At 43.1% G+C, this 135850-nt stretch overlaps 19 protein-coding genes and 2 long non-coding RNA genes across 29 annotated transcripts in view; 11 read left to right on the top strand and 10 right to left on the bottom strand.

The window, feature by feature from the left end:
• Positions 1 to 14909, bottom strand: part of LOC131887768 (corticotropin-releasing factor receptor 1-like) — a 15895-nt gene extending 986 nt beyond the window's left edge. Inside the window, exons 1-9 of one of the 2 annotated variants that reach the window (XM_059236453.1) lie at positions 14304 to 14909; positions 9952 to 10065; positions 9355 to 9510; positions 8791 to 8867; positions 7606 to 7733; positions 5272 to 5413; positions 3886 to 4042; positions 3055 to 3236; positions 1 to 32 (exon numbers count right to left, since the gene is read on the bottom strand). The exon at positions 1 to 32 is cut by the window's left edge and continues 196 nt beyond it. In XM_059236453.1, the coding sequence (XP_059092436.1) occupies positions 1 to 32; positions 3055 to 3236; positions 3886 to 4042; positions 5272 to 5413; positions 7606 to 7733; positions 8791 to 8867; positions 9355 to 9510; positions 9952 to 10042 (965 nt within the window). In that variant the 5' untranslated portion in view covers positions 10043 to 10065; positions 14304 to 14909. Of the gene's footprint in view, positions 33 to 3054; positions 3237 to 3885; positions 4043 to 5271; positions 5414 to 7605; positions 7734 to 8790; positions 8868 to 9354; positions 9511 to 9951; positions 10243 to 14303 lie in introns of those variants that run through there. The other variant, XM_059236454.1, reaches the window with a different exon arrangement.
• Positions 14910 to 19577: 4668 nt separating this feature from the next.
• On the top strand, positions 19578 to 33520 carry LOC131888446 (uncharacterized). Its single transcript, XM_059237296.1, has 10 exons — positions 19578 to 20356; positions 21366 to 21783; positions 21978 to 27104; positions 27808 to 27920; positions 28024 to 28264; positions 30002 to 30178; positions 30487 to 30583; positions 30648 to 30821; positions 31165 to 31460; positions 32936 to 33520. The coding sequence occupies exons 1-10, from the start codon at positions 19725 to 19727 to the stop codon at positions 33518 to 33520; spliced, it is 7860 nt and encodes a 2619-aa protein (XP_059093279.1). The 5' UTR covers positions 19578 to 19724.
• A 210-nt stretch (positions 33521 to 33730) lies between these two features.
• Positions 33731 to 37449, bottom strand: LOC131888447 (lateral signaling target protein 2 homolog). Its single transcript, XM_059237297.1, has 4 exons — positions 36511 to 37449; positions 35093 to 35335; positions 34421 to 34615; positions 33731 to 33880 (listed from the first exon to the last, which is right to left on the bottom strand). Exons 1-4 carry the CDS (start codon positions 37072 to 37074, stop codon positions 33731 to 33733), a joined length of 1152 nt encoding a protein of 383 aa, XP_059093280.1. The 5' UTR covers positions 37075 to 37449.
• Positions 37450 to 39041: 1592 nt separating this feature from the next.
• LOC131888449 (cysteine-rich motor neuron 1 protein-like) lies at positions 39042 to 39785 on the top strand. The gene has a single exon (XM_059237300.1). It carries the CDS (start codon positions 39148 to 39150, stop codon positions 39721 to 39723), a length of 576 nt encoding a protein of 191 aa, XP_059093283.1. The 5' UTR covers positions 39042 to 39147; the 3' UTR covers positions 39724 to 39785.
• Positions 39786 to 39835: 50 nt separating this feature from the next.
• LOC131888448 (CD151 antigen-like) lies at positions 39836 to 40797 on the bottom strand. Its single transcript, XM_059237299.1, has one exon. The coding sequence runs from the start codon at positions 40680 to 40682 to the stop codon at positions 39885 to 39887; it is 798 nt and encodes a 265-aa protein (XP_059093282.1). The 5' UTR covers positions 40683 to 40797; the 3' UTR covers positions 39836 to 39884.
• A 1116-nt stretch (positions 40798 to 41913) lies between these two features.
• On the top strand, positions 41914 to 47456 carry LOC131888943 (arylsulfatase B-like). Of its 2 annotated transcripts, none has more exons than XM_059237903.1 (6): positions 41914 to 42231; positions 44442 to 44601; positions 45354 to 45580; positions 45786 to 46193; positions 46415 to 46706; positions 46805 to 47456. In XM_059237903.1, exons 1-6 carry the CDS (start codon positions 42136 to 42138, stop codon positions 47392 to 47394), a joined length of 1773 nt encoding a protein of 590 aa, XP_059093886.1. In that variant the 5' UTR covers positions 41914 to 42135; the 3' UTR covers positions 47395 to 47456. The 2 variants fall into 2 exon arrangements, with proteins under 2 accessions (XP_059093886.1, XP_059093885.1); XM_059237902.1 differs by lacking the exon at positions 45354 to 45580 and adding an exon at positions 44693 to 44934.
• Positions 47457 to 48659: 1203 nt separating this feature from the next.
• Positions 48660 to 55016, bottom strand: LOC131888297 (uncharacterized). The gene is made up of 8 exons (XM_059237119.1): positions 54366 to 55016; positions 53136 to 54281; positions 52812 to 53068; positions 52520 to 52731; positions 52180 to 52446; positions 51889 to 52107; positions 50703 to 51464; positions 48660 to 50637 (listed from the first exon to the last, which is right to left on the bottom strand). Exons 1-8 carry the CDS (start codon positions 54825 to 54827, stop codon positions 48764 to 48766), a joined length of 5199 nt encoding a protein of 1732 aa, XP_059093102.1. The 5' UTR covers positions 54828 to 55016; the 3' UTR covers positions 48660 to 48763.
• A 4603-nt stretch (positions 55017 to 59619) lies between these two features.
• On the top strand, positions 59620 to 62720 carry LOC131887959 (serine/threonine-protein kinase Kist-like). Of its 2 annotated transcripts, none has more exons than XM_059236711.1 (7): positions 59620 to 60274; positions 60362 to 60507; positions 60571 to 60718; positions 60793 to 60947; positions 61022 to 61930; positions 62263 to 62363; positions 62583 to 62720. In XM_059236711.1, exons 1-7 carry the CDS (start codon positions 60159 to 60161, stop codon positions 62601 to 62603), a joined length of 1596 nt encoding a protein of 531 aa, XP_059092694.1. In that variant the 5' UTR covers positions 59620 to 60158; the 3' UTR covers positions 62604 to 62720. The 2 variants fall into 2 exon arrangements, with proteins under 2 accessions (XP_059092694.1, XP_059092693.1); XM_059236710.1 differs by having other exon boundaries at positions 59621 to 60274; positions 62263 to 62523.
• An 857-nt stretch (positions 62721 to 63577) lies between these two features.
• On the top strand, positions 63578 to 66959 carry LOC131887958 (ATP-dependent DNA helicase DDX11-like). Its single transcript, XM_059236709.1, has 3 exons — positions 63578 to 64294; positions 64854 to 65020; positions 65096 to 66959. The coding sequence occupies exons 1-3, from the start codon at positions 63668 to 63670 to the stop codon at positions 66939 to 66941; spliced, it is 2640 nt and encodes an 879-aa protein (XP_059092692.1). The 5' UTR covers positions 63578 to 63667; the 3' UTR covers positions 66942 to 66959.
• Positions 66950 to 67682, bottom strand: LOC131887961 (uncharacterized). Its single transcript, XR_009374073.1, has 2 exons — positions 67481 to 67682; positions 66950 to 67415 (listed from the first exon to the last, which is right to left on the bottom strand). It is a non-coding gene; the product is annotated as an uncharacterized LOC131887961 (long non-coding RNA).
• A 614-nt stretch (positions 67683 to 68296) lies between these two features.
• Positions 68297 to 75760, top strand: LOC131889123 (transport and Golgi organization protein 1-like). 4 transcript variants are annotated; one of them, XR_009374173.1, is made up of 13 exons: positions 68297 to 68546; positions 68638 to 68771; positions 68859 to 69042; positions 69307 to 71145; positions 71440 to 71750; positions 71818 to 72150; positions 72214 to 72522; positions 72595 to 72979; positions 73055 to 73738; positions 73869 to 73928; positions 74617 to 74986; positions 75107 to 75207; positions 75593 to 75760. XR_009374173.1 is itself a non-coding variant. In XM_059238133.1 (13 exons), the coding sequence occupies exons 1-12, from the start codon at positions 68438 to 68440 to the stop codon at positions 75108 to 75110; spliced, it is 4722 nt and encodes a 1573-aa protein (XP_059094116.1). In that variant the 5' UTR covers positions 68297 to 68437; the 3' UTR covers positions 75111 to 75127; positions 75593 to 75760. The 4 variants fall into 4 exon arrangements, 3 of the variants coding, with proteins under 3 accessions (XP_059094116.1, XP_059094113.1, XP_059094117.1); XM_059238133.1 differs by having other exon boundaries at positions 75107 to 75127; XM_059238130.1 differs by lacking the exon at positions 75107 to 75207 and having other exon boundaries at positions 68299 to 68546.
• Positions 75761 to 76772: 1012 nt separating this feature from the next.
• LOC131889125 (uncharacterized) lies at positions 76773 to 79468 on the top strand. Its single transcript, XM_059238136.1, has 2 exons — positions 76773 to 77200; positions 78130 to 79468. The coding sequence occupies exons 1-2, from the start codon at positions 76904 to 76906 to the stop codon at positions 79426 to 79428; spliced, it is 1596 nt and encodes a 531-aa protein (XP_059094119.1). The 5' UTR covers positions 76773 to 76903; the 3' UTR covers positions 79429 to 79468.
• A 2047-nt stretch (positions 79469 to 81515) lies between these two features.
• On the top strand, positions 81516 to 86827 carry LOC131889122 (eIF-2-alpha kinase GCN2-like). Its single transcript, XM_059238129.1, has 3 exons — positions 81516 to 84101; positions 84191 to 84466; positions 84536 to 86827. The coding sequence occupies exons 1-3, from the start codon at positions 81516 to 81518 to the stop codon at positions 86726 to 86728; spliced, it is 5055 nt and encodes a 1684-aa protein (XP_059094112.1). The 3' UTR covers positions 86729 to 86827.
• A 1711-nt stretch (positions 86828 to 88538) lies between these two features.
• LOC131889124 (zinc finger CW-type PWWP domain protein 1-like) lies at positions 88539 to 90975 on the bottom strand. Its single transcript, XM_059238135.1, has 5 exons — positions 90652 to 90975; positions 89798 to 90538; positions 89662 to 89722; positions 89075 to 89378; positions 88539 to 89011 (listed from the first exon to the last, which is right to left on the bottom strand). Exons 1-5 carry the CDS (start codon positions 90895 to 90897, stop codon positions 88681 to 88683), a joined length of 1683 nt encoding a protein of 560 aa, XP_059094118.1. The 5' UTR covers positions 90898 to 90975; the 3' UTR covers positions 88539 to 88680.
• An 8816-nt stretch (positions 90976 to 99791) lies between these two features.
• LOC131888136 (aspartate--tRNA ligase, cytoplasmic-like) lies at positions 99792 to 107007 on the bottom strand. 2 transcript variants are annotated; one of them, XM_059236920.1, is made up of 9 exons: positions 106813 to 107007; positions 105105 to 105640; positions 104746 to 105032; positions 104577 to 104679; positions 104406 to 104505; positions 103787 to 104272; positions 103261 to 103699; positions 102160 to 102331; positions 99792 to 100169 (listed from the first exon to the last, which is right to left on the bottom strand). In XM_059236920.1, exons 2-8 carry the CDS (start codon positions 105632 to 105634, stop codon positions 102168 to 102170), a joined length of 2109 nt encoding a protein of 702 aa, XP_059092903.1. In that variant the 5' UTR covers positions 105635 to 105640; positions 106813 to 107007; the 3' UTR covers positions 99792 to 100169; positions 102160 to 102167. The 2 variants fall into 2 exon arrangements, with proteins under 2 accessions (XP_059092903.1, XP_059092902.1); XM_059236919.1 differs by lacking the exon at positions 99792 to 100169 and having other exon boundaries at positions 102046 to 102331.
• Positions 105729 to 106565, bottom strand: LOC131889409 (transport and Golgi organization protein 2 homolog). Its single transcript, XM_059238505.1, has one exon. The coding sequence runs from the start codon at positions 106563 to 106565 to the stop codon at positions 105729 to 105731; it is 837 nt and encodes a 278-aa protein (XP_059094488.1).
• Positions 107008 to 109126: 2119 nt separating the features above from the next.
• LOC131889241 (sorting nexin-14-like) lies at positions 109127 to 117671 on the top strand. 2 transcript variants are annotated; one of them, XM_059238309.1, is made up of 21 exons: positions 109127 to 109437; positions 110465 to 110533; positions 110607 to 110751; positions 110816 to 110947; positions 111012 to 111123; positions 111535 to 111667; positions 111737 to 111941; positions 112010 to 112124; positions 112192 to 112347; positions 112413 to 112534; positions 112604 to 112671; positions 113142 to 113864; positions 114009 to 114147; positions 114225 to 114411; positions 114475 to 114511; positions 114587 to 114716; positions 116371 to 116597; positions 116672 to 116856; positions 116945 to 117109; positions 117223 to 117407; positions 117474 to 117671. In XM_059238309.1, exons 1-21 carry the CDS (start codon positions 109337 to 109339, stop codon positions 117540 to 117542), a joined length of 3405 nt encoding a protein of 1134 aa, XP_059094292.1. In that variant the 5' UTR covers positions 109127 to 109336; the 3' UTR covers positions 117543 to 117671. The 2 variants fall into 2 exon arrangements, with proteins under 2 accessions (XP_059094292.1, XP_059094293.1); XM_059238310.1 differs by lacking the exon at positions 113142 to 113864.
• On the top strand, positions 109337 to 110461 carry LOC131889243 (tRNA wybutosine-synthesizing protein 5-like). Its single transcript, XM_059238313.1, has one exon. The coding sequence runs from the start codon at positions 109475 to 109477 to the stop codon at positions 110438 to 110440; it is 966 nt and encodes a 321-aa protein (XP_059094296.1). The 5' UTR covers positions 109337 to 109474; the 3' UTR covers positions 110441 to 110461.
• Positions 114446 to 116100, bottom strand: LOC131889242 (glycerol-3-phosphate dehydrogenase [NAD(+)], cytoplasmic-like). The gene has a single exon (XM_059238311.1). The coding sequence runs from the start codon at positions 115841 to 115843 to the stop codon at positions 114740 to 114742; it is 1104 nt and encodes a 367-aa protein (XP_059094294.1). The 5' UTR covers positions 115844 to 116100; the 3' UTR covers positions 114446 to 114739.
• A 1632-nt stretch (positions 117672 to 119303) lies between the features above and the next one.
• The window catches only part of LOC131889237 (putative uncharacterized protein DDB_G0275317), a 21041-nt gene continuing 4494 nt past the window's right edge, over positions 119304 to 135850 (top strand). Inside the window, exon 1 of the mRNA XM_059238303.1 lies at positions 119304 to 119886. Within this exon, the coding sequence (XP_059094286.1) occupies positions 119773 to 119886 (114 nt within the window). The 5' untranslated portion in view covers positions 119304 to 119772. The remainder of the gene's footprint in view (positions 119887 to 135850) is intronic.
• LOC131889240 (uncharacterized) lies at positions 125783 to 128487 on the bottom strand. Its single transcript, XR_009374186.1, has 3 exons — positions 127554 to 128487; positions 127438 to 127487; positions 125783 to 127110 (listed from the first exon to the last, which is right to left on the bottom strand). It is a non-coding gene; the product is annotated as an uncharacterized LOC131889240 (long non-coding RNA).

The following is a 135850-nucleotide window of genomic DNA, read 5'->3' as shown; positions in this document are numbered from 1 at the left end:
CGGACAATATTGATGAGAAATAACAGGTTGATCTGGAAGTGACAAGTCGGACACACTGAAAAAATCCCCCTATAAATAATGGAAGCTTTAGTAATTCCACCTAGAGCGCTCTAGTTTTCCTGGAGGGCCCCTTTTTCAATGGGGTCTGTAGGCGTGACCATGACTATAATTTAATCCATAGCTGCATGAAAGTGCTCGCAGTTGTTCAGTGATTCAATTATCAGACATTGCAGTGCGAGTTAAGCGAAACCCATCCGTCAATGAAAGACATCTTATTCCATATATAAAACGAGAGAAGACAAGGGAAGTGAGATAAAAGCGAGATTTAGGCCACCACAAGGCCTCTCTATTCGACCAATCTATTGCTTCTTGATCAAGACCGTCGCCCCTAGTGAGATCTGCCACACTCGGCGAGCAGAAGGACGAGAAGTCGCTTTATCACTGTGTCCATGGCACAAATCCAATAATGTGCTCTCACGACTACTCGTATTACTACTCCTACCCCATTGCAAACTGCGGATCTAACAAACATGGGCACCAACTGACATATAACTTCTGGCCTGACAAGTATCGTCATTTTTTTATTTGCAGACCAAATTAGCTCTGTTGGCTGGCTGCTTCTGTAAGGTGCTAACCTTCTGATTGTGTGCGCAAAAAAGGTTAAGAACTTTCCATCAAATGCGCCTTCCTCCGGTTTTTTTTCAGGTGGTGGGTGTTTGTTTTGCCTTCTTCTTAATCCTCTTTCTACCTTTAACTGGTTATGGCAAATTGAGTCGATCCAAGCCATTAAATCGTCGTGTCTTATTCATGAATCTCTTGCCGTTAAAAGCAGGTTAACTTCCATCTAACTTGTCAGGGATAAGAGGTAAACTTTCCCCAACAAAGCAACGAATCTATCCTTGATGCACAGTGGGCACTGCATTTTCCGTTCCCTGATATGGTAAGCGAGCGTTGAGCCTTAACAAGGCTATTCTTATTCAATCTGATAAGCCTTGTTGGGAGTCTGGCCAAGAATAGCCTGGCTGACGACTGTTATCTGGATGTAATGGCCAATGTTCACGTACACAGTCCATGAACACATATCAACATACTTTATTATCAAATGCGATCCAACCACAGTCATACGTACATAATCTCATCCACTAAGTAAGTCTTCGCCGTGAAAATATTATGAGAGCGGATCATTGTTTGTTACAGTACTATACATGATATGCTTGGGAGTTGAGGCAGCCTCAAAACGGGGTTGGGCCCCACTTTTTTGGGTGGACCTTCTCGATCCATCAGCATTTATGATTGGTATGTATATCGCTTATTCCTGTATCATTCATTAGGATGAACCAGAAATCAGCCAAGCGTTAAAGATCGGTGGCCTTCCACCGGCTAGAGCTCAGCCTTTGATGCGGCAACGAACGCTCCTTTTGGAATCGCTCGCCTTCTTATTAATGAAAGAAGCCCAATATCCTTTTGCTGAATATCCAGTTAAAGTACTGGAAATGAACGCGTTGAAACAAAAGCCCCTAAATTATTGGGAACAAGCTCTGCTCATCAAGAGATCGTTACAGTTTTTCGCAAGTGGAGCCATGACGGTCTAGGTATTGCGAGCCAATTTCTTGTAATTGGCCAGGAGTCTCTCTACTTGAATGTACGAGTAACTGGTGATAAAAGGGCGAAATGTTCTTCTTTCAATCTTGTATTTGGCTCCCCAGCCACTGCACGGGACAATTCTAAATCTGTGCCGAGACCCTCATTTAATGGCGAATCCAGTGGCGGCTCAAGGCGAATGGAACGCACAGGATTTTTTTTATTTAATAGCACGCCCAATGTATTGGGCAATCTCAAGTACGTAAGCTTCTAACAAAAGCTGTGAGAGCAGTAGAGTGGCGGTGCAAAAGAAATGCCGGCAATTCATCCAGGCATAAAGGCCCCTTTGCTGCAGAAGTAATTCTTATCTTTAGACTTTTATTGAGCACCTAATGCATGTCCCTTTTTTCTTGGACAATAAATAGAACATGCGTCTCCTTGACAGTTTAGTTATTCAAAAGGGGCAAACCTTACCGACGGTCCTTAAAAAGTTATTTCACGCAGAAATGTGCCCAAATTGGATGAGCACAATATCGAGAGCGATGAAGGCAGTCGCAATTATGAAGGAAATTGGTTAAACATATTTTTCTCCGTCAATATTATCTGTTAGAGTGCAAGTAAAGGAGAACAAGTCCGTGAAGTTAGGTCCTGAGCGTCACACTGTACTTAATACCAAAAGTTTTCCGTCACGCACATTGACTGGCTATTTTAAGAACGAACCAGTGCCATACAGACATTCACCGACGACACGGAATCCAGTAAGCAGCATTCCTGGGGAGCCATAACTGAATAGATTATCATCAAATGCTTTAACAAGGATTCTGTGTAACGATGCAAATATCGCAGATTCTTGGAATCAAATACAAACCTATCTCCTTGACAACATCAATATTTTCGGCAATAATAGCCATTCGATGAGTAATTGATTTTGCAAAATTTTTAGGTGGGAGTTCGATTCATCAACATATTTCATAATGACGCCCAGCTTCTTGTTGGAAATGATGGGGTTTGCAATTCTTCTTGAGCAAACAACTCCTACTTCGGTGCGTTTTGATCGGTTCAGGCAACAAAATTCTAACCCCCACTTCATTTGATCAACGTATGTCTATGCCATGATTCCCTACAATCCACACATTTAGAGGGTTTAAGATCGGGACAATGAGCAATGTTTCCCGATAGCAAACTAGAATTCTTTTCAGTTATAGGCAAAGGCCACATCAAATAAGTGATCCGCGTAGCTCAAACCTTACCCACATTTCAGATGAGACATTTCAATCCAAGGTTTACCAAAAACAGTACTCATTGTGTTAAGGCCAGTACGCTCCGCCTTCTACGTTGATATACATGCTTGTTTTTCAAGTCCCACATTGGATTCCATTCCCATAAAAACCCAACGATAGGTATGAGCTCATACGTAGTGGGTCAGAGAGTAGTTGATGGAGCTATGGGCGGATACCTTCGTCAACTACTTACTGCGAGGGCCACCATCATCGGTACGGAGAGAATGGCTATGTAGGGTTGCTCCGTGTAGCCTTCCCAGCAGGTGTGATTGCTTTTGCATGCGGTCTCCTCGTCCACTGGATCGCAATGGCTCTCCGGCTTTTGGGTCACGATCATGGTCACCGTCCACGACAGAGTACACGCCAAAGGAAGAACTAAACCGAAAGAGGAAAATGAAAGGAGACTTCAAGAGGGGAAATAATTCGCAAAAGATGCAATTTCAAGGAACTTTTCAAGTCGACTTGTCGCAGCCTTGACAAGAGCTTCTCACACACTTTTTCTCCCAAGAAGTATTTCGACACCGACATTTCTGAGCACAAAAAAGGACTGCAGGAGGAAGCTATGTGAGTTTAAGTACCTACTTAGAAACTTTTCATAATGTTCTTAGGAATCATGAAAAAGACTGTCCAAAGTAGTAAGGTGTGCTAAGTGAGCGTGCAGTTGGCGACCGACGACCAACCCCTTTCAAAGCGTGTGGCAATAAATAATACAAGCCAGGACTTTGATATCGAAGGTCCTATCGCTTGACTCTTGAACGTGAGTGAATCAATTAATGATCCTTCTTGAAGACTTGTCTGTTCTAATTGGAGCCTGTTGCTCGGAAGATTCTCATCGTGTGGCAAGCTTCCGAGAGGGAAATAACGTAATGAGCAAACGTCGGACTTTTCTCTGAAGACAGATGTTCTGTGGCGAATGCCGTCAAGACGCGATGAACAAGACATGAGATAAAGGTGTCATCCATTTCCATAAGAGTCAGTTGTAGTAGGATATTTGGCTAACAAACAAAAATTGTGGTACACTCACACCAACCGATGAAGTAGTAGAACTTGAACGGAGCGGGGGAGTCAAAAATGTTCGTAACAACTCGCGAATGAAGGTAGGCGCCTTCAATGAACATCCAGAAAATGGGCGAAATCTGTCCATACATCAAGACAACCAACACTAATTTGCAAAGGTAACCCTGGAAAGGAAAAGAGAAAATGAAAAATACAACATCAATGGACAGAACAAGCCAATATATTGATTGATGATGCAGATGCAGATCTGAAATACATTGTCTACTTACTCAGAAAGATTGGTAATGGAAATAATTGTACATTTTAAGTTAGAGTTTGGACCATTGAAATATGGAGGGAAACACTAAGGTTGTGGAATCATTTCTGATTCCAGTGAAATTATTGGATAACTGTCCTACGTGGCTCTCACTAAGATTTTTGATTTACAGCTCAATCACAGGACCGGAGCAAAAGTTATATCCTCTCAAATAGTAGAGCATAGCACGGCAGATAATGAATAAGTTTGCCAATTCATTTCTCAATACCCTGTTATGTACAAGGCCATAACGTTTGAAGAGTCGTTTGGTTGAGCTGAAACTTGAAATCGCTTACTTGGGAGCACAAGGAATTGTTCACGAACAACAAGACAACCTTGCTCGATTGAGGTAAAAAGAAAACAATTTTCGTCCCTACCCTGCTCGCCTATATTCCCGAGGTCCTTGGTTAAGGCTAAAAGACGGTCTTAGTATCCGTGTTCGATATAGCGGTATTAGCAGAAAGTGCTGAATGTAAGATTGTCATCTGTGATTTTAAAAGGCTAAAATGCATCCACTTTTGACTAGATTAACCTTTTGTTATTGATAAGTCTGCGAAAGTACGAATAAACGGTTATTCCCTCCCCCCATCCCCAATAAATTATGCGCGCACAGTGAAGGTAGTGAGTGGGTCTTCAAGGGAGAAACACATTTTACTCAAAATGGGTCTGAATGGCGCCCTTCTGAAGATGAAGTGTTTCACCGTTTTACCCACAAGAGTCTCGGAGAGAGCTCGAACTAGTTTACTTCGAGGAGCGTTTGGGCATGAAATATGAGTCGGTTTTTCATACATTAATGAGATCTTGACGACACGAGGGCCCTTCTCTCCCAAGCGTATAACGCCCCTATTCTTTTTTCCCTTTTGGGGGCTTCCCATTATCGGGCCTTCCAATCTGTTCTCCCGAATTTTGATCTAGAATAAAATTTTAAGGGCATTTGCAACTTTTCTGTTGTAGTCACATCTTTTAATAGCCAATTCCAGTTCAAAGATACGCCCCTTGTGGAGCCACGAACTCAGGCGTTAGAGTTTGCTTGCTTCTACAAGAAGACGCTGTCACTGTTTTGTGCGTCAATGGAAATGTGCGGGCAGCACTACTTACCCGTCCAATCACGTGATACCAAATGTATGGATCCTCATTGCCGTAGATGTATGGCTCATAATAGACCAAACTGACCACGTATCGGATCACCAGAGAAAGCATGAAGTTCTTGTGGACCTGCAATCTATCACACTTCAAGGATCTGAAAATAGCCGAGAGCACGGTGTCCGCATATCACATCGAACAAGAAAGACGCAGTTGCAACAATTATCGGTAAAGTGGCGTGCACTTGGACCATTTGAGCCTCGAAATATCTTTCGACCATGAATCTCTCAAGAGGAGTAATCAGATCCGAAAGCTTTGGGATCGGCAAAAAGGTGTTCCGAGACACGCCCTGATCAATGCTGCATGTTCCGACGTGGTCACCTCCCACTATCGTGAGACACATTCAATCTCGTTGGGGAGGACAGGGGAGGGGGGGGCTTTCTCGTCAAAAATTAACATGACAGAGGTCTAGTCTAGTTTTACTTGAAACCAACAAGAATCTTGCTCCAGATTAGGCTTTGTCCCTGCATCATGATTGAAAATGTTTGCAGAAGCAAAACGAACTATTTTCTGTTTATTTCGCATATGCTTTGGCAATGGGATTTTCTTTGCAAAACAAGAGACGGTGATCAATCACCAAACAATTTGGCCTTCCTAAGACTTGGATGGATGTTCACCCAAGGTCCATGGATCTCTTTTTTCCTTCGCCCTCTTCATCTTCATGTTCTTGTAGTTAACCAGCAGCATTTTCAGCTCTCATCTCCTCAATGGCTTGCTTCAACTTGAAGTTCTCGCCCAACATTCTGTCGATTTGACTCTGATGTTCGTCCCTACGTTTCTCCAAAAACTCTCTGTCCTCTTCCATCTGGTTGGGTGTTCCCAAGGCCAGTTCATCTTTCAGGGATCTTAATTCCTCTTCCACGGCCTCCAGCTCCGTGCCCAATTGTTCCAATCGGGTATTCTTCAGCGGGCACTCCAGGTCCGTCGTCTCTTGCGACAGATCGCGTCCTTCGAGATCCAGATACGAGAAATGGATTTGATCGGCCAAAATCTGCTTCGATTCCTTCTCAGCCTGCTTCTTGGCCAGCCAAAGGTCTCGTTCCGTTTGCTTGAGCGTGAGCTGCATGTGGTCTTGCATGGCCTCGATCTCGTGGTTCTCGGAGGCCACTCGCAAACTGTGCTGCTCCTTCATTTGTCTGGCATCTTGCGCTGACTTGGATAAACGCATTTTCTCCTCCAGCTCTTGATCCAGTCGAAGCAAATCTTGATCTCCCAATTGACATTGCCTTTCCAAGTCTTGAGCGAGATCGGATAGAGCGCGAACGTGTATGCGGTTCGCTTCTAGACCCTTTTTCACGGCCAAATACACACTGGGGCCGTTGGAATCCATATCCGGAGTTGAGGCCACTCGCAAACTGTGCTGCTCCTTCATTTGTCTGGCATCTTGCGCTGACTTGGATAAACGCATTTTCTCCTCCAGCTCTTGATCCAGTCGAAGCAAATCTTGATCTCCCAATTGACATTGCCTTTCCAAGTCTTGAGCGAGATCGGATAGAGCGCGAACGTGGATGCGGTTCGCTTCTAGACCCTTTTTCACGGCCAAATACACACTGGGGCCGTTGGAATCCATATCCGGAGTTGAGGTGAAAGGACGCACTTTGATAAGAATTATTAATCAGCCTTCTAATTTTGGCGACGGAAGGTTGATACATCCAATTCAGTTATTACGAGTTAGTACTTGGAAGATCGCAACAAGTTTTAGCAAACTGGTGTTTTGATTCAGATTGCATTTCAGTGTTTCCAAGAAAATCAATTTAAGAAGAATACGATGAGAGGCTCATATCGATTCAATGATGTCCTTATTTGTAATTTGCAACTAATGCAAGACTTTTGTCGGTTTATTTCTTAAAGTTTAAGGTAAGACAAGTAAATAAAGGTGGTGAACTGATAGGTGTGATATTTTTGGGACCAATTACACAGCAAAAGTAAAGAAGCTCAGAGGGGTTTTAACTCCCAGCAAATACATTCTTTATTATTCCCGGTTCAAATTTATTACATATACGTATACACCTTTTTCAAATACATTTGCAACATGCTCAAAATGAACTAATGAATCCGTAGCTTGAGCTCCGAATAGAAGAGATTTCCTCCATACACTTTCACATCTCCATAGGCAAACTACAATAATTCATTGACTAAACAATCTTCCAAAGCATAACATAATATGTTTGCCTAAATCTCCCTCCACAAGATGCCCAAAATCAGGGCGCCGCACTACAATCTACCCAGGTTTTCCTTAAATTCACACAGGGAAGTAGTGCTCGTGTCGTGTTCAATTATTTCACTTACTTGAAGAACGAGAATATTCCTAAAGCCACCAATAACACTATCGTGGAGATTAGGCACAGTGCAAAGGTAATGGCGGAGATGGCATGACGAACCCGACGTCGAGTTTCCTCCTCGGATAAGATCTCATTCTGGAATGAGGAGTTGCACTTACAAGGTTGTGGAACGTACCTAGTTGTACCTTTTCCAACAAAGAAAGACCATCTTTCTACCGTTTATCTTGGCCTTTTAGAACATTCCAGTCTTGGTGTGGCTTGGTAATGTAATATTGACTTCAAAGGTATTCGAGTCTCGAGATGCAAAAGTTTTCTTACTTAATAAATATTAAACACGCTAAATCTTAGAATGTGTGTACGCAGTATATTAATTACAAACGAAAAGACGAACTCTTTCCTAGCACCTTTCAACAGATCATCGTCGCCTTTCTTTCACAGATTCTCGTTTAATGAAGCGAAACCTATGACCATTAGCTCTGCCACCTAATATGTCGTTGTGTTCTAGTGCAAGGATAGCAAGGGTGCAGGTGACCTTAGTCATTTTGGGTAAATGCCAGCAACTTTTGGCCGTCTTCTGGGAAAAGATGATCCGGGTTGGTAATACCGCTTCATAGGCAAATGTTAAGTTCTATCTTGCTCAAATTGCTTTGATCCACGATGGTTCATCAAAACACCTTCAGAGTTATGTCAATTTCTAACAATGTATACTACGTCTAACGGCACTGGGAAAGAAAAGGCCATGGCTATTTTTTCAAATTGTCTCCTTGAACAATCATCAGGAAAATGAGGGTATCTATGTCAATATAGTCACGCTCATCGGACTTGTGACAAGCTTAACACCTCAAGACAGGACTTGGCTGGCTCTGCAGACTTATTGTGTGGACGAGTCCTTAAGCTCAAGCTTAGCCAATCAACGTGTCAATGAGGTTGAATTTCCCATGCGTATCGGGTTCTTTGTTCGGGTTTAGAAGCATCCTTCTCGGGTTGGTGCTCTGTTTTCTTCACGATTGTGCTGAGACCGCTCTGAATAAATGAATGAATGAAGAAAAACATGCCACCTTCTTCTGTCACTGCTACTGCTGAACCATAACTTTGTTCTCAAAAATCGACTCCTTGGCTAGAGATCTTAATCATTTAGTACAGGAGTACGTACATGAGTACAGAGTTTAGCCAGGAACGACGATCAACTCACCAGGAATGTCATGCATTCTTCATAATTAGTTTTTTCAGCCCAAATCCCGGACGAATTGCAATAGAGGTAAGCAAAGCCTGAAAGATGAATGAATGGGTTTGACGTTCCTTCACATTCTTCCCTTTGAGAAATGACTAATGAGGATCCGAAGACGATGTTGTCTTACAAAAGGACCCTAACGATGTTTTCTCCTACCCATGAGATCCTCTCAAGCAAAAGAGCTGACGTGGACCAAATTGGATCGAATTTTTAATTATCTGGTAGTGAAAAAATGACTTTCCTCTTATACATTTGGCTATATCGAAGGAAATACTGTAGTTCAATATCAAGAATTCCCTGACAAAGAAGGCAGGAGGAATAATATTTGCACAATATGGAAATCAGATTGAAAGTGATTCTGTCTTCATCCCTACTTCGACATCAAAGGGTTTTGTCCATCCAATTTATTCTTTGTGCGTGCGAGATGCCAGTTGTGGTCTGTCCACGCCTTCAAATAATGGGCCTACCTAGCGTTGAGCGATCGAATGTCAAAAAGGTTGGATATTAGCAATGGTGGTTCCATACCTGGAATATCTTCCGTGTGAATGGTGGGTCGGGATGAGAGTACGATCTCGACAAAAGATCGGGAAGCGTTGCAAGGAATTCCAAGAGTGGCATTTGACTTGCCCAAAGGCCAACACAAGAGATGGTCCCAATGGCGAGGGCAATAACTTTGATGACCTGAATGAAAACAAAAAAAAAGATGCCTCACTTGATAAAGAATTGACGACCGAGAGCTCGACAGAGCGTGCGATCCTATGAGACCGACATATTGCCCTTTTGTAGTAATATCTGGCTCCATCCATTGTCTAGCCCACGACGTGAGATGCTCCAAATTGACGGAACAAGCCCAATGGCGTGTCCCATGTCCCATATGAAGAAGATTCATTTGCATTTTATTCGTCTCCTTTGATGTGATGCAAACAGGATAGAGGCAATTTTCTTTTCTCGCTTCTGTTCCCTTCCTCATTTATGTACCTAGTCCAACGTCAAGCCAGGTCGTGGCTGTGTTAGCACTTCCTTTATGCTCTTGATGCTCTTAGCATCCAAATGTCCAAACCGCAATAGTGTTCCATAGATTGATTAGACCTCTTATATGTCTAGCTATGTATGCTCTCTTACCGATTAGTATGTTTTCCTCCTCAAGATTCAGAGTGTGCGATTCCAGACAATCGCGTTCGTTGGGACTTGGTGATTGAGTGAAGAACGTCATGGCAGCACGATCAAGGATTCGATCTGAAGAAAAAAAAAAATGTTTCCTATGATTCACATCATTCTATCACGGTATGTAGTATTTGTTTCAAATTTTGAGGCTCATGACAAATTTACTTCAGTCGTTTTGTTTTCTTTTTTGTCACATTTATCATACAAGCACCAGAAATTGAATCAAGGGTTGAAAAAAGATACGTGGATGGCGAGAAGGACGCAAGGCAGGCTAGTTTCGCAACTAAATGTACCAAACCCCAAAAATATATAGTTGTAAGAATCAAGAATCGAACAAAATGTAAAAAGTATAGGCTTTGATAATCATCACAAAAGCATCAAAATTTTGTCGGGTTTTGCAATTCTTACGGGCTTATCGCTATTTTGAATGGAATCCCCACCAGTTCAAGATGAAAAACTAGTGATTCTTGTCTCATTTTATATTCTATACTCATATAATATCTGATGTTCAAATTAGGTTGTGGATCTTGCTAGCTTTGAAGTATCTGAAGGGTTGATCTGGTATTTTAGTCCAAAAACTTGTCCAAGTGTGACTCAAAAGATGTACTAGAACATATTTATGACTAGAACAATGCCTACGCGCAACCAATTGAACAATGATGGAAGCCAAAGTGAAGATGGAAGGACTTCCTTTTCAAGGGCTTGAAGGTGCTCGAAAAAGGCATGCTAAGCTTCTATGGTAGCAATTCGAAAAGTTCGAAAAGTCAAATTGACCCTGAAACCCGGGATGGGACAAAAGTTTGTGGATACCAGTGAAGACTTACAGTATCAGACATCCCCTAAGTACGTTCTTTGATTACTTCACAATCTCAACCTATATAGTCCCTCCCAATATGAAAGCTCTCTCATTCTTTTCCTCCAATGGTTTTAGTGAAACACCTTTGGACCTATTCAAGCTTTTACAAATCTGCTGAACTAATTGAAGCCTAACTGGGCGATGCATATCCAAGGACTGGCTGGACAATCGATTTGCACAGAGTTAGCATCGTGATACTATTATGTTGCAGGGCCATCCTTATATCCTTCATGGACGAAACTTGCTGACTACCTTTATCTCCATTATCTACGAGTGAAGTGTTTAATCGCGTCGACCCAAAGGGCACGGAATGAAATTTCATGCCGTTCAATACCACAGTACTTTAAACAATTCAAGAGGAGAACTTATGTGGGACCTCTACCGCACTAATGGTATCATGACTTTTTTACCATAAACTTATTTTGCATCACTAGCATAGGAAGAGATACAGACATTATTGATGAGCTTCCAAATTGGAGCAATACAGATAATGAAACGGAAATGCCTGTGGAACACTCGATTTAACAGTTACAAGGGGCTTCCTCGACGTTAAGAAATTTCATATGTGGATCGAGAACCTTGCCTTGAATGCTTACCTCGTACAACTTGTTAACTAAAAGGCCATGATCTACCTTGTCCAGGGTCTGGGTAAAGTCAAGATAGAGACTACACCAACTAACTTGTCACTCTATAGCCCCTCAATGACCCTCTAATTGCGCTAAAATTCGCTCGAAAGCCGTGCCGACGAGGAGGAATGACAGAAATGACATGAGGCAACTTCAGGCAGGATGAAAACTTGCCCTGATCCAAGATGCAACGCATCAAGTACAGTACAACAGTACAAGTACAAAAACAGGAGCATAAACTTATGAACATCTCATTAGACAGTGATTTGTCACACCATCAGACCCCAGAGAACTCGAAAACCTTAAGTTCCTGATGGCCTCAAAAGCTTGATCTCCAAGCTTATTCGCCATGACCACGGTTCAGCATTGGCCTCAAAGGACCCTACAGAGTGCTCCATGTTCCTCTTAGAGTTTGCATATAAGAAGAAGACCTTGAAATTCAACCAATCCCTTGAATATTCGACCAGTTTTCAAGTCTAATACATTCGTAATGAGTAATATTTTGACCATGGTAAACTTCAAAAAGAAGTATTCAATAAGCTAATACTTTTCTGCAAAAATGATCTAGCCTAACAATATGAACAATTTTAAGCTCTCACATGGAACGTGTTACAATTTAGTAAGATGACTTTAGATATATTTTGATCCAATATTCACCATAAGTAAATTTCAATGGAAGCAATTCCCCACCCCCAATCCTTGTAATTCCTGCAATAACATAACCGATTGGTAACCTTAAAGGGAATTGAGAAATGGCTAACATGGTTTGACCATACTCTAAATCGAAATGCAATTATTTGATCTCTAGATTCAGTCTCTGTCAATTGTGAATTGCACATTAGAGAAAGTGCAAAAATCAAGGGAAATGGATGGTCACAGATTGAGGTGCTGACAAGGGAAAATTACGTGTCGTACCTCATGCCAAATTGGCCACTCTCTTGAATTCTTCTCACAACGTTGCTATCTTTGACCATTGAACAAACAATTTCCTATTCAACCAATACCATACATACATCATAGTTCATCATATTTAGGTAATGTTCAGCATTTAGTAACATGAAATAGTTCACATCAAGAGCAATCCCCTTTGGAGTTAGTGCTTGCTTTGAAGTGAGAAGTAAGAAATTCAAAAATGCCATGCCTGATTTCTACTACTTCAAAATATACATTGGGAAGCAAACGCGAGGCTTAAGGCTTATTACAAATAATATAAGCTAGATAGATATAATTTGATTCAAGAATTCTAACAGTTGTCAACAAAATTTATCAATCTTCAAATCTTATGAGATTGCTTCAACGCAAAGAGATTCATCCCTCAAGACCAGGTTTCCACATCGGTATATTGGAATTTAGTTTCACTTTCTTCCATAGTGCGAAGTATTTTGCCCCGCAATATCAGGAATTCAGTATCTCGAGGTATTGTGTCACCCTAAATATATAAATAAGCATGCATGATATTCATCTATATCCCAAATACATATGATGACATGTATATGGCGTCGACCAAACGAACCAGCATTTCGAGACGTTTTCCTCCGAGCACTGGTGACAAGATTCATCAATTCAATCTTTATAAGTTCAGGAAAAAAACAAGACAGGTAAAAGTGAGTTTTTTTTAGAGTTTAGAGTGGCTAGTCTTGAAGCCTTTTGAAAAGTCTCAAAAATATGGGGAGCCAAAAGTTCCATACAATATAGCCAATCGAATCACGAAGCTGTTCCCATAATGAAATAGGCAGGCAGTAAAGGTACGCGCCTCGTACACACTCGAGGCTCCATTCGAAAACACTTTGGTACTTCCACAATATTTGAATCGATATTCCAAATTTGTCGGCAAACACTCCAGCCGCAAGGGAGGCAGGCAGGCACGTGGAGGCGTGCCCTCAGTGGCACTAAAATTCCTTCATTCTTTCATTTCAAAAAGAATGTTACGAGCGAAAGGCTAAGTTGTACTCGCTTTTGACTTTTCAACCGCAAACAATTTGTTGTGCTTCTGGAGGAATTTGAGCAACCATGAAAGCTACGAATTCACCTTAAGTTATTCATCAATCTTGAGCTTTGCCTTTGAAACATCATGCCACGTATTTTTGATGGAAGATGTGGTGAATATGAATGAGGCCATCAATGATCAAGACGATACATTGTGTTATTTCGAACGTTTCAAGCACGCCTTTTTCTATTTGAATCAAAACGAATATAAAAGAAACCAATGTCTAGAGTTGTGCTCCGGTTTCGGTGGGTCTTTGTTTTGAGTAATTCTTGCAAGAAAGCAATAAAAGCTCAAGTGTAACGTCAGCTTGGAATCATTATCAAGCCCGACCAGAAAGCCGTTGCTGTCTGTAAATGGGTTTAATACGCAGTGAAGGTCAATCATAATGTGAGGATTTAGTCGCTACAGGAATCGAATACAACGAAAAAAAGAATAAATGGTAAAGCTTGCCTGGCCTTTATCACGCCTCTTTCAGTGCTTCGAAGACTGGGAAATCGTCAGTTCTTCAGCACAGGAAAAAAGCTAACAAAGTAAAAGCTCATTTCCAATAATTGTATCCATATCAAGAAACTTCTGGAGGATTTGGTTGGGTTGATGCGAAGCTTGAAAGTGTCCCTCCAAGAGTTAGTTTTGTTTAGGACCTCCTGCTCGTGGTCTTAAGTTGAGGCTCCCTTCTGAGCTTTCGATAAGTTCCCAAACTAGAACCTCCAGACCATTATGGGAGGAAAAGGTCTTTAAGAAATAATGCCTCAAAGGCTTAGTGCCAAACAAAAGACGCGTTTATGGTGGCTGCATGCAAGTTAGACAGAGTTCTTTATTAGATATGGTAAACCACACTTACCATAAACAGCGGATCAGTCTGGCCTCATCCAAGGCCTGAACCACGACATGACATGGCGTATGTACGTATACTGGTCAATACAAGAACACTTTTCAACTGAAGCACTAATCTCTTTTGAGGGTCTACTTATCACGATTGGTATTCGCTTTTTCTAAGTACTCGTACTTCATTACTTGCGTCTGTGCCTGATCAACAAAACTGGCCTTCTGTTTTTCTTCGACCTTCTCCTCTCTCCTCCCTCCCCCCAATCCAATAAAGCAGAAAAACCAAGGGCGAACGCGCGTTTCAACATCGAATCAAGTTGGGAACGGACTTCGACGGACCTGACAAGGCGACGCCAAGGCCTGACGATCAGGCCCATGAAATGCATACTGCCAGGAAGCGCTGCATTCCCCGCTCTTTTGGTATATTTCGAAGGGAAAGAAAAGCGCCTGGGAACAATATTCAACTAGTAAAGGGTACATGTGTACAGCCCATGTTTAACGGACATTTGAGTTATCTTTTTGGGGAGGCCTCCGAAATGACGACAAACTGGGAATCATCGGGAACCCAAATGAAGCACGAGGAGAGGGAGGGTGAGGGTAATTGTCACAATTTCCGTTCATTCTCACCCAAACTGACTTGACTTATGCGACAATGTTCACACATGAAAGCTTACTAAAACTAAACTGCGAGATAATAAGATACATTCAAAACGACAAGACGGAGCTTTCAAGTTTGACGTCTTGTGAAAATGAGTTATGATACCAATTTGAAAATCACAGGGTTACAAATTGCTTTTGACTAAAAGTCTGATAGAGGGACATGTACTTACGGAGGGGGGGGGGGTTATGGTGACATTAGTCGTACTTCAATATTTGATTCATTGCCTTCGCATTTTGGCGAGAGGCAAAAGTGATCTGTAGAGTTATAATGACTGCATTGGCTTGGAACACGTAAGGTATGAAGCATCCCCAAGTTCAAAAACCTGAACAATGTGGGAACAGCAGAAATTTAAAAACAAAAAAGGAAACCTGGACATCAAATGACCCCTAACGGGAGAGAAAAGTAAGCCTTCAGTCAGTTGAAGCTCCAAATTGATTACCAGATATTGTAAACTATTAAAGCATTTGTTAGTGAAATGAATACTCAACCTACGTAAATCAGTTCATGATTGCCGTATTTTAATGTTGAGGACATGTTCTGGAATTAACTTAGATTAATCTTCACTGATGAAATTTGAACCATAACCATCTGGGGATTCTTAACTTGTTCAAAGTGCCTCTTCGACCGTTCTCCTAGCCTAGCTCCTTCAAGTATTTCGTAAACTTTCCGTTCAATTTCTATGCTAACAACAGCTTTTCAATCTGTTTCCAGTTTTCTTTGAACCAATATCGTGAAATGGAGTAGTCGTCTTGGCTTGAGCATTGTCAAAACAGGATAGAATTAACGCAATATTTCTTTAAGTCGTTACCTTTTATAGAATGTTCTCTAAAATTTTAATTTGCAAGAAACTACAGTGTTGAAAAATGTTTGGATCAAATTCAAGATTTTGGGCCAGTAAAACAAAGGCGAACTCAACTACTTAAAAATACATAGAGTACATGTTTCCAAAGATGAGAGTATAGTCTTAGTAAGTAAATGGCTCGGTTCCAGGGTCCTTGAAAACTGGTTTAAAAATATCTTTTTATTATGCTCAACTACCTAGAATAATAGGATAGTACACCTTTCGATCTAGAATATTAATTGTTATTTGGTTTCAGAGTCATTTTCCTAAACCTTCTTCGATAGTTCGTTATTTATCGCCCCCTCATTTTGTCCAATAATAAATTCACTCTTTGTGTCAGGCTCGATTCTGCTAAGAAATTCAAGTACCAAAAATCTGGTAATTTTGATCCTGAATCGAAATTCATTTTCAGACTCTTCAAAAAAAAGAAGAATTCATGCTCACCCTTCACATAACTTTAAATTGAAACTTGGATTTTAATCGAATCGTTAAAAATCTTTCTTGAGGGATTTCTGTTTCAAAGATTTCTAGAGAAAGAGTTACCTCATTCCATTTTGCGTTGACCTTTGCACCTTGTTTTGACACTAAAAGACTGTAGCTATTTTTGTAAACATAGTATAATCAATGAATAACAAAGCATGAACTTTGCAAAATCATCATTTGCATCTTTCAAGGCCATTTGATTTTCCATTATGAAGTAGGTTTGGTTTTTACCACAAGTGTTTTCGTTGCAAATGTGACCCTCACTTGTCTCATTGCTTTTAGTACATCTAAAATTTCGTCAGGAAAGACTAAACTGTTACTTACCTTGTAGAATGTTGGAGAACAATGAAGATCTGATCACAGAACATGTACCACAGCACCTCAACTAAATTGTGAAACGAGATACAGTACTATAGGCTTCAATTCTGAATGGTTTTCTATTGTCTTGAAAGATACAAGGCAAAAAATGAAATTGAATTCGATACCAATATCGCATTACAGGCAAGAATCACGAATTGGTAGATAAACCTATCTAGTCCAGTCATGAAAACTGATTATCATCACGTTTTAGTGAAGCGATATTTTTTATTGGTAAAGAACAGAAACACGACAGTCAAGTAGCGACAAGGAGTCACTACTTTTTGTGGATTTAACACTCTCGATGGTACAAACTAAAAAGAATAAAATTCTTATTTCTTTCGAAATTTCATCATAAGCAATCCGATCCACCGACTAATTAGAGTTAGGCCAGCCCTTGAAATAGGATTGATCTTGAGCCATTCATAAGAAATTGTCCAGTTTTGACTTAAAGGCTGTCAAAAGATCAACCTACGGGGTAGTTTTGAGACATTTAGAGGGCAGCGAATCACATTATGAAGTGGTCAAAGAACGGTTGGATGGAGGAGGATTCTATAGTTTAACTAACCGGGATCCTCGAAGGATAATCTGCAAAATCAAAGCCTGCATGTAAAATGAGTTTTAAAGTTCGTTCAAAACTTGATTGCGACAAAGTTCATGAATAAGTCATAGTGCGTTAAAGAAATGAAACCTGCAATCAATGAAAAACAGTATTGGTTTTGTTCTTGACTAGTTTTTGTTATATTTTGCTTTTAACAAATCAGACATGACAATTTTTCCATTGAATGTTATACCTTGTATCGGTTATAAAATCCGTAAATCTTACCTACAAAAAAAATTCTTTATATTTTTGGTGAAAGGTCAGCATTTAAAAAAAAAGCATGATTTTTTATTAGAAATTGAAAATCATTTCTAATAGCACTTGAATGCTGTAAGTTTCTGTTGGCTTGATTGGAATCAAAATGAAAACAAAGGAAAAGTTGTCGATTGAAATAAACTAAAATGTGTTTCGAAGCATTGGAACAAATCAGAAGAATGTAAAGTCACCATAAAGTACATTCAGAGACGGCATTTGTTTATAGTTGTTTATTGATATTTCAAACATAAAGAAAAACAAATTTCTTCAATATTCAAAGAAATAGTTTGGGAATTGTTTGATAAAATTTTGAAGTTGTGATACATAATTTATAGTTGGTTTGCTGAAATAGAAAGGGTTTTGTAATGATACGCGAAAAAATACTTTGCTTTAAAGTTAAAAGATCAGGGCTGATATATTCATTCACCTTTGTCGTTTATGCACAATCATTTTACTACTGTCAAAAAGAATTTTCAACATTCTTAGGGGAACTCTATTACTTACTTATGAAATGTAGGCGTTCAAGGTTTCATTCATACTTCTTCTTGGCAAAATATGCCAAGATATGTTTTCTCGCTCACAATTATGCACATTCCGAAAATCAAAGGTACGTCTTAGCTGAGAGAGTGGAACCCAAAAAGGGGGAATCCTGACCAATAGAAACGTTTTTGTTTCATTGCAGATAAAATTAAATCTTCAACCGTAACAATATCCATCCTGCAATTCCATTGGGACGGTTCCTGTTTGGCTTGATCTGATTACGACGACAATACCTATTTCTAACTTTAGTTAATCCATAGAGAAGTGCTCACGAGAGCTAGCAGTGACTCAAAAACTCATTTGAAAGGAGGAATCATTGAAGCTCGATGAGAAGTACCTTGGCAAGTACTTTTAGCAGCCTTTAAAGTTGCCCCCTCTCCCCGAGTGTCAGCAGATCCTCGAAATGTCATAAAACCTGAGGTGGATCCAGATTAGTTTCAACTTTGTCACATTCTCCTGTAAGACAGAATTCAAGGGCACATAACCAATTCACCTCTATTCTACTAGTCAAAGTACGTGCAGGCGGCGTTGGTCCAAAACTTCTCGGATTCCTTGTGTGTAACATCAAAGTGGCCTTCCAGGAGTTCAGAGAAGAAAACCAATTCTTTTTGAGATCAAAGGCCGGCCTTGTGTCATAACGCACTCTTTGAAAAAGGAAGCTATACATTCAGGAGTTGCCTCAATATCTTTGACGCCATTCTTCTATGATTTCAATTAGAGCCCGGAAGAAGCGACTTGGAATCTTTTGTTACTGGAAGGTTTTGATTGGTACCAAGGATCGTTTTTAAAAGCTTTCTCTGGCTGCAACTTCACTGTTGGACACTTCAAGTTTTCTTCCTCAACCATCGATGAGAAACCCAGTCTCCATGCCGGAAAGACTTCTCGAACAATGTGTTAGCAGAAAGATAAGTTTACTTGAGGCTCTTTAACTTCAAGATCCTTATAACCTGAATCGGAAAAAATACCACAAGCGAACATTCATAGTACAACGTAGAAATCCTCTCGAGCTATAAATAAAATCTTAACAAAGATTGGTTTGACGCCTTGATTTACTATGCAAATTCAATGTTGAAGGATGCTTTAGAAGGGACCTTAACGTACATGAACAAACACACGCGAAACGTAATGTACTTGGAAAAAGCATAAATATCGAAAGCCAAGATTCTGAGTTGCACAAGCTGAATCATAATGGGTTCTCAAAAAACAAAATCACTTGCCGGAAAAGAGTGAAGTGAAAAAGCAACGAACTCTTTCTTTGACTGAGTTTCGACTTGAAAGGATGATCAGTGATTAAGCCAAGAAGGTGTTTAATCCGTTTTTTAGCGAAGAGGAGGAGAAGAAGAGATCAGGCCTCTTTTCGTTCCTTTCACTGGGAAATATGACTCCGGATCCTCCCTATATCCAAGGATGAGTGATGAGTCAATAACTTTCTTGAAATCCATTCCAAACAAAAGGAGCAAAAGTTGGATGGACGGTAGGCAACATTGACTGTCGATAGTAGAATTGGTGGAGCTTGATGCGAAAAAGTTCACTTGGGATTTCCATTCTCTCCATCTGAGTCTGAAAATAAAATTGGGGATCCAAGTGCATTAGTTTCCGAAAGTGATCCAGTTTATCATCGAGAAGCAAATGTGACCGAACGGTTCTGATATTTTCCGTGCTTTTTGCCCTAGTTAAACCTATCTATCAAGCAATTTTCATGCTTCCTCTCAGTTGGATCGTTATCATCTTGCTGGTTCTTGTGCTTTTCCCATCCTCGATCTGTTCTACTAATTGGACTGCACAAGCCGGTTCCAGAACCAAGATTACCGAAGATGAGGCCTCCTCAGGCTCCGCCAAAAAGTCCTCCCTATTCTCATCCCACTTGACACCGTGGTATCTTTCTCAAAATTTTGACATAAGTTTGAAGCCCTTTGTCCAAACCCTCCGTTCCACCGAGAATGATCGATACGAAGCAGTACTCCGACCAAGCGACGATCCCAAGGACCAAAAGGAAAGTGTTTCCGTTCCCAGTGTGATTACTCAAAGACATACGAGAGCCTTGAACGAAGAGGGCTTCCTTTCCTCTTTGACAGGAAAGCGTCAGCCAAATCCAGCACGACTCAACAAGAACCCCAATGATGAGGACATTCGACAGCTTAAGGAGGAACCAAGCTCATATTTGTTTGGTTCAAGTGACACTTTGGATGCCCTGCTCCACTTTCTGAGAGTGTCTGGTAGTCCGGTAGATGGATTGTTGGAATTGCGAAGTCTGCTTCTCATGCAGAAACAGGAAAAGATCACCCTGACAAGCTTGGTGGATGAGATGCGAGTCAATTTGCAAGGTATCAGGTACTGATTGTATGTTAAATGTGCATTACATGTACATAAAGCAAATAGCCCAGTACTATTAGTAAAGGGTGACAAGGCATTTAAATGCAAAAAGATAAAATGTAGTGTTTAGGCTTGAGAGGACAATAACTGACAATCTCAGGAACAAAAGCAAGTAATTCTCGTACATATGTTTCTCATTTGACGCTACCACCGAGTATAACTAAACTGTTACAATGTACTATACGGACGATTTCGTGTGTGTACTTATTATGGGACTGTCTTGCCACAACATGAATGATATCTATTTTCATTACCTTCACATTGGTATGATATTTGGTACACCAACGAAGTAGCCTCTAGCATTTCATGTTCCTTCCTAGAAGCATTACTAAATACAAGACAATTCAATATCTAGTCCTTATTTATGTATATTCTCACAGACAAAAGCAATATTTGGCTTTAATACTTATTGGAATCTTTTCAAGCTTCATTGAGTATAAGGCATGTTTCGTGAGTAATGGAATATTGTTAGCAACCCAGTTGGGAAGCTCAATTTGCTCGAGCGAATTTTAGAACAAGTTTTATTCGAAGAATAGGGCAAACAAGGGCGCTTCCTTTTCCTTCTTAAAATTGTTTATCATCGATTTTAGAGGCAAAGATCCAGCTTCGCCAAAGCATGAACTTTTTCATAGTCGTCCTTTGAAAATAACATCCTCCGCCTTCAAATTATTTGTTAGAGTCGACTTCTCATTCCTTGACATTTCAAGGTCTGCCAATTAAGAACGTATATTTGACATTTCAATACGGTATCAATAATCATTGTCATTCAGGGTTGCATTTCATGATACGCAATTCAGTTCTGAAAATTTGAAAATGAAATCTTTATAGGTAGAACAAGATTTAAAAAAAAAAGGCGGCGACGCTCCTTTTCGTTGGACTTTAGTGTTAGCCCTCTAAAATAGACTTCAAATCCGAGCGTAATAGCCATTACTCAACGTCAATAAAACTAAGCTCATTGGTTTTTCAGATACCAATTACGCCTCCAGTCTGAGGAGATTCAAGTTCACGCTGAAGAAATCACCCATTTGAAAATGGCACTCGATTTGGAAACGAGTCGTCGGTCCAAACTAGAGGTTTTATTCCAACTTCAATCGTTCCAACGGAAACGAGACCACAGTTTAGTTGCACCACAAGTCGAGGATCGTTCCGACCAACGAGGAAATGATGAAATCAGAGCCCATCAATATACGAGGAACAACTCGAGGAAATGGAATTCTTCGAGCTCGGGCGATTCTCAATTTCAGCAAGCCACCCTAGATTACGACCCGAATAAACCATCAATCCTAGACAATCTGCAAAACGAAGGAGACCGCAAGTCCAGGGACAAGTCCAGGGCTACAAGGGCTGCTGCAGCCAAACGGACTCAATCAGATGTTTTTCGTGGTGTGAGTAGATAGATCGCTTGCCAGTTTCAGAGGGATTAGAAATCTTCTACGCAAATCTTCTTTCTCTTCGACTCGTTACTTTTTAAATTGTCTTTGGCCTATCCGGTCCTTGTACTATTGACATGAAAAAAGAGGCCCCTCAAAAGTCCTCGAAAGCTAGGTTAGGATTTATTTCTTGCTCTCCTTTTTTGCAGTTGAAACTTTTACCAACTTTATTGAGGGCGCCAACGAGTTTCGAGACTCCCCCTGCACGACGAGAACACCAGAGAAGTCTTGTCCAGTCAACAGTAACGAACCACAGTATCGGCAACAAAACATCCCGCACAGACCGTGCAAACCCGACCAAGAGGAAAACCCAAACCATGGTCTCTCAACTCAAATCACTTGTTCACACACTCGATCACGAACTGCGCTCAGCTGTGCATGTGATTTGGGGACCAAGGAACTCGACAGGCAGACCCGAAACTGACCTTCTGGACGGTTTGTTTGAAGACATGAAAACGACCGTTGTCCATGTGATTCGAGCTTTACAAAACCCAAGGTTCAGGCTACTAAACAGGCCCAGGGAGTTGGCTTTGCTTGAAAAGATTTTCCTGGAATTCCAAATGCGTGCTAGTACCTTATTGACACGAAAGGGAAAGCCCGTTTCCAACCATGGATCTCGGAATGAACTTGACGGAGCTTTCCAGAGACTAATGGAAGTCACTGTCGAACTAATTGTGGATTTACGGGGGGACGTTAATAGGCTCCATGAGGGTCAACTGAAACAGGCAAGAGATTTAGCAAGTCTGAAGAGAGCCCAATCGGCTTGGCGTGACACTTCGTCCACAAGTTTGGCCATAAAAGTTGACCACCTTCAGAGAATGGTTAATGAGAGGCTGCCAGAAGTGCTTGGACTCATGGCACAAATGCTATCCAAGGACTTGGAGGCGAAGGAATCCATCCTTTCATTGACAAACGAAGCAGGCGAAAGGCGTAGGAACGCCTCTCTTGGTCATCAACGCCTACATTCAATGAGAGAAAACGCGAGGCAAGGCTTTATCCCTTCCTATTTGGTTGATGAATCTGACCTGGTAAAGATAAACATCGCGCGGAGACAAGTTGATAAGAAAATAAACCAAGTCCAAGAGATCGCTCGACAAACATCAGGGAAAGAGGTCAAGCAGCGCAAAGAGCTCAACCAAATTATCAATGGACTTCGACGACTCTCTGGCGCCATTGAGAGCAAAACGCAAGCCCTCGGGGAAGCCTGGCCAAGAAGACAAACCCAAAAGAAATCCTCGCTGTTCTCTTCAAGTCATCCCATTCAGAAACGGATTGGGCTTGGATCTCAAGATGACAAAAAGGCTCATTTTGATCCTGCTCGAGCTCAGTTGTTGTCGTCAAGTGTGAGGAACGAGTCGCCTCGCTCTTCATTAGCCCCGGAAGCTCATGAGCTAAATGATAGAATACCACAGACCTTACTCCAACTTGTGGTAGCCTTATCCAAGCTTCGAGACGTCGAGTCAAAGTCAAGAAGGAACACCACAGTAACAAATGACAAACCCACAAGACGAGAACTAATGAATAGACTGGAACATTTCGAATACGACTTGAGAGCCTTGGAATCCAGGTTTGACATTGTGGAAAGGCAGACACGGAAGGGAAGCGCATCAAGCTCCACTGTTTCGCCAACATCTTTTACATCCGACATTTCCGGGGGTTCGAGCTTTATAAGACACTTTACACCCTCTAGAAATCGTTTCAAGTATTGGGAGAAGCGATTGCGAAAACTCGAAGACAACTGTGCCCAATGTGCAGACATTCGGGTTAGCATACCGAATGCAAGTCATGGAGAATTGGAAAATGGCCTTCATAACATCAGCTCACTAGATTTGTTCCAAGAGCAATTAGCCAGATCTTCATCCAAGAGACCGGAGACAAAATTAATGGAGACGCTGAATGAGCGAGTCAAGTGGCTGGCCAAAGGGCAAAATCTACTCAAAGAAAAGATGAATGCCTTGCCTCAACAACCCTATTCTCAGGTAGTTTCCGGTAGGATGTTTGATTCAACCCCAAACTCCTTGGCATCAAAAGAAAGGCCAGAGATGATGAAGCAAGTAATTGAAGTGCTAGGTTCTATGGACTCGGCATTGGATGTCTATCAAAAGAAATTGAAAACCTTGATTGATTCCACTCCGTCCGAATTGTTGTTGGCAACTTTTGAGCAAAAATTGGATCACGGAAACAAAGAGGAGCAAAGATTTCGTCGCGATGTTCTCTTTGTTCTCTCCGAGTTCGAAAGAGAAATTACGCTCATAAAGACATACTTGATCAATTCAACAAAAACATTTCCGATCAACGTGACACATGGGTCCACAGCACATTTGCAAAGTCACCCAGGCAACGAGCGAAAGGCATCAGAGGATGAAAGCGAAATGACCAAACTGAGGAGGGATGTTAACAAGTTGAAAGATTTGTTATTGCCCAAGAGCAACCATAGACCCATCAATCCTTCTTGGAGCCCAGTGTTCCCGTCCAATGACACAGCCTTGTCACAAGGAAAGACAACGAGAATTTATCTTTTACTTGCCAAACTTCATCTCGACCTTGATGCAATTCGTCTTGACTTGAAAAGGCAAACATCAGTCTCTGAAACGAAGAGCATCCTACATTTGAACCAACGCGTGGATCGAGTAGAAGAGACCATTCGAAGTGTTATCCCATTGTTCCAAACCATGAAAAACTTAAGTTGGCACAACTATCTGACAAGGAAAATGGCGTCCCAAAACGATAGAAAGCAAAAGATATTTCTACATAATTGGTGGGGAAGTCTTCGAGACATCAGCGGGATCTTGGAAGTTGCTCTAGGAGATCACTTACAACTTCGAAATCATGTGGGTAGGATCCAATCCTTCTCCTCCAGCTTCCAAGATATTAAAACTTCTTTGAACGTCATCTCTCAGAAGGTCCAAACTTTATTGGTCGGCCTCGACGCTGTTTTGCCTGGGTCTACAAATCATGCTAGATCGCCAGAATCTCGCACTTTTGGACAGCCTCGGGTCGCACCTTCCTCTACGGTAAAGAAAAAACTCTTGGGTCTCAGCGAATCCATTGGAGCTCTTCACTCAAGGGTCGATCGTCTTCCACCGGTTAGAACAGCTAACCAGATCGGTTTGGCCGGAATGAGACGGGAAATTGCCAAGCTGAAGAATCAAGTGAACCAGTTTTTGCCTCTTTCGAAGTACATTGACGATATTGGACCCCTACGTGGATTAGGTAAACCCAAACTCGATAAACTCAAAGGAATCATGCTCAGTGTTAAAGACGTCAGTAAGGCACTGGTTAGGGCCTTCGAAGACGTGGAGCGCTTGGAAATGGTAGATCGTAAAATTCTCCGATTATCCGCAAATGATATTTTGAGACTGACTCGAGAGCTCCACAGCAATTTGGTTCAAATCCGACGAAACAGTCAAAGGAATACGATGCTCTACATGGGAGCTAGGACGTATTATGACGACAGAATGGACAGGTTTGAGAGGAAACTGAGATCCCTGACGAATGGCTTAGGACCGTTAAAACGAGCTCTAGACGAAAAAATATCGTTCCAGTTTCTCTCGGCTCTGATGATAGAACGCTTGCGCCAAGAACTGATCGAGACGGCGAGAGCAATGAATGAGTCCCAAACGACAGACAACCCGGCCCAAGGCGTGCTTGGTCCGAAATTGCACGCTCTTGGAAGGTTGATTAACCAAGTGCGTAGGACTCTTCATGAGAGGCAAATGGGCCAGGGGTCCTCTTGGTACCATGCCCGCTTCCAACATATCGAGGAAGACTTGTCCAATTTAGAGAGGAAACAAAAGATGCTGGAAGCATCATTTGCCAAGCTCAGCAATGTCTTAGCAACACTTGTTGACCATTTCCCTTCCGGGAAAAGCCAACTGGACGATCCTGTGCCATCCAATTTGGAGAGGCGTCTTCGCTCATTAGAGCAGCAGACGAGACGACTTGCCAGCAAATTGTCATTAACTACCAATCCATCATCATTGCCCAACTCTCGCTCCAAGAATGGTCGAGAAAGCCAAAGCCAGTGGTTGGCCCACAAATTCCAAAGCCTTCGAGACGTCCTGGCTGAGCGCTTCGGGCGAAATTTGGTGGCCAAGTTATTCAATGGATTGGAAACGAAGCCGTCCTTTGGGTTTGAAAGCAAACATAAATTGCAATTGCCGCGAGAAATGCCGCACATTACTACATTGCACGAGCTCGGAAGCTGGCGGAAAGTCTTGAAACATTTGGCTCGCCAACGGAACGATATCCTCGTCCGAGAGTTGTCCACCATTCATGAAGGATTGAATGTCCTTTCTGACCAAGTTAAACGGATGCGAACCACTTCCCCAGGCAATGCCAACCAAGTGAGAGGAGAACCCGAGCTCGAGCAGATATTGCGACATGGTTTAACGGAATTTCATCATATACTGGAACATTTGAGGGACTCGCAAAGGAAGGAGTGGGGAAGACATGTGCGCTTGATTCCCGCTGACTTGGCAGAAGCCAAATTTGAAGATGAACAAATCAAGCACGTGTCACCAGGCGTATCGAAGTCAATGGCTGAGCGGTTCGATGCTCTGATTGACAATTTCCTTCGCAGTATGAACGAGAGTCGGCACAAAATGGCTGAAATCATTCAACGCACCAACTATGACAGAGCTGATCATCTCGCCCACCTTCATAAGTACGTGGATGACGTAGTTGAATCTGCATTAGCATTAAAGAGAAGCAAGGCTCTCCAAGAGTACCAAGAAGTGTCCTCGCAACTCATGATGAGGCTTGAGGCAGAGATCAACGGAGTCCGCCGCAATCGGGACCAAGATCCAAGCAGTGCGCTGAAATTGCTTTTGGGGCATGACTTTGCCCTTCGCCAATTGATGGATTACATCCTGATGGTGGCTCGAAAGGTGGCAGCCAAAGGTTCAGACGTTGGTCATGGTCACTTTTTGTCGGATAATTTGATGGCTCGTCGTCCCGTTCCAGCTCAAACTAAGGAAGATATCCGCCAAATACGGAGGCTCCTGGAACGCATGAAAATTAGAGGGGTGTTGCAGACCCATCAATCTCTAATGGACTCGACGTCCTCCCAAAATTTGAGTCACACCCTCACACGCCTGGAAGATCGACTTCAAGCGGCCTTAGATTTGGGACGAATCGAAAAGGATTCGCGCAGCATGACCCTAATGGAACTACGTACGGTGCTTAACAAAGGCGAGACTCTAAAGGCCGACTTAGAAAGCTTGCTGAAGAAGGCCAGAGTGGCCCAAAAGGTTCAACCGCGACTTTTTGTTGAGGTGAGAACAGTAACATGCCAACAACACATTTCTCTCAGGTACCCAACCTCGCTAGTTTTGACAAGAGAGAGAACGTAGCTGAGCTTCACGTACGTACAGCAGAAAAGAAAGAACCTGGTGAGAGATGGAAATGCAAAAAAATATATATCCGTGGTGGGTCGGCCTTTAGGTCGGTCTGCATGCCCCTTGAGAGTTAGGACTTCATGGGGAGTGAAATTTCTCGTCATAAAGGAAGACGAGCGTAAAAGCCACACCGATAGAGAAAAAATGATGTACTTTGGGTGCACATCATCTCTTTTTCTGCAGATTCTAAAGCTTAAAACGAATAAATCTCTTCTTCTTGCTCCTCCTGTTCCTCTTTCCTGATAAATGACGAGCCAGACAAGGAAAGATTTTGCCATGTTTGATTCCGTTGCATTTGCCTCTCAACAGAAGGAGGTCATGTGTGGGAGACTTTTCCTCCCACTCCTTCGCGGGAAACACGTTTCCCCTGGCTCTGTCACAACTAGTAAATTGCGTTTGTCCCTACAGTCTCAGAGTCGGGTTCATGGGAATATGAAGGAAAAACTAGCCAAATGATTTCGTTTTTCATACATGAACACAGGATCAGGATTCAGGGTTTAAGTGTAGTTGGTTGTAGCATGACAAGCGAACGGGATAAATCATTGACGACTGCGTTCAATTTGTTACCGCATATTTTCAGACCCACAAGGCCAAGTCGAATCGAGCCGAGACGAACACTTTCCCTTCGAATTTGTCAGATGAGCCCATTTGGACATTTAATGGTTTCCAAAGACATCCTAGTCAGTCCCAAAGGTATTTTGCGGCTTTATCTACTCCAATGTTAGCTCATATGATGTTCCTTTACTGTTCTGACTTCCCTCTCTCCTTGCTAACCTAATCTCTTCTTCTCCCTGAGGTGGGATTTGTTGGATCCAGCACTCGACCCTCCACTCCAGGCACAGCCACAGCCACAGATCCAGTCAAGACCTTGGTCTAATGCCTCCTTTCAAGAGGCCGGGCCACAATTTTGTTGCCCTTCTCTTTGGGCCCAAATTCAGGAACAACAATCGAAATTGGTGTTGGTCGAGCTTAATCTCAACCAATCGCTCATGGCTCAAGCGGAGCTTCATCATCTATTCCGAGATCTGACGACCGAGGTTTGCAAGACGCTTGACATTAGAATTGGGGCGTTTCTTGTCGGGCCTTGTTGCTCGACCCAATTGCTCACTCAAGTTGGATTGAGCGTATCTCCAACGGAATGCGAAAATTCGATTAGCCAATTGAATATGATTGGCAGATTGGACAGAGTACCGTTGCTTTGCCTATGCAGGCCCATTTTTCATGATAGTTTCATTATGGCGAACGAAAGTACGCTCTGTTTTACGTCGAGAATTTTGACCCATATTTTTTGACCAAAATCAGATGCTCAAAATACCGATGACTAGAATTGGGGGGCCACACTTTGAATATGCACGTAGAAAGCATACAGTCGTAGGGTAGTGTCTTGTTTTCTTTTGACATTCTGGCCCAAGATTATGTCAAGGAACGAACTAAGAGGTTCGGCTAAATCCTTGAGCTCTTCAAGTATAAGATGGGCAAAGTCTGACACAGTTTTTTCTCGCCCTTTTTTCCGGTCTGTTCATGCAATAATTTGTCAGTGCCAAATTCTTTGGCATTTCATCAACAACTTCATGTCAAATTTAGGAACCGTGCAAAGATATCTTGGAGTTATCCCACGCTTGCATGGCATTTACTTTGGCTTTTGACATAGGCTTGGAGTCGTTTCTCTTCCTCTACTCCTCTGGAAAAGCTCAAATTTTGTCAACTTGTCTTCACTTTGTTGACCATACATTTTGGGCCTTTTTTTCAAAAAAGGATGCAAGGGCCTTTTTCCCGAATGTTAACCTCATTTTCCTAATTGGAACACACATGAAGAACTTGAGAGAATGAAATCCAGTTGTCCGTGAAACTTACCACCCATGTTTTCAATGCAGAAGAAGCGGAATAGCAATAGTTTGATATAATTGGTTGCAAAAGGGGAGCAATCATTGTCATGAGCAAGTTGTGACGTTGAACATACGTCGTGCATCTTGCTTTGTAAAAAGTAAAGGTACTGAAAAAGTAAAGTCTATAGCCTCAGCACATAATTCAGGTCCAATGTCTACTGTACTCAACTTGAGTTCATTATGATCAGTAACAACTGAACTTTTGTCGTTATTCTATGTTCAAGGCATGTTTTTTAGCAGTATTTCTCCGTCAAAAATTATATTGACTTATTTTCATCAATTCATCACGTATTGGATGCCCAGTAAATGAAGTCAATTATTGGCCTCCGATTTGATCTCTGTCAGTTCTAGTTGTGGTGTTGGCATATATCACCCATGTTTGTAGAAAGGCCATAAACCATTCAGGGTCCCAATTAGCCAGAAAAGCCTGCAGGTCCCTATTGTATACCTTGGGTAATTACAGTTGAGAAAATATTGGCTACTAGACGCTCACATTAAAGAAAAACATGGTGAATTGGGAAAAAACTTCGTGGGATGTTTTGGCTTCTGGCTGTTTGAAGTCATTCATCATACCCTTTTATTGTTAGGATATAGTTTTTTTTATTATTTGACAGTGATAATAACAAGCCATTGCAATATGATTCAGGTAGCTTTCTCGAAAGAAAAGATTGGTGTATGAACTCGAATCACTCATTTGACAAATTTTCTGAAGCAAAACCATTACGTAGTATGGAACACCTGAATCCCTGGAAGTATCCACTGTAAACCCTTTATCAAAGTACATAAATCGCTCACCTATTTCAAAAATCTGGTTTTGGATCGATAGGTTCACTCCAACTCTGTTAATTTCATTTTATGAAGGTAACAAAATATCTCGTCTCTAAGCAGATTCGTAAGGATTTTGTCAAGAAAATCGATGCCACTGGCTGGATAAGCGTCATTCAAGGCAATTGGCTCAACATTCGTCAACTTAACCAAAGCTTGAGCCAACATATTTTGCAAATGGCTCCCTTCAATCAGATGTGGTCCTCAGGGGTCGATTCGGGCAATCGCCCTCAATTACAGGTAAAATATGGCTCACGATTGATTAGGCATATGAAGTCGTCAATTCAGTCATACATGAGGGCTTTTTTTCACTCGCCTGAATTTCATATTCAGACTAAGGATCGGCCTTCCTTTCAAATATGACCTTTGAAGCTGATTGCCTTGTAGCTATGCAGTTACCCCTGAAAGTGCAACAACTGTTCAAATACACCAGTCCAGTCTCTACTCTAAAAGAGAGAAAATGAGAACAGATAAATTCCTTTTCAACGCAAATTGATCCTAGTATGTCTCACACCACCTCATACATTCAAGGTTTTTTTTAATTCTAGCATTATCTTCCCAACTTGATGTTCCCTGCCCGATCTCAAGGATTATCAAAAGAAGGGATGAGGATGCTATTAAACCCACTTATGAATCTTAAACCAGGTGAGCAGAAAGTTTGTGTCTGGCAGGGGTCCAGGTTAAATGAACAAACATAATCTTGTGATAGATTGCTCGTCTAAAGGAGAGGGTTTCCAAAATATAATCTTGAGCACTGGAAGACCTCTGCGAGTCCTTTGCAAACATCACGGAGTTGTCATCCAAAATCGCCCCGGGCCTCAAAATGCGATCAAGTTCCAGAAAAGCTGGAATCAATTTGTGACAGGCTTTGGCAAGGTTGAAGGTGAGAGGTTCTCTAAATCTAGACGAATGGTATCACCTGCTTGCATCAAGTCATCCGATTCAAAAACGATGTTCTGTTACTAAAAAACGCACTTTTAACACTTTTTTCATTTCTTCTCTCAGCCTTCATTGTCATCTCATCGTATCTCTTTGAGTGTTTCCTTATCTTGGCCAGATGTACTCAAATTTGCCATGCAATCATTCTTTTGGCTGCAGAGAAAATATGCAGCTTGTGCAAAAAGATAAATGAAGCACTTTAAAACACCTACTTATACACCAGCAGTCCCACCCAATTTCGAGAACATTGGAACAAAACACTGAAGATTGGTCATCTTTCGTTGCAGATGACAGTGGTTTCTGGTTAGGATTGGAAACCTTACACTATTTATCTAACCCGCCGGGCACCCTCTCTATAGATCTGTGGCTCAAATCAGGCCGAGAGTTTCACATCACGTGCAAAAATTTCTCCATAGGAGATCAAGACGATGATTTTATCATCAAGAGCGTGCAATGCTTGGGAAACTTGGACTCCTCCGAAACTTCTTTCCCTTCGTTATTCCTATCTTCGGGTCGACGCTTTGCCACATTTGACCATTTTTCCAACATTTCTTATACGAGAGAATGTTCCAAGCAGATCAAGGTAAAGTGAATCCTTTATGGAAGTTGTCATCCTCTTCACACAAGCGGATTACCGGGAGGGAAATGAACACCCCGGGATATGATAAATTGAGAACTCATACCCAAGCCAAGGATTACTTCCCTACCCGATAAGCGGGAAATATTAGCGCCACACTTTGATACATCAAGTGTCTTCACCTCATGTTTAGACTGTTCGGTGGGAAATTCCAATTTGCCTTCAGGTTGACATCCCAGCTTATTTTGCGAGAGAGCATTAGTGGAAGGAAGCTAGGAACTTGAAAAGGCCAAAAGGCGAAGGGATCTGCTGCTAAAGTACGCTAGATCCCCATTTGGCAAGGGTTTTGGGATCCTAGTGTCTCACTTGGGGATGTCGAGTGGTCAAAGATCTTGGAAGTTACTTCTTTACTTGACTTTGATGACACGGCCTTTGATGTCGAAATGGAATTGTTCTCTTAAGGCCCAAATAGATACTCCTTCATCACGTGTTATGTACACTCAATATTGTTATAACTCAAGAGCAAACTGTTTTTGGAGAGTGCGTTCTAGCATTGTTGAGAATTGAGACCTACGAATACATGCGTTCGAGCATTGAGTATGTGTAATTCATATATGCGTGATATCTTTGGTTCAATACCTTTTATTGTAACCGAAAAGATTCAAGTGGAAATCGAAAGCATTTTGGCACAAAAGGAAATCCAGTACAAATAATATTCTGGAGACTGATTTCTTTTGTGATTTGGAAGTGAACAAACACTACATAGTACGCATTTTGTTTGATGAATGTAAAGCTGAAAATTATGTTCATTTGAGTTTGGAGTTTGGTACAAAAACGAATACCCACGTAATTTCAAGCGAAATGGTTTCGATTGATCAATAGCGAGCAAAGTAACGACAAAGAATAATGTTGTGAATTTGTTATGATTGTGAGAGATATTGCTTGAGAAAGACAACTGAGAAAAAACTTACAACCATTTATGCAAATATCGATCTTGAGTTTAAAATTTGAAATTTGAAAACACATCATAAAGCTAAATATATCCTTTTCTCTAATTTCTTTCGATAAACCCATTCAGTTCTGAGATAACTTGTAAGGAAGCATTTTTAATCCGTTGATAATGTTACTTTGTTGTTTTGTGTAAGCCTTTGATTATGAAATCGGAGTTCTACCGAATATAATTGCACTAGATTTTCCGAACAAATCCCACCCGTGACTTTGTAGCTATTAGTTCCAGCGCCTCTCTACAATTTTGGTGCCATTGGGCTTGATTTAACAAGAGTGAAAAAGAGCTATGTACGCAGTAGCCAAAGAGCCTCGGAATAAAGGTACGCCATTTCAGTAATTCAGACCTGAATTATCGTGGTCGTGACTGGAGGCCACTATTTGGGACTTTACGAGACTCATCGAGGTGGCAACCTCGAACTACAGTAGTACAGAGTATGTGTGGGTAGTGTGTTCCACAAACATTGTTCTTTTAGGGAGGCTGGTGGTTTCCCGCGGACCAATGTCAAGTCGTCAATCCCAACATGGATGATCTGGCCACGGGCCAAGCGGGTCCGCTTGATGGCCATCAAAACGTCATTCGCCGTTCCAGAATGGTATTTCAACCTGAAATGGGCTCTCATCCATTTCCTAATGAGATTTTGTTGATGAACAATCACCCTCAATCCAGCGAATTTCTGAGATACCCTAGCCTCCCCAATATGAAGGCGATGGGCACATCGAACGCCATCACTCAACCAGCAGCGTCCTCCTCTGCTTCGTTTCCTGCGTCCGTCATGTTCCCTGGCTTTTCTTCCTCCTCCTCGTCCTCCTCGTCCTCTTCGTCGTCATCGGTGCTCTTTCCCGGCTATTTGGGAACGGGAATGCCCACCATTCAGCTCAATAACATCAATGTGTTTCCGAAATCCTTGGATGGGAGCTCTAACAAACAACCAATGGAGCATGGTGATCAAAGACAGACTAGCCAAGAAAAGGATGATGAACATCTCTCTTATCAAGGGAGCCACCAATCATTCTATTCAATGGTAACCCCACCCAACCAACACGACGAGGACCAATAGAAGTGGTATCAACACCACATTCTCAAAACGGGTTTATTTCAAACACTTCATTTCAGTGAACACATGCATTACTTGCAAAAGCTCTACATGCCTACAGCGTGGTGTTGCGAGGGTTTAAAAGAAAAGGGCATTCAAATTTTACTGATTGTAATCACAGCCATCCGATCGGATTTACCATCTGTTGAATTGGCATTGACTGGGTGGATTTGGCTATTTGGCTAATGGCCTTTTTTCCTTGCTTTGGGGATTGGCTCCCGAATTTGCCAAGGTGTTCCACAATCTCAATTGTTCCGTTCTTAAATCTTCCAAATCGTGCGTAAGTAAGCGGCTGGTCTGGGCTATTGAGAATTCCAAGTTTTTCTGAAATAAACATTGGAAATATGTTTAGAGAACAGTAATAGCTGATCGTAATTGAGATTGCAGCAATCATTTCTGACCTTAATGTGTAGGCCCACAACAACATGAATGGTTATTGGCGTTATAGTTGTAAATGAGTAAGCTATTCATTATCAATAAACAAAGACAGTTCGACAGCCTTTGATCGATGGATGAGGCTTGCTATCAGCTTTTACTTGCTCGAATACCTCCACCCCGTAGGCGAAGGTGTCGATTCGTTGGCAGGTTTTAATTCTAGGTTGAACAAGATTTTAAACAAAATCCAAACGTCAACCTTATATTCAAGGAATAGACAAATCTGTCAACTCTAATTCATTGATGGATGAGATCTTATCTACGTAAATATAGAGGTACATCGTCCTGTTTGAAGTGATCATGGGGATAACATTCCCAGTAGCGGTTAAAAAGCTCACCAAAATGTCCATACGACACGACTGACCGAGGTACCTACTACAGTCTACTGTAGATGTACTGTATTCATCAGAATCACAAAATCAGACCCACCTGTTCCTTGGATATCGATTCCATTTGGTGTCTCAAAGTCTGGTGGCTTTCGTGGCTTTTCGGCGCTTGTTTCTCCATCTTTGTTCCATTCTGAATTTGCTCATCCAAATTGGATATTTTAGTGTAGACGTCTTGGAACAGATATTTCTCAGCTCTTGCCTTGGATTCCTTCTCGCTCCGATGCGTTTCATTTAACTAGTAAAAAGAGGGCAGCGAAGTTAGAGAATGGGATCCTTGTTTTGTGTTCTAGGTAGTGGGTATTGCAATGGCTGAACATTTTGGGTAGGTAGATCAGTCCCACTCGAACGAAAGGAGCGAAATGTTAAATACACAGACTCAGTAATGAAAGGGAAAATTCACGGGGTCTCTGTTGTAAGTTCAAACTATTTCGATACCTATCTCCTCATCGGCGAGTGAATTGATTCTATTCAATGCTTGTATTGGCTTGGCCATTAGGATATTGAAAATTTGTACTCGATCCTAATGCGTTTTCCAGGAAATTGGTTTTCAAATTGGGTTGATTTGGACCATGCCACAGTCCGGGGTTAGCCAGCCATTTAGGATCCGAAAATCTCCCTTATTCAGCATTTACATTTTCTTTCTTTGTGGGTTGAGGACCCATTCAACCGAAGTCTAAACTGACGTGGTGTCTCAGCAATTAGATCTACTCACATAGTCTAATCTATTGGAAAGGATCTTTAGGACCCTTTGTTGTTCCATTTGAGCCTCTGACAAGCTGCTGACGGTTTCGGAAAATTCGTTGAAATAGCGACTGATTTGCTTCTTTGAACGGATCTTGTAGACGCGATGGATACCGCATAAATGAGAATGGTTTCGATGATGATCCCGATGAGGTTTCAGATGATGATGATGATGATGATGGTGATTATGTTTACCACAGGGTTTGTGATCGTGCTAAAAAGAGGAAACGACCCCAAAAGTTTGATAAACGTTAGTTCGATCTCTCCGCTTTGATAAGGTATCCTTTACCAACCATTGTCCCTTCAGAGACCTTAGGAATTGTTTTGGCATGTTCGAAAAGTATTTTAACGATCTTGGTCTTTTGTCGTCGAGCCACTCGATTCATTCGTTGAGAGAGTGGCACGGGTAGTTCATGCCTCTCTTCTTTTCAATGTGGTTCTTGAGTGTGCAAAAGCAAGCAAGCAAGCAAGCTTTCAAAAAGGGGAAATACTTCAGTGGCTAGAAATGTCCGATGGCCTTGCCAAATTCGGACCCAACTCATCCAATCTGGGAGAAGGATTTGTTTCCCATATGGACGCTCTTGCTGGCACGGAGTAAGTAGCCGTTTCAAAGGCCTCAAAGTCACTTGACATCTTTGTAATGCAAATTAGCGCCTTGTAGCTTCAAGCACGTCGTTTGTCGTTCGACAGGCCAGTCGTCTAGCTAACCAGTCCGCCAGCCAGCCAGCCAGCCAGTCAGCTAGCCAGCTAGCCAGCTCTCCGGTCCATTTTGGGTTCGTAAAACCAAATGGCAAGGGATCTCAACGACTCACTCCATCCCTCGAGCACTACAATTTTACCAAAGATGGGTGTCAAGTGCTACATCTTTAATTCACCTAGCATTCCATTGCTATGGGAAATTATCTGTAAACCTTGCATCTTTATGGACATCATTTTTTGTCTCATGGTCACTTACATTCAAGTGTCCTTTGTACAGGCTTTGCTTCAGTCTGTTTTCAATGTCGATTTACTAATTGCTTGAACCTTGGTCTAGATTTTGCTAATTTTGGCTCATATTACTTGATTAGCAAACCACTTTTGTTTACTCCAAATTATTGGCTTAAGGATTAAAAAAAGGGAGGCAGCATTTATCCTCCAAAAACCAACCCTGGTCTAGTTTTACTGAAGCATGTCTCTTTCCATGTCAATAACGTTTTAGACCTTGAGAATTGATGCCTCAAACTCGTTCATTTCACGACATCTTTAGAAACGCGCTTTCTTCCAACTGGCAATGTGAAAACTTCCACCCAAATACAGCATTGCTAAGGATTTCCCAGATACAAAGACAAAAGAATGAAGACAACTATTCTAACAAACGACAAGCTTCAACTTTGTAATCTTTAATCTTACCTGCGCTTCTGTCGGGTTGGCAACGTAATTCGAGTTTTCTGTCTTGGCAATTGCCCGTTCATTCGCCACTTTTAATGTGATAACCTCGTGATTGAGGACGTCGATTTCCCTGGCCAAGTTCGATTGGTTTCCTGTCCATGCTTGAATTGAAGATCGCCAGAGCTCTCGATCTTGAGTGGCAACTTGGGCCAACTCGGTCACTTCGGTTTGCAACTCTTTCACCGAGGATTGCATCCATTTTAAAGTGACGTGATCGTTTTCCGCCGCTCTTTGTACGTTTTGAGATTCTCGGCACGATTTGAGATTTTCCCTTAAGCCGTTCAATTCGTTGCGGAGCAAGTTCACTTCACTTTCTAAGAACTCAATTTCTTTCCACACTCTTGAGTCATTCGTTCGCGCTTCTATCAATTTATGAACCATTCCCTCCAAGGCAAGGAGCATCTCCGGATGGTTGGTATTCATGGCATTCTCAAAATTAGGTCCCTTTTGATCTCCACTAAATCCAGAGGTGAGGCCCACGCACATAAAGACAAGAAGCGTGGAAAGAAGTCCCCTCTTCTCCATTCCACTTTTATTTCGTTCTTAATGCGAAAAAAACTCCTTCTTCGTTAGTAATGCCCTATATGTGTCCGATCAAACACACGACGGATAGCACGTCATAACTGTCGGATGTCGCCATGAACTGAGCTTCAAATTGGTACAATGCATTCAATTCAATATCCTCGACGTAACGAACGCTTTTCTTTTGTTAAGTCACTCTTCCAAATGCCCAAAGATCGCCCTCAGATTGGTCGACATTGGGGTCGGACGTCTCTTCCATTGGTGAGCCAGGTCACGTGATAGCGCAGGTGGTGAACGATGAAACTTTAAAGCACCTGCTGTTTACCAATCCACCACTGGTTCGGCTACTATTCTTTCTGACTCAAGCTCCCAAGCTCCCAAGCTCTCAAGCAGTTGGTGAGGAGAACCACCAAACCCGGGGTCGAAATCCAGGGTTGGTGGGGAATGAGGATTAGGGGAAGGAAGAGGGCAACGAATCGTCCGATCACCGTTGGGAGTGGAAATGCCACCAAGCAGGGTGAAAGGTGTTCACCAAAAGCCATCTGGAATATTTTCAAACGTTCATCGGAGGCTTCATCTCAAAACACTATTCGTGTTTGATTGAGTGAGGACTTGCGCGCGTTTTTTTTCCATAGTGAACAACCACTCGTACTGCATACAGGTATTGTTTTCCTTTCAATAATTTGATGGCTTAACGAAACTGTCCGTCCGATCTGTTCAAGATTGGCAAGAGTCTCCAACGAAGACTTCTCTCATGTTGCGATGCCATTGGTATTCTGGTCGCCGGTTGAATTTTGTAGAAAAAAAGGTAATTTGAATTAATGCCTTTTCCACGTTTGGCACGGTTTCTTTGACTCGCGAGGTAGTTCATTTTCCAATTCCGCAATTTGTGCATGACTTTCACAATGGCAGATCGTCCGCACTCTGGAATCCACTTTGGAAAAGAGATCGCGACCGTTCCACTTGACACAACTCGTACTTTGAGCCAACATGAGATCTTTTCCTTGGGCCTCAAGTTGCCAGCACTACCATAACCTCAACCCCCCCTCTCCTTCTCTACAAGACATGGGATTGGGGAACACAAAGTTTGCACATTTTGGCGACCGAGGCGTCCATTATTTGATACGGCTATTTTCGTTTTCGACCCTCCCTAAATCCTGTGGTCGAAACTTTTGGACGATTTTACGAGACTAGGGAACCTTGGAGAGGGCATTTGTATCAAATGATGCGTTTTAATCCCCTTAGGAGAAACTGTCTTCGTAAAGCTATTGCATGCTTACTCAACCATTGGGTTATTACGTTCATTGTTCGAGCTCTGCGCCGAATTTTGGGCGTGTTGAAGTTCTCTTCTCGACTTTGATTTGATTTGGTATGAAAGACCATCGGTACTTACCAATGACAGGGCCTTTGGTATTAAATGAAAAGACAATATGACAATGCCGTTGGAGACGGACTCGGAATAAACCGGATGCTTTCTTGGAATTACCATCCAAATCTAAACAAATGCATATGCTAAGACGTCTCAAATGTGCTCACACATACCGTACTACACGTAGAGTTACGACATACGATGATTACACGTCCACGACGTACATGTACCTACGTACGTACATACAGTATTGTATATGAAAGCCATCTCAGTGATAGCGTCAAGCGGAAAGAATGACTCATTCGCTCACTCGATTTGGAAACCCCCCACTAAAGACTAAAAAGACGTGTAACCAAAACTGGTTTCTGATAACTTTAGAACTTCTGTACATTGACTTGGATCTTCCTAGAGGGCCGTATCAAGAGTGAAACGTCTTCACCACAGGCTACAAATGATGGTATATAAGTTAGAAATTGCTAGCAAATAGCCCATTGCAAACAGATAACTTGCTAGGACTGACGAACCAAATTAAGTATTCGAAGAAAAAAAGACTTTTGCCACTTCACTTCATCAAGGTTTCTATCCAGCTCGTACACAGTGGATATTCTAAGCAGAGGTGATCAACTCCCAGTACAGAAAAAGAGACGAGGAGAAAAGTCGCAAATCCCGTTTACCAAGGCAGGCATTTGATCAATAGAACCAACATAATGCAGACAAGACATTTATTGTCTTGGGTGAGTGTTTGGAGTGTTTTCTTGTTCAATCTGGACTTGTGTAAAGCTAGCATATCATGTGGTCGCACAGGTCCTGATCCTGAATGTCTGGACGTGTACACTCACACCCCTCGAAATCTACCCAAATGTTATTGCACGGACCTCTGCGCTGATAAGTTATCCGACCTCGTCACGTCTTGTGCTTCAGGCCAACTTTTGGCCGATGGTTGTGGAGCTTGCTTGATCTGTGCCCGAGCCTTGGGTCAATCTTGTGGAGGCTCATTCAACGTGTTGGGCGTGTGTGCCGGGGGTTTGTCGTGCATGGTCAAATTCAACCCCATTGGAGCCGACCCTACGGCTGAGGAACATGCTAAGGTCGGGGTGTGCGTCCGGGACAACTTTCACGAGTGTCCCAAGTCCACTGATAAGCCTCAAAAAGAGGGCGTGAGTTGCCGCCCTGGCCGGACCGGCATCTTATCCGATGCTTTATATTGTCCCACACTCAGACAACCCACTCGCCAAGGTCGATTGCCCACCCTTTTGGAGATTCTTTTGGGGGCACGCAATTGAAATCAATTTGATGCAAATCGATGTTCGATCCTTGTGCTCATAAAGAACGTTTTACGCCGAAATGTCTCGCAATTTTCATTGTACAATATGAATGAACGAACCATCCAACGAATGAATGAGAAAAATGAATTTGATGAAAAGAATGACGATCCATGTACAATTCAATCAATCAAAATGTACAAGCTTATGGAAAGAGCTGCTGCCACCATCAAGGTCAATGCAAAAAATATGCATACAATTGTCAACGTGCTCATGTTGGTCTCCAAAAATTGGGCCGCCCCGGTGAAGCAGTCTTGTTGGTAGACCAAGGATTCGACCACTTTGTTCCCGTCGTTGCAATTGGCTCGTTGCCCATTGGCATTGCTGGTGGCCAAACAACATGATTCTGGCACTCTGCTATCGGCCTGACCCGAGTTCAACCGTTGGTTGGTCAGCCAGGCTTTCCATGGTCGCTCCTCGCCCTTGGCCACTCCACAGCATTCCAAATTTCCTTGGGTCTTGTCCCAGGCTAGCGTGATTGAGTCCTGAGGTTTCTCGGGATCGTACGAGGGCATTGTGTCCAGCAGTTCTTGTCTCAATGTCGTTTCTAGTTGTCCACGATAAACGTACCCCAGAACCATGCCAATGACGATAAGTAGGAATGCAACCAGAACGGAGACGTAGTAAATCATGAGCAAGGTATGCGACTCCACAAAGGCTGCGACGCATCCAATCACAGCCAAGATCATCATGAGAGCCCCAACAACAATGAGAAGAACCATGACGCCGGTGAAAAGTCCGCCATTTTCGGCTTGAAGAGCATCGGCGATGTAGCCGTGCTCGGTAAGACCCACCACTCCTAAGATGATGAGAGCTATGCCCATGAGCATGAGAGGGAGATTAAACAAAAGCAAGGCCCATTGAGTGCAACACTCGAACCCATCCACCTCGTCGTCCTCCACTTCTTTTACCCTCTTCATTCTCCCGACGAGTTTACTTTTAGTCCAGAACGAAGCAGCAGCCGTAAAAAAAGCACTTCAGAAAAGATTATACGCTTGAAAGAGTTGCAGAAGAATGGTTGATGTTCAGCTTCGGTTCAAAACAGGTATTAAATGTAAGAACTCATTTGGGCATGTAAGAGGGGCCAAAAACACGCAAGGCCGGACCAACCAAGGCTTTTAGTTTGAAACCTCGTCGTATCGATTTTAGACCCGGTACCCAAAAAGAAAGCGAGCTCAAATAGCCTTGTTCTTGTCCATTAGCCCATTACTTAATGTGATCTACAACCTCTGAACAGCACATGTCATGTTTAACAAATACTACCGTTATTTCTGGCACAATAAAACGTATTCTAGCTAATCACGTCACGGGTTATCTAGAAAAAGCATCATTTCACAGTGGGCATGGAGGTGAGGTGCTTGAACGCATTCTATAAAATTTCTGCTCCAGATAACTCTTAAAATTGGCCAAAAAACAAGCTGCCCAAGGGCGCCAAAATATTCCTAAAAGTGTATTAATACAAAAAAAGTGTAGTCTGCTTCTAAGGAACCCATTTTTTAATCTTTCACAATGTGTCCATAACCTTTATCCAATGTCACATGCTACTTAATGCCACATGGGGATAATCCAATTGGGCTGCAACGCACAACATGTTCAAACATATCCTACATTTCAGCTATCACACTTGATCTTTATACGCGTAATGTTGGACAAGAGCGATAAAATCACGAAATACTTACTCTACCACGATTGTCAACAATAAGTAGGTTATTCTTTTTGAAGTTTCCTTACCACCTTGTCAGTGCTGGTACTAGATAGAAAATATGTAAGTCTTTTTAACTATATAGTCACATAACATCTGATCCACCAACGAATTCGAGTGTCAGATCTACCCAGCCTTTGAACATAGGGTAGATCTGGAATTTTGACCAAAAATTGTTCAAGTCTGACTTAAGGCCTCCTAGAGGATCAACGCAAAAATTTTCGTTACGAATACTAAAGGGAAACAAATTGAACCAAGGAAGAACCTGAGAGAGACGAGAACAGTTTGGATTCAGTACTATCATTATGGGATCCAAAATAACCCCCAGTTAGTTATCTTTCTCGTCTCGGGTGAACTCGTAGCGAGAGACGCAATGAACTGGTTCAAATATCTTGTGGGGTCAACAAAACAGGTCTTTCGACTGTTTACTCTCTTGCCTTTGATTGTCTCCAATAGCATTTATTGTCTTTGCAGCAAGACCAAACGAAGGAAGAGAGACTCACTCAATCCAACTACATACACATTCGGGTGTCTCCACACGTTCTGACATCCTCATCCAGGATTTGAGGTTAGACCAAGGTTGGGACACCCCTCATATCATCAGGTTCCACACACCGTGATTGTGAAAGAAAGGAACGAGCTTTTTGTGAGTGGCGTGTAATCTGAGAAAAATGATGTGGGCCCAGATTTGCATGCTTTTGGTCGCATTCAGTTGGGGAGAGGCCACCAAACGGCCTCATATTATTATGATTGTGGCAGACGACTTGGTGAGTAGAACGCAGTGCAAGAATGTGTGTGTGTGTGTGTGTGTGTGAAAAATGTAAATGAAGGAGACTTGTGAATGGAATGGAAAACATGAGATGTCGAGTTCACGCTTGAGAGAGCTCCAAATGCACTTCCTGCATAACTCACGTGTTCCATTAGCGATTGTTCCCGGCGCAGAACAATTTGTAGTTATAGTGACTACAACCAAGACACCTGATTACGAACTGAACCAAACCAATTCGGCCTTTTGACATGAATTTGAACCATCCATATTGTTATTTGTCATTTACATATACGTATATCAATCATCATTGCCCAGGTCAAACTCTCTGATGACTTACCAATTGATCCGTTTTGAATGGGTTCCAATATTCAAATGGAGTAGGTACTTGGAATTAAGAACTCATCAATCTGATCTTAAATATTTTCATCGTGTTCCAAACTTCATTTAACCATCACCGGGTCTTTAGACCTGCCTCTTATGGGTTGTCCATTCTTTGTTTAAAATTTATTTTCAACGGTTTTAAGAAAAAAAGAGCTTATTATGGCAGTTTTGTTCTATTTGTGATAGTTGAAATTGCCCAGGTTATAATTTCATCACAACGCCACATTTTTTTTTCACTCTAAAAATAAGTCACAAGTTAGGGCGATGGCATCAACTGCATTCCGCCTGAAAAAGAGTATGTTAGCTAAAAGTAGAATTTCATGCATCAAGTATCTCATTATCAACAGTAACCTAAGGTATGCTTTTGCAACTCAGCGGAACCCCCGGTCAATGGTGCAAGATATTTCGTTTTCACTCAAAATAATCGATCAAGTTACAAGTATTTCTGGTTTTCGTATCGATCTGTATAGATTCTAATAGTATTGTCCTATCAACAGGAATGTTTTGGAATTTGACTATTATCTCCCTAACGCGCAACAACTTATGAAATGTTGTCGAAGGGCGTATAAGTAAAAATAAGTCGACAAGATGCAAAAGTGATACCCTTACTACCCATAATCGTATAATTTCACTTCATCTAAATACACAAAGTACCCAGGTTTTGAATTGTTTTGGACATTGCGAACTCAGGACTACACTATGACCGTAAAGCTCTTGTCTCCTCGAGGAGAGCATCCATTTGTCTTTCAGATGATATTACTTGCTTTCAAATGTGAAGACAGTATTAGCATCTCCAAAGATGTGGGTCAGTCTCCATAACAACCACACGTGAATATTAGGCCGTCACGAAGCAAAGAGGGCATTATAGGCGTAGTTCACCCATTTCTAGTTGATGCAAAAATGGAGGAAGGACCATTCATCTCCACCAGACATACTCTTCTTAGAAATTGTGCCACCTACATGACACCGTCCAAAGTACCGAGTGATAGAGGAAAGTCAAATTTGAGTGATATTAAGAAATCGAAAACTGACCTGGCAGTCACTAGATCTTAATTTCAGTAATTTTTCAAACAATTTTAAGAATTAAAGCAAGCAGTTCGATGGATTTGGTCACCTCTTTTAAATACCGTACAAAAAATCTTGAAGAAAATCATGGTCTCGTTATCAAGCACGCTATTAACTCTTTGATTGAGAAGCAAAAAAAGGCCTCAGGCATAACCAAATAAATATTTACATAAACATAGCATAGCTTCTAACTTTCAATGGTCGATTTTCTCTTAATCTACATAAATTGAGGAATAGGTGGACGATTACGATCATACTATATTATCACGGCTGGTTTTTTAAAGTCTTGGGGCTTTGAATGCTATTCACTTTGCAATGGCTTTTAGTTCACATCACCATTACTTAATACGATTAGACTAAAAGACTGGATTTGGAGTTAGTTGTCAAAAGCAGGTTAAGTGTGTTTAGGTGTGATGCATCAATTTCTCAACTCTCCTTACTTCCATGGCTTAGGGTAGAGGTTATTATTAACGAAGGTTTACAAGTTCGAGAATTTTTAATGCCGTTTTGCCCTTCCGACTTTTCTTAAAGATAATCTTCATGGTGATATTGCAATTATTGGACGTGTTACAGTAGGTTTGCAAATTATTTGATAGGGTCATGATTGCATACTACAGTTGTCCAACATCGTGATTTGCAATAACAACGAACTAGTTTTCGCTTTGATGGGAGAAACAAAGTTTGCTTAAATACGTCACCTTTAAAAATCGGCAAGAATACGTTTTCTCATCCTCAAGATGATTCCATTGTCTTACCATCTAGGGTTGGAATGACGTTGGTTTTCATGGCTCCAATCAGATTCCCACGCCCAACATAGATGCTTTGGCTTACAGTGGCACAATCCTTCACAATTACTACGTCAACCCAATCTGCACACCATCCCGAAGTGCTCTCATGACCGGCCTCCATCCCATTCACACAGGTGAGTTTGGAAACGAGTTTCGTGGCCAGAGCTCAACACAGAACCCATGTGAGAGATCGATTTCTTGCCTCTCTGCCATATCGTTCCCTAGGGTTGCAAAGTGGCGTGTTGGTTGGTGCCGCTCCCTACGCCTTGCCTTTGTCACACAAGTTGATGCCCGAATTTTTGGCCTCCCATCTGGGTTACGCCACTCATGGGGTAGGGAAATGGCACTTAGGCAGCCATCGAGCGGCTTACACGCCTACCAAACGGGGCTTTCTCTCTCATGTCGGATATTGGACGGGTCATGAAGATTACTACGATCACACAGCCCAAGAGTTATATCAGCCTGTGGTATGACCTCCAGGAAGTTTTTTTTTAACTTTGTCCTCGAATATGTTCCTCTCAACTAATTAACTCGTCCCAATTGGGTTGTACCTGTGAAGCTACAATTCAGCGATAAAATAAGTCGGCGCAACTTGGATCGAAGTCGTGTTGTATTTTGGTCTGCTCCTTTCCGGAAAAGTTCATTAAAAAATTGAGGCGAAACTCAAATGGAACTGGATATAGGCCAAGCCAAAAGCAGGCCCGAGTCATTGGTGACAAGTAACCAGACAATGTGGTCCTGGGGAAGAGATGGCAGACTGGGGGAATGAATTTCCTTAGCATTTCTGTGCAGAATGATCCGCCATTCGATGACTTCGTTCTCCTTTTTTTGCGCTAACATTAACTTGATTGGGTGCTTAAGAACAAAATTGGAAACCCGTTTGCAGGTTTGCAACACGGTGTGATCAAAACCGGTGAACCCAAAGGCATCCCATTGAGACATAAGATTTTACCGCAATTCCTCCAAGCTCTCTCGTATCGGACCCATATGGTGGGGAAATGGCACTTGGGCCACCACCGATCCACCTATTTGCCTCTTCAAAGGGGTTTCGAATCCCATCTCGGCTATTGGACGGGCAAGGAGGCTTACTTCGATCATACTAACATGAACAAGGTACCCGGCTTAGCTCCTCTCCTCAGGAGAACAAAAGGGGGAGGGGGGAGTGCTTTAATTCTTTGATCTTCCCACATTTCAAAAAGAGGAATGAGGGAAGAGGTCCCGGAAGAGGAGAGGGCGAGCTATTTCATGCATGTGGAACCATCGTAAGAAAATTTCTATGCATGCGTGCGGTAATTTATCTTTGCCTTTCTTTTTATAGAACGGCTGGGGCTACGACTTCCGACGGAATATGAGTGTGGCGTGGGAAGACTTTGGCAATTATGCCACGGACATTTTCACGAACGAAGCACTCGATGTAATCCACCATCACAATGTGAGCCAACCTTTGTTCTTGTACTTGGCACACCTGGCCGTCCATTCAGCCAACACTTACCAACCTCTCCAAGCTCCGAGTGAAGTCGTGGAAAAGTTCTCGTACATTAGTGATAAGAATCGGAGGACATTTGCTGGAATGCTTTACAAGTTGGACGAGTCCGTGGGGAGAGTGGTGAAATTGCTTCAAGACAGACAAATGCTTCAAGATTCTATCATTGTCTTTACCACCGACAACGGGGGACCAGCGGGAGGATTTGATGTGAATTGGGCCTCCAACTGGCCCTTACGAGGAGTGAGTACCACAGATGTCCTCACCTTACTCGTATGTACTCACCAAGGAAATGGTCCACAATGGACTGAAAAGGGATCGCGACAAGGGGACACTTTGAAATCAAGGTTGAGTGACCGACTCTTTTTCTTGATTCTACAAATATAAACCAGGATCCCTTGACAATTAGTTATTAACATGCTACAACGGACATCTTGTATGTTGTGACTTCTTTTTATTTTAAGGTGAAGGACACCCTTTGGGAAGGAGGAGTACGAGGAGCGGGCTTCATTTGGAGTCCTTTGCTCAAGATGAAATCTCGCGTCTCCAATCAAATGATGAACATTCAAGATTGGCTGCCCACCCTCTACAAAGGGGCAGGTGGCAATCCAAATGATTTGCCTATGTTGGATGGTATGAATTTGTGGGATTCGCTCTCTGAGGACTCGGCGTCCCCTCGGAATTTGATGCTTCACAATATCGATGATAAGAGGTCAATCGCCTCTCTCAGAGTCGCAGAATGGAAATTCACTCGAGGTAAAAGAACATATGACGTGTGCAGAAACTACTGTACTGACATTTCACTCTCTGCTAGACTCTAATTTTGTTATTCAAATCGAACCTCACTTTGTCAGGCTCAAGTTACGGCGGCAAATGGGACAAATGGTTCGGACCCACTGGACGAACCGGGGACTACAACGTATCCTTGGTTCAAACCAGTGAAGTCGCCCAAGCTCTGAAGTCAATGGGAAGTCCTATTCCTGATGAGTCCACAATCAAAGCCCTCCGATCTCAAGTTACTTTTGAATGTCCAAAGTCCGACGACGATGCCACTTGCAATCTAGCTCAACAAGTCTGTCTGTTTAACATCACAGCCGATCCGTGTGAGAGAAATAACCTGGCTTTCAAATATCCGAGTGTGATCAAAATGATGGAGGAGACCCTGAACACGTTCAACGCCACAGCCATTCCTCCTGGAAACAAGCCCATTGATCCGCGAGCCGACCCAAAGTTTTTTGACTACACATGGACCAACTGGTTGGATTTCTATGATCCCAAAACGAGAGAAGAAGTGCTTTTGGAGGAGAAAGAAGCTCAAAAAATGGACGAAAGCTTGGACTGGAAAGATATTGACGTTCAGCAGTTTATTTATACCCTTGGCTTTAATCCAGAGAGAAAATCACGGGTTTTCAAAGATGAGCAAGTGCAGATCACCCAAATTTGAAAGGAGAGTGAATCAGTTCAAGAATTCCAATAATTTGCAATAAAGCGTCGATCCAATCCTGACCCTGAGCTCCGTGACTTGCCTCGTTCCACTTTGGGTCAGTTTGAGGCCTCTTTTGTGTTGGAGCAATAAGTAGGGCGGGCCTTCTCTGGAGATCTTCCGGGTAAAGCCTTGCTGTTTCGAGTTGCTCAGGTTGGACAAATCGAATTCTTGAGCGATCCGTAGAGCTTCCAGATGAATCTTAGACGAATTCTCGGGATAAGGATGGGATCTTCTCGACAAAATTTTTCCAGGTGGACAAATAGGTTGATAAAGAGCCAAGGGATATTGGTAGGTTTTTTGATGAATTTTGAGCAACTCCATGCTCCAAGTCAATTTTGGAGCCAGATTCGAGGTCACCTTCCATTCTTTGTGAGGGTTACTGCACCGGAAATATCGTGTTTCTAGCATGTCAATTGCCACAATAAGCCTCATGTTTTATGACGGGGGAGGACACAAGTGATTTGCCGAAGTTGATACTTGTTTCAAGACTGATGTCAGAGATGTCGTGAGATCTCGCATTTAGTTCTTCTGCCTAATGCACGATCATGTACCGCTGTAGGTACAAGGCTCACTGCCCCCACTATAAACAAAGGCACTAATTTGTTGCTCAACCACAAAAAGTTAACTTCAAGAGACCTAGTGAAAGCATAGTGTGAAAGAGGCCGAGAATTCCGAAATGAACGAGTCTTTTGAAAAGGGAAAAAAGGCTTTTGTTCGGAGATTAGAAAGACGTATCTATGAACGGTAAAACACTGTATCTGTCGCTTTTTTTTTTTATCTACATCTTCAGTATGCCTTAATCAAGACAGCACCACGATTACTGACAGGGTAGAATCAATGTTAAGTATCCATGCGTTCATGAAAAAGTCACCTTCAGGATCAACGTCGTAAAAGAGGGCTGAAGAGTTTCGATATATGAACGAGCATTTTGGCAACGGTGAAAAGCTAGTTTTTATGTTACTTTGTAAGGGAGTCGCTGACGATGGGTTTCCCAAAGAAAAGATAATCCCGCTCCGTTATCAAAACCACCACCATTAGTTAGCTCTAACCTCACCCTCAGGAATGACCGCAGGTTCACCCCTTAAAGTTTGGAGTTGGTTAGCCAAGGATAGAACCAAGCTAGGGTAACAAAATGGAAGGCCATCATCAATAAATCAAAACAATACGGCTGCAAGCCTTGGTGGTGAAAGGCTCTTCTTGCGAGTTCCATCAAAAGGCTGGTATCAACGGTAAAAATATATATGTTTTTTATTTATCTACCTATACTAACGTCTTGATGAAGAGAGCACCACGAATATTGGCAAGATAAAATCAGTATCAAATATTCTTACATCAGCTCGTTATAAAGTTTCTTATTGACTCTTCTTGAAGACGATCTGCTCCGCGGAAGTTGTCTTTTCTCCAATACATCATTCACTTCACTTCCATGAGAGGCTTGATCCATGACCAAAGGAGATTTCGTAAGGTCGAACAAGCCCATGGACGAGAGGGGCGAAAACCCGGCTGATGATTTCGTGCTCCGTTGATTCAAACTTCTGGGAGTGACAAAAGTGTGAGGAGAATATTCGTCCTTGCCCAGAAGCTTGACGGGTGTTACTATTGGCTCGGCAGTTGATGTTTTTGGTTTGGGCGATGGGGAGTTCTGATAAATCATCTTGCTCAACTTACCTGGGGACAAGCCAAGCTCCATGGTGGCGCTTCTGGAAAGACGTTGAACAAAGTTGGTTTGTAACTTCTTTGTTCTCTGGATTTTCATTTTGATCTCTCCGCGGGGAGACTGAGTGATGTTGGCCACCGACCAGAACTTTCCCGGGCTCTTGGGAGGACCAGGACTCTCTGCGGTAGCGCACAATTCTCCACGGGTTGGAGAAAATGAATTGGCTGTAGTTATTTGTCCGCCTGGTCTGACAATGTCTTGAATGCGCTCGGTTTCTCCATCGAAGATCCAACGAACTAGGACGCGATGGGCACACCTTAGCTTTGGCATCGAGCTCATACTCCTAAGGCGTTTCTTCGCACGTTTTGGAGAAGGTGTGACCATTACGTCCTGATCAGACGGATCGATTTTGCCGACTGGCGTGATTGGCTCGGACTGTTTCGGAGCATTTTTAGACGGAGTCGCATTTGAAAAAGGTTTCTTCCTACTTGGAGATGAAAATACCTCCTCCAAGGTGATATCGTCGATTCCAAAGCGATTCACCGATATTCGACGTCGAGATGGTCTTCTGGAAGAGTCTGAGTCCCCCTTTTGATCTAAAAGGGGAAGCTGTTTACCAACACCCGCACGATCAATTCCCTCAACCAGGTTGCCACTAAAAGGCTTAGGGAGACCGATAATTTTGGGAAGGTCTGGAGGATTTATGTTGGGAGCACTAACTCTTTTTGTTACGGAATCATTCAACAAACTTGGTGACACCACAAGTTTGGGAATTTCGTCTGGGATATCTTCATCACCGATCGAGCTACAAGTCGAGGGGTATCGGTCAGAAAAGGTTAATGAGGACTGCTCATTTGAGGATACCGATGTAGGAATGATCTTGTCGTTGTTTTCAGTGGTACTCGCCGTAGTTGAATCCAAATCAAAGTTCAAAGCTTTATGTCTCCGCCTTGTTGGTCTTCGATCGCACGCCGTGGATGATTTTCTTGTGATATCTTTGACCAAGTCGACTTTGACAGGACTCGTTACGGTCACACTACCCGTCTTTCGAAGCGGCTCGTTGTCCCCTTCTTCAATTGTCTGGTGATACTTTTCCAACAGTTCTTCTTTAGACAAACGGACCAGAGGAATGGTGACTTGCAATTGCTGGTTTTCTTTGGAGACTATTTCAATAGAACGCTCTCTGCTGGTATCCTTGACCCTATCTCCAGTGTTATCGATATTATATCTTTTACAATTGGATAATATGCCAGATTCATCAATGGAACAAATCTCCAGTTCACTGTTCGGTTTGGACTCACTTTCCGAGGATCCGGTCAAGGAACTCTTAGATGATTGACGGACAACGCGATTCCTTGGAGCTCTTCTTAGTTTCTCGTTCCCCATGCTGGATAAATTGAACGTTGGTTGCGTCGTAGTAATCTCTGCATCTTCCGGAAATTCCATTTGCTGCCGAGTGCTTAGCTGAGGTATTGACGGTGTTGGCCCTGACTCATACTCCTTGAAGCTGGCCTTTGTTGGCTTCGTGGGTGAATAAAAGAGGACTAAAAAGATAATGGTAGATTTAAAATACACATCACATCATAATATTTAAATATAAACAAAGTACCTTGAGATTTGACTCCATCCAAATTGGGAGGAACAATTGACTGTGGCTCTGGGTCGTCCTGAAAACTCAAAGGCGGAATGGAATTGTGACTACCTTTTTCATTTTCAATGTTTTCTGAGCTTGTTATGGTATGTGAGATCGTTCGATCTGGCCTTTTCTCAGGGGTATGGAATGAAGAGGCGCTTTGAGAATGTAGGCCTTCACGGTGCATCCGAAGGAGTTGGCGTGGACTTTTCCGTACTTCAATTTCATTCCGAGTCTTCAACGGGGTCTTGTTTGGGTCAGTTGGCATTTTATAAGGCGTTCCCATATCGAAGAAGAGCATCTTGCTGGGACCAACACGCGCTTCGTCTTTATGAGGGGTCTTCAGAATGCCCTTCGGATTGCTCTTCCCCACACTTTTGGGGGTGGGGGCCTGGGGTGTCGTGTTGAAAGAGACTTTCCGAGACGAATCCGATTTGCGAGGTGTTTGATCGTGATTTTTCTTCGGAGTGTTGAATGCCGCCGACTGAGCCGGAGTTAATCGTTTTACAGGACTATCATGACTGGTTTGCGATTCTGGACGGGAGAATTTGACAAGATGCGGGAAAAACGTTTCCCATGATGAGCGACGATCCTTCGGATTTTGGTCAGCGCTGGGAGGTGTCCTTGGGTCACCTCGCACGGCACTCTTCCCGTGGGATCGGTAAACAATACCACTAGCCTCGAACTTCGTTTGAGCCACCTTCTCAGACGCCTTCATCAAATTCCGAGACACTTTGCCTAACGGAGAAAAACGATCTTTTAGAAAATAAAGGTTCTTCTCGTCCTCTCGGCCTAGCAATTTGCGATCTCTTTGAATACGAGCTAAAGCATCGTCATGAGCGAGCCGAACCAAATTATGATGCTATAAGAGGTACTTTTATGTCTCGACAAGTGATTAAAGACATGGAAGGGACAACACTAGGAGCATTTATATTGATGTCCTTAAATGTCGGTTGTTACTGATTAAATACCAGTCCATGACTTACTCTCCTCAACAAAAATCTTGTTATCAGTTGAGATGACTAAAATTTCGTTCCTCATTCTCGTTCAATTTGATCTGACCACCAGATATTAATTAAATGAATCAACATTTTTCACAAATCTGCCCATGCGATCGATGCTTCAGTTTAATCTTCCCTCCTCGGATGAGACCCTCACTTACCCGCATAGAAGGAAGCCTTGCTACGCAAATCTAGACTAGCCTGAGTTCGTCTCGGTGTCATAGCCGATCTCTGTTTGTAGGCATCCACGTTGGGAGATTCTTTGATGGAGAGTACTCCGTCCGTTTTTCGTCTCATCTTGACTTTTCTGCTGGGCGTTTCGGGGGCTAGAATTTGATGTCGCTTCCTCGGTGTCATGAGTTTAGATAGAGTCGCTGATCCTGGATTTCAAACAAGGAGTAATAACTAATGCGACCACAGTTTTAAGATTGCAGAAACAAAAGAAAACTCACGAGACCGCTTCTTGTGATGGTTGATCGAAAGGGTAGCTTTCTTTCTTGGAGTGGAAATGATCTTCTTCCTCGGAGATTTCTTCCCTACCAAGCTAAGAGAGGCTGTAACTGATTTTGAAGTCGATGGCACAGGAGGCGAGTCGCTCTCGAAACACAGATTCCGTTTTGCCCGGAGCTTTTGGGAAGTCACTTCCTTCTCTGACGAGGGAAAGGATACGGCACGAGTAGGTTGGATTCGGGACAGTTTCCCAATTTCTCTAGATGCACCTGAGGGGGAGGATATACTCCTTGAAATCGACTTGTGGGCACGCACAAATGAATAGGAAGCGTTCGACATTACCTTTTGCAATGTTTGTCCGAGGTAAAGATGACCGTTTGCTTTCGAGATTGATCTGTCTTCGAGTATTTTCAAAGCGCTTGTTGAGTTTCTCTAATTGCTTCCTTGATGTTATCTTCATGAGTTTTTCATCCAGTCCATTAATCGAGACATCAGAGTTCACGCCCATGGATGGAAACACTGACGATGGGCCAGGTTCTTGGACTGGAGCAATGCTAAAGAAATCATCCAATAAGAGACCATCGTAATAAGTGAAGAAACCAACATTTCCGGCCAATGGTAATTGCAAACTAACCTCAAGCAATGTCTTTTCGACGGAGAGAAAAGCTGAGGTAGAGATTCATGTCGCTCTATGTTGAGCTCGTCATAAATTTGACATAAGAGGTCGGGCTGATCTCTTAAGTATGTAGGTGTAAGACAGTCCGTGAGAAATCGAAACATGACCTTGGGCGATTCCCATATCGAGATCTGACGAAGATGAATCAAGATTTCCTCCTCCAAAATATCTCTATTGCTCACCGACCAACGGTGGAGCTCAATTCGGTACAGAGCCTACAGGAGGCGCAAACGACAAGTGTCTCATACGACGAGTTTTTCGTATAATTGGCTTCATATTTACCTGTAACTTATGGTCACGAATACGCCCATCTGAGGTTTGACTGGTTTTTCTCTGCCCGACTTGTATCGGCCCCACTAAAAAATTAAGCCTGGTCACGTCTTCAACGGATTGAGGCGGCTCATCCGCCTCACTAACTCGAGAGTTGTTATTTTTTATGCAACTTATAAGCGAGGACACGGTCAGTTCAGCCAGAGCCACCAACATCCCGTCCGAATCGCCCCGTTTCAAGGCTTGAACTTGACACTCCCACAAAATCTTCAGACAACTCTCTAAACTTTGGGCTTGGTAAGGTTTAAATAGGCCCTCTAGTTTGACTCGCTCACGATCGGCTTCTTTTTCCACTGGGGTGAGAATGGATGATCTTTTAGAGGCAGGTGGTTGCTCACTTGGATCGTCCCCATCGGCATCGTTATTGCTCCTCTGTCGTTTCTCGAAGGTTTGAGACCCCAGACGCATCAAGCTCGCTCCTCGGCTACTAACAGAGCGAGTTTCTGACGTGGACGACTTGGTTTTCTCCAACCGATGGCTCACTTTGTTCTTTTTCACGGGAGATTTGCCCCATTTTCTTTTACCGGATCGCACGTTGGCACTAGACGATTCGGGGAGGGGAAGGGTCACACTACGAAAGTTTTGATCCAACGCTTCTACGAGCAAACTGGTCTGGGTGTCAAACTCATTCTCTTGAGCAGTGATGGCGTCGATACTTTTTCTGAAAGGTTCAGTTTGGGGCAAGAACCACGCGTTAAGGGCACATGGGATGGATTCGGACTTCAAACTCCGTCGGAAATCAATCACTTGTCCTTTGAACGTCTTGAGCGCCTTTTGAAAGACTTCCAAGCAAAGCGGGGGATTCCCCCCTGACTCGAACAAGCATCCCGTGTCCACAATATTGACTCTCACATCCGCATCGCCCTTGAACACATTGGTCAGGGTCTTGGCACTCTTGCGAGCGAATAACTGTTGAAACACATCTCGTGAGCTCCACTGGTCGCGCTGTGAGCCAAAAAATTGTCCCATTTCACTAGCATCATGCGGCAATTTGGACAGCACGTAGACGAGATTAGCCGCTGGTTTGGGTCCCGTCTGTGATTCATTGAATTTTTTCACCGGGGATTCCAAATCCGGACGGTCCCACTCGTATAACAGCTGCAAAACGAAATCACCTCGATAGTCGCATATTTTCTCCGAACCCTAACCCTTTTATTTCGTCCATCTCATGTCCTAACTCACCGCAATCTCCTCCAAAGCTTGAAACCATTGATGGGCGTTGCATTTGCGTTTCTCATTGATTAAATGCCTGCGATACTGAGCCGGTTGAGGTGAATGGGGCCAAAACCAAGTCTCGGTGATCTGTTCAAAGTGGCTACTAAGCTCGTTCATCAAGGTTTCGAGGTGTTCCTCGCGGAAATCGCGGAATCCCCATCGCCCACTCCGTAACGGCGGGAAGAAGCCCGTACTGCTGAAGGTCTTGACGTCAAATTGCGGACTCTCCACCCGATCCAGATGAGCATCCTGGAACGAGACAAACGAGCACAGGATCCTCAAGATCAGGCGGTGCACCCGCTCAAACAAGGACGTCAAATCCAGCGAGCAGCTCGACGACGACTCCAACGACAAATCTGATGAGACGGAGGAACTCAACAATGGGACCAGATGGTCCAAATCCACCAGGAAGATGACTTGAGTGGGCATTTCGAGCCCGTGGATTCTAGGCTCGCCTCCTGGCTCTACGTACACGGCATATTAGCTAGGGACCCGTGGGTTGGCCTCGATTGTCGGTCTTCTCTGGGATTGGATTGTTGACACGGACAAATTGAGTGAATAGTGACTAGTCGACAGACTGGTTTATGCAAGGTCTATCTCGGTCGGTCCATCCATCCATCCATCCATCCATCCATTGAGTAATGAAGCTGGATCCAGTACCGCCAAGCTACCGAAAAATCAAAAACCTTGAATGCAGGGTGCCCAAAACGTTGACTAGATCTCAGAGTGAGCCGAAGTTGACCAATCTCTGGATGAAAGTATATAAAGGAGAGCTGGATATTCAAGCAACTTTCAAACTTATTCCTCACGCACAATTATGACTTGGTAAGGAGATGAGAATCAATGAATCATCCCAGGTGACCAACTAGTCTGGCGAATACTTAAATGACCAATTGAGAATTCAAGCTCATATCGCTCATAGGTCCGTAATATCATTCCAAATTATCCGCAACGGTGGCGCACTTGGAATGCTCCAGCTGCCAGGTGGGTGACGTCACCAAATACAGCACTGCAGGGGTCGGACTATTAGCATAGGCTGTGAAATGAGGGGATTAAGGCTATATATTTAGCAATATATCTCGGAATTTCAGATAAATTGCTAAAGTTCTTTTCTTGTGGGGGTAAGATGAATGGGTCTTACAATTTGGCACTTAGTATATCATAAAATCAACCTCAGAGCTAAACGGTTTTTGTGGATTCAAATCCGTAACATTTTCGATTTCAACCCAAAAAATCTTCAAAAGTTACAATACGCTTCGTCACGGACGAAAGGCAACCAACGCAACCTCCATTGTACGCAAGCTTCCGAGCTTTCATCTCAGAGTTCATTTTTTAAGACCATAAGTTGACTACACCGGACTACTTGTCTGCAACAGGGATGAGAAATTATTAAAAGCCATTTTCTACCACCTGGCAGAAAATGGCAGAAAGTGGCAAAAAATAGAAATAATAATAGCATTTTAAATCATCTTTTTCTAGTATTCATGAACACTTCCGTTACTTTTTAAGCCTACCTGTATGTAGGCTTGACACGCTGGGATGGGTATTTTGCATCAAATGTGACATACAACCACTAAACGTCATTGGTGTGTGATCAAGTTTGAAGTTTTCCACCTCAATCGATTTGAGTCAGAGATGCCATTTGACCTCGACTTTCTAAAGTCAAAATCACGACAAATGCATTTAAAAAAGTTATATCGGATTCAATAACCATTTTGATGACAATGAAAAGAACTATACTTATTGTGGCTAGGCCTTGGATACTGCCAGTGGTCTATGGATCCTTTTATCAATGCAATCAAACCATCAAACTGTTTAAATATTAGTATTCAAGGAACATTTTGCATTTCAGCCAATGCTATACCAATTTGCTTTTTAGCAAAGAAGACATGAAAAACTCATTCAAACCCTATGATCTTTATTGTCTTTGACACCTTTTAAAATCAAGATTGGGAATTCTAACCACTGGCGGTCATTTTTGACCACCTTCCAGGATTTTTTCCCCATTTTTTGCCACTTTCTGCCATTTTCGGGCACTTGTGGCAGGAGGTGGCAGAAATTCAATCAATCTCGATTTTTCCCATCTTTGCCTTGAATAATGCAAGTGGTCTATGGATACTGTTATCAATTCAATCAACCATCAAACAGTATAAATATCAATATTTGAGGAACATTTTGCATTTCAACCAATGCTTTATCAATATGCTTTTTAGCAAAGGACGCTTGAAAAACTTATCTAAACCATATGATCCTTATTGTCTTTGACATCTTTTAGAATCAATATCGGCCATCCTAAACACCGGCGGCTATTTTTGACCACCTTCCAACAATTCCTGCCATTTTTTGCCACTTTCTGCCATTTTCAGCTACTTGTGGCAGAAAGTGGCAGAAATTCGATCAATCTCGATTTTTCTCATTGCTGCCCTGATTCCATTGATCAAAATCAAGTCTTTCACGTTCTTTCAAAGTAACCTCGAGTATCATCCAATCCATATGGTCATGATTCATGAAGTTGTTCAGTTAGATGGAAGGTCGAATGTTTTGACGTTAATATGTTTCTGGGAGCACAGGAGGAGACAGCAGTTCAAGTCAAAGTCAACAACAAGGCAGCCCCTCCTTGTCTTCCCTGTTCTCATCTTGGAATGACTCTCTGCCAACAAACATTTTGCCTGATTCTCACCTGGGCTTTCTTATTTTCGCCATGTAGAATTTAAGTTGAGTTATGGAGCACGTGTGACAGCGCCCTCTGCATTGTCTAGGTGTGGACAAGTAATAGTGAATAGTTTACATGTATCTCATTTGTTTTGGTTATGAATATTATTCCAATGGAATGTCATAAATTGTCTCAAAATATCCCAAGGTTGATGTGATCTGGCGCAGATATAAAAAAACTGACATTCCAGTTTTTTCTGTGTTTTGAATAGAATAAATCTATTATACCTTCAAGAAGGATAATTGAGGACCATCCATGTTGGCCATTAATGAACGTATCCACGCTGTATGAAATGGCATATTTTCAACTATAAACCAATTGATTACCCTTTCATAGATGTTCTATAAACGACTTTTTTTTGTTTTTGCTTACCTGGAAAGTTACTCACATTTGCTTATTTTTGGTCAAATTTAGCATTAACCATCATTTTGTTGCTTAAACAGTTGTTAATTCTTGTGTTGAAGCAAACAAGTTGGTTCTTAGATTAGCCATGTCACCAATGCTTGAAGATTGATTTGAAATGATTGGGAAAAGTTGCTACTGCACTTCAATTTTATCTCAAGCATTCAATTATGATTCCTTCTTGGAGGGGTTTCATCAGCATCCAAAGCCTTTGCTATTTAACGCTTGTAAAATTTGAATCTACTGGACTTGAGTGTGCACTCAAGGGCAAACTCCTACAAGTCCAACTTTTCCTGGACTTGCCCCAGCACTATCTGGAACCCTCTTGTTCCCACAGATTTATACAGATCTGATTTATTGATCACTTTGCTGGACAAAACGTGCAGCACATGGGAGTAAAAAGGTTGTGGCAAACAATGGTTGAAGCATTGCACCATGTTGACTTGAGTTCAATGTAGGTTGGAATAGCTTGCTGAAATTTCGAGAAAACCCATCATGTCAAATGACGAAACGCATTCAGTGCTTATTTTCCAGATGATAACAAAACTTGTCTTGTTTGATGGTTGAAGAAAACTTGTTCAAATACAAAAAGCATCACTGAACATGTGACTGAAGAAGAAGAAGCAACAAGGGGCCTGTCATAGAAAACTATAACCATATATGAAGTTATCTATGGGGCCTGTTTTCATAAGTATGCTCCTCAAGTTTCGGAAAGATTGTGTGCAACCTCTCATTTATGTTTATAACGTGTTCATCATGAGTACTTATGCCAGGTCCTTTTTTACTGCATAACCTGGTGTAGTATCTAGTCTACAATAGACCTTAGTGATTAAAATGTTGAAGGGCCAAACATGAGACCATGAAGGAGTGATAACTAGGGACAGGCAAAATGAGCAAAATAGCAGTCTTTTAGAGACAAAGAGATGCCAAAATAGGCCCAAAATGTGCAGAAAAAGTTGTATAAGGCCTCAAATTGTAACAAAAGGTGCAAATAGAATAAAAAAGAAGGGAAATTCTCCTATTTTTCACAGTAGTTCAAACTTGAAAAGATGCATTTTACACGAAAACAAATTAAGCCTCAACTTGGACCAAATTGACATAACTTTTTTGAATTAGATCAAGTAATGCTTCGTTTTTACATTGATCTAACTAGGGAAAAGTTGGAATTTTTCTAGCCTGGAGGAAGTAAGTAAGGCAGCTATTGTATTGATTTACCCCCACTTGCTCAGATTTGCTAAGATGACCAGAACTAGACTGTTATATATCTGGATATGATAAGTAGCTCACTAAAGACAAATCTATGAGGGTGAAGTTGGCTCTACTACTCATTGATTGTGCAATAGAGTGAGCTCTATTTACAGGCAAGACTGTGTTCTTGAGCTTGATCCGGAAAGTTGGCGCCAAAACCCACATTGGCTAGGCAGACTGAAGAGGCCAGTACCGGCTGGCTTAGGCACCAATTGATACTCACTATGTAGATCTTTGGATAGCTCCCATCATAAACATCACAATTATGACACCTATGTTGCGTTTTTGGGTGCTGCTGAACTATCCGAGCTCTCTACTTAACTTCTCTCTTGACTTGAAATTGGCTTATTTCATTTTTGTTTTCCCTTGTTTCTCAACTAAAAGTGAAGTACTTTGGGCCTGCAAAATTTGATATTTGACATTGATTGTTCAAAATCAAATGTCTCTATTTTGAAGGCAGCCTTTGATTTCAAATGTAGAAACCAATTCTAAAGCAAAAAGTTCTGATTTAAACCAAAATAAACAGTTTTAGGTCAAATGTAGAAAAAAGTGCAAAATGAGAGTAAAAAGGTACATATAAAGGTGAAAAGTGCAAATGTGTAAAAAAATGGTCTTTAGTGACAAAAATAGTTTTACACAATTTGCTCGTCCCTAGTGGTAACTAATTGCTATGCAAGGGAATTTGAGTTGTTTGGGCACAACCTCCTTCTCTTCGACCAGAGTAAGGAGTACGAAACGAACACGTTGGACCCGGTCCATTATCTGGAAAAAAATTGGATGAGGATGCCCAAGACAGACGACTCTAGTAACTCTGTGCTTGCTCCCCATGTTTGTCTGTCCACAAACAAGGCAGAGCAGAGGGCGCTACGGGCACTACCTCCGCTCATGGAAAACAACAATTTCTGACCACTCTCTTTCTCCATTTCTATCCTCCAGCGGGGCCTTGAACGGCCACAGCGATCGCACTTTCACTACTGTCAAGGCCCAGTTCAGCCTTCCCCAAATGCTAGTCGAGACGAACAATAGTGTCCTAAGTCTGCCCATCCAAGAAAGGCATGCCTCACCGCTCACTACTGACACGACGTACTCGCACTCTCACGCCCAGTCCGCTAACCTTGATAGTTCCATTTGTTCGTTCCATTCCCATGACAACCCAAACAACCCAAACAGACCGACCCGGACGACCTCCGATGATCTGAAGAGCTTGGTCAGGTTCAAGATCCAATCAGAGGAATTGAGGATCACATGGAAGGGCTTGGGCTATGACGGGACGTGGTTGGATTCACCTTGGAACGGTTGCGTGCGTGTCCGTGGACCACACTGTGGTCCTGTGCCACTCTTGAGCAGATCGATCAAGTCAGCCGCTTGGGCATTGAATCCGGTGATCCCTCATCATCATGGAAGACGATGAACTCGAGGACGAACGTCCCGTGTTTGAAAGTGGCGAGATGATTGATTTCTCGGACAATGGCGATAACTCGTATCGAATTGACGATCTCATAGGCGAAGGCAGGTGGGTCAGAGAAGAGATAGATTATGCTAGAGGGATATGCGATTCTCGCGGGGTTGACTTTGTTGCTCATGGTCTTGGTGATTACAGATGTTGCGTGGTTTACTCGGCTCACAGTGTTCGCGACAACAGCCGGGTGGCCATCAAGTTCTTTAAACGAGGCAGTTCCTACGAAGGGGCTCTCCAAAGAGAGCAATACATTCTGGAGATGTTCAAAGACCCGGCGCATAAACTGGGTAAGCCTCTCCTCTGGATATATCTTGCCATTGGGCCTCTTGAAATGCCTCTATCTTGACTAGTCACTTCGTTTGGCTTCCACGACTTCAAGGGCCTTCACTGTCAGGTGATGGAGTTGCTCCATTGCAACATACGGCAAGTGATCTTCAAAAACGACCGACGAGGCCTGTCGCCTTGGACGTTACAAAAATTTGCTCGAGACATCTTGACGTAAGGGCCAATTGTCATATGTCTTTGTCGTTGAAGACTTACTTAACCTTTGGTGATTTATGACTGTTTTTAAGGTCGCTCTGCTCGCTACATTCCTCTCAATTTGTTCACGCGGATCTGAAGCCGGCGAATATCATGTGGAGCGCAAATGAAGGCTGCTTCAAATTACTCGACTTTGGACTTACGTTCCACACCTCCGAGCTTGATTTGCACCAAATACAAACGAAAAGTAACCCGTGAAAAAGCACCAAAAAAAGGCTTTGATCTAGGTACCTAATTCTGTCTCCCGGATTTTCATTGCAGGTTATCAAGCCCCGGAAGCTGCGAAGTGGAACGCCTACAAGGATAATTTGAAAAGGCAGAGAAAGCGCAAACTCCAAGGCACATTCGGGGAGCTCAATCGTTTATCTGAAAACGGCAGAGTGCCATCAAATGAGGTGGCCAAAGCCAAAGAGCTATGGCCGTCCGAATCTAGTGGGATCTTCACCACCTCGGAGATCTCACCTCCATGTACCTCACCCACAGATGGGCCTCCCAATTCTCATGTGCTTCCCTCCATGATCCCAGACATTCCACCCGACACTTTGGATCGAGCCCTCTGTTCTTCCATCAAAACAAGCACGTCCGATCTCTCCACGAGTGAGACCAATGGAAGTAGCACACCGTTACTTCAATCTCGTCGTCATTCGACCATTTACATGGGTCTTCCCGGCGGCAGTCCGAGTTGTGAATCGAACAGTTGGCGGCAGCCTCGTCGCCAATCAGCCGCCATGGGCTTTGGCCGGATGATGCTTCCGCCTCCTCCATCGCGTCCTCCACCCCCAATTGTTCCCACAGAGGCCGTGGACATGTGGTCATTTGGATGCTTACTCTTCGAAATGGTCACCGGATCCAAATTGATCCGGGCTGGTGATAAGTTAGTGAATGTATTGCGACCCGCTCAAGTGATGGAGATGCGGATTGGTGAGGCGGAGATGCGCTTATCTGACCACCATCAAGAAGCTTTGTACGAGGCGGTCAAGGATTTGATTACCCGATGCTTGGACGACGATCCTGACACGAGGATCTCGTCCCATCAAGCCCTGCAGCATGACTTTTTAATGTTTAGAACGATGCCCAAGATCAAGGAGATGGTACTTTTACCATCAAATATCCTAATGTTAACCGACATCCTCAAGGATAAGCAAGGTGTATCCGAGAGCGAAATAACAGGTAAGAATGCGAAATGGAGAAAGAATCTAGGCCTTAAAGTCAAGGATTTGCGTGGCCCTGGTCATGACTAAGTGCTGTGATGTGTGTTGACCTTCGTAGACGAAAGGCCGGGAAATGCAGTAGTTGTCGACGAAGTAATCAAACTCATTTCTGCTCTTGAACCTTCTCAATGACCGATAGTTTGTTAGTTTCTTTGCCCAGGCTAACGTTACTGACCATCAACCCGAGAGTGAGAATGCTCTCGTCGCCGATGCGAAAACATTTTGATTCGAAAGGAATGTGGGCCAGAAGTCCAAAAGACATGTTCTCTGACGTGCTTCTGCCCTTTTCAGACATCTTGAGCGATATTCGATCGCGAGCTGAGGATTTCGGTCCCGTGACCGAATGTCAGGCTCAAGGGAACCACGTCTACTTGGAATTCGAGGAAACTAACGTGAGCGAGAGTGTCTATCGTGGTTTAATTGGTCGCACCTTTGACCACCGTACAGTGGTTCCCTTGTTTTATCCCTTTGAACTGTGGACACGACGTGTGTTTTTACTTTGAGACTTGCTAACAACAGTACGCTTGTATTTGTTTGTGAATGTCCAGCCAGGTAACTAACACTCTGCCAAAATTTGGAGCCAAGCTAATGACCTTTTTTTTTCATTTCAGGAGGTGTGGCTGGTCCTCTAGGACCTCAATTTGAACAAACCCCCAAACATACATCAACGTGTTATCCAAAATATGTGGAATCACAATACATACTTGTCATTGTCAGATAAACATGAATACAACTACCTATTAATATTACAGTATCATTGTTATTCAGATGGAACATGTGTCTTTAGTCTCGTTTTGAGATCCCGAAGTGTGCGTTCAAGCTCGGTTAACTTGACGGCTTTCTCCGTCTTCCCATGGGCCTCATGCCAACGTTTGAGCTCTTGGAAGTTGTAAGCCTTGTTCTCCCGAGCCTGCTCGATGTACGACATCTTTTGCTCGGCACTCAAGGTTTGCCAATCGGCATAAAAATCCCGGTACATCTCTCGCATATCCGGCTTATTTGTGGCTGATCCTAATCCCGGTGGAAACGAGCCGATCGATTGTCGACGAGAAGCAATATACAAAGAAACGGGGGATTCCACCCGCTTCTTTGGATATAACGTGGTATTTTTGAGGTGGGTTATGCGCCGTTGCACATTCTTTCTTTCACGCCTCAAATCCAGTAATTGGGAACTAACGGGAGGCTCAAGACCTTGATCGCCAAATCTTCTAATCAAGGCACCGCTTGTGAGGTTACGACCCATCCACACACTCCTGAATAACGATTGCATGACTAGGTGGCTCGATTTTCTTTGTATTAAACAAATTTTCACATACTAAGCCTTGGGTGTTCTTTGAATTGTTTGCTAAATCACATGGCCACATACGCTACATACACATGACAGTTCAAGTTGTTGATCGAGGTCAATGTGACGAAACGTGGTTATGATTGATCAGCGTAATCATGTTGAATTGAAAGGCATACCTCGGGAGTCTTAAAGTGGATTTGAAATTACCACTGAATGATTCTTTTACCTTTTAGCGTCCACATTTGACGCCAACAAATCATCCAGACAAGGGTATCTCTAGATGAACAGTTTTTCATACCATGCTTGGCTCGTCAGTCACCCTTTTGGACTTCCAATCTGGCGGCAACAATTCAACAATCACATGGGCAACAACAAAATCAAAGACTTGCACGAAATCGTAAATGCATCATGGACGTGACTTTTCCCTTCCCGTTCCCACCCTATGATATCCAGAAGGCGTTTATGCGTCAACTGTATCAAGTGTTGGATCAAGGGGGATTCGGTATTTTTGAAAGCCCCACGGGCACGGGTAAATCTATGAGTCTCATTTGCGGTGCACTCACATGGTTCAATCAAACCGAAAGTCACAGGAAAGATTTGCTCGTCCAGCGGATAAAGCAAATCCATCAGGATCTCGATCTGGTTCAAGGAGAAGACGAGCACGAGGAGGATTGGATCACGGTGGAAACGCGGAAACGGGAACGGCAAAATGACCTCCGTTGGCTCAAAATGGAGTTGGAAGCCATTGAGGCTAAGGAAGAGAAAATTCGCGAACTCAAACGTCGACGCAAGGTTATTGTTCCCAAAGAATCGGTTCAGACAGCAAACTCGGAGTTTGACGAATTGTTCCGGGATCTTCAAGAGATTCGAGAGGCCGTCAAGCGAGAGTTGGCCTCGTGTAGTGGAAACGGCGACCAGGTTTTTGATGAGGAAGAAGAGGCTGTCATTGTGGACGAATATCTGAGCGAGGACGAAGGGGAAGAAGGGGACTCCAATCAGGTGGACATTGAGGAAAAGCCGGATTTTTCCAAGAGGGTGAGATATTGAACAAAGAAATTGAGCGTTAGACTATGATCTTAGATTCATGCACCTTGATCACAATTCGAGTATTAGCGAACTTTCCAACCGATTTAGTTTGTTTGATAGCATATGTTGTCGTTCACCTGTTCCACAATTTCTTAAAATAATGTGAGAAATCAAAGCTCATGAAACTGCATAAAAAAATTATCGAAATTTAGGGACTGCCAGATCAGTCTTCTTGCTTCTGATATTATCAAAATTTTGCCTCTCGCTCGGTGCTTTTGTTGGCATCAAATAGCGCAATTTCTTACAAGAACATTTCCGGCAAAGATAAAATAGTCCTCCATTGTCGTGTCAACTAGAAGTGCGCAAAACTGCTCCAATATGCTTGACAACGGCCTGAAGTCAACGTATGATTATTGCCGAGACTCATCCACATCTTAGAGACGGCATTCTGAACTTTCCATTTAAAAGCAAGCATTATTATCTGAAAGACAAAATGACTTGCTGAAGGGGGCAGGTGTGGTATGAGATGATGTGCATGGTGAATGTCAATGGCTTATTTTTTTAATAGATTTTCTATTGCTCGAGGACGCATTCTCAGCTCACTCAGTTTGTAAAGGAAGTGCAGAAGAGTCCGTTCAAAGAGGATATTCGTTTGGTGTCGTTGGCTTCTCGACAAGTCACGTGTGTTAATCCTGAGGTGAAAAATCTTCCCACCAATGCTCTAGTCAATGAGAGGTAAGAATTTGACGTGTGTGCCTTTGGAAACCTTGAAGATTTATGCTCAAATTTCTGACTTTTTGTAATTATTAGATGCCTAGATTTACAGAAGAAGAAAACCACGCAACACGCTCGGAAAGAAACCAACCCCAAAAAGTCCAAGGGACCTGGCGGCTGTCCCTTCTTTAAACAAAAGAACATCGCCCTACTCCGAGACCAAAGCCTTCTCCAAGTGATGGATATTGAAGACACCCTGGCTCAAGGCAAACTCATCAAGGCATGTCCGTACTACTCCAGTCGAATGGCCATTGAAGATGCCCAAATTGTGGTATTGCCTTATAACTCGTTGCTTCACAAACCCACTCGAGATGCCTTAGGCATTTCCATCAAAAATTCCATCGTGATAGTGGACGAGGCTCACAATCTCTTGGACACGATCGCTCACATTCACAGTATCGAGATTTCCGGTACCCAATTCAAGGAGGCTCACAAGCAATTGCAAAATTATATGGAGCGATACCGGTCAAGGTTGAAGGCTAAGAATCTGCTTTACATCAAGCAATTGATCTTCGTCTTGGCTAATTTGATAAAGGTATTGGGTGGGAAAGTAAGTGGGGATGTGAATCAGGAAATCAAGGCCAATCCCAGACTGATAGAGACGTATGAACTTCTAAATGAAGCCGAGATCTACAATATGAACATTTTTAAATTAGTCAAGTACGTAGGGAAAAGCAAGATTGGACAAAAGCTTCACGGCTTTGCCGAGAAATTCCAAAATGCCCCGAAAAAGTCCAACCAACCCGAAGTCAAGAAGGGTCTGCAAGCTTTTTTGAGCTCGGTCAAGAAATGTCCAAAAGGAGTGGAAAATACGGGCCAGACTGAAAACCTCGACATGGCAGCCGACAAAGCGACCCCACCCAAATCTACACGCTCCCCTTTGAACTTCATTGCAGAATTCCTAAGATCCCTCGTACACATGTCAAATGAGGCTCGGATTTTAGTAAACTCGCAGAATACACTGGCTAAAAGCTCGATCAAGTACTGTCTGTTAAATCCTGCCAGTCAGTTCAAAGATTTAGTGGATCAATGCCATTCCGTCATTGTGGCAGGTGGAACGATGCAACCAATCTCCGAGTTCCGAGATCAACTGTTTGTCAACGCGGGAGCTTCTCTGGCGCGAATCCAGCATTTCTCCTGTGGACACGTGATCTCAAGAGACAAGATCTTGCCCCTGACGTTGGTCCATGGTCCGTCGGGTTTGCCTTTGGACTTCCGATATGGACATCGAGACCGGAGTGAAGTCTTGGACGAACTTTACCGAATTCTTCGCAACGCCATCAACATCATCCCCGGAGGCGTGGTGTGTTTCTTCCCTTCGTATGACTACGAGAGCAAAGTGTTCGGCTATTTTACTAAAATGGGCTACATCGAGAAACTGGCCGTGAAGAAGAAAGTATTCCGCGAACCGAAACGGAGCGACTTGATGGACAAGGTCCTGCGGGATTATTCCCTCCATTGTGTCAAAGGGGCACTCTTGTTCAGCGTGGTGGGTGGCAAGATGAGCGAAGGTATAAACTTCAACGACCACCTAGGTCGATGCGTGATCATGGTGGGTTTACCATTTCCTAATGCCCATTCCCTGGAGTTGAAAGAAAAGATGAAATACTTGGATCAGACCGTAGCCCCTACGGACCAAGGCCGCACGGGCGGTCAAGTTCATTACGAGAATTTGTGCATGAAAGCCGTGAACCAATCGATTGGACGGGCTATTCGGCATAAAGACGATTATGCCAGCATTCTACTCCTGGACCAACGCTATCAAACGCCCCACATTCAAGGACAATTACCGGCCTGGATCCAGGAGCACGTTCAACACGTGAATCGTTTCCCTCAATGTCTGCCCCTTTTGAGCCAGTTCTTCAAAAGTAAAATCAATTGAGACAAGTCTTCGACACAATGATACTTTTTATTATTTAGCCCCGACTATAATTGACCTTCCATGGCCTTCTAAGCGACAGTGAACTTCCATTTGTAATCTTTGTCGCCCCAAGAGGGGTTATTTTCCGGATCCGGATTGATGCCTCCGTAGAGAGCGCTCGAATCTCGGAATCGGGTGTGGCGGTTGAAGTTCTGCTGGTTCAAGTAAATGCCAGCACCCATGAGGCCAAACGTGGCCAAAACTTGAATAGCCAACTTCGGTACCGAGGGATTGACCTCGGCCTGCACGGATCGAGGATGGAATTTCCCCATGGATCGCAACAAACTGAGGCGTACCATGATGACTCGTTACTGATTGGCGATTTTTTGGGACTCGTCAAATTCGATTTGATTCCTCTTCCACCGCTGGGTGCGGTTAAAATCCCAAGCAATGGATCCAAAAACGACGGTGGGTACGATCACGGAAACGGCGTACCTGCCAGAGCAAATCCATAACAGATCAGAAAGAGGAACAAGGACGCTTAAGTTATGGGCGATTACTTGCGAAAGATGGCTAAACCCTGTTTGAACATTGGCCAGAGAAGTGGACGGGTCCGAAATGGGGAATTCGGATGAATTCCTTCTTTCAGCGGGCTCCTCTCTCCTTCACGTTAGGAGCGAAACAACAGCGCTAATGGCGACTAATAACAAAACACTGACATACACACATACACACGGATCGAGAGAGAACAGTAACAGCTGCCTCAATATTCAACAGGGTGACCGAGTCGCTCGTATTGCTAAATAGTGAATAGGGAACTGGTTGACAATTGTGGTATTAGATAGAAAAGCTATTCTTGCATGAATTGGCTGTCAACTTGGTAAAGTGATAAAAAGATTCCGCTCAAAATCTTTGGCCGAACCCCTTATTCGCGACATACACATGAAATGATTGACTATTATCAAGTTGACGATGGCACTTTCTGACCCTTTTGGAACTTGAAACTACCGATAGTGAATTTTCATTTTGACTGATTAAGTCTCACCTGTCTGAATGATTTCTCATCTACTATTTCTCTCACCCTGCCTTGGATCACCTTCAGTGACGTGGTGGCAAAGTCCCAGCTGGTCACTCGTCGTCCCCAAGAAAATCTAGCCTCTCTGCCTGGCGAAGGTCGGCCGGTCATTTTGTCGTGACCAAGAAACCCTAACATTAGAGAGGGAATTTCTGTATTGTGTCAACCTTGACGGGAATGGGATGAGCCACACATCAGAGTCTGCTTCGACAACGAATCAAAATATTCCCGAGAATCATTCTGCAAATCTGATCTTGTTTTTGGGCGTTTACTCCGATCCCACCGAGTCACGTTTGACGTTGACTAGATCGTCCCTTCGTCTTTTTTGTTGGTCTCACCCTGACAAGTAGTAAGACGGCCCATCGTCCTGGAGTGTTTCTTCCGTGTGTGGCGGATCATGTTCTAGTGCCCGTGGGCCACGCCTCCCGCCCTGACCCTCACCATGGCGACTCTTCGGTGTCTTTTGTGGACTGTTTTGACCTTGGTCTTGTGTCTGGAATCGAACCAGGCTCTCTCGAATCTGCGAAGATGTGGGGATGAACAATGCCAGCGTGAGTTGAAGGGCCGACCTTGAACCATCATTTCATAGGCACTGAGCTACGATTGGGCCGACAAGTATTGACCTTTGTTTTTACCTTGCAGAGGTCGTGTCCGAAGGCCGGACCATCCTGCGTTACCATGCTAAATCGCCCGAAATGCTCTCGTTCAATAGCGATTTGCCCGTTAAGATATTGTCCAAAGAAGCGGGTCAAGATTTAGATCTTTGGGGAGTTGAGGTAAGATGAAGACCAGCCAGCCCTGGTTCTGGCCAGATGTGTATCTCCTGACATGTACGTTTACGGCATGTGCGTGTTGATTTCTAGATCCAAGGCCGTCGTGGATATGTGAATAAACGGCACATCCAAGAGACCAAGGTTCTGATTCGAGACTTGCCCTTTGAAGTGAATACGGACGACCCCCAAGTTCCCCATCCCGAATCGAGTGAACCCTCGCCCTCCGTAGTTAACCAGTCCGATCCTGTTTCCTCTGTCCCCACCCCTGTTTCAGGTGAGTCCTCTTCCTCTCCTTCGGCCGAAATCGTGTCCTCCATTTCGTCCTCGGACATGGTGCCCTCCATGGGGGCCCATGCCTCACAAGTGTCTTTGTCGGCCGAAGACATGGAATTTGAACGCATCAAGTCCACGTACGCCAATGCCAATGGAGACTTCGTGCTAGAAGCCGGATCCATGACCAAGAATGGTCGAGATGGGTCGTCCACGTCCACCGAATTCCCCTCGTTGGCCTCCATGTCCCTTTTCTCTTCCGTTTCAGCCGAAACTGTTCCCACCGATCCAGTTCAGTCCAATTACGATGTAGTCGATGGCACCACCATTTACTTCGATGAACCGGTCCAATCGATCAATCAAGAGCCGATCAAGTCGGCTCAAACCTCTGTTCCCGATATCAAGCCTACACAGACCAAATCGAGAGCGTCAGAAACATTGGAAACTCTTCAAGCGACACCCGATGTGACCGGTTCGCTCAGTTCTCAAACTGTCGAGGCTCAGTCCACCGAGGCTATTAGGTCCATTGATTTGAAGAGTGATGGCCAGCCAACCACGCCTCCGAAGGTGGATCTATCTCAGACACCCGAAAGCCCGCCTTTGCAGGATGACTCGCCAACCCCTCTCGCCACACCGGCTCTCGATATTTTGCAAGAACCAATCAAACCCTCGGCCACACCCAATCAAATGCCGACTAACGAATACAATCAAGATGACCACAACCCTACATCCGCCGAAGAAACAAATGAGGTTTCGAGTTTGTCAGAGCCGCAAGTTGAAAACGCCAACCAGGACTCGTTAGATGATGGTTTTGTCACCGATGAGGAGAAGCATGAAGAGGAGGAGGAGGAGGATATCGATCCAGAAGAAGAAAATGAGATCGATCTTGAGAAACGTAAACAGTTCATTCAAAGTCAACTTCGGGATGAAGAGAACCATCCTGTTGACGATAATCATGCTGTTGACAAGGCACGTCTCGAAAAGGAAGAAGCCAAGAGACTCGAGCTTGAGAAAAACCAAATTGAGAAAATAAAGAAACAAGTTAATGATGCCTCGCAAGCTAATCTGGAATCAACCACACCTCAAAGTTTAGACAATGACAAAGAACCTGAAGTACTTGACGGTTTGAAGCCAGATACCAACCTCGATCAAGAAACTCTAAAAGTTCCACCAAATTCCGACGACGGAAATATGGAAGACCTTGAGGAATTTGATTCTACTGCTTCTCGAGAACAAAAGGAGGCAACCCCTGAAGCCCCTGATGAGCAACTTCCCTCAACGGTAGCTCAAGATCAAGTCTCTGAGACAGACGAGCAACCTGAGACACTCCAGCCCCTTGATAATGATCAACATGATACTCCTGAAAAGAAATCGCCGGGTATTTCTAAAACATTACACAGTTTGAATAACAATCCAGACACCCAAGAAGCACCCAGTAATATCCCCGCTTCAAACGAAGAAAACCCTAGTATTTCTGTTACAAATGAAGAAAATGATGTCATTTCTGACGCACAGGAAGAAGACTCTGATATTCCTGTTGCACAGGAAGACAATCAAGAACCACAAGACGATAAACCTGGAGCATCCACAGGAGACTTAGATCATCTGAAGCCAAACGACCATCCCGACAACATTGGATTACCAGAAAATACAGCAACCGAGGCAGAAAAGCCAGAAGACCCTGAGGAGTCGTTGGATGCTGCCGATATTCAACAAGAGCGAAGTGACAAAGATGAACATGACGAATCTCTCGAATATGGCCAGGGTACTACGGAAGAACCTGTCCCACTAGATCGTCAAGAAAACGTCCAAGAGGACGCTGAACCGTCCCATGAGAGTGGAGGAGGATTTTTTGGGTCCATTTTTGGCTCAAGTGAGCCCTCTACGCCGTCACCCGATGTCCTTGAAGATGACAAAAATACCAACAACAAGGATGAACCCGATCCAATAAATGACTATTCGGATGAGCAAAAGCTAGAGGTGCAAAACAATCCCGACAGAGCAGAAGTGCCGTCAGTCCCCGAGAATTACGAAGTTCCAAACTCATTGAACTACGAAGAGATCCGATTTCATGATCCGAACGAATATTCAACAGAGAGTCCTCCAGGTATAAATGCTTACCTAGATATTCCAATTTTGGAATGATTTGGACTGGTGATTGCTTTGCTTTGGTTTATTGTGTGAGACTTTGGTCTTCTGGTTGAAGTGACTCGATTTGCTATTCTTTTCTCCTAAATCCCTGATTTCCCTTCTGATGTATTGTATTGTTCACTAAAAAACTCTATTTCCACATTCCTCGTAACCTTGCACCTAACTCAAATTCGTGATTTCCTTTACGACTAACTTATCCCGAATGCCTCGTACTAGCAGAATTAAGAATAAGCTTTAATTTCTTTTACAGAGGTGCTCAATGAGGAAAAGAGCCACGAATCCGCTCAGCCGGGCGAGGTTGAAGAAACAACGGGTACTCCGGAACCTGATCCCAACCCGAACTTCTGGGGTTTTGAATCTCATGATGAAAAAACCACCACCACCACTCCAGCTCCACTTGACGTGAAAGAAGATGTTCCTGCATTTGTTCAAGCGATCGATGACTCCTCTAAAGTTCGAGAAGAAGTTGATCCTTCCCCACAAGAACCTGTTGAGATGGAGGAAACCAAAGGCGACTTTGCTGAAACTGTGGAACATTACATTGAAGAATCCAACTCGTTCGTAAGTGCAAACAATTGCCCACAAATTTTAGAGTCTCCTGAAAGTAACCTTTTTTTCTTGTGCCCAGCTCCCAGAGTTTTTAACATCCGTTTTGAGTCGCCCGGGATCATCTTCCCGCCTCTCTACTAATGCTTTGGTCATCGCATCGGTCCTGGTGGTTCTTTTTGTTATATTATTTGTCACGGCTTTGGCAATGGAGAAGTCTTCGAAAGAAGGTTCCCTCAAGACCAAACTTGCGAGTCTTGAGAAAGAGTTGAATCAAGTGCGAAATGAGAGTCTAATCATTAAACGCGAGGCTGAAACGTTCCTAAAGAACGGCGGCATTTCTGAACTCGAGCCCGTTAAAATCGTAACCAATGAACCCCCAGCGGAGCTTCTGAATGAATTGGTTACAATTAGGGTGAGAAAATATTTCATCCCTACAAAAATGAGTTCCTTTTCACTTTCAAGTTATCGTCTTTAGGAAGAAATGGCTCGCTCAAAGGAAAGAGTCTTGGAACTCCAATCGGAAAAGGATAATGCGGTGCAAGAAAAAGTTAAAACCGAAGAGGACCTGGCCAACCTCCGATTGATGTACGATCGCGCTCAGCAAGAACTGACGGAATCAGAGTCGATCGTTCAAGAATGTTTGGACGAGAAGAAAAGGAATCAAGCCAAAGGAGGTCTTGATATCGACATTACCACGGCTATTGACACTCTGCGGCGGCAATTGTCATCTCAACAAGAAGCTGTCGGGAAATACGAGGCCAAGATCAAGAAACGTGAATCCGAGGTAGAAATATGATTATTTGCAGGATGCGGTTGAAATCTTGGTTTTGAAGCAGTTTTGGTTTTGCAATTTCAGTTGAAGGAAAAGACCCAAGATTTGAGAAAGCAACGGGCTGACACGGCTAATGCCAAGTTACAGCTGACCAAGATGACCCAAGAACGTGATGAGCTGGCCAAGCGAGTGTCGAACTCGGAAGAGTCCAGCGAGGAGAACGCCAAGCTGAAGTCGGAATTAGAGGACTTGAAGCAAACCTTGTACCGAATCAAGGAAGAATGCGAAAATAAAGATTCCGATTTGGAGACAAAGTCCACGGAGATCGAGGTGCTTCAACTTACCGTGGAACAACTCAAGACTCTCACAGCCTCTACTTCAAACAATAATCAAAAGAGCTCCAAGTTGCAAGGCAATGGGGATGTAGACAATGACAACGAAGGCGATGGATGGGACTGCGAAGATCCTTGTAAGAATAATTGCTCCCTCAGTTAAACTGGTCGATTGTTATGGCTGTATATGAATTGATCACTTTTGCTTGTAGTGGTGGACTCTGATATGAATATCTTGCCCGATTTCAATGCCATCCAAGATATGGCCCAGCTTCAAGTGGATTTGCGAAAGGCTCAGGCAGCTTGCGAGAAATTGTCGGAGCAACTAGTCCAGGCTGAAACGGCCAAAGAAGATTTCGAGACACAGCTTTTTGAGCAGAAACAGGAACTGGAAAACGCTCGAAAATCAAAAGAGAACTCGTTGAAGGAGAAGACCGAACTGGGCAAGAAGCTCGAGGTGCTCACCAACTATTTCAATCAGCGAGAGGGTGAACTTCAGAAGCAATTGGGCATGACCGCCAACCGCTTAAACGACACCGAGTTCTCCAGTCAATCGGCGTCCAAGCAGATCATGCTCCTTCAAAACGAGGTGGATTCCTACCAAAGCCAGTTGAAGACCTTGCGGGCCGAGATGGAGGAACAGGAACGGAGTTTGAAGGCTCAGAACGCCAACCTGGAGAAGAAGCAACACGAGAGCTGGGTGACAGTTCGCCAGGAATCGCGTCGCTCGGCCGAGGCTCAATCCGAACTCCAAACCCTGCGAACGCGTTTGACCACGGTCGAAAGCAAAATGGTGGAGAAAGAGTTCGAGATCACGCAACTCCAAGAGGAAAATATGAGCTTGAAGGAAACTATCGAAAAGATTTCTCGATCCTCACAACCCAAACATGAACCTGGTAAGACGGATGGCAATCTTCACGTTGTTTGTCACATTTATTCTGAACCTTTAGTAGTCATATCTGAGCCAGTCAAAGGGTGATTTTCATCCCATCTTATGGCCTTGAATCAATCAACCGTTTTTCGCAGGTGCTATCAAGGGAAATAAGGTAGTCTCTTTCGCCTTGGAGAATGGAAACGACAATAACGGCAAGTGCTTTGAGAGCATTGAAAGTGATTATCTGCTTGCAAAAACCACCTCTTTGGCTCCTGACAAAAACCATACCCTCGAAAAAATACCTATTAAAAAAACAAAGTTGGTGGATGACTCAATAGATTTGCCAGGGAGCTCCAAGGCAAATCCGTTAGACTCGAGCAAATCCGAAAAAGTCACGCTTGCTGATTTTTATGACAAAATGTTGTCGTCAACCATTCCTAACATTGGCAAGCAATATCGAAGTAAAAGTGTGGACCAGATCAAGCGTCAAATGACATATCCATGCCACATGAATCAGAGTCAATTATCTCCTGCAAGGGGTTAGCTTTGGAAAAATAACTCTTTTTGCGACACCTCACCTCGTATAACTAACTCCCTACGTATACTAAAGTAGAGTCATATTATAATGAGTTTCACCGCAGTTGAGCAAAAACCTCTTTTTTTGATTTTTATTCTTAACATTGCGTCCAAATGTTTCCATACACCCTCTATTCTCACAGATGGTGACGGGTCCACAGCTACAGTGTTTCATGAATGGATGGACGGCCTTTGAGCCGACCATGGTTTGGGTTGCTTTTTATGACGAGTGCACTTCTTTTTCAACTTGGATTCACCGTGATGCTTCCCGTTTTTGAAACATGATCAATCCATGATTAACCTCCATTTCTTCCCTCTCTCCAGTTTACACCAACGGCAACGGCTCCAGTGCCAGCTCCACCCACAATGACCCTCATGGCGGTGCATCCGGTGGGCCTGCATCACTTCCCGATTTACCTCCCCTCCCCATGCTACCAACTATGATGACAATGGCCGCGGCGCCACAACCTCCCCCGTATATGCCTTACATTCCCCCTGATGTACGACCAGCCCCATTGGGCCGACGATCCCCTGGACCTCGCGGATATTCGCCCTCCCCTCCTCACAGTGACGACTATTATCCGTCACCCACTGGAAGCGCTAGTAGATACCGCCGTGATAGCTCGAGGTCACCCGAGCGTAGTCCCCGGAACCGATACGAGCGCTATTCTCGGGATAGAATATCTCCCGACAGGTAAGAAATAGCTCTTCCCAAGTGGGTTGTTGTCTCAAGGGCACTCACGGTAGGAAAGGAGGGCCTCAACAAGAATGGAGATGAAAAGATTAACCCAAGTTCTGTTCCATTTCTCATCAGCTAATTGAAGCTTGTGCGCTAGTGAGTACCTTCATCCGATGTAATTGCTTGGTGTGGTGGATTCGTTTTTTTTCCGAAAACAATTCATTTGTCTGAATGAAGTGAGCTGGTTTTGCATGATCTGTCTCGAGCTCCTTTTCTTGTCCTGGTTATGTTGCCCTTTTTTAGGGATGGTGATGGTATTCGAATTTTTGGGTTAGCGATAACGCTGTTTCAGTTAGTGAGAAATATCTTTTTTGTGCAACCTTCGTTGTCTGTGGTAGTGTCCGCTCTTTCTCAGTTTAGTTCTTTACATTCATTGAATTTTTCAATATGTTATTACTTTTGTCTTAACATACAACCTTCATTTATACCCTAAATGCCAACCTCGGAGAGAAGTGATAGAACCATGAATCCCTTCATTTGATAAAGAAATAGGACTTCTCATTATCACATTTGTGCATAATCTAGAGTGTTGAATAACACTGTGCCTACTTTGTCTTCCAGAATGTCAAACCGCAGTGGAAGGAGCGATCGTTCCTTGCGTTACGACTAAGAAGAGGAATCCAGGCGGGGGAGATGCGAATGTGATATACATAGAAACCATTAATTTTGTTCATTCTTTTTTATAAATCTTTTACAATAAACCTATGCTCCCCCAGCAGTTTTACAGAACGCTTTGGTCTACTGCTTGAGGTTTTACATAAATATCACTTTGAACTTTTAAAAAAGATATGTTTTATCGTTCAAGCAATTAATAAACAAAGAGGATAACTTACGAATTTAATCAATATTAAGATGGGAATATTCTTGTACTTATGTTCCTATTTGGTTTAGGTAATCACTGGACCAGAAAAAAAGTTAAAAGCTGAAAAAAAACTTTTTCCTTTTAGCCATTTTTCCTTCTCTCGTCATTTTTTACTTTTTTACCTGTTTTTTTTTTCATTTTTCACATTTTAGGACTTTTGTGCCCTTCTATTGTCATTTGGGTCCTTAATTGCTTCCTTTTTATTTACTTCTGTGCAGAATGATCAGATGTAGGTTTAATTCCTCAACCAGAACCTTAGCATTTTTTTCGTTTGGTTTTCACGGGCTTTACTAGCCGTTGTAAAGAATGTTAGCCCCGGTATGATTTAAATGAAAGATTATGATTTGTCTAGGTGTTGCCACTTAAACTTCATACAATTTTCGGTCTACTATTGAATTTGAATATCAAATTCAACTCCTTTTTTCGGTTCGGGAAGGTGCAAAAAGATGAGCTTTCATTTGAGATACTCGTACATCTGCCGTCATGGGTTGGATTGAACAACTGGAATATGGACGGGGACGCTTGGTTTGGGAATTAGCTTTTCGCGATTGAGTTAACGCATTATGTTCTGCTTCAAATGAGAATGATCCCAGGCTACAACAATTACTCATTTCAATTTTCAACTTGATCGAGCGACTGGATCAAAAGTTATGCCGTCTTAAAAGGCACTACAAAGCCCTTCAATGAATGAACGAACTAGCCCTCTTGTGGTAATTGATTACCAGAAGAGGGCTAAGTCATTCATTCTGTGCTCTGTTACGTACTGCACTTTGAGAAGAAAAAAAATATATTTGGCGGTTAATGTCTTGAATTGGCGTTTTGGGGGGGTCATCTGGCGTTTTTAGCCTGTCGCGACCTGGCAGCACTGTCTGATGGTGATTGTCGACAATGTTTTGGATATTTGTTTTAATTCTTTGATATCCTCGGTGGTTTTAGCGATAGGTTCGTTCCCTCGAATCTCCCTGTATTAAACGTCCAATCCATAGTATCTGTTTCTTGATCCCCTGAGGATGGCCAACTTTAGAGCGTCGCGTCGGGCGTTCACCTTCCATCGTTATCTAGGTGTGTGCGGCTCCATTGGAGCCTTGGGCTGCTGGGGACATCAGTCAATCAAAAGCGAGGCGGGCCCGGAGCCAGGGACACCCACTCATCAGCCGGATGAAGCGCCCAACTCGTGCCCATCGCCTAACCAGGGTCAAAGAAGGCCTTCCGATTTTAAGCCTGGCCCTTTACTCTCGGCTATCCAATTGGAAAATCCTCAGATTTTTGAACACGCCCAATTGCCTAAGAAGGAGAAAGATAGCGAGGTACGCTAATGAAATCCAAACATGTGGTCGCTCAATGGATCGATCATAACAGGGCGTGGCTTTTGATTCGACCCTCTTGATTCAGTAGTCCTTCTCATTCTCCTTTTCCTCCTATCGCTGCGGACAAACAAACGGAGAAATTTAAGGATGCGCTCTAAGATGCCTGACTTTAACTATGCTTTTTTCACTTTAACAACTTATTGCTGATTTATACTAGTACCATGTATACATCACCCACCCTTCTGAGAGACCTTTCAAATCCTACAAGGGTTTAATTACAAACACTTCTGACATCCAAAGAGGGATAAACAGAGAGCTATGTATTCTATACTTGCACCATACTAACAACTTTTCATCAGCGGGTTTTTTTCATTAAATTGTGCTGAAGAACCTAATGGCAGGTTAAAAAATGTGATGCTTTCAAAACTAGTCACCAAAGATAGTGAAACTGTGGTTTTTCCAAGTATTATTTTGTTGGAAATGACGATTCCGAAAGTGTTGGCGCGTTATCAGTCATGTAGTATATAACCTGCTATAAAATAATTATTTACATGTCATAATTGTTCGGAATTTAACCCGTAGCTAATTTAAAACGTCTCCCAAAAAAGATGATGGCTTATTCATTCTGTCAAAGTACTTGGGCAATAAATTGTTCATTAAAAAAATCTCTTGATAAAGTCTGGCTTCTTAGAGCGTATTCTCTCGTTTCTACGTTTGTTTGCCCGCACCTAGACGAAGCAGAGGGCATTTTCTCTGCTCAATGAAAATGACCATTCCCGACTGGATGCAAATGCCAAGGTATATCAATGGACGGACTTCTAGACATATTTCTAGCCGTCGCCGTGGTTGATGTGTATTAAGTAAGAGGTGAGTTCAGTAGATTAACGAATGTGTCGAATCAAAAGGCACAACGGGATGGAATTCTATAGACGATACAAGATGAATGTATCATAGTGGTGGGGACGACGGGCACAGGCAAGAGCAGCACCATCGCCAAGTTCACGGGGCAAGATGTTCAAGTGTCAAGACGGGCCGAATCGGTCACTCGCGCATGTCAGGTATTTGCGGATTTGAAGGACCCGACAGGCCCGAAATGGGTGGATACCGTGGGTTATGATGATTCTACCCACCTCACGGATGAAGAGAGCTTCCAGGACGTGCTCAAGTTCATTGACCAACATGACATGAAGAAAGTCCGCGCCATCGTATGGACCGTTATGTCGCAAGAGCGGAATGATGCCCGACTGCAACGGCAAGCCGACTTTATTAACCAGTTCAAGCCCGGCGAAATCTGGAGGAATGTCATTATATTGGTTAAACATCCAGGGAGTTTTAACCCACAGCTGGCCTGTCAAGGCGCCTTGGTGGCGGCCAAGGCTCACGCCAATGATGAGACGCAAATTAAGGCCGTGGGCTACACCTATTTGGACGATGCCTTGCCTACAAAACTTCGCCAGTCCGTGAGCCACCTGTCCAAGAAGGCTCGGTCCGAAATGCTCTTGGTGTCGGATGACGAAGTACGACAGATTTTGGAGGAACAAATATCCACCATAGAGAATCCCATTCCCATCATATTTCGGGATCATCAGTGTCTTAGTTGCGGCGAAGTAAATGATCGCCGACTGTTGCCACCTTACTGTCATCTTGAGCCGCTTATGAAGCATCCACTTCCTGCTCGAATGTTTCATCCAGAAGCATGCGAGATCTACCATTCCCTGGGCAAAGAGACCTTTCACTCGGGCTTGTTACGCATTGTTGGCGGGCCCCAAGAAGAGTGTGAAATGATCAAACGGGGCTTGAGTGTGGCAGCCATCCCTCTTATGTGCATGGATCCGTTTATAACGGGCCCAACAACCGTGGCAGCCGCAGCTTCTGCCTGGTATGCGTGTTCCAAACTGAGCCAGCCCGTGGAAGAGCGCTTTTCGTGTTGCAATGCGGCTCAGACCACGTCTGGGTGCAAAATCCGATGGCGATGTTGTCGTAATAACGAAGAGAATGAGGGTTGTATGTTCAGGTTCAAGTGTTGCCGGAGCCCCCATGATTCCGGAGGCTGCATGATCAAGTATATGTGTTGCGGTCAACAACAAGGAACAGCGGGCTGTGTGCAAGTATGTCGAAAATGTGATGCTCCCTGGGGCAGTCCCGCGAATAAATGCGTGCTCAAAGAGCATACCTTAGTGCGGTTCGAACCCAAGGGAGGAGCAGGTCTAGGAGAAAGCGGGCAATAAATTTAGAGTGTGATATCTTTCAAATATATTATCAACTTGACCAACATCGAGCATTTATTTCTATGCTTAGTAGAACCGAATTGCAGGCTTGGACGCGTGATTTAGCGAGTTGAACAGATTCTCGTTGGCAATTTCGGTTTTTAATTCAGCTATTTCTTTCTGCAGTGTTCTCAATTTGGCCGTTTTCATCAATATGCCATCAAAGTTTGGGTTGAACTGATAGCCAAATCGGAAAACGGAATCGGCATTCCGTTTCTCCGAACTATATACGAGTACTTCGTGAAGAAAACGGGACTCGCTCTGGTCGGATTCGGGCAGGTCCTCCTCATTCGTGACGTGAGTGACTTTGAGAAAGGGACTTCCCTGATGAAATAGCTTGATTTCTTTATCGACACTGGCCTCAACGGCGTTTTCGCCGCGGAAACCCATGGGCGGAGTAACTTTAGTGATGAACGCTCGACTTTCCGAGGATTCGAGTGTCATCGGGTCATCGTCGCTAATGGTGGATCTAGGTTGAATGGCAGGACGCGCGGAAGTAGCGAATGTATTCGGCCATTGGATGACGGGCTTCAAGGTCGTTTTCCGCAAGAACGGATTGAGAGTAACGTGTTCAGAATCGACCTGGTGAAAGCGTGTGGGTGGCAATGTCGACACAAATAGTGGACTCAACGTCGTTTCTTCAATACGCTCGCGACTGAAAGCCAATGATTGTGGGAATGATAATGGCGTTGTCGTACTTTCCAGACTGTTTGGATACACCCTCCACGTTTGCGTGGTTCCTTCCTCAGATGTTTGCTTGATTGAGCTATAGTTGGAAACAATAATTGGTTGCGTTGGGTGCTGATGGTTCAAAGGCTTCCAATGTGGTTTCTTGCTACGCTCTGTTGGATAATAAATGGGTGTAGAAAAATACGATGTCAATTGGCGATCCTCGCGATTCACCCCCGTTGAACCATCTGTCGTAACCAGAGGAGCTCGAGGAGCGCCATAATCTTCGTGTGCTTCATTTTGATCCTGATGGACAATCACTGGAGCTAATGGAGCTCCATATCCATCGTTGTTAGTTGACGAAGGAAATCGAGGTCTTGGGGTGAGTTGGGGAATAGAAGTGTGTAGATCGGGAGCTGGAATCACGTACAGGCCCAAATCGCTCAAAGTGGTTAGAGCGCTTCTCGTGGTTGTGGCAGTGATTGAAGGGAATGTCGAAGGCCAATAAACGAGATGAGGCAGAGGCGAGGTTGTTTTCCACGTCGAATCTCGACTGTAGGGCTCGGTTGGAAGACCTTGATGAAAATAGTTGGGATCGTAATAGACCGGAGTCCAACTGACATGGTCAGCCTTCGTTTGATAAGGATGATACAACGATGAGTCTTCTTTCATGGGATCTTGATGTGAGACGAGCAGCTCCTTTCGGCGATGATTTCGATGGAGACTTGCGTAAGGATCCACCACCACCGTCTTAATTCCTCGGTAAAGCCTCGAGTAGAAATCCATGACACCCAACTTTTGTGCCAGGTTCGCCATGAAGGCTTTGGTTTGAAACCCGTGAATGTGAGTGGACTGACATTGTAGCGAGGCGAGCAAAACTATCACCCAATGGATCTCTCTCATGTTTCCGAGCTAGAATCGACTGACAGTCTTCCAGACTGCCAGGATATCCCGCCATAGCATCTCCTCTCCAAGATTGAAAGTTGGCCAACTTCCATAGCCATGCATGTATGATTAACATCATCACGATTACGATTGGATTGTAAAACGCGGTGAAAACTACCAAAGGATCATGGAGATCCCCAATCATTTCATTCAAGTGCCTCTTCAAATAATGCAAAATTTCAAATCATCATCATCATGATCACCATTATCGTCCATTAGATTTTTGCCACGGTTTTTAAACTACAATGTAAGAAGAAAGTTGGCGAGGTTGCGTGATATGCTTTAAGTTTACCATCGTCTCCAAATGACATTTTGTCAACAAAGCAAACAACGTCCGACAATCTTTCCTTTGGATCATCAAGGATGTGCCTGAAAACGGATCCAAATCCAGACCTGGGCACAGCAGTGTAGATTGAATCCTGAGGGTGAAGCTAATGGAGGCTTCCGAGGACACGAATGATCGCCGAGAGCGTCAAGAACTGGAGGTGGAGGCTCTTCGGGCCGTTTACGACCGAGATTTCCAAGATGTTCGCTCTCAAGATGTGTGGAAAGTGGACCGTCCGCCCGAATTTACGCTTCGTCTTGGGCCAAATCACGATTCGCAAGGCCATCTTGAGGAGCACTGCTCGCTCTTGCTCCATGTCAAGATGGGTGTGGATTATCCACATTCTGCACCCGCCTACTTGGATTTGCTGCAAGTCCGAGGTCTCTCGGATCAGATGATCGAACAGCTCCGATCTCAACTGATTGCGGAAGCAGAACGGCTCAGAGGCCACGAGATGATCCTCGATTTGGCGCAGAAAGTTGCCGATTGGATAACACAGCACAACAAACCGGCCTTCGAGTCCATTTACGCCGAGATGGAAGCCCGGAAATCCATGGAGCGATGTCAAGCCAAGGAAGCGCAGGATCAGGCGCTGGCCGAGCGATTCACGGTCGAGTCCCAGGAGCTCGAGCTGATCCGCGAGGAGGTGGCTCGAAAGGCCGAGGCCGTCAAGGAAGAACGTCTTCAGCGGAAAGAGGAAGAAAAACGAAAGCAACAGGTTCTGAGTCATGACGAGAGCCCCGCGGAAACCAGGAGCAACAGCCATCATGGCATGATGGCTGGCCATCGACGACCAAGCGTAGTGAGAAGGACCCGGACTTCGTCGTCGCGGACTTCCGAAGGCAGTGATATTAGTGTTGAGCGCTCGAGCATCGAAGTGAAACAGATTGCAGCCTTGTTGACGGGTGAAAAGGTCACCGTGACCCGAGGTCAACTTCTGGGACTGAACCCTCAAAGTGGAGGCTCTGTTTTCCTCGGCATGTGCAACACGGGGAGACCGGTGGCCGTGTATGAATGGCACTTCAGAACTCAACGATCCAAGCCAGCCTCCTCGGTATCGCTTTCGACCCCCAATCCCGTTCACGATCTTCCAACTTTAACCCGACAAGTGGCTGTGATTGAACAGGAGTTGTCTTCAATGCAGAAAGTCCCACCCCATCCGAATGTAGTGAAGGTTTTGGGCTTGACGCAAGAAAAGTTGGCCTCCACGTTCAAGTTGTACTTGTTCGAAGAATTTGTGTCCGGCACGAGTTTGTCGTTCTATTTGAATGAGAATATCCCTCTTGAAGCGGACTTCCTACGTTTCGTAGTTTCTGGCATTGTCTTAGCCCTTGAGCACATGCACAGTCAAAACGTGGTTCATCGGGATTTGCGGGATACCTCCGTCTTTCTCGAGAACGGGATTGTCAGAGTGAATGGCTTCAGTGTCGAGCGAAAGGCCAGAGAACTCACCGGTCATTACTTGCTCGACAAGTTCCCCATCGCCATTGGTCGTGGTGGTAAGAAAGTGGATGTGTTTCGTCTGGGACTTCTGGTATTATCATTGGCCCTTGGTGAGATCGTGAGCGATGCTTCGATTCCAACCCGCTTGTTTTCTTCCGATTTTTGTGACTTCTTAAAAAAGTGTTTGAATAAGAATGAACACGATCGTTGGTCCAGCGCTCAGCTATTGGATCATCCTTGGATAAAACAACGCATAGAGAGAACGCCACTGAAAACACCTTTGAAACAAAATGCCCTCCAAGCTCGTAATGAAACCAAAAAGCTCAACGAAACATTGGACTCCAACTCGGAGCAAGACCAAGAAAACGAAGAAGGATCGGTTGCGTTCCCTTTTATGAATGTTGGATCTGGCCAATCGAGATTGCAACTTGAATTTGAATTCATTTGTTATATTGGAAAAGGTGGGTTTGGTGAAGTCATGAAGGTCCGAAACAAACTGGACGGTCAGATCTACGCCATCAAGAAGATCAAGCTGAACCCCAAGAATAAGCAGATGACCAGAAAACTCATGCGTGAGGTAAAGTTATTGTCTAGGCTGAATCATGAGAACGTAGTACGATATTATACGAGTTGGATTGAGGTTACCACCATCATGGATGATAAGAAAGAGGTGGAGACCAGCTTCGACGAAGATTCGAGTTTTGCTATTCGGAATGCAATCCACAAGTCCAAGCGGTTCAAAGAGCCCCTTAACCTAGACCCCAATATCCATCTTCCACCTGGAATGACAGAGGCCAATTCGAGCTTTGGTGTATCCTTCGGTGGATCTCATTTCCCTGAAGACGATGATTCGTCAAGTTCAGCGGGTGACGATGAAAGTGACGACGACGATGACCTTTTTGGAACCTCGTTCCTTCCTCAATGTGAGACCGATTGGAATGAGAGTCAGAACTCGAGTGATTCAGATATAGTCTTTCAATCAGACTCTGGTCCAAGCTCCGCCAAAATGATTGGCTTGTCAGATTGTTCTTCTTCGTCCACTGGAGAAGCCAAAGAGCCCTCAGGGATAGTCCCCAATTTCTCGGGAACAGAAAGCTCCGGTTTAGCACTATCAAGTGTTGCTACTTTACCACCCACCAAGGAAATTCGCTTGATGTATATTCAGATGGAATATTGTGATAAGCAAACGCTGCGGAACGCCATCGATGACGGATTGCATAAAGATGGTCAGCGCATGTGGAGATTGTTTCGGGTGAGCAGAAAATGCTTTTAATGCACTTTAATGAGTTATTTTTCTGCGGTAAATGTGTATGTAATGCTGAGGTTTTGGTGATTTGGTAGGAAATTATCGAGGGTTTGGTGCATATTCATACTCAAGGTATGATCCATCGAGACCTGAAACCGGTGAACATTTTCTTGGACGCTCAAGACCACGTCAAGATTGGCGACTTTGGATTGGCCACCTCCAGTCTAATGGACAAACAAGGCGATGATTTTACCACTTATAACGATTCGGTCGATAATATCGGCGAAGACGATATGACTGGTGAAATTGGAACGGCCCTCTATATCGCACCCGAAATCAACGCGGGCAGATTCACCAGCTACACACAAAAGGTACGTTGCCCTCAGTGCACGAGGAATTGAAAGTGCTGGGTACTAAATTATTTGTCGTTGGGGTTCTAGGTGGATATCTACAGCTTAGGGGTGATCTTCTTTGAGATGTGTCATCCTCCTCTGACCACAGGAATGGAGAGAATCCAAGTGTTGTCCCAACTGAGGTCGTCCGAAATCATCTTGCCTTCCATCTTGAACGAAGCTGTCATGATGCAACAGAAGCACATTCTCCAATGGATGTTGGATCATGATCCGATCAAACGCCCAAACAGCCAAGAGTTACTCCAATCCGACTTCCTACCACCCCCTCAAGTCGAGGAAGCTGAACTTCGTGAGATGATAAAGCACAGTCTAGCCAACCCCAAGTCATCATCATATCGCCATCTGATCGAGCGCTGTCTTTCGCAAAATATGGATAAAGCCCAAGATATCAGCTTCGACATGGACCTCATCAGGGCCACATCCAGAAAAGCTCTGCGAAAGAGCCTTCTCGGACAAGAGCACATTCGTCAGTTAGCCCAAAAGGTGTTCCATCGTCATGGGGCGATTCATATTCAATTTTCTCACATGCTGCCGCAGACAAAAGAGCCTCTTTATGATAAAGCAACCACGTTGGTCCAAGTGATGACTCGCGGCGGGAACGTAGTCAGTTTACCCTACGATCATCGAGTGCTATTCGCTCGATTTTTAGTCCGCTCCCAGTTAAGCAATGTCAAGCGCTATTGCATCGGATCGGTGTTCCGGGAGATGAGAACATTTGGCATTCACCCAAGTGAACATGTGGAATGTGCTTTCGACATAGTTACACCATCTGAGGGCTGTCTGTTGGCGGATGCCGAGGTCATAACCGTAGCCGATGAGCTCTTGGGTGAGGTCTGTCCCAATCGAGAGAGAGGTTTCTTTTTCCGATTAAATCACTCCCTCCTTCTCCGAGGGATTCTGCTCAATTGTGGCATTGAGGAGGTACTCCATTCAGAGGTGTACAATGTGATCCGGGAAGGCGACCGTTGGTCTAAGTCTCAAAGACTGACCCATTTGACAGGTCTTGGTATATCAGAACAGATCTGCACCGCTCTCTTTGGTGTCTTGGCCAAAGAGGGACCTCCTAAGCTGGTTCAGAACTTCCTTCGCTACATGATCAGAAAAAAAACTGCGGCCTCAACCGACATGAAACAGGCCTTGCAGGAATTGGAGAGAATTATCAGCACGGCCCAAAGCATGGGTGTAAAATGCCCCATGGTGATTTCTCCCAGTTTAGTATATAATCCCACCCATTTTTCTGGCATGACGTGTCAATTGGTTCGGCGTAAAAACAACGGCTTCGATGTGATTGCGGCTGGTGGACGGTATGACCGACTAATCCAATCTTTGGTATCAAAAATTGTCCTCGCTCATGGAGAGGGTACTCAGACTGCGGTTGGAATCTCATTTTCCATGGACAAATTATTGTCGATCCTTGTCTCGAGGTCAGAAACTGGTCAATTCAGCCCAGGATGCGTGGAAGTGTTCATCTTTTCTCAGACCCACCAGACTTCAATGATCCAGAAAAAAGCGTCCCTAGCACAAGGTCTTTGGATCAAAGGGATCAAAACATTGGTTTGTGACTCTTTCTTCTCATTGGAGGAGGTACAAGAACAAGCTCAAGAGTTGGGAGCCAGTCACATTGTGATTCTTCGAGAATCTGAATCGATGGCTAGGGTTCGATGCTTGGACAAAGACCGATTTCAAGAGAAGAAGGTTCCATTGGCGGAAATTCCGGACTTTGTGGAAGCCGCTCAAGATAATGCCAATGCTGTGAGAGATAATTATTACCCCTTAAATCGGTGTGAAAGCATCTCTTCATCCAACCGTAATGGACCTGCTATTAGCGAAAGCAAGTTAGGGGCAATCCAGGTGAATTACAATCATATCTTCCTAGACAAGAGCAAGTACGGGACTAGCGTCAAGAAGAAACTCGAGTCCACCATCAGTGCGAAAATAATACCAAATCTTCAACTCCTCGCTCCAGGAGTTCTCGTGGAGGTGTTGACCTTACCCTTTCCAAAGGTGGTAGTCAAGTCTATGGCGGCTCTTCTGGATTTCGAAGACGAAGCAGCATTTCAAAGAAGCTTTCCAGCCCTTTTGGAGAAGCATTCAAGATATCGCAAAGAGCTTCGAAATGTTTGTGATGAAATCCAAAGTCTCAAATACGAGAAGTACATCTCGGTGTTCATCTTGTACTCCGTGGAAGAACACGATCATGTCTCGGTCATGGCAATTTAGCTGGTTGAACCAAGTGCCAACAATCAATAAAACGATCATGGTTTATCATTATTATTGACTTCATGTGTTTGACTTAATCAGAAAATTTCGTACTTTCAGGCCAATGGAAGGAAGCATCGCCGCTCCGTCGCACCTAACTTGGCGACAAGACCTTCATATCCAAGTGATGAACATTCATCGAAATTCAAAAGTAGAAGAAATCTTGGACGAATATCACAATCTCCAAAATTCGGAGCTTTTCACAGATCTAGACTTCATCACTAAGAATGGAGGACGCAAGTCTGTTCACAGCCTCGTCTTGGCCGCTAGTAGTGACTTCTTGAAGCAATGGATGGAAAACTCTTTCCCCAGTCCATGGAACCGAGTAAGAATATGAGCACTCGCACGGTATATCCATTCATCTTAGGATATTGCGTCTGGATGTGCCATTTTTATACTTCCAGTTCACCATCATTTTACCCGAAATCGATTGCGTGGAGTTGGATATAATCATCAGTATTCTTTATGGCGTGGACTCAGCTGTGCCCGAAGAGCTCGTGCCCAAAATTAACCAGCTGGCTGACATGTTGGGTATTTCGGTGGACCTACCGTTTCGTGTGGTTCGATCGAGTACTTTGCGTGATGGAGGAGAGATTGAACTAGTTGATCCCAACGAGGTTATTAATCCGATCTGTTGCTGGCATTGCAATAAAGCCGTAGATGATTTCGAGCACTTGAAAGTTCATCTGATGAGCCATGCAGGTGCTCAGTTGGCCAAAAAAAAAGTCCATCGATGCTTAGAATGCAACAAGGTAATCATCGCTCTGAAAACAGACGAGGAAAATCAGTTGATGACTCATGAATCCTGACAAAATGACGCCTCATTTTCAGGTGTACCCAAACATATGGAAGTTGCGTCAACACTATCGAGAGCATGCCCTACGTCGAAAATTAGCTAAAGAGACTTCCAAAGTTCCCGACCCCATTGACAACATTTCAGAACAAGTGTTGGCTTCTGTTCAAATGCCTCCTCCTCCTCCGCCTCCCCTTCCTTCTGTAGCAGTTCGTAATAAAAGAAATCCCAACGAATTCTCACTTCCAGACCACACCCGACCTAAAAGGAAGTTGAATGCCGTTCGTGATGATCATTCGTATGACTTCAGACGGGCCAAAACTGTACCGAAGATTCCGGATGACCGAAGTGACCATCAATATTCCACCCGTAGCCTAAAGAAATTACCCATTAAATTTCACGAGCCGAAAGAACCAAAAGTCTCAAAGACTTCCGAAGATGACCCATTGCAATCGGGTGCTCAAGCTAATTCAACTTCGAAGAATGATTCAAGCAATGCTTCCAAGCCTTTGTTCAGCCAAGGGGATGATGTAACGAAAATAGCCCCGACAAAGCGTTCGTCATCGCCACTCGAGATACGGAAATCTAGACAAAAAACCCCATCAAAAGCTTCTCAGAGCATCCAAGCCATGGGGCATAGTTATGCAGCAGCGCGACCAAGAAGAATTTCGGGGTCGTTGACCGGAGGAAAAGGGCCGCTTACTTCTCAGATGTATCCTTGCGATCAATGCAACAAGACTTTTCCTCAGCCATATAGGCTAAATCGTCACATCAAGGAAGTACACATTAAGGAGAAACGGCACTTCTGTCAGTTCTGTGACAAGGCCTTTTTTAAGACAACCTCCAAAGATCGGCACGAACTCACCCACTCGGATCATCAGTTATGGCGTTGTGACGTGTGTGACAAGAACTTCAGAGATCAATCTAGTCTGAAATATCATGTGAACCATAATGTGTGTATGAAAAAAGACAGAGACGTCGAAGGGCTTTAGTTTAATACACATACTAGATTGATTTCCACACAAGATTCGACTTTTCACCAAGAATTTTTTCGGAATTCGGAAATTTGAGCATAAAGAAGTAGGCAAGAGTTATCGGTCAGTGAGGAATTGTGAATCCTTTACTCCTCAAGAGGTAAACTCTCTTCTTTCACACGGGCCTCATGACGAAGTTCCCACGGTAGGCTCCAACTGCCTTTAAATCGGCTCATAAAGCAATACTTATCTCGGCGTTTGTTCAAAGTTAATTTGCTTGCGATCATTGCCAAATCCAACGCGTTGTTCCATCTGGCTCTTAATAAAGCAGACTGACTTGGATTGAGCATTAGGGATTTGTTCAATTTCGAAATGGTTTCAATGTCATCACTTCCTCCAAACTTCAGGACATTTTCTACCTTGATCCAGGCCCTGGTTACTGATGAATCCAGTCGGTTAAAAAAAACCACGTGGTACCTGTCCCAAAAAGAAATAAATATCCGTATGGGTCTGGTCAATTACTTTTAATCCTAGACTTGCCTAGTTACAACAGCCGAGTCCTCTCCATCAGTCCAAAAGAACCGCTCAGTGTCCGGATCATCGTCAACGAAGGCTGGCCACCAAGGGAATCCTTGAAGCTTGGCCCAAACCATAGAGCCGATGGTGTAGTTGGCCTCAACGTACACATGGCTGCCTTTTTTATGTTCTTCCTCCGGAATGTTACATTTGTTGTGATGATCATCAGGATTCATATCGCAAGTCCAAACTTCGGGAATAAGTGCTGGATCTTTAACATTTGGTAAAAACCGCCACTTTTGACACGTTGTGTTACAACACTCCACCCCTAAATAAATATAGGCAATCGTTTAAATCATAATGAATAAATCGTAAGCTAAAAAGTGTCATCAGAGTGCCATCGTACATCAATTTTGTTCATTTTTGGATCACATGAAAGTGAATTATACCACTCAGGGTCTGCATTCTTTCTTCAGGAAAGTAAGAACAAAATAACCAAAAATCCAGGCTTTCATGAAACGGAAAGCCTTTTAAATCACAACAGTGTCCCAAAAAATAAAGTCGTTAAACGAACTTCAATAGTCGTTCCTCTTAGAGTTACCACTACTTACAAGTTCCAGCGCTCCGTAGTTTCTTGATCTTGAAAAGACGAAACTTCAGACCCTCTCCGGTCTGAAAAAAAAAATCATTAACATTCAAAGCCACATTTCCAATGACTGATGCGAAATATATCATATCCCAACTCACATAAGATGGAACAACCTGGGTTCCTGGTTCATTTTTAATGTTCCGTTTACTAAGTTCCTCTGTTTTCTTATCCTTTTGCTCCCTTTTCTCCATTAATCTGTGGCTTTTTCGACCCACAGACCTACCGACATTGTTCATATTTGCTTGAGACGATTTCTTAGTAGTCCTGGTATTGCTTGTTTTGATTTGATTCTTTTCTGTTTGGAGATTGTCGGATGATAAGCCTGTCTTTTTCGTTCTTTTTCGTTGGCCTTGATGATCTCCTTTGGATTTGGGGCCACGCTTCCGTGTAGATGTCTGACATTGGGCCATACTTTGAGTACTCGAGGTCATGGATGGATTAGATCCTTTAATCTTCTCCGAGCTGATTGTCGCCTCACTCAGACTGCTTTTCTTGGCTAATTGGAACGAGGACGAAAGGAGTTGTGGGGCGACGTCCAGATTGACTTTCAACGAGAGCTCTTTCTCCGAAAAGCTTTGAGGGTCAACTTCATCGAAGAATGATTGCGAACCTCCATGAATGCTATCGTCTTGAATAGTGGCTTCAATCGCCGTCTTGAGACCGCATGAAGCAGCAAAATCACTGAACGAATAATCCAAAGAGACCAAATTTTCCAAGCTTTTTCCATCTGAAGGAAGGATGGACTCCTTCGAGGGCAGAGCATCTACATATCGAACCTCTTGCTCACTCAACTTTGAGGGCATTTCTAAGGCTGTCATCCCCGTCTCTGGCAGCTTTTCCTATTGCATTGAAACGAGAACAACTCAAATGATAAATCTCAAATTGTTATTATCAAATTGGAGAACACGGATTACCGTCTACAGCTATCAAATGCTCGACCATTTGAACTAACCTTTCTGATTTGCTCTTCTTGACTGTAAGTGGGAAATAAGTCGTCGTCGTCATTGTCGTCATGCTCTTCTTTGACCACTTTCTCGACGTCTGCGTCGTTGGGTTTAAGGCTCAATATCTTCTCAATGGAGCACTGGGAGTTGTTAGAAATGGCGACTAAATGGTTGGGAGAAGAGTCGGTTGTTAGACTTGTGGACCATTCCGGGCTAAGGTTATTTTTTGATAAAGTGGGTGGTTTGAAGGCCATTGTGCTGACGATTCTCGACTGAAACCAGGGAAACCAGAATTGGGCGGGAAACCAACCCGATACAATTGACGAGGGTGGCTGAAAGAGCGAGAGAAAATGCCTCTGAAAAAAAAGGTCTTTTTTGTATTTCCCTTTGCCTTAAGCAAAGATTTCGTAATTATATTACATTGAATTAACAGGGATCGGCAATGTGCATAGATTTATGGCATTATGTTGTAGAAGGAAGAAACTGATACGAATAGGGGATGTCAAGTAAAGGAAATTCAAGGAAAAATGTGGTCCGGCACCCTGATTTTGGCCATTTTGGGAGAGAGAACTAAGACAAACATCAAAGTCAACTCGCACCATTCGCCCATTGAATTTTCAATAATCGAGGGATGTTGAGCGAGTTATGTTAAAAAATCTTACTAAATGAGCATGTTTGGTTTTAATCAGTGAACGCACTATCAAATTGGCTCAATACCACAATGCTAATTGCATAGACAAGCATGTAAAGTGGAAAAAATGTCAAAATCCAACGCACGCACAGTGCGTTGCAAACTAGCAAAAAGGCTCCAGAGCACTTCGAATCCAGTAGTTATGGCTAGCCTTCAAAGAAAGTTGGATTTAATCCAAGGTAGTATTAGGCCCTCATTGAGACAGATCAGTTGAACAAGGAAAGTAGAGTTGTTCAAGAGGTGAGGTCGAATCCGAAGGCGTTTTTTCTCTTATGCAAACTCTAAGAGAAAGATCAAACACCCTGTAGGGCCTTTTGAGGTTGATGGGAAAGCTATAGACAATGTAAGGGCTATGCCAACATACTTGAGATCAGTTCTCTAGTGTGTTTTCAACTTCACTGAGTTTAGGAACAATAGTCCATTGCTCTATTGATGAGTTTGTTGGGACTGGCAAGGCTTGTCAAGCTGGCATTTAGATGATATTGTAGTCACAGATCAGGATGCTTTAGAGGCCATCAGGGACTTGAGACTCTCGAGCTCCCCTGGCCCTGATGGAGTGGACATCTCAGTTTCTGATGAGATGCTCACAGGTTCTTGCTCCTGTCTTCTCGTACTTGATGTGTTGCATCTTGGACCAGGGCAAGTTCCCTCTTCTCTGAAGGTAGGTCATGTTGTTCCAATTTTCAAGGGGGCGATAAGTCACTCCCCAGTAACTACAGGCCGATTTCTCTCACTTCGAATATTGCGAAGGTGTTTGAGAAGATCTTGAAGTTCAAACTGTTTGAATTTCTTGATATACATGAAGTCCTTCCTCCTAGCCAGCATGGGTTCCGAGCACATTTTAGCATGGTTACCCAACTGATTGAGCATATAGAGCAGGTTATTGAGGGACTAGAGAGCCATGAATCAGTCAATGTAGTTTATCTCGACTTTGCCAAGGCCTTTGACAAGGTAGATCATGGCCTTTTAGTTAACAGGCTCCATGAGATTGGGATCCAAGGCAAGGTTCTCAATTGGCTAAGAAGTTTCATTTGTGGTAGGAAACAATTAGTTAAGGTTGAGGTATCCCTTAGTGACATACATGATGTCAAGTCTGGTGTCCCTCAGGCTCCATTTTGGGTCCTCTCCTTTTCATTATCTTCATTGCTCCACTTCAGAAGCTTGGTAGTAATGTCAGTATCTCTTCCTATGCTGATGATACAAATTGGTAGTTGGTAGGAATGGTCAGGATTCCGGTTGCCTGGCAAAGGTCCTAGACCAAATTTATTCCTGGGTTGCTGCGAGTAACATGGCTTGAATGGAATGAAATTCGCTCAATGACCTTTGGGTCGACGCCATTAGACACTCCACTATTAGATGATGAAGGTAAGGACATTGAGCATGTCTCATCCATGAAGGATTTAGGTGTAGTCCTCAAAGATAATGGAAAGTTCGATGAGCATACCCAGTTGAAAGTTGGTAAGGCTTTTCAAACATGTGGTTGGATATATCGCACGGTTAAGTCCAGAGATAGTGTCATGATGCTAACTCTGTACAAGTCGATTGTTCAGCCGCATCTTGAATATGCCTCTCCCATTTGGGCTCCAATTAGTTCAGCAGGTTTGCAAAAGCTCGAGCAGGTCCAAAGATGTTTTACTAGGAACATTGAAGATATGAGAGAGCTCTCGTATTGGAGAGGTTAGAAAGGTTGGGATTGTACGGTATTCAGAGAAGGTACGAAAGATATCTGATATGTACGTTTTCAATAGCATTCATGAGCTTTGTCCCAACCCAGGATTTAGGGTCAATTGTAGTGACCGTAGAGGCTTAACGTGCGTTTTGAGAGCACCTTCAAGCCCTCGAGAATCCAGGCTAGTTAAAACAATGAAGTCCAACTCTCTTCTTTCTCGGGCTCCTTTATTGTTCAATTTGCTGCCTCAAATATTCGTAGGGCTTATGTAGGGGTTGATCCAGTAGCAAGATTGAAGTCAGACTTGGACAAGTTTTTGACTAAAATTCCGGATCAACCTTATATTCAAGGATTAGCCAGATCAGCCAACTCCAATTCGTTGGTTGATCAAATAATATATATAAATAAAAGTCAAGTAAAATAAATAATCTTCTCATCCTGAACTGCTGGGATTCCAATCCCGATAGCGGTAAGGAAGTCCGCACACAAAAAAAAACAGGACATATTTCCAAAAGCATAGTCCGGATTTTCTCAATTTTTGGCGTGTGGATACTTCTATGTATGTTCTTTATATGTTGCAAAAACAAAAATGGGATCTCCATGGGTTTAGATTTGGCAAAGAGTTTTGTGAGCGTAGGTCATCTATTTTCACATCTTAGAGGCGCTATCACGCAGCCTTTTGGAGTGATAAAGTCCTGAAACTGGCGCTAAAACTGGCTAAAAAGTAAGAAGGCTAAATTTATTGTAATGAAGTCACGAAATTATCTTTAGTCATACAAAGTCCAGTGAATTGTTTTTTCTCACCTCTTTTGTGCTAAATTCATCCAAAAAATGCAACAGTTCAAACACATGTTTAATGTTAATGCCACTCAAAAACACAATGTGTAAGAATGAGTAAAGGCATAATGGAAAATAAAAACACCATAAATAATCGAAAAAAGAAAGAAAATACCTTCATCAAGTCACATTATGGCAAGCAGAATATAAGGACACAGGTGCAATTAAAGGTAAATCAAGCAGGCACTAGACACAGGTTATTGACAAGTCAGACCCAAAAAGAGAGAAACCTATTGAAAAGTATTATTATTCCAATTATGATCTCTTGGTGCCAACCAATGGGACAGTGTGTGCCATTACTTAAAGGAAAAGCATTCCACTGATCCACCGTCCACACAAAGAAGAAATCCAATGGGGAAGAAGATTTTGCGCATGGTTTATGAACTTCTTGCTCTACAACACATGCAAAACACATTTTTGTGAAACAATGTTTAGAATAGTTTTTACTCAATTGGTCATTTTCTATTTTATTTCAAATTGAAATTAAAATTGAAGTGTATGACAATACATTAATCAACACAAATTGTCGAGATATTGAGTTGATATCAGTAACTCACTGAATTGTTATTTGGGCATATGCAACAATGTGTCAAACAACTATGAGGTTAGTTATTGAATGGACCACAGCAGGTTTCACATCTGTCGTCGAAGTACATGCAAATAGAACCTACTTGACAGTCAGCTACCATTGATTTGAATTTGCTGCCTTTCCCGGAGCGCACATGGGCAGGTGCAATGTGTTCAAAACAAAAATCCCTCGTATCAAAGTGTCGTTTTCTTAACTAGCACTCTAGTTATGACCCAGAGCTGGCTGATTTGGCGGGAAGCTCGTTTGCGGTCCATATCTCTAGAAGTCCGTAGCTTATGCTAGTTAGGCTGGGAAGGCTGCCCAGTATAAATTTGTGGTATCTGAAAGAGCTGCCAGTTGATAGTTTTGTTTAACATCAAATTGTTCAATTACTAGCACTAATTAGTCAAAAGGATGTTAAATGGCTTAGAGTGAAATCATGACCAAGTAAGTAAAAAAAACTGTTCTCACATTTTGAAAATGGTAACTGTTTTTTTTCAAGGTCTACTAATCAGGAGCCAGCATGGACATGGCAAGAAATTGCTTCTTAGGCCATAGCAGGTTCAATTACTGGTGCTTGAAGACACTATAATTACTGATGGGGATCAAACAAAAAATCACCGGAGGTTGCAAGTAGGGCAGCCAATTTACATTTTCAATGGCATACGGCATTACTAGCGGAAAATCGAAAACCCGTTAGTTGATCACAAAAAGTAACCCTGAAGTTTCTCCATCAAACCAGGGTCACCTTTTTGGTCAAGCCTAATATTCTACAATACGCTAGAAAAGGCCCGTGCTTTGACTTTCCTAGCTTTCTGGCGATCCTGATTTTGGAAATTTGTTTGATCCCATCACTAACTATATTTCAATATTCATTTTCATCTCATCTATGTATTGTTTGATATGGAAGGCAAAAATTGCCTCCCCCCCCCTTCTCGAACGTGTTGTTGCCTATGTTTGGAAGTTTTTTATGGAAAATTGCTGTCAAGAAACACCGTATTTATCTGCAAGTTTTGGCCGGCGCTAGTTTTTATGCTAAGAAAAATAACCAGGACAGAAACAACAAACCTGAAACGTTTTTGGTTAACATAAAATCAACATATTGGGGTTGTTTTGAACAACATAATTATGACATATTTGGGCCAAAAATCCAACATATTTTGTCGGAGCGTAGTTATGACTAGTCTTGGTCGAGGTACGTCCATAATTTTCAGTGGTTTATTTTCAGTGGTTTATGCGTAACCAAAGCAGAGATCCGCTGCTAAAGTAGGGGGCCCAGATGGTTAGCTCAGGAAGACCGAAAAATGAGGATTTTTTGTTTGTAGCTTAAGCCAGATTGCCAAAAACAAACCATTCATTGAACCAAACCCGCGTTGCAGCGTCACTGTTGGTGCACATTAATGTTATTAATGCGTAAGTTGATTTAATTTGCCCTAGTATACAATTTCTTGCGTCAAACACTTGTCCAAGTCTGACTGAAATCCTGCTACTGGATCAATGCCCTCATATGTTGGATTTCTAGCTGGATGTCGTTCCGCGGGATAATAACCAAGACAAGTTCTTAAACACGTGGGTTTTTAATGGCGGCCAACACAACGAGCTTTTTCATTCTATTACATACAGGGTGACGGGGATACTTAAAAGAAAAACAGACGGAACTTAATAACCTTGACAGAGAGTGGGTAAGGAAACGGACAAGTGCAACCATATTACATTCTAACATCATAAGCCTTACGAATATTTGAAGGCAGCAAATTGAACAATGAAGGATCCCAAGGAAGAAGAGAGCTGGACTTCATTGTTTTAACTAACCTGGATTCTAGAGGGGTTGAAGGTGCTCTCAAAACATATGTTAAGCTTTTACAGTCACTACAATTGACCCTAAATCCTGGGTTGCAACTATATTGAACTGCGCGTCAAATACCATCAAAACGTACGTTTTAATGGACTATTAAGCGAGATTTTTGCTTATCATAATTTCTAACCTGATATGTACGTTTCTAATGGACAATTGATCGAGATTTTTGAACATATTAATTCACGATCTTTTGACTTTCAAAATGCACACGAGGTTGCCATCATGGTCATTTTCGATGTACGCCTTAATCTTACCCTGAATTACGTCCAACTTTTTTTTTGAAGACTCTCCACAATTACTGGATGCGAAGTGCTCTTCAGCTTTTATGTTAGTTTGCAACTCTTTTTGAACAAAGTCTTCCTATATTTTGGAATTTTTGTCCGTGTCCCATCCTTGGAAACACATTCAGAGATTGCTAGATTGGAGCAAACTTCCTCAAAAACAGAAACTAATTTAGCAATGGCTGCATCTATAGAAAATTCCTGTTTCAGCATTGAAACTTGGTCTAGTTTTTGTAATCTTTATACGTACAATCAATGTCCTATGTTCATCTTTGAACTTAGCCAAACCGACCTTTTTGGCCGGTTTTACTATAGAGCACGCCGGCTTTTGAGTAATGGTCGACCCTATCTCAAGAACATGATGATCTGACAGATTACTAGGTGTCACATGGACATTCTGGATCAGATCAGGGTCATTGGAAAAGACCAAGTCGAGAACACTATTCTCTCTAGTGGCTACACCAACATGATGGGAGAAATTGCGCAAGATCGCAAACTCCTCCAGCTTTTCAAACGACTGAGATGTCGATTTCGAAATGGGAATATGCCCATCGGGACTAGCCTCCCACTCTACGACACTAGTCGGAAAATTAAAGTCCCCTACAAAGAAAACTTTCGAGCAAATTGCCTGATCCAACTCATTTCCAGTGAATTGGAGAGCTGACATAAAAGAGCTTACTGAACAGGAAGGGGGTCTATACATTGATACAATAGGCAGATCAAGACCTCGGATATGAGAAATTAAGACCTCTGCTTCTCCATTCGACATTTGTACATGACTAATGTGCAAATCATTCCTAACATATAGGCATACTCCCCCATGTGGGCATATGGGATTATCAGGGCGTATCCTATCACAACGAACTAAGTTGAAACCAACTATGGTTAGTTCTTCATCTAAGACCCCTGGCCGAAGCCAGGTTTCTGTTATAGAGATGAATGAAATCTCTTTCTCAACGGCTAGTTCTTCTAAGATCTTAACTTTTGTGCTGTCTTTTTTAGAAATCAGGTCTATTCGGTGAATAGACCCGTGCTAAACTCCAAATACTTTTAGATTTGCTCATTTGTGTGTAATGTATTGGGATTCCAGTTGCATTTTCAGGAAACGTTTGAGCTTTTGCCAAAAAGGCGAGCAAGGGCAATGTGAGAATTAGAGAACCACTATTGTAATGGGAAAAAACAAGAAGATTGGGACCGTGTAGTATTTAAAGGAGTTACAAAAGGTATCTTTGACAGTACATCATCAAAAGTATCCATGAGTTTTTTTGTCAACCAGGTTTTAGAGTCAATTGTAGTGAATGCAAAGGCTTACACTTTTGAGCCCTCCACACAATCCAGGTTAGTCAAAACAATGAAGCACTTGCTTATCTTACGGGTCTTTTAATATTCCATTCCACAGATGAATTCTACAACACAAGATCAAGCTTTTGTAACACTAAGCAAGGTAACCTTCGTTGTCTTTTTTTCATAATAGTGAAGCACCAGAGGAGGACCATATTCTTAGGGAGGATCACATTTCAATAAATATTCGAAATTTTATGCCATGTTTTCTTTCAAAGACTTCAAAATATGACACCAAAAACCCTCCTTTTTCAGCGAAACTAAAATGCTTAAATATTATTTTTTTTATGAATACCCGCCTCTACCTGGCTGAAAAACAACTGATACTACCAAAGAGAAATTAAAAGATGAGACTTGTTTAACAACACCTCCAATGACAAAATCTATTTGTAGATGTTGCAAAGACCCTGTGGGGAGCATTGTTCATGAAACATGAATTTTTGACGAAATAATGTATTTTTTTCTATTTTGCTTTTCTAAGAATGTCTAAAACTCACAAGTTTTAGGAATAGGATATTTTGCCCAAAGATATGGCGCTATACTTAAAAGTAACAAATGCCATGATATTATAGCAAACTGGATTAGCATATTAAAAGTACATGACACCTTCATTGTTCTGGTATAAAAAATAGCACTCACTTTTCCACTACTCTTAGGTCAAAAAGAAGGAGTTGAAAATTAGGAATTTACAATTCAAAGCCTGCTTTTACTAGAGGCCAAATTCCCCAAAGCATATTTTATAAATTCTTCGTAAGTACCTATTGAATTTCAATTTGTTAATAATATGAGGATTATTTTTCCAGATTTTTGAGAATAAATACCTAAATGTTCGCACTCATTATCAAATGAGATTTGACTTTTGTTCATTTTTTTTCTTCTATTTACAAACGGCTTGAAATGGTCGTGATAGAAATATTTAAAAACAATATTACCCTTAATGGATCAGTATGCAGATTTAAAAAAAAATGTGCTTTGAATGGGGTACCCCTGCATGGTTTTGTGAGCGCATATTTTGAGATGCGATTTGTGCCCAGTCGCACCTACTTAGAGTATAAGATAGTTTCGTGAATGCACATTTTGAAATGAGACTTGGTAAATTTTAGTTCTGTCGCATTTCAAGATTTGCGTTCACGAAACCACTTGGGGTACCCCATTGCCTACTTGCTTTGATAGTATCATACTGTGAAAGTCAGGTTTAAAAAATATGGAACAATTCAGCAAAAAAGGTAACAAAGAGGTGAAAAAAAATGATGAAAAGGGTGGCGGAATCAGCCATAAAAAAGGCGTAGAGTAAAATTTATCTAAAAAATTGAAAAAAATTCACAGTTCGCTAAAAAAAACGCGCTCAAACGAGTATATGATATCATATGATGATATCATATCTTGTCGTTTGTTGAATAAAAATACACCGCAATAGAACAAATCTCTCTATGCATGTTTTTGCAAAACAAGCAAGAAGTTAGGTCTTGTGACATTTTTTTGTCAATTAAGTCGGTTTTGGATTTGGTTTTAAGTGACCATTTTTAGCATGAAAGAGCTGCTCATATTTATAACCATATTTCAAGTTTGTTTCCCTTTTTTGAAGTTTTTTCAGCAAGTGAGCATGAAATGTGCGAAAAAACGGTTGAACAGGGGGATTTCCTCCCAAAAACCGACGTTTGAGGTAACTTGTGCAAAATTGTGAAAAAGGTAAAAAACACAGGTTTTAGGTTTTAGACTCCTTTTCCTAGGCCTAGGTCTAATGGTAACTTATTTTTGTCATTTTCTTGAAAGCCTTCATTGATATGAGTTCCCCTGGGCCGCTAATGGGGAAATTCCGAAGAAAAGAAAGGGCTATCATAACATTGTTAAAAAAGTAGGCAAGTTTGTTAGTCAATCCCATTTATTGTTAAAAGTATGCCATTCACCGTGGGAGGGAGAGGTTTTCAAAAAGAAAAGAAATTGACCCTTGATCTCGACTTTGACCTCTAATGGAAGCTGACCATCCTTTCATCCTTTGAGAGTGAATTCGTCTTAGTTCCTCCTATGCGGTCTTTCCACCCAACCGTGACAATTTAGACCAACGTCATTTCGTGGAAGGATTTCTCAATTTGAGCTTGAGTTTGAAGCCGAGTTTGATGGGTGTGACGAAACTCTGTTGGTGCGACGGACTTCCAGGATAATCTCCGGGGTCTTGAATCAGCTTCATCCACGGTCAAATATCGACGCTCATGAGCCTTGCTCTTGGGGTTAAAATCTGCTTCGAGTATCCCCGGACGAGGCAAAATGGAAGCCGTGGCTGGTGCGTTGACATCCATGGATTTGGCCCGTCTTGAATTCACTTTCTTAGCTAGGGTTGGCGAGGGAAGTTTTCGAATTTCACAGAGTGACGACCCACGCTCTGTGCGAGCACCAGGCACCGTCAAAAAATGGTTCGAATCACTATGATTGTCATGTTTCTTCAAGAAACTTTCAATCACGGATCCAATCACGATGGGGTCCACACCAAAGTCCTTTTCCTGATCCCATGGCACAGCTCTTTCACATTCTAGAGTGGTCATGGCATGTATGGAATGTTTCTTTTTGGATTGAGGGCTATTTTTACTCGAGGAGCAGTCTTTACTCTGTCTCATCTGAGGGTCAAATGAGCCGGTACTGATGCGTCGTCGCTCTTCAGCCATCATAAGAATCCGATCTCGGTCGATTTGTTGACTGAGCTCTTGGCTGATGAAGCCTTTGATGAGAAGCCCTTTGCGTACCATGCTAATCGATGGTCTTTGGACATTTCTATTAAAATCAACGTCTCGTCCTGACAAGATGGAGTACAGGTCCGAGTCGGAACAAATAATCCCCGGTTCTGCATGGCGAGGTAAATGCAGTAAAAATGGATTCTGATCTGCCGGTAGATGGCCGATATCTGTGGAGGCCCGATCCTCCCGATCCTTATAGTAACCAAAGACGGACATTTTTCGTTGTTTCTTGACCATTGTGTCGCACTCCGAGGAGCTTTTGCTCCTCTCCCGTCCACTGAAGTTCTTCATTGCGTCTTAGAAATAATAGCAATCCAATATATGTTTACTTTGTCCGATGTCCCGGGTGGATGAATAGTTGAATTTTGGAACTCGTCAATATCTTCACTATCAAAGATCCTCTTCCGATCTTAGATGATTTCTCGCTGCTGATCGTCAGAGAAGCTCGGAAAAACTGAAACTCAAGTAACCAGAGAACGACGACTCGACGAAAATAGATCATCATGGATCAAGCGAAGAGAAACAGAAGAAAGAGAAGTGCGATCAAGGAGATGAAGGCGAAGGGGGAGAGAGAGAGAAAAAGAGAGAGCAAGCGAGCTCCAGGCAAGCAACAACCACGATTAGTTGCTTGGTTCTTGATGTCATGAGTGACTAGATCGAGGAAATGATCTTTCCCCTTTATGGAGCATTTATGCTCTGAGTATAATTCCAAGGAACATGAACTCGGAAGAAATGTAAGTAAAATACACTCTGGGGATTAATGTGATATCCTGTTGGCCAAGAAGACGAATTCTCACTGTTCTCGGCGACCGATGAATGTACATGCAAAAGAATAAAATTGATCATTTATCTCAATCAGATATAGATTGGCCAATCAATTTGGCGCTCTCATTTTAGTCACGAGTAAAGTGCAAAGTGAGCTAACTAAATTTTTCGTATTCGAAAGAGTTGTGTTACAAAATTGAAACAGAAGTTCACTCGGTGTTGCTATCACTGGATAATATCCAAGTACTGTTTGTTCGAACAATCCGGTGATTTGAAATAATTGACAATCTTTTTCCAAGTATGTTGCAAGTTGGTTGCTCACTTTGTCTATAATTATTTTGGGGTGGTTTGGAATCACTTCATATCTCTTATTATTGAAATCGCTTGATACGCATTTAAAAAAAAATGATTTGTAAATAACACCGCTCTGTTATTAGTTATTTTTTCTTTACTCATTTTAATTAGTGTTTCTATTTTACAACTTCTATTATTTACGTTCCAAGGTGTAATTCCCTTGAAATGTGCCAAAAAAAGATTCAGTTACCCATATCGTATATAACGTCACCGCAAACGTGTGCGGACGAACTTAACGCTCGAAAAAACATATTTGTATGCCAATGCACCACTTGACACTATAACAACCAAGTTATTGAACCACAAGGATCTACCATAGACCTTTGGCCATATTTTTATTTCATTCGATCACGAACTCACATTGGAAGATACAGATAGAACTTGTCCCAAAGTAAATTCAATGACCACACAAATCCTTTTCATATATTCTCCTATGGAGTCACTCGCTTGGGATCGCGGGGGAACATGGATGTTTTTCTGATGTTGTCTAGGCCCAGATACAGCATACAAACTCTTTCCATGCCAATACCGCCACCGGCATGAGGAGGACAACCATATCGGAACGAATCGATGTAGGCCTTGATCGTATCCAAGCCTGAAAATTGGAGCGAAAGCTTGAAAGAAAATGAGCTCTCTTCAAAGAGCGAGGTGAGCTAAAGTCGAACGAACTCTCAAGTAGCCTCCAATGTCGGGAAGAAAAGCTTAACTACTTACTGCTCACGGCGTAGTAGAAGCATCTTATTCTTTAGGAAGAAATCTCGGAGCATGCTAGAATTGGGCCTTGGTTGCTGGGAAATGTTCGACAATAAATGACAAATCTTGAGCTCGTCTTCGTTAGACGTTTCGGAAAAATCCTTTCAAAGCTTCGTGTGATAAAAGATGGAACTTTCAGATTTGAACAAAACAATCTCCAGATAATTCGAAATGTCTTTCGTTTCCAGGGTCTTCTTTCCTGCCATCAAAGTTTCTTAAAGCTAGTCACTGATTGTTAATGACAATAGCTTCCCTCATGCTTGAGAATCTGAACAGGCGCCGAAGTACGGAAACTAAGGAAAGCTTTTTTTCGTTCCACTTCTTCTGGCCTTGATTGGTTTCGCCTCTTCTTCAAACATGAAACGACGACACAACTCCCTTTTTCGTAATAAAGGTAGGTATGCTTAGAAACAGACATTTGATAGTCGAGCGACGGGAGACTACGCCATGTCAACAAGTGCTTAAATTATTCCGAGGTGCTTTCTGTTTTCGAGTCTTTTTCGACGAGCCTTAAAAACTTGATCGAAAGTTTTTTAATCGGAAAAGGATTAATCTTCCATTTACAGGGAAATTTTCCTTCAGCACATTTGAAGTCTTACCAGAGGAGATTATGCATCTACACGAGTGCCTTTTTCCTCTTAGCAGTTCTCGCAAATGCACTCACTCACTCACTTACTTACTAACCCACCTACTCTCTCACTCCTGAGAGTAGGTACCCTTCGAGGTGCTTCGTGAGATAAGAAGCTCAAGTTCCATGTATCTTCTACTTACATATTTGATGGTGCTTAGCCCGCTCAACCAAAAAACTGGGGTCGTGGATCCTCTGAGCACCCGAGAGAATCTCTTCGCCTCTCATAAACATATCATATGAGTTGGACCATTTTTGGTTGTTCGGATCCGGCATCGTGTAGAATGGCCGCACGGCCAAGGGAAACTTGTCCAGGATATAGAAGTCTGTGTCGTATTTAGCTTTCACCAAACGGCCCAAGAGCTTCTCATTGGGGGTGGACAAGTCTTCTTCTTCGTCCATTTCCACGCCTACTTCACGCAACATCTCCACCCCTTCTACAAAATTAAGCTTCAAAGGAGGATCCAAAAACTTGAAGGGCTCGGCGGGATATTGTTCATTGATGGTCGCGATTTCGTTTGCATAACGATCGCGCAATCCTTTGAACATTTCCGTAAACATGGAACCGATCACATCGATTACCTGCAAAATAGCCAGCCCCAAAAATTAAGGCCCGGGCAAGGTATAGATAGCCACACTCTCTCAACCCCAATAACAAGTGGTTCATACCTCGTGGTAGTGGAAATTGAAAGCCATCTCCAAATCAAGGCCCACGAATTCGGTCAAATGTCGATGAGTGTTCGAATCTTCAGCACGGAAGACGGCCCCCACCGTAAAGACCTTGCCAAAGTCGGAAGCAATGGCCATTTGCTTGTACAACTGGGGTGATTGAGCCAGATAGGCCTTGCTCTTGAAATATGAGACCGTAAATACATTGGCCCCCCCTTCGCTGGCAGCAGAAATAATTTTGGGGGTGTGAATCTCGACGAAACCACGTTTGCTCAAGGATTCGCGGAACAGTTGGCACACTCCGCCTTGCAATCGATAAATGGCTTGATTCGTGGGGGTTCGCAAGTCCAGGACTCGGTTGTCTAAACGAGTGTCTTGGTTGACCTTGATGGCTAAAGAGTCGGCGTCCAAATCAGTCACTTTTCTGGCAGCATCCTCGATTTGCAGCGGCAATTGAGGCTCGGATTGGGAAACAACGAAAACCTCCTGAAATTTGCAAAGCATGTGAAGTCTTGACAAATTATGACGCTTGTGTGGCGTTCACACCAATCACCCTGAGATAATGGCCTTGATGGCCTTATTAGCCGACACTTGCAAAAAAAATCTCAAGGACACTTACCTGAACACAAAGCTCGACATCTTTTTGGGAGCATCCTTCGATCATGGTGTCCACTTTCGTCATTGTAGCAAAAACGTCGACAATGCTCTCCTTTGAAACCCTGTAATGGGAATGACAAAATCTCTCTCAGCTAGATATCAATAGCCCAATGATTGTAACAAATTGGTGTACCTGGAAATGAATTTAATCATCTGCTTGCTTATAGATTCCGAAACAAATGCAATGCATTGAACGCTTTTTTGGTTTTGTCGGAGGACGAAGAAACATTGCTTTCCTGGAGAAATGATGAGCATTTCAAAACAGTGGATCATACAATTCAATGTTTGGGTGGCTCACGTACCTTTGGCACGACTCGTATGGAGTCGGGCGCGGACCCAAACTGATTGCCCGGCGAGCTTGGCTCCTAAAATGGCAATATCCACGAGGGTTCGCTTGGGTTTATCCCGAGATTGGTTCATGGGAAGATTGCCATATTTTCCTTCAGCCACATCGGGCCCACTATCATCCTTTTCGTCCCCCTCTGCCGCCTCTGCACCCACTGCACCCGCCACGCCTTTGTGCTGATCCTTTTTCGATTTCTTTTCGGCCTTCTTGGCCTCTCGCTTCAACTGCTTCTCAGATTTATCACTACAAATGAGTTCGCATCATTAATGACCTCGAGGGATCCGAGTAAGACATGAACATTAAGCAAAAGCTCACCCTTCTTCAGCAGGTTTGGGGGCCTGATTATTTTCTTTGCCACCTTTTTTAGCCTCTTTGCCACGTTTCTCCAGCGGCACCCAATCTTGGCCGGTCTTGTCCTTAAAAACCGATTTCAAGTGGAGCAAGACTTTGATTTCGGTATCAATCTTGCTCTTATCAGCTTTTTCGGTTTTCAACCGTCGCACCACATCGCCGCAATTCTGAATCTTGATATCCAGTGTATTGGCCGCGCAATCCTTCAAAGCCTTCTCATCTTCAGGGGTGAGACCACCGCCCTCATATAAAATTGGAACAGGCGCTTTGGCCTCGGCTGGAGCGGCTTCTTTTTTGGGCGGAGCGGCGGATGAACCACCTCCACCGGATGCAGGGGGTTTCCAATCGACGCCGGACAACGACTTGTACTCGGCTTTCAAAGCTAATAGAACGTCAATTTCAGCCTTGAGTGCAGCCTTATCTGGTTTTGAGGCTTTGAGCTCTCGGATTTTGTTCCCTTGTTCAACGATTTTCTCGTTTACCGCATCAGCCATGATTATCTAAGGAAAAGTAGAGGAAAAACGTGACAACACAATCAGACGACTTAAAAGATTTAATCAGATTCAAAATGCACAATATCCCGGAGCTTTATTCGCCAATGGTAAATTCAAATTCATGACTCGACCAGTCCTCTTCAGCACTTCTAGCCCGTTCTTGAAAGTAGACTTTGCCGTTTTTATTCACGATGATCACGGTTTGAGCTCGGGTACCATATTCACCATTGGGGCTTTCGACAAATATCGAACCCAAACAATCATGGGGCTCCGCATCAGGTCCCGCCTGCCGTTTCATCTGTTCATCGGGTACATGGCGCTCTTTTTGATGCAGCATGGTAATCAAAGCCTCCACCAATGCTTTTCGATCGCGTTTTCCATCCTGAGCCTCGGCGACCAACGATTGAAATTGAGACAGACCTCGTTCGGTTTTTAAAAACGGTTGAGTGTAAGGATGATTACTCAGACCGTGAAAACCGGAGCATAACGAGTTAGGGGCTTGGGTAGGTCGAAAGTATTGGGCTTGATACCGCCCCGCATAGCCATCCCAATCCATCGTAACAAGATTGAAAGGGTTGAACAACTTATCGGTCCGGAAAATGCCGTTCAAGTAATCGGTTCCTGATTGAGGGCTGTTCAAGAAGTCGGTCACCAAATGACCTCGACCATGGGCTTGCGGGTTTAAAGCCTCACCCGTGTACATATTGGTCAAAAAGGCCAGTTTGCCGGTGCGCTTCTCTAAACCCAACCAAGTGCCACCTTCTCGGCCCTCAGTCAAGTCTCGTCCAGCCAGGATGGGCGGATCATGTCCAAGCCAACGGGCCGGCTCGGTGGGTCGTCGCAGATCCTCGTCCCGGTTCATGACCAAAATGAGGGCCACCGGCCCCGAGTCATCCTTCTCGGGGGCCAAGTAGAAAAAAGCGATACACATGACCCACGGGCTCGAACTCGTCTTGTTCCCTCCGGTGAAGCCGATTCAAGGTTGACGTAATGGGCCTTCAAATGATGTAATGGCACAACTAACCGGCGGACGCAATCCCGTGAAATGAAAGGCCCGTGTAGATGAGGTGAATGAGCTGACCGCAAGAAGATCGCTGATAAGGAGATTGTCCTCTGAATGGAATGGCATCATGGGAGGAGAGGGCGAACGCGAAAATAGGCCAACGGAACGGACTTACCTGGTTGGAAGATTTGATTATCCCTTTGCCCGGTGGAGCCTCGGATGTGTGTGTGGACTGACTTTGCTATGGAGTATGTGAGCAAATGAAGAGCACCGCACAAGTGGCGCAATGGGCTTAAAGGGCGAAATTAGTTCGGGCAGGCACCGATCACTGATGAGTCGGCAACAGCAGAATGGATAGATAGAAGCAGAAGGCTCCAACGTGTTCTCATCTTGTACACTCACACACGGGCATGCAATCCTCAAGCACAATATTATCAACAAACTTGAGGCAAGGTGACGGGATCAATTACGACAAAAATATCAAAGATTTCAAACACCCTGAGGCGAGTTTTTTTAAATGTTCGTATCTCTGAGTTAAGGCTTGGACTTTACCCAGAATGAGCATCTGCTCACTACTTTGGCCGGTGTACTGTCATAGCGGTTAACGTCCAGCCCCCAAACTCCGAGGTAAAAGCTTTAAAAAACAGGCTTCTTGACGGCAATACCTCGAGTGTCAAAAATGATTTACTTTATTCGACACTTATTAGGGCCTATGTAACTTATATTGTCACTCAAATTTCGGACATAGGTACGACCGACCAACCAAGTGGCAAAGATTATTCTGTTCCAAGTAAACCATTCGTTAGCATGGACGAGACTTTCATGCCCCATTCCGTTGATTAGTTCATTATAATTTATATGTTTGAGTGGCGGCCTTTTGTCTTTGCGTTCGGTTTTCCTGCCTTCACAACTCTAGATTGTTCAGATGGTGTGGAAATGCTTTTTTTAAAATCATTTATCAAATATTGGCAGGATTTTGAACAGTCTTCGACATTTAGATTTTTGCATTTTTTTAAACCTGTTTTTTATGCATCTTAGTGGATAAAACAGAGCTTCAAAAAGCACATTCTGGCAGTCTCTACGGAATACTTTCAACGGTAACTTTTTAGTTGATACAGTTGCTTCAAGCGTGATGTAGGCCTAATGCCGGCGACTTAGTCCAAAATTTGCCAAGTCACAACTAGATTACAAACTAAGTTCCGTTCTCAGAAGGCCTTTAAAACACTCTGGTTGAATATATATTGTACATTTTAGCCTTTTTGTGACAATACAATACGTACTTTGAAATGGTATAAGAGGAAAAAAAAACACCAGCAAAAATTAATGAAAGCGATCTTTCAAATGAGTTGTTTTTATCACTTTCTAGTTTAAACTGGGTGTTCAGATAAGGTACCAAAGGTATCTGATACTGTACGTCTTCAAAAGCATCCATGAGCTTTGTCCCAACCCACGATTTAGGGTCAATTCTAGTGACCGTCGAGGCTTAATGTGCATTTTGAGAGCACCTTCAAGCCTTCGAGAATCCAGGCTAGCTCGAAGAATGAAGTCCACATCTCTTCTTTTCGGGCTCCTTCATTGTTTAATTTGCTTCCCTCTTTTATTAGTAGGGAATTCGTAGGCCCTATTGATCCGGTAGCATCATTCAAGTCAGACTTAAACATTTTTTAAAGTAGGATTCCAGATCAATCCAACATTCAAGGACTAGCTCGGTATGCCAACACAAATTCGTAGACCAAATATCATATAAGTATTGATAGTGATAGATCCAAAATAGAACAACTTTAACCTTTCATTTTAATAGTACTACTAGGGATGGCATTCCCTGTAGCGGTCAGAAATCCCCGCCAAAAATTCAAACCAAACCAAAAAAAGCAAGATCCTAATTATAAATCGCTAGTTTGCTCATCAGTCATCACCCTGTTATTCTCTCAACCTCCCCTTATCCAGCAATCGAAGGAGCTCGCCTACCTCTTAGTGCTTCCATACTTGCCATGGAGAAGACCAGATTTGGTGAATCTGGCATCCAGCTCAAAGGCCAGAGTCGGTTATCGAAATAGTCCCCGAATCTTTCACTCGAATTTGGTTAAAGTGGACCAGCATCATCTTTATAGATAACCAATTGTTTCCAGGATGTTTTCTTCAGAAAATCCACCTTACTTTGTCATGAATTCACTTTGAAAGAGACCAGCCCTGCCAAAATAACTTCGATAGCTTTGTATAGTCAAGCAAAAATAACAAGCATTTCCAAATAAATGGCCTCTTGTCTGGCGCCTGGGTTAATAACTGGCCTAATTGACCAACGAATAAGAAAGAAATCTTATTCTCCCATTTGATCCCAGATCACAATGGATATTAAGGGTATTTTTGAGTGCCTGACCTCCGGTCTGGCAACGCAAGGTATAATACTAGAACTGCATCAAATACCGACTGAAGTCGTGTGACTCCTCACTCCTGTTTCATTTTATATTTGGCAAGCCTGAGTCTCAACGCCAGCCTGGATTTTGCAAACGTCAACAATACAATCAAATCATCCGTCAGATTAGGAAGACAGTACTTAACAAGAACTTTCGAAAGAGGAACAATCGGATGTACCTTTGGGACATTTAGAGCGTCGAACTAATCGTACCCCGTTCCATTCCCCGGAGCCCTTAATGTCCGTCGTTCACCCAAGCTAATCAACACCCATCCTCTCCAGGAGGATGATTCTTCGCGTGGCAGGCACGCCCCTCTCGCCCAAGCTCACTCAGAAGCTCGTTCTCATCATCTTGGCCGTCTTCATTTCGGCGACAGCCCTTTCGAGGTAATTGGGAATAGCAGTAGTAGTCTCACCCATCATCATGTGCACCCCAGGCAGCATTCCGGTATTCGAATCCATTTCGGCGGCAGATTTCCGCTCTACCATCCAACCCACCCGTCGTCCTGCCATTCTTCGTGGGATGCCCGTGGGGCCCTGTGTCCCAGCCTGGGCCGATCTGGAGCATTTGAAACGGCACACCCCCAATGGACCGGTCCGAATCCATGTGACCACCCACGCTCACATGGATTTCCGGCGCAAGAATTTCCAATATGGTACCTTGGATTTTCATACTTTACTGGAACGAGCCTCCCGCGATCCTGAAGAGGCGATAACTGAACCTTTTATCGACCCAAGAGAGTTGTATTACTTGCGATCGGTTAGTCTGGACCCTCGGTCCCGAGAAACGGTGCGACTTGAGCGAGATTTCCCGGATTTGGCCCACGAGTTTCGGCTCCCGGAGTTTTTCCCACCGGATCGGTTCTTCTCGAGTGTTTTGCGAGTCTCTTCGCCCGGAGTCCGGGTTTGGACCCATTATGATGTGCTCGATAATGTCTATGTGCAGGTGGTGGGTCGGAAGAGAGCTGTGATGTGGGCACCGTCGGATGCTTTGAATTTGTACTTGGATGGGGATAAGTCGCGGGTAGTGGATATCGATCAACCGGACTTGGCCGCTTTTCCCAAATTCGCTCAGGCCACTCCGTTTGAAGGTTGGCTCGAGCCGGGGGATATTCTCTTTATCCCGGCCATGTGGTTTCACAATATGACTGCTCGAGATTTTGGCGTGGCCGTGAATGTGTTTTGGCAGAACTTGGATCAGGGACTGTATGACCGGAAAGATCCGTATGGCAACCGTGACCTTTTACCCGGAGCCAAAGCTCTTCGTATGTTGGACAATGTCATGAAACAACTCGAAGAGCTCCCGGAGGATCTCAAGGACTTTTATGGACGCCAATTGATCGCCCGCATAGAAAAGAAGTGTCTTTTGAACGAGAAATGTCCGGAATAAAAAACCGTTTTCATCTCTTTACAGTCTGTCTACGGGTTTGCTTCTTCTCACGTCGTTCTGTTTCGGGGCTGCGGCTTTTTCTCTGATCTTGGAGTAAGTTCTTTGCTTTTAGGAAAAACCCCGAATTCCGTCGGTACTAAACGCCAATCATTTTGCTTACTTTTAGCCTGTGCCCGAACAATGAATTGCCCAATTTTTTGGCTAGTGTGGAGCTACCCTTGATCCATCCGGGATTGCCAAAAGATTTTTCATTCACAGATCCATGGCGAGACATTCAAGTTCCGATTGAAGTAGATGACGCTCTAAATGATGTGAGTTTTAAACATATTTTATTTAAAAAAATCCTTCAACCGAAGATTGCTATCTCTCTCCCAGTTATACGAGCACATCTTGAGAGATTATGTCTACTCGTGGTATGGTATGATTTCTTACGATGAGGAGTTTGTCCAAGAAATTCGCCATATTTTACGATATGCCTCCTCTGTCATCGTCCGACGTTTGAGCAGGGTAACAATTTCTCCGGCTCAGTTCAGTCAAAAATATTCATTTCATATTTTTTTTAACTTTGAAGGTTAATCTTGCCACTTTGATCACGAGAAAAGCTATACCCATTGGACTAAGTCACCTTGATGCGTGCTATTACGCCAGGCAATATGCGAGGTCTTTCAAATCGGATTATCGAGGTATAGACGCCTTTTCTATGGACTTCTCTATGGACTTCTAGAGATATGGACTGCGAATGGAAGCGAAACTTTCTTTTCTCCTAAACCGTTCACTTCATTCCAAATACGACCACAAGATCTTGTTGAATAGATGAACTATCCTTAGTTTGAGCCCAAAACTACGCTTAGTGAATTCCGGAGATATGTCCAAAGTTATGTAGTAAACACTACATAGAACTGTACAAGTAAATGATACAAAAATGGATTGCCTTTAATTGAAGAGATCTACGGTTCTTATTGTATTACTTTCATTCGAAAAGTGGCTCGGATTTCTATGACCAAGAGCAGGCCGATTTGACGGGAAACTCGTTCGCAGTCCATATATCTAGAAGTTCGTGCGAAATCTCATCAGTTGTCTTGGGGAAATTCCAGATGCCTTCTTCGATTTTCTTGGGCCTAATGCTCATCCCGCCACAATGTCCAGAGAAAACGAAGTGCTCTACATCCAAAGTGTTGCAAGACGCTTATTGAAACACGTGTTCCCCAAACGGAATCTTAACAGTGGGTAAGTTTCTCCATGTCAATGCCCCATTCTATCTCCATCCATGACCTTAACGTCTTATTTACTGTGTAGCTCGGTAAAGGTTCTATTAGCGGATATCTTATCAGGCAGCATCCTTCAGCCGCTCATGGATATTTTGGCTGATCCCGACATTATTAACTACATTCTGGAAACGTCGTTCTCCTTGAAAAGTGGGCGTGTTTTTGATCCTCCTTCTGGGGTGCAGGTCGAGTTCCTGAAACGATTTGTCACAACTTCTGAACCCCAAAATCTATCGGTGAGTGTTGATTTAGATTACTTTTGTGTAGTTGTACATAGACGTTAACTGTCTTTGTCGAATTTCAGAGTTTATTTACAGACTTATCTGGAATTCTGAAGGATCAGCAAACACTATTTGCCTTCATAAAGTTTTTGCGCGAAGAAGGAGGCATCAATCAATTGCAATTCTTTCGCTCCATTGGTGAGACAAACATATACAATAAGCGAATACTTGCAAAAACTAATGATAACTGTTTCTCACGATTTAGAGGACTTTAACAAGAAAATTATGAACCCAGACTTGACACATCAAGAGATTTTAGATCTACATAACGAAGCCGTAGACATATTTAATCTTTACCTTAAATCCGACGCCATCCATCATGTCGACATTCCATTGGAGTTGGTTAAAGAAATCGAACTGAGTAAGCCATCAATTGGTTGTCATCATTCGAAGGCGTGGGTGCTATCATTTTATTTACTTTTCCAGTTTTGGTCGGAAATAAAGAAGATGTACTGAAGCTTAGAACTACCACGCCTCTGTTCCAAGCTTACGAAGCAGTCTACACAAATTTGGTTGGCCTCTGTCCTGCTTTCCATAAAAGCGTTCAGGTATTACATTCAAAAGACACTTTTCTATCTTTGAAGCTCAGTTCAAGTACCCATGAGTTACAATTTCAGTTCTACAGCCTTCTACTCGGTACAAAGGGTAATGACGCTCACGATGAAGCGGGAAAACCACCTGGAAGGTAAGCTTAGGTCATTAGCTGTAGATCAATTTGTAGAGCGTTTAAAGACGGCTACATATGTATATAGTTGATATTGCTGAATGGTGGTCATTGACCTGGGTTGTAAAATGCATGCATGACCGTTTCTTTTTGTAAGTAGTTTATCACTTTTCAGAATCATACTTCAAATTTGCAGTTTTTGCCTAACTCATTCTATTTGGCACTTTTTGAACGTCTCTATATTTTTAGAGCATATCATAATTTCTTTTTTTTGGAAAATTGACAACTCGGACTCGCAGTGCAGTTTGTCCTCAAGATTATTCTTCACTAAACCGATACATATGTATCCTTTCAATCTGAACAAACTGTTGCTCGTGATGGGGGGAACTTTTGCGAGAGAATTTCGCGCTTAAATGGCACCTTGAGCTTGCTTTTTTTTCGCACCCTTGAAGACCCCACTCTCTGTCTTTTTTCTCGTTCTTCTATCGTAGATCTAATTTTCGAGGACTTCTTAAAAGACTTCCACTTATTGTGAAGCCCTCAAGCTTCAAACCTAAACCAACTAACAATCCACGCGTGCCTTCGGTTTTGTTTGAGAAAAGTGATTTGCACATGTCTGTATCCACTCCCAACTTCGCCCAATCCTCCAATAAGACACCCTCATTGAATATTCCCATTGCTTTGAACACCCCGAAGTTAGACGAGCGAAGACCTTCGGATATCGATTTGGCTCGCTTAACGGCCTTGACCTCCTTAAAAACCAATGAAGGGTGTTCCTTAGTAGCACCTACGCCTAATTTGGCCTCATCAAAGTCCATGACCAACCTCCGAATGGATGATCATCAATGCTTCGAACATCATCCTGTGGAAGTTCACTACTTGAAAGTCAAACAACCACCAAGGAAAACATCAAGATCCCGTTCCTCGTCCAGTCTAGAAGACGGACTTGACCTTCAAGACATGAAAGACTTGACGACCATAAGACGAAGCAGCAATTCATGTTGTGATCACGAGGTCGCCAAAGTGTCCCCTTTCAATGTTCCAGGCAAATCTCAGACCCTGCCACTAAATATGCCATCTCAATCAAGGAGGGAGAGGAACTTTCCCCTCAAAGAGATTGGAACCAAGTTGAAGAAGTCTATTTCTTTGTTCCCTTTCACCCATTCCAAAGCGAAAGATGTGAAGGGATCCCAACAATGCCAAGATGATCGGAGGTATTTCAACCACTTCCTTAGCCGTCCATCTGTCTCTTGTCCTCCGGATTTCTCATTCAAAATTCTAACCATTAAGTTAATCAGGGTATTCAGTTATACCACCAACGTCTAAAGCTTCTCCATCTTTTCTTGGATACTTTCCAGACCAAGACTCGGGACGTCCAGGACCACGGACAAGATTGGAAATAGCTTGACTAAACTGAGACATGGTGTCATGGCCAAATCGATGGAGGGGCTGGTGGATGAGAAATTAGACCCGGCGTTGGACATTGCCGACATATGCGTAAGATAGGCTGATATCACCAACCATTGTGGACTGGTTCTAATATATGCCTTGAAATGGCGTGTAATAATATGCAGGAAAATGGAGAAAAAGAAGAGTCCTTGTCGAATTGTAGTGGAAGCATTGGGGAGATTCTGGAGTTCCGTGATCTAACTGCTTGGCGAGTCTCAATTCCGAGATTGTCAACCGCCAAAGATGTGGGAGGAAAGCCCTTCTTCGTTTACGTGATTGAAGTGCAGAGAATCGACGTGACGTCACAAAAAAGTAAAACTAAGAAAGAGTCTAATTAATCTCAACGTGTGATTCATCCGTTTGATATTTATTTAGCAAACGCAGAAGATTTGCAATGGTCGGTGGCCAGAAGGTAAGGTGATAAAGCTTGAATGTGAAAACCCTTTGGCGGGGTTTAACCATATTTGTTTTTTTGTTTTATTGACAGATACCTCGAGTTCTACGCCTTGGAGTCCAAATTGACCGAATTTCATGGAGAGTTTGAAAATGCGAAATTACCTTCGCGATCAAAGTTATTCTCAGGCAAAGGACTCGATGAATTGGAGTCTAAAATGAAGGTAGGGAGTGTTTGGTACCTTCTTTAATCGTCTAACACACCATAGGAGGAGGGCTGAGACTTCAGAATATCAATGAGATCTTGCGGTGATTGCTCTGAAATGCAGATCCTATGAACCGTGGCAAATAGTGGAAATTGATCCAGGACTTGATCTCTAATTAAGCAATCGTAGACCTCGTGGGCGGTGAGAGGGCCTTGCAGTTTTTGGCCGTTGAGCATTTCCGACTCCAAATTTTCGAGCTTCTTGTTGGGGAAGGCTCGCGCAAAGGCTTCGGCTACTTGTCGATTCCGACCTCCATAGCAAGTAGTAATCAAGTCGGCCACGCCACAACTCTCGAAAAACGTGGTTGAATTGGCTTGGGGAAAGAAATGACGGACGAACTTGACCATTTCCACCAAGCCCAGTCGAATCACGCAAGCTTTAGTATTGTTTCCTCCGTTGATACCGTCCACAAATCCGGCTCCCACGGCCACGATGTTCTTTAAGGCTCCACACATTTCCACGGTCCCAAAATCCCGAGTCACATTGACGCGAAAGTCTTCGGTCTCTAACAAGCGCTTGAAAAGGGATCCCATGGCCGGATTTTCGCACCCGATTGTCGTCTCACAGAACTTCTGTAGGGCGATCTCGTTGGCGAGATTGGCGCCCATCATGGAGGCACATGGGACGTGAAGATGCTCCGTGATGTGCTCGCTCACCAGTTGAATGGCCGGACCTTCCTTAATGTGGAATCCCTTAATCATGGACAGAGCATAAGCATCTTTGGAATTAAAGTGTCCTATCATGGTTTGACACGTTCGAACGATGAACTGATGGGGTAGGCAAAAAATCATCAGATTGGCGCCTTGACAGGCCTCGGTCAGATCGGGCACAGCCTTGATGTTCTCGGGCAGTTTGATCCCAGGCAGGTACTTGACATTTTCGTGAGTGGTGTTGATGATATCGGTGAGCTTTTGTCCGTTGACCTCCTCTTCAAACACCCACATGTTGACTTGATCCTCGAATTCTGGACGGGATTGAGCATTCTTCCCTATGAATATGGACATGGCGCTGGCAAAATTACCCGAACCAATGATGGCCACTCGCTTGGGAGTAGACGCTACGTTTGAACAATTTGCAGTAGCCATTGTCTCCAAATTCGATGTTAAGTGTTCTTTTGAGATATTTTGCAATGGGATTTTCACCGTCGGTTCTTCCTGACTCCGGGATCGTCCTCTGTTTTGTTTTGAGGTCAGAACAAGGGCAGGACTGAGAATTCAGCGAACGACCGAAAACTAACTCGCCTCGATCTTGCGAGTCGAGCAAGCGCAGAGAGAAGGCTGGCCTTTCTGTTCTGTCTGATTTGGGCGGGAGTGGAGAATCAAGGCACGCCTGGAACGGCACTGCCTGAGCTTCAACGGTTAGAACTAGAACTACTTAGAACTGAGCATTGTCGAGTATTCAGTAGAGAGTAGAGACAGATCGAAGATGTACAGCGAAAGAGCACGAGGATAGAGGATTTGGCTCTGGTCCAACAGAACCAATAGATACTTATTATAACTTGGGCAGTAACAACAGTTATAAATCATGCATTCGAGTTTATCGGAATGAGGAAAGGACGTGTATGCTGATAGCAAAATGGACAGATGATTGAAAGGCTCAGATTTATTTTCAGCCTTTTGAATCATACTTGCAATGCTTGCTCCAAAATCCGTCATTGAAACGATCGGAGATCTTGTTCACCTTCCTAACGTCGACCGAAGAATTCACAGTCGCCGCATCTCAACTGGGTAAAATGATAAAGAATGTACCCATTCCCAAACTGACCAAAGAGAAGCCGGAACTGAAACCTTTCATCGCCGCCTATTTTGCTTCAACCCAAGCTGAACCAGCCAAACCGAGGTGATAGACCGACAGCTTATTTTTTACAAATAAGTGCTTTATCTCCAAGAATGGGGTTCATTTTCATATTCCAGTTATGACTCTGTGATAGGAGGAGATTTTTCGGATGCGGGTGGAGAAAAACCTATCAAACCTCATCCGCTTTTTCACAACAACCAAGATGCCAAACCCGACAAGCAAGTCGGTCATTGTCACAAATATTACGGTTACTTGATCCCAAAGCAAGAAGAAGGGGTCTATGACACACTAATGTATTTAGGTGAGCTGATTGGCCAAGCTGGACAAGGTCATATAAATGTAGGAAAGTCGAGTGGTCCTGAAAGATTATCTCCCTTTGTTTCTTGTAGCCTTGAAAGTGTTCAAAATTCAAACTTGGAAAGGCCAATTTCTTCAGGGGCTACGCATCTTATGCCGAAACACAGCGGATCATTTTGTCGAGTTCGCAATTGCAAAGGAATTGGTCGAAGTCCTAAACGTGGGACGGATCGTTCACTTGTGCAATCTCTTAGAAGGTAAAGATAATCAGGCTCAATTACATACTTCTATCGTTTTTCAACTCCGTCATATGGACATGTTTTGGGCACAAATTAGTTTCTGGATAGAATCATGATCAACTTACTTTTAGGTGCGATATTTGAGCCTCAGGAACCGAGGACAGACGAAATGAAGCTGGAAAGAAAAGCCAGGGCTTTAGAGAACTTTCTGGAATTTCTCCGTCCGTTGATCGGAAAACTCATCGGCCAACGTCCATTTGATCATGGGATATCTTTCGTATTTGAAAGCCTCCAAGACCCGGTGATTAACAAACAGGTGGATTGACTTTAGTTTGTTTTGTATTCAGGTCTATATTTGATTGACTTTTTTACTTTTTTTCAGCTTGCATACACCCTCTTCGATACAGCCTTAGTGGAACTTTTTCCCGAGATGGAAGTTAAAATTCACTGAAAAGCATTTCATTCCAAACCAAACCTGTCAGCTAGTTTGCAAAGCACGCTTGTGCTGAGGTATTCATAGATATTATACTTAGCATCAAACAACATTTGTGCAATATATAAAACCAAAACCAAACTCCAATTAAGTGTTTACATTGATTTCCCCAATTCACTCAACTTATACGGACCTGAAATTTGTTCACGAGGCATCCTTGATTGTACGAGACATTTCCTAACATTATCGGTCCAAAATCTGTTTCTACGTCCACTTGTTCGCTCAGTAAACCCGGAAAAAAACGTTATCCACACTTCTACGAGTAAAAAAGCATCGTGGGCATGGATTCAAGGGTTCTATTTCATCCCTTACAAAAAAGGATTTTCAATTCGGCCGCCATATTGCCTTTTCATAGAAGACTCTATGCCCAAAACCAAAAGCCTCGAAAGAAGCCCTTCAAATATCTCGAATGAGGAAAAATCTCGCCAATGTTTGACAGAAGCCTTGCTAGTTACACGGTTCAAATACAAAAGCCCTCGCACGAGCTCCTAGTTTTTGTTCATACTCCGAAAATAGTGATAACAGATTGACGTGAGAAGAAGACTGGAAACACCATTCGCCAATGAGGACTTTGTCTTTCTGATTAGCTCGGCAAATCTAGGACATGGACGTGCTTTCAAGACGTCCGTTAGACCTTCTCGCAGACCGCTGCGGATTCATTTCTCGGACCTTAGTGGTAAGCATAGCAATTCCGATGCGTGATTTGTTTTGTCGCTTGAGATGCTTTGTTTTCAACACCGCCGGTTGATTTTTGTATCCGAGTCACGTAAAGAACAACTGGCACTTTTATTGTACGCCCTTTTTCATGCATATTGATTGTTGTTGTCTGATCAACAAGCATGTTTACTATAGAAACAAAGGCGATGCTCTCTCTAGCTAGTTATCGAGTGCGTCGTACATTGAATGCGATTGGTTGGTGTTGACAATCCAGAAGAGCTATGTCGAGTTATTTATGCCCTTAGTCACGGTTTGGTCTCAGTAGTCAAGAAACTCCCAAACCTGCTGAACTGGCGTCAATTAAATAAGTTTCTTCCAAAATGAAGCAGATTGTTTCACTCTTGTCATTTCTGCCCATCGAAACAATTACAACACTTTTTCGCCGGCTTGCTCGCTCAACTTTTACTTCGTTTTCACCGTTAGTGGTGCCCTCAAACTTCACCACCCCAACTCCTTGGAAGCACCTTTTTCCCATCCTCTGATCTATCCCATTGCCATTCTCTTGCAACTGATACGACTGTTGTGTCCCTCCCATCATCTGCTTCGAAGTCTAGAACCTTATAACGCACCAAACCAAATAATTGAGTTAATTCGAGTAAATATTGCTTGACTCGGCAATCTTTTGGTCAGTTCGAATTAATTCCAAATACAAACCTTAGTTGTTTTTTACTGAAAAATTTGTTGCCAGAAGAGTAAGCCCAGGCTAGTTCTAAATATGACTGAATAAGGTTTCATGGTGTTCGACCGTCTTGTTTGAAGCCCTTGGAATTGAGTTGGTTTCAATAAAACGGTTTGAACAACGCTCAAATTGAAAGGTAAATATCGAGTTTGGTTGGGAGGCCTCCAAGACAGAGGAATAGTCTCCTCCAGGAATCCAACTTGATCGAGGATCGAAACATGTGCATCCAGATTCTGTGCACTCAAATCCTCGGAATGTGCGGAATGGAGGTGATGTATGACAATGGAGAATTCTTTTTCCAACAACATCCAACCGCAACAAGTTCATTCTCGAGTGCATTTTGATAGCTACCAGCCCAACTCTCAAGTCAGTAAAACTCAGAAGGCAAACCCTCGTCCAAGAGAGAAAAAATCCGCGTCAAATCGTAGAAAAAAAACCTCACACGTACTACCAACGGACGTCATCTGAAAGCTCCCCGCAAATGACGTCGCCAATCACCGTTAAAGCACTGTGGATCAACAAGTTTTTGCGAGGGCTCCTCGCTGCAGTTGTTGCCAGTCCAAGCTAACCTGCGCTCGCCCTCGGATCTTCAATTTCAAAAAGGCCGGACAGGCAAGTCTGCGACAACTTCGTAGGACTCAGTTTTCATGCGAATGGCCTCTTGTGCAGAAGTGTGTGATTTGACGAGTACCTTGTTACAGAATCAAGTCCGTGTCCGTTCGTTGATTCGTTCGTACGTGTGAATGATATCGTAGCCACGAAACGCCCATCAGGACAATTCCTCGTTGTGAAATGCTGAAAGGCTACAAGATGAAAGAGCCGGATGGAGGAGGAGCAGGAGGTGCATCTATTCCCCCTACCCTCAACCACTCAACCAACAGCTTGGTGAAGAAGTTCGGAAAAGTGGTAAGACAACTTGGGCGTGTTATTGCAGAATGTCGTTGAGTCTTTCCTTCTTCTTGGTTGTTGCGATGATGGGTTTGGCTCGTTCGTCTCAAGTGGCGTCTCGGTAGATTTGAGATCAGAAAAATTAATAACCCGACGAGCAAGTTGCCAAATTGAGAAATAATTAGCTCTCATCACATGGTGAGGGAAGAGGGGGATCATTTAACCTACGAGGACGTGGTGCACCCTCCAATGAGCAACAAGAGACTCCGCCTTCGCCACGCACTATTTAATTCAGCAGATAAGTAGATAGATAGATAGAAAGATGAGAGGTACACATACGCCCATTATGCTTGCACTCGTCATCATATTGTGGGCTTCTTGAACTCTTCCGCAGGGGATAATTGTACGAACCAAGACGCCGCTTGGTGAGGACAAGCAAGCCATAGCACCCCAACCAAACGCCCATAATCAAACATTATGCACATTTTTGGGTAAACATAATTGGCCTAATGCGAATGATGTATGAGAAATTGATGGCTTGCCTCTTGAAAGAAGAATTCCCTTGAATGCTGTTAACTCAGGATTCCAGATGATGTTCGTCTTTGCAAAGCTGGAGCTGAAGCGGCAATTATTTCTACGTACACGGCCAGATTTGTTGGAGGCCTGCAATTATTGAAATTAACTTTTTGAGACAAGGGGAACAAAATGGGCAAGAATGGGCAGCCCAGACCACTACCACCGCCTTAGTCATGTCTCAAATGAATATCCTACTTATAATTGGTGTCGTGAGTCCCAAAGGTGTTAGGACTAAGAACTAACCTGGTGATCAGAATCAGGTGTGGAAATGATGAGGGTACATGAAATATTTCCAACAATCAGCACTCGTACCGACGGCCATGATCAAAAAGCGACACGACGCATTGAGAGTACCATCTTGCGAGGGTTAGCTCTAGGCAAAAGGAATACAAGATCAAATGATATTTTTGTTTACTACATTATTCCTACGGATTCATGTCATAACACTTTTCTCATATATAGGTTAGTGTGCCATTGAGTCATAAAAGGCCTTCTCAATGAGATTACCACGAGGTCGAAGTTCAGACCTACAACGTTGCCACAGGGCTTCAATGAAAGCGTCAAAGCGTCAAAACACAGAATTGTACTACGATGAGGTTAAAGCAGTTTATTTCGAGCATACGTATAACATAAAAAAAACGGGACGATATGGACTCCAAACGTGGCTCATTCCCAGCTGGTAAATTCAATTATTCTGAAGATAAACTGTATATCATGGTGCGACATTCTCGGATATTTCGTCGGAAAACGCTTTGATTTGAAAGACCAATGAATTAGCGATGCTTCAATTGATTTTGTGAAGAACGTCACCCTCGAACTAATCGGACTTCCTTCCTCCGTTCTTTCCTCTTATGGTCCGACTTTTCAATAACGCAGTACCTACAAGAACAGACTCAAAAGGATCGGTAACCAGAGCAGAATTTCATTTACCCCTCACGTCATCCAACTGTGCGTTTTGATCCGTGATCTATACCCAGTAACAACTATGCCAGGTACGTAGGTAGGGTTCCTGTTTCTTCGGACGATGAGGGATGTTGAATCTAATCAAGGAACCCGTGGTTTTCACTTTCATCTTGGAGGTAAATCAACCAACACCTGTTGTCGGTTCAGTCCCTTACAATCTTCATTCGCCATGCCAGACAGCTGAATGAAAGCATGCAATTATTGACCACAAAGACAGAAACCAATATTTCAATAATCTGTGCCAGGTAAAAACACCTCTTCACCTATCGATACCATCATCAGCCAATAGAGCTATAACTCGGTATCCTATGTCGAGGACCTAACCTGCCTTTTGAAGTGATCATCCTCTAGTTTTTAGAAAGCCAGTTTTGACATTGATTAAAGTTTGATGAAGGCCACATTAAACAACAAGTTAGAATGGAGAACGATGGGGCGCTGAAAGTCGTTCGTGACATGTTCATTTTAGCACCTTCGTTTTACATGAACGCCTCTAAACGAGACACGTTGAGCAGATAAATTGCAACCCTGTTCCCCACCTCTCGACCATTCACGTTCAGAGGTCCTTTTTAAGTTAGTTGATGATTTTAATGCTTCGCTAAAGATCATGGAGACGAGTGTGAATGAGTGAATGAGCTCATGCAACAATCCTGAATGCTCCGTATGTACACGTACTGGTAAAAAAATGAAATAAAAAGTGCGTACGTCTACTTTTGCACGATTATGGACAGTCTATCACGAGTTCATGAAGTGGCAAAGAACACCATTGTCAACATCAACGATCACTTGTAGGCCTATCCTTAGTATCCTATGTTGATGCATTCACTTGATAATGTTTTAAATCTAATTAGATAGGAGCATTCATGACTCTACTGTTGGTATTCATACCAAAGCTTGCCTTAATGGAAACCTCGCCCCACCTACTCAAAAGATAGATAATTTGAGAACGTGCCAGAATAAATGTACTTTTGTGCGTCGTTCAGTACGTGGTGTCGTTTAAACAGCCGTTGCCACTACAAGTATTATCAGTCACTTCCAGGTCCGTAATTCTGAAATGGTCTCTTTTGGTGTAATCTTATTCGAATAGCATTTTTCCCACTTAAGGACACGTTATGCACAATCTGGTTGAATTGGCATTTGAGTGAAGCTTCCTGTGGATCCATTTGCTTCACAGTTGGTCGACTCATCTCCAAATTTGTTTTCAAATTGTTCCTCAACGTGTTTGGGGCCTCTCGCTGTGTTTTTAAGGACACCTCCTCGGCAGACTTTACAAACGAAGAAATAAATGAAGCCTCCTACCTTCCTCCTCCTGCTTCTTATTATTATTCTCTTTTTATTTCGACCTTTTCCATGGTAGAGGAATAATTAAATCCATGTTGGCATTCACAACCAGACACGTCGGAAGACATGGCATCAGTTAGGAATGTCCTCCGTTTGGAATATGGTTTTGATGATTCCAGCATGAACGTGAATTTGTGAATTTGTAAACATCAGTTCAAGACAACACGAGCGACACGAATTGAATGCTGAAAAGACTAAGTGATCGACAAGAATCAGAAGGCTAGCCAAACTCAACAGAGTCATAGGTTAGTGGTAAAACTATAAATGTGGCTGAGGTGGATCCGTTTGTACCCCTATGCAAAAGCTACGGATAAATTTCTTCTTTCCCCTTCCCCCTTCTGGTTCGAACTCAGATAGACCCTGTGTTCTTCTCAGCCTTGACCATGAAGACTGGATATTACCTCCAATCAAGGGCTGTGTGTCTCCAATCAATGATTTGATGTGAAACGAATCGGTGTTTAAGTTCATCATCAGCGGTGGTCAAACCATGGGAACACTTACCGGTCCCAGTCGTTGTCTCGGAATCGATGAGATAAATTTAGTCACGATGATGTGTTTCAACAATCTATACACGGACACATATACAGGCAGGCTAGCATGAACGAATGAACAAGGCATTATTATTGTTAGACCGAGACAGATTGTTATTCGATTTGCGGGACCGCGTCCAAAGGAATTAGTCGATACGACAATTCTTCGCTCGTCTACATGGGCATTCCCTTCTCTCTATCCTGGGCCACCCCCAAGTAGGATAATGCTGGTCAAATATCTTGCTTCCAAGCTCTAGGCCTATTTTGCCCATTACATTTAAGTGTTTACGTATGTTCATACAAAGGTAGCTTTATTTTAGATATCTCCATATTCCGTGCCACCCAGATGAACAAGGAAGTCTTTCTGACCCCTGATTCTCCAAGTTCAATTTACTCCGGCGCAAGAATGCCAAATTTCAGTATATTTTGCTGTTATGGAATGTAACAAACTACCTAGACCACAAAAGCATTGTTTGTTGGTTGTTCGTTTGGTTGTGATGCTGAAGAGACTACTTGCTTGAACAATCTTTTAAAATGGTGCGACCAAATACGATCTTGAAAGACATGTCACCTGTAGTGGAACAAAAGTGTTTTTCAAAATATCTCATCTTTTTCTTGTCTCGAAAAAGGAACAAAATCGATTTGTGACTCCCTTAAAGTCCACGTCATGATGGATTTGGTTCATTGCGATAGGATAGAATATTCTGAAATGAAGTTACCACTCGCGTTATGTGGAAAGAATTTTGATGAGATATCCCTAATCACTGATTGGAGGAATGGACCAAAACATATGGGCATGGGAAATGGTCTCATTTGAGTGTTTGGTGGCTGAAAAAATGCGTGGTATCCCCATCCTCAGATGGATGGATGGATGTATTGAAGATCGAGTCACCTTGATACGTTATCCAGAAGGTCCAAGGCTCGGAGAATGTGTCACATTTAGGCAGGTAATTATCTCTGAGATGCCTTGATACATCTTACTCTCCTTGCTCGACAACTTGATTCACAAGGAGATCAAACTCATCGCCTTCTTGTACGAGTCAGAAGACATTTATCACTCTCGTTTCCACTTGACCCAATCTCTCTGGAGACTTCTTGGCCCACGAAGCCTCTGATGTTGACTTAACCTCGCTCGATTTTTGATTCATCTTCATATTTTTGGAGGCAAATCCGATTTGATTGATCGCCTTGTTAGCTAAGGTCATCGCAGAGATTTCTTGAGGCGGAATTGAACGCTCATGAATGAGAGCCCGCACATGTGAGAGAGATTGATCGGGAAAGGTCGTATCCACCGGAAACAAACCAATTCCAATGGACAATGGCCATATGGTCCCAGCTAGGAAAAACAGTGGCAGGAATTTGGGTATTGTGACGGATCAATTCTTGAGCCAGGACGATATTGGATTGTTGCGTCCAGAGAGTGACCCTCTAAAAATGATGAGTTTATTCAAGAACTTCTAGAAGTATGGACTGTGAACGAGCTTCCTGCCAAATCGGCATGCTCTTGGTCATAGCAAATTTGAGCTACTTTTTCAATTAATGCAATAAAGTAAGAAACGTAGATCTCTTCAATGAAAGGCAGGTCATTTTGATATTATTTACTTGTAAAGCGGTTCGTTTCGAAGTTATGTTGTCAAAAGCTCATATAGCTGACAGAGAGCAGGCCGGAAATTCGAACTTTATGTAGTGTTACTACTTAACTTTGACTATACCTCCTGATTTCTCTAAGCATAGTTTTTTTCCAAGTTCATGTACTCAACAAGATCTTGTGGTCGTATGAAGTGCTTATTTGGAATGAAGTGAACACTTTAGGAGAAAGGATTTTTTTGTTTCCGTTCATAGTCCACATCTGTAGAAGTCCGTGGTTTATTGTACATGTCTCGAATGGCTGAAAACGTTCAGTTGGAACGTAGTAGATTTCTCGCTTGTGATCAAACCTTTGGGTCGATCCATTGGTTATTTTCCAAAATGGAAAAGAGGTTTTGCCAAATGTTTTTGGGCAGCTGAGCTCCAACGAGCCTCGATTTGAAAACCGTAGAGAAATGAAGAGCCCTAATGGCCAATAAATGATCGGGTTCGAGGTGAGCTCACGTTGTGAAATGGTCGAAACACCCACAAAATAGCATACTTAGGCATGATAGTCGTACGAGAAGAAATTTGGAGGGGAACAGAATTCCCCACTTGCAAAATTATCATCGACTCGCACTACCAACAACTTTTGGGGAGAAGTAATAATGATGATAATAATGATGACGATATAGAAGCGATTTTCTGTCTTGATTCAGCCAAATGACGAGTCCCTCTTCTCCTTTCCTTGAAGTGAAATTCACTTTGGAGAGAATCAGTTGAATTTTTTTTTGGAAATTGCATTTATTTTATTTTGCAAGATTTCGAACCTGTTTTAACTCTTTTCATGGAATAGATTGCCATGATCGGCTTGAATAATCATTAACCCGAAACGAATTGTAAGGAGGTAGTTGAGCATTTCAAGGATGATCATTCTGGATTGAAATGCCCCTTATATAATAGATAAACTTTGTGTGTGTTTTTTTGCTCTTGGAATTCAGTCACTTGTTGCTGCTATACATGTACTTGAAAATTGGAGAGTTATGTTCAAGCAAATTCGGTATTAAAATCGTTCCATACGGTTATGTATTTATTGTATTTAAAAGCCCGTTTGTAGAATAATTTTCCACAAGAGAATTTCAAACGTCATTAAGTTTGAGAGGTTTGTCAAGTTGGACAAAATGTTTCTGGATTGTTTATTGAAGCTAATCAAGCGGAACAATCATTTGTGTAAATATAATTCCGTATGCCATTTTCAACTGGTCCTTGAAAACACTTCTTGCAACGTTATACAAAAATAGTTAAGGGATGAATCTGGTATTCCTCCAAAACTCAAAAAAAGAACAACAAGAGCACAATGTGATTGGAAATCGCTCTCTATCTTCAGGCAATGCGTAACCAATTGAAAAAAGCCATGAGCAAGTATTTCACACATATTTAGTAGCCCTTAGGCCGAATTCCTCCTTGTCCGCACTGGCAAGAGTCCGAAGTCCGGATCTCAGTGTTACGATCAGGGCGAAGGTTTTTGACAATACAAGGGCAAACCAATTTAGCGGCCAATTCGAGACACACACACCAGAAGCCATTTCTTCCGCTTTTTTGGGCTGGAATTTTTTTTTGATCCCTCAAGATGGGAAAAATGAATGGGCTGCCAAGACCACAACAACGATGGACGGAAGACATGCCCTGTCTGATTTGATCCTTGACTTAAATTGAAAGAAGCAACACTCACGGACATCCTTGTCACGCATGGGCAACCAATTTGATCTGACCAGAATCTGCTCTGAGTTTGCACTCTGTCCAAAGGCACAGCTCTGCTATACGTGTGGTAGACGTGGTTGACGACGGGCCGATCGATAGTTCTGAAGTGGAAGCTTGAGTTAACGATGATTTTGATGTTGCCTCTCACAAACATTCTTCTCAGTCAGCTTGACATGCTCCTAGACTAGTCCGTCCATCCATCCATCTATCGATTCCAGAACCAATATTTATAGTGGGTCGTGGAGTTGGAGATAAATATCTCTTCTTCTCTTCAACAAGTGCACCCTGAACGACTCCTTTTCCTCATTGATGATCTCCTTCGTTGTATGTGCATTGTTTTGCGTGAGGAGTACATAACAACAAGTACATGGAAAAAGAATGCCAATACGAAGAAGTGCTTGGTACTTTTGAATGGAAAGGAGGTTATTTATGTCGGTTTGAGACAGGCCCATGCCATTGGGCTCACGAGTTTGGAAACTCTAATTGGCGGGTTCCAGTTGGGCTTGATCTAGAATAATAAATATCTGGACTGAGCTCTCTTTGGAGCCAAATTAACCACAAAATGAACGGAGAGAGGCGATAAGAGACCGAGCTAGGTACTCTCCACTTTGACGAGCGAGAGCGTGGATGCGGACGAAGAAATCTCTCAACAACCAAATGGTCTGTCTGATCTATTCAAAGATAGCAGACAAGAATCGATGCTAATGGGCATTTCAAACTTTTACATACAGAGATAGTACTCGGCCTTAGCCGTGAGAGGGTAAGAGCATAGCTTTTGAAGTACGAATTTATGTCGTGCAGTGTAGGTGCGAATGAGAGACGTAGCCAATCGTACCTGCCATTTGGGGAGTTTCCTTTCAAGTCCACACTGGAAGTTTCTCCACTCTGTTGTGAAAAAAAAATCTTCTCTTGTTAGTTTCAAAACAAAGCAAGGTGAAAACGATTTCTCACCTGATCTAAAGGTAATATGGCCTCATTACTTTAAATGAGTCAAATCAGTTTTAATTTTTCACGATTCTCACTGTCAGTGGGAATGGGCGTAGTTTCAGTAAATTGTGGTGCAACCACCAATACCTTCGGCCATCATCATTGTCATCATCATAGCCATTTTTTTTCATCATCATGACTCGTTTGCATGCATTCCTTGATGAGAAGAACTCATTTCAGAAATCTGGACCGTCTGACGGTGCTTTTAAAGACGATCTTACAAGGACCGGATCAGTCAGCTTGAGTCCGCGGTTGTTCGTCAAAGTGAGCGAAAGTTCAAAAAAGCGAGATCGATGGCCAATTCCTCGCCATGCATGAGCCACTTATTTGGATCGTATTCAGTAGTCAGCTGGTAATGAAACATCATCAGGGATTCCGCGTTACTAACTTCCAACAAGCCAGAAAACAAGTCGAAGCTGAACGAGAGTGACGCTCAGAAAGTGCTTTTTCTCATTCTGTCCTAATCATAATTTTATGTACCATATATTGATGGACACATATGAATGGAAAGTCTGGTTGACATCTAGCCATACATACATTACAAGGGGGAAGCTTCGTTTATCCTAAGTACTGTACAAGAAGTTCAAGCATGAGTAACTAATGAGTAATGACTAAGCTCTTGTGGAAGTTGTTCGGGTAGCAAACGACCTCGAAAAGCAAAGTCGAGCATTCACTCTCAATGTCCTGCAAATAATCCATCTTCTTTGTGGCATCATGAGTCAAAAGGGGGGATTTGAATGCCTTCAAAGGATCTCACGAAAAGTAGCCCGTCGAGCCATCGCCCCTGACAAAGAAGAACTCACTCAAAAGGCATCGTTTTAACGTTGCAAAACCTCTGGCGATCGAAAGGGACACAATCATGAAATGGATATATTTACTCGAGTGGAAAAAGGGTTGAGTTTGGAGAAATCCTTGGGCACCAATTTGACAGTCGTGATCACTTCTCTCGCTCGCCATCACTAATATTTACGTAGAGAGTGAGTGGAGTTCTTCAAAGGCGGATCTCAAATGCAAAGTGAACTCGAGACAGAACGTCAAGGGAAAGGAAAGGATGCAAATTTCACTGGGAATTGTTTCGTCACGATTGCGTTGGCGCGGCAAAACAAATATTCAGGAAGCAAATCAATTGGCCCCATCTGCGGGAGGAGCCTTAGCCAAGGAGCCAAGGGGACTCTCGCTCTTGGACTTTCTTTCGATTCAGTCGAGATCTTTTGACGAGAACTGCCAAGATATCTCTTCAACATCTTCCTTCTGTGGAAGCTGCCACTCTCAATGGCAATCCGTCTTCTCTTTCACTGAGAGCATCCATCGTCCGTCCCACCGCCATCTTTTGCTTGAGGAATTCCAATGATTTTATTTGGCACACAATGCATTCATTATTTCATGTCGGGACTTTCAAACTTGCGTTTCAAACCATTGTGGAGCTCGGATGAAAGTGTCTGCCCGCCTTAAATGTGTGCTAATGGATCTTGAGAACGTAGCGAATAAGATTAGATTCCAATTAAACAATTCATCTGAGAATCATTAATTACCGCCATTATAGCCGAGAGATTACTGGAGGCCTTGCCCATTTCTTTCAAGCCTGCCGAAATGTATCATTCGTCCACAAGAAAAAAAAAATCAGGAAGAGAGAACACAATCAGATGGCTTGGGCCTTAGATGGAGGCTCATTGCATATGGCATTGGCTAAGACCTTTTAGACGCACAATTCCATGGTCCAAGGAGTTGCACGAAGAGAACAATAGGATTCGTTTTCCCAAGATTGCTTACAATTGGTTCTCTCTTGAATAACATCATCAAAACCGTTTGAGATATGATGATAGAGCTTGTATGATGCTGATTATCACCCTCTTGTATATCAGAGTCAAACTTTGGACTTCAGGGCTATGTACACTTGATCCGTTTTCCCATGTGTTTGTAAAGCATCGAAAGTTTTTCCTTAATCATTCAGCTTGCCAGTCTTATAAGCATAAATTAACGTTGTCACTCTCTCTGATCCAAATCATAAAACTTCACTCGTTATCGTTATCTCAGACTCGAAGAATAATGTCCATTATCATCGGTTTCTCGGTAAGCTACGACAATTGCTAAAAAAAAATACTCTTTCAAGCATATGAACGTGCCTATAAATACTGCCAAGTTGGATTACCCCCAAAACGATAAGCTAGTCTAGGTTTTTTTATGTTTGTTTAATTGAGAGCGACAAATCCCGAACTCTCGAATTTGGTCCTTCGAACTGATCTCCTTTGTTGGAATGTTAGCTTTGTGCTACATCTACGAGTGGTTTTCCACAATACCACGGCCATCTCCTGTCACACTAAGAAATATACCAATCTCGTTTGAATCAATCTCGAGTCTCCAACGTTTTGCTAAGGGTCTCTTCTCCTGCTTCCTACATACATTCATCTTCAACTACCCACTCAATCGCTATAAACTCCACATCTGTGAATGGACCACTACCCAATCTCCTTAAGCTAAGGTGGTCTTCGTTTGAGGTAAAGTCGAAAAAAAAGTGCAATTTTTGAACTTATTCGAGTTGCAAACGACCCAAATAACCTGACTGACTGCATCCTCGGGTTTGTCTTTCCTTTTGGAAGTTCTCATGGAGGTGTGGTCCTCTAATTAAAGGAACTGGAGTGGATGGAATGTAGGTAGGTAAAATCGGCCACGATGACGAGGTTGGCAACAAGAGATGTGCACTGTGTGCCCCTCGCCGAGCAACGGCAAACCAATGGATTCTGATGATCATAATGGATGATACGTTCTCATTGTGTCTGTCTCGACTTTGTAGTTTGGTGGTGCTGACCCGATCGTTCTTCGTTCGATTTCAGAGCCTCATTCCCATGTCGTTCTGTACAGCAGAAATCGAGAGCGTTAGTAGAGCTAATCGTCATGTACGTACTACTCGAGTCTCTCGACTGGCTCCGCTCACATTGGGTGCTGCTCTCCACCGATTGAGTTCAAACCATGCGAGCTGCGAATGAGCAACATAAACAGTTAGGGGATATAGGCGTTTTCCTGCCCAAAGCGAAATGTAGCAAAACACTCGAGAATCAGGCATTTGAGCAACAACAGTTAGATGGTGGATCCCTTCTCATTTCTTTCCTTCTCTCTCCCTGCCCTTCCCGTCCTTTTAGTAGATAACATGGTAAGATGATGTGTACGTACTACCTACCTATGTAGTACCGTAGTGAAGTTTTCCCGATGACGTTTACCCAAGGAGAGAATCGAGTGAAAAACGAAGGGAGGGGAGGGTATGTAGTACATGAAAAAAAAGTAAGTCAAGACGGGGAGGGGAGCGATGAAATTGTCGAGTCCCAACTCTGGTTGCATATTGAATGCAGATCGTACAACTACATCATCCTGTCATTGGAGGGAAATCTTTGCATTCCAAGGCCATGATAAACTATGCCTGCGTGCTTGCGTCTACAAGTGGTTGTCCTTAAGAAGGGCTCGAGAAGGTCTGTCATTGCATATACTACAGTACTATTGGTGGTGTTTCCGTTCCACGATGATATTCATTTGGATGAGGTGGCAAACGCCATTCATCGAGCTGACGGTGATGCCTCTTTGCTCTGGGAGGAATGAAAGAGATCATCCGTGAATCAATGTAATTGGAAAGTAATTGTGGGATGAAGAAATCATTCAAATCAATGACACTGAGATGGCTGCACGCTGATCCATCAGACCTTCAAGAACAAAGCCATAATGAGGGTGGCTTGTCTGTTGGCCTGCCTGATTGCCCACCTCGCAAACCAAAATCAGTCATTGAAAGAAGATGAATCGGTGGAGAAATAGCTCAAGTGGTTCTAAAAATCAAGGGATTCCATCATCATTATTACAGAAACCATCGCTGCCACAACAAGCATCATCATCATCATTATTGTCTTGAACTTTGGTGCACATTTGACTCCTCCTCAAGAAGATGATCCCTGACGGTGGTCATGAAATATGGTTTCCTTTCGCTCAAACGGGACTCTTTTTGTCTACCAAACCAAGGCAATATGGTGTGCTCTATGCATCGACTGCTACTGGCTACCCTGAGCAGAGCCTCACAAGCTCGTAATACTGTAGAGTCAACCAGCTAACTAAGCATTTACCCTCTGGCTGGTTTTGCCTCTGAAAGGAAATCTTGAAATCAAGATGCCTTGGCCCAGGGCCCCAGGATTGTTGCTCAAGACTACTGACGAGAATGGGAAGCCCCCCGTCCAGTTAAAAACCATGCTTGGCACGAAATGAACGGATCTCTTGAAAGACTCTCTCACCAAGTCTCACACGCAAATTGACCTAACTCTATCAGAAGTACCGCTATCATCCAGCACAAGCACCAACGAGCTAGCTGGATGGCTATCTCGAGGGTTGGTTGGTTGGTTGGTTGGATGGCTGGATGCAATGTGTGCATGCATTCAACAAGGTGAACACATTCTTTCACGTTAGACGTGGTGAACTCTCCATTGGGGTTTGGCTCTGCTCTTCTCTGAGCCCATTGGACACCAAATGAGCGGTAGATCAATAGCAGAACCTAAATGGTTGGTGGATGGCGGCCCTTAAAAATTCAAGCCCCAAGAAGAATGAATGCCAAGGAGAAGATTTTAATTGCCGCGATTTTGATTTTCAAATTCGAGGTTCTTTTCAACAAAGTTGCTCCCTGAGCTTGAATTCAATAGGCCAATGCAATTTTGCCGTCCATACAACTGGAGTTAGCTAGTTGTACCTACTACAGTGTTAGCTACAATTTCAATTGAAAGGGAATGAGGAGGGGAAGTTTTACTTTCAAACTTGCTGTAGATGATGGCTGTTGTCCTCAGACTCACGTCCGATTTGAAAGTGTGAGAGAAATCTGGCCATGATGATTCGATGAAAAGAACTCAATGTTCTGTAATGTAGGAATGCCGGATCAGAAGAGCACAGTGCTCAGCGTCGTGCGTCCGGCTCGATTGGACATTGGAGTTTCATCACCGCCATGAAACCAATCAAGAGCACCTCAGAGACACCTCAGAGACACCTCAGAGACACCACCGCCGAGCGAAGGGGAATGCACGGACTACTCGATCAATGCGAACCACGGGGCTCATAGAATAATAAACACTCTTGAGTTAAGCAATTATTAGCCAAACAAAACAATGCCATCATGGTGAGTGGGTACCTTGGCATGATTTTCTTTCTCGGCCACATACGTACCGCACAACCCAATCCAAAAAAGGCATTGCAACCTCGAGGAGGAGGAGGAGGAGGAGGAGGAGGAAGAGGAGAGGATCCAGAGATAGGGAAACAGAGAGGCACAGAAAAAAAGATGGCTTATTCTGCCTGAAGGGACCTCGGTAAATGTTTGAATGAGGGGAAAGTTAGCAGATTTTGTTAATGCCTTATCATCGTTCTTTCTCTAGCTGAAGAATCAAGTTGCCTTTACTCAGAATCTACCCACGTACGTACGTACGTACGTACGTTGTACGATGTACGCTTGTCAATGGGCTCGTAACGAGCCTAACGAGACTGAAATTAGCTCTGAGTGAAGCAAGTTGTTTCCGAGGAGCAAATGCATACAGCCATTAATGTAGAATTATACTCAGCCATGAAAAACAGCCATTTACCATTTACCAAGCTGTCTGTCATTCGCCCGAATAAACGAGGATAGAGTCGTCGACTCAAACTTGGACGCATTAGCGCCTTTGACGTCAATTAGTCAATCAAAAAGGCAACCGCAAGTTATGAAATCTACAACAACTTTCATATGAGATCAGAAATAATTTGAAGCATGGAAGGGGAGACAAGCTTAGTCATTTCTCATTACAGATTTCAGCGCTTTTTGGTAGGGAAATCTCGTTCAGAATACAGTGTTACTGAGTTTGACGAGGTCTGGGAAATCTTTCTATTTTCAGCTTTGGCGGGTGGGTGGTCATCCATCGTCTTCCTGGTGTTGTTTAGCGAAGACAAAAAGCAAAAAAAAAAAAAAACAATATAAACCACTTGGAGGTTGGAATGCATTTCTCAGCGCTCTCAAATGACTATTTCGCATGCAGATCGTGGGAGATGCAGATCCACACAATTCATAACCCATTCCGAGACTCTGACCCTGGGTTGAAGTCAGTCGATCACGCTCAGACATAGATTATGGCCAGAAAATTGATGCCTTGGAAATTGGTCCATTTGTTTAAGCTGAGGCCAAACGTGAGCTTTAAGAAGTGATCTTTGTGAGTAGAATTGAACCTGAAGAAATCCAAAATTGTGTGTATAGCCAACTCTACCGGTGTTTTTACGGCAATGCGTTCTTCGTAAAAAGGGCCCTTGAGGACCTTTTGTGGATTTGAAAACAAATTGAAGGAAGTTGGAATTGTCAGGAGGTCCCGCTTAAAACAAGCAACGTAATTCGTTTATCCTGACATGATTACTATCCGTCCGATCAGCAGCAGGAACAGCCACAACATCCTCGTCGAGTTAGCCTCCTCGTCCATTGGCTGAACCAGGGGGAGCCACGGTTTTGGTCGGATATAATTCTCTCATACTTGGATACTTGAGCATGCATACAGAGAAGAGGACTCCAAGTAGTCCAAATGGGGTATTCCCACAAGGTTACCACTTCAGGACTAAGTACTCTTGCTCTTCTTCCTCCTTCCCCCCCCTTAAATGGAGCTGAATTCAATTGAAAGATGACTTTGAAAGACGTTCCACATTGTGAAAGGACTCAGGGAGGGATAATGATTTTAATGAAGTCGTTATTAATACGTGGCATATGGGGAGCAAACAAGTAGGGTCCATCCGGTCCATCCAGCAGGTGAAGATGACGATCTTTCCTAAGCAGCCTAAAGGGCTTTGTCATTTGATTTAGCTTAAGCCACCGCTATGTAGATGCGATTGAAGTGCTGATAAACCCATACCCATCAAGTGGATCCTTCTCCCGTCGAATCAAGTCTGCAACATGCATGCACGCGTGTGTGCACTTACTTCCACCATACAAATGGGAAGTACTACATGCATACCAACCACGTATAGGTAGAAACAATTGAATGAGTTCTTGGCAAAGAGTATCCCTGTCAACTCTTTGGTGAGAAAAACTTGCTTCATCATCACGTTAATGATAATCCTTGGAATTGATGGTGCCGATCCATGTCTCCTTTTTCCGTCGTTCCTTCCTTTCTTCCATTCTCCCAAAGTTGTGCAGGCTCTAAGAACATACAAAAGCAAATTATCCGTTCTAGAGGCTCCAGAAGCTGTGGAATGGTCGACTTATTTGTTGTGTGAGGAGTAAAATTGTGAAACAAATCCCCCTTTCTTTGCCCCATTCAAGCCAACACAAAAAAGGTTCAAAAGGCATGGGTGGTGTTTTTTTGGCGGTAAAATGTCGTGAGATTGAGTTGTAAGACCTTCTTACGAGCACTTTGTCATTTGCCTCAGTCAGGGTTTGGATCACTCAATAGATCGTTGTATCCATGAACAACTCGAAGAAACCAACTCAACGGGATACCTCATGACTTTGAAGCCATTTAATTGAGATGAGAAGCCTTGAGAATTTGGGAGACAACGAGAGACATCGATACGTTCGACGTTGTAAAATGCAACCAGCATCTTTCCATTCATTTGGACAGAGAATATTTCGATTGAGACGAATAGCCCTTCTCTTCGGATAGGATTCAGGATTTCAAGGGAGAAGCTGCATTTCGTTGGATTGCACAGGGTTATGCGGTTGAGTTCAACAACATGTGTCACATTTCAATCCCACGTTTTTATTTTCTTGGTGGTAGGTTTGCTTTTTTAATGTAGGTCAGCCAGTGTGCCAAAGCAAGTTTCAGAGGCAAGTAAAAGGATGATTGAGTGGTTTTTAAGAAAAACGAATCTAAAAGGATCTCATCATCCTGAAAAAAAGGTTTCCTTCCTCATTCTTTCTTCCATCTCAATGATGATGTCTTCTTCCTTCCTGTATCAAGTTTGCAGAGATTTCGCGCTCGAGTCTCAATTTTGACTGAGCTAAATTGGCTGACTCAGACAGCTCATCAACGTAATTCCCAGTTAGAGCTTCAACCGCAAATTAACCGCCAACTGGATCGCCACCACAAAGTCTATTTCATCCCTCATTAACAGATTAATACTGAACGTAGAGTACACCCGCCACCCACATGAGCGTCATTCATGCATGCGCTTCTTAAAACCCCTAGTGTCATCTATCTGATTAAAGCACAGGAGGGTATTAACATATCAAGGTCGCTCGTTTTAAGCGTTGAAAGCGGGTTTTGAGCGTGATTGGGCGCTTTTTTCATGATTAAGAG

The sequence above is a fragment of the Tigriopus californicus genome, chromosome 10 (genome assembly GCF_007210705.1).
Source record: "Tigriopus californicus strain San Diego chromosome 10, Tcal_SD_v2.1, whole genome shotgun sequence".
Classification (NCBI taxonomy): domain Eukaryota; kingdom Metazoa; phylum Arthropoda; class Copepoda; order Harpacticoida; family Harpacticidae; genus Tigriopus; species Tigriopus californicus.
Note: the sequence above shows the minus strand (reverse complement) of the source record. Positions and strands in the feature narration are given on the sequence as shown.

What these genes read in the sequence shown, in the direction of transcription:
- LOC131889122 (XM_059238129.1), top strand. Translation starts at nt 81,516, where the DNA reads ATGGAGGCTTCCGAGGACACGAATGATCGCCGAGAGCGTCAAGAACTG. An exon ending in GCATGTGGAGATTGTTTCGG is followed by an intron (nt 84,102 to 84,190) that starts GTGAGCAGAAAA and finishes GTGATTTGGTAG; the next exon opens with GAAATTATCGAGGGTTTGGT. An exon ending in TCACCAGCTACACACAAAAG is followed by an intron (nt 84,467 to 84,535) that starts GTACGTTGCCCT and finishes TTGGGGTTCTAG; the next exon opens with GTGGATATCTACAGCTTAGG.
- LOC131888136 (XM_059236920.1), bottom strand. Translation starts at nt 105,634, where the DNA reads ATGGCTGATGCGGTAAACGAGAAAATCGTTGAACAAGGGAACAAAATC. An exon ending in CCCAAACCTGCTGAAGAAGG is followed by an intron (nt 105,033 to 105,104) that starts GTGAGCTTTTGC and finishes ACTCATTTGTAG; the next exon opens with TGATAAATCTGAGAAGCAGT. An exon ending in ATGTCGAGCTTTGTGTTCAG is followed by an intron (nt 104,273 to 104,405) that starts GTAAGTGTCCTT and finishes TGCAAATTTCAG; the next exon opens with GAGGTTTTCGTTGTTTCCCA.
- LOC131889241 (XM_059238309.1), top strand. Translation starts at nt 109,337, where the DNA reads ATGATTCTTCGCGTGGCAGGCACGCCCCTCTCGCCCAAGCTCACTCAG. An exon ending in TTTCAAATCGGATTATCGAG is followed by an intron (nt 111,124 to 111,534) that starts GTATAGACGCCT and finishes GGGAAATTCCAG; the next exon opens with ATGCCTTCTTCGATTTTCTT. An exon ending in ACCCGGTGATTAACAAACAG is followed by an intron (nt 117,408 to 117,473) that starts GTGGATTGACTT and finishes ACTTTTTTTCAG; the next exon opens with CTTGCATACACCCTCTTCGA.
- LOC131888297 (XM_059237119.1), bottom strand. Translation starts at nt 54,827, where the DNA reads ATGCCCACTCAAGTCATCTTCCTGGTGGATTTGGACCATCTGGTCCCA. An exon ending in TCGAAAAGACATTGCTTGAG is followed by an intron (nt 52,732 to 52,811) that starts GTTAGTTTGCAA and finishes TGATTTCTTTAG; the next exon opens with CATTGCTCCAGTCCAAGAAC. An exon ending in TCGGACAAACATTGCAAAAG is followed by an intron (nt 52,447 to 52,519) that starts GTAATGTCGAAC and finishes CCTCCCCCTCAG; the next exon opens with GTGCATCTAGAGAAATTGGG.
- LOC131888448 (XM_059237299.1), bottom strand. Translation starts at nt 40,682, where the DNA reads ATGAAGAGGGTAAAAGAAGTGGAGGACGACGAGGTGGATGGGTTCGAG.
- LOC131889125 (XM_059238136.1), top strand. Translation starts at nt 76,904, where the DNA reads ATGGCCAACTTTAGAGCGTCGCGTCGGGCGTTCACCTTCCATCGTTAT. An exon ending in AGAAGGAGAAAGATAGCGAG is followed by an intron (nt 77,201 to 78,129) that starts GTACGCTAATGA and finishes GGAATTCTATAG; the next exon opens with ACGATACAAGATGAATGTAT.
- LOC131889123 (XM_059238130.1), top strand. Translation starts at nt 68,438, where the DNA reads ATGGCGACTCTTCGGTGTCTTTTGTGGACTGTTTTGACCTTGGTCTTG. An exon ending in TCAAGAAACGTGAATCCGAG is followed by an intron (nt 72,523 to 72,594) that starts GTAGAAATATGA and finishes TTGCAATTTCAG; the next exon opens with TTGAAGGAAAAGACCCAAGA. An exon ending in GATAGAATATCTCCCGACAG is followed by an intron (nt 74,987 to 75,592) that starts GTAAGAAATAGC and finishes TTTGTCTTCCAG; the next exon opens with AATGTCAAACCGCAGTGGAA.
- LOC131888943 (XM_059237902.1), top strand. Translation starts at nt 42,136, where the DNA reads ATGATGTGGGCCCAGATTTGCATGCTTTTGGTCGCATTCAGTTGGGGA. An exon ending in CCTCCATCCCATTCACACAG is followed by an intron (nt 44,602 to 44,692) that starts GTGAGTTTGGAA and finishes ATCGTTCCCTAG; the next exon opens with GGTTGCAAAGTGGCGTGTTG. An exon ending in AAGAGTTATATCAGCCTGTG is followed by an intron (nt 44,935 to 45,785) that starts GTATGACCTCCA and finishes TTCTTTTTATAG; the next exon opens with AACGGCTGGGGCTACGACTT.
- LOC131888449 (XM_059237300.1), top strand. Translation starts at nt 39,148, where the DNA reads ATGCAGACAAGACATTTATTGTCTTGGGTGAGTGTTTGGAGTGTTTTC.
- LOC131889124 (XM_059238135.1), bottom strand. Translation starts at nt 90,897, where the DNA reads ATGGCCTTCAAACCACCCACTTTATCAAAAAATAACCTTAGCCCGGAA. An exon ending in AAGAAGAGCAAATCAGAAAG is followed by an intron (nt 90,539 to 90,651) that starts GTTAGTTCAAAT and finishes TCAATGCAATAG; the next exon opens with GAAAAGCTGCCAGAGACGGG. An exon ending in ACTACGGAGCGCTGGAACTT is followed by an intron (nt 89,379 to 89,661) that starts GTAAGTAGTGGT and finishes ATATTTATTTAG; the next exon opens with GGGTGGAGTGTTGTAACACA.
- LOC131889409 (XM_059238505.1), bottom strand. Translation starts at nt 106,565, where the DNA reads ATGTGTATCGCTTTTTTCTACTTGGCCCCCGAGAAGGATGACTCGGGG.
- LOC131889242 (XM_059238311.1), bottom strand. Translation starts at nt 115,843, where the DNA reads ATGGCTACTGCAAATTGTTCAAACGTAGCGTCTACTCCCAAGCGAGTG.
- LOC131887958 (XM_059236709.1), top strand. Translation starts at nt 63,668, where the DNA reads ATGGACGTGACTTTTCCCTTCCCGTTCCCACCCTATGATATCCAGAAG. An exon ending in AGCCGGATTTTTCCAAGAGG is followed by an intron (nt 64,295 to 64,853) that starts GTGAGATATTGA and finishes TTTTTTTAATAG; the next exon opens with ATTTTCTATTGCTCGAGGAC. An exon ending in AATGCTCTAGTCAATGAGAG is followed by an intron (nt 65,021 to 65,095) that starts GTAAGAATTTGA and finishes TGTAATTATTAG; the next exon opens with ATGCCTAGATTTACAGAAGA.
- LOC131889243 (XM_059238313.1), top strand. Translation starts at nt 109,475, where the DNA reads ATGTGCACCCCAGGCAGCATTCCGGTATTCGAATCCATTTCGGCGGCA.
- LOC131887959 (XM_059236710.1), top strand. Translation starts at nt 60,159, where the DNA reads ATGGAAGACGATGAACTCGAGGACGAACGTCCCGTGTTTGAAAGTGGC. An exon ending in TTTGCTCGAGACATCTTGAC is followed by an intron (nt 60,719 to 60,792) that starts GTAAGGGCCAAT and finishes ACTGTTTTTAAG; the next exon opens with GTCGCTCTGCTCGCTACATT. An exon ending in GCACCAAATACAAACGAAAA is followed by an intron (nt 60,948 to 61,021) that starts GTAACCCGTGAA and finishes TTTTCATTGCAG; the next exon opens with GTTATCAAGCCCCGGAAGCT.
- LOC131888446 (XM_059237296.1), top strand. Translation starts at nt 19,725, where the DNA reads ATGCTTCCTCTCAGTTGGATCGTTATCATCTTGCTGGTTCTTGTGCTT. An exon ending in AACCGCGACTTTTTGTTGAG is followed by an intron (nt 27,105 to 27,807) that starts GTGAGAACAGTA and finishes GCATATTTTCAG; the next exon opens with ACCCACAAGGCCAAGTCGAA. An exon ending in AATGTTCCAAGCAGATCAAG is followed by an intron (nt 31,461 to 32,935) that starts GTAAAGTGAATC and finishes TTGTTCTTTTAG; the next exon opens with GGAGGCTGGTGGTTTCCCGC.
- LOC131888447 (XM_059237297.1), bottom strand. Translation starts at nt 37,074, where the DNA reads ATGGAGAAGAGGGGACTTCTTTCCACGCTTCTTGTCTTTATGTGCGTG. An exon ending in CCAACCCGACAGAAGCGCAG is followed by an intron (nt 35,336 to 36,510) that starts GTAAGATTAAAG and finishes TCCTCTTTTTAG; the next exon opens with CACGATCACAAACCCTGTGG. An exon ending in AATCGATATCCAAGGAACAG is followed by an intron (nt 33,881 to 34,420) that starts GTGGGTCTGATT and finishes TGTTTATTTCAG; the next exon opens with AAAAACTTGGAATTCTCAAT.